Source organism: Danaus plexippus, chromosome 26 (assembly GCF_018135715.1).
Source record: "Danaus plexippus chromosome 26, MEX_DaPlex, whole genome shotgun sequence".
In the NCBI taxonomy this organism is placed as follows: domain Eukaryota; kingdom Metazoa; phylum Arthropoda; class Insecta; order Lepidoptera; family Nymphalidae; genus Danaus; species Danaus plexippus.
Window position 1 is genome coordinate 5,714,717 of NC_083554.1, and position 144,179 is coordinate 5,858,895.

The 144,179-nt window shown below is 32.9% G+C and overlaps 9 protein-coding genes and 1 long non-coding RNA gene across 22 annotated transcripts in view; 4 read left to right on the forward strand and 6 right to left on the reverse strand.

Annotated features, from left to right (window-relative positions):
* Positions 1-24,004: 24,004 nt before the first annotated feature.
* Positions 24,005-25,490, reverse strand: LOC116774417 (uncharacterized). Its single transcript, XM_032667146.2, has 3 exons — positions 25,380-25,490; positions 25,116-25,313; positions 24,005-24,195 (listed from the first exon to the last, which is right to left on the reverse strand). The coding sequence occupies exons 1-3, from the start codon at positions 25,402-25,404 to the stop codon at positions 24,074-24,076; spliced, it is 345 nt and encodes a 114-aa protein (XP_032523037.2). The 5' UTR covers positions 25,405-25,490; the 3' UTR covers positions 24,005-24,073.
* Positions 25,491-26,232: 742 nt separating this feature from the next.
* Positions 26,233-34,566, forward strand: LOC116774381 (NEDD8 ultimate buster 1-like). 2 transcript variants are annotated; one of them, XM_032667098.2, is made up of 14 exons: positions 26,233-26,466; positions 26,666-26,925; positions 27,092-27,192; positions 27,762-27,883; positions 28,985-29,142; positions 29,549-29,745; positions 30,384-30,508; positions 31,236-31,399; positions 31,660-31,828; positions 32,202-32,282; positions 32,844-32,952; positions 33,237-33,254; positions 33,341-33,419; positions 33,488-34,566. In XM_032667098.2, the coding sequence occupies exons 1-14, from the start codon at positions 26,341-26,343 to the stop codon at positions 33,612-33,614; spliced, it is 1,836 nt and encodes a 611-aa protein (XP_032522989.2). In that variant the 5' UTR covers positions 26,233-26,340; the 3' UTR covers positions 33,615-34,566. The 2 variants fall into 2 exon arrangements, with proteins under 2 accessions (XP_032522989.2, XP_032522990.2); XM_032667099.2 differs by lacking the exon at positions 33,237-33,254 and having other exon boundaries at positions 26,234-26,466.
* A 32-nt stretch (positions 34,567-34,598) lies between these two features.
* On the reverse strand, positions 34,599-40,061 carry LOC116774382 (TNF receptor-associated factor 1). 2 transcript variants are annotated; one of them, XM_032667103.2, is made up of 10 exons: positions 39,734-40,061; positions 38,626-38,733; positions 38,187-38,335; positions 37,573-37,786; positions 36,856-36,997; positions 36,644-36,744; positions 36,371-36,566; positions 36,174-36,289; positions 35,954-36,109; positions 34,599-35,250 (listed from the first exon to the last, which is right to left on the reverse strand). In XM_032667103.2, exons 1-10 carry the CDS (start codon positions 39,827-39,829, stop codon positions 35,029-35,031), a joined length of 1,500 nt encoding a protein of 499 aa, XP_032522994.2. In that variant the 5' UTR covers positions 39,830-40,061; the 3' UTR covers positions 34,599-35,028. The 2 variants fall into 2 exon arrangements, with proteins under 2 accessions (XP_032522994.2, XP_032522992.2); XM_032667101.2 differs by having other exon boundaries at positions 38,620-38,733.
* A 7,340-nt stretch (positions 40,062-47,401) lies between these two features.
* Positions 47,402-99,741, forward strand: LOC116774299 (uncharacterized). The gene is made up of 70 exons (XM_061524786.1): positions 47,402-47,563; positions 66,238-66,328; positions 66,620-66,710; positions 66,791-66,920; positions 67,089-67,231; positions 68,206-68,333; positions 68,446-68,625; positions 69,009-69,160; positions 69,452-69,718; positions 69,785-70,037; positions 70,230-70,412; positions 70,496-70,728; positions 70,899-71,112; positions 71,461-71,637; positions 71,790-72,019; positions 72,272-72,417; positions 72,690-72,805; positions 73,168-73,347; positions 73,439-73,647; positions 74,063-74,307; positions 74,410-74,540; positions 74,968-75,162; positions 75,282-75,988; positions 76,071-76,320; positions 76,572-76,748; positions 76,834-77,093; positions 77,435-77,603; positions 77,917-78,083; positions 78,654-78,900; positions 78,974-79,102; positions 79,185-79,396; positions 79,593-79,726; positions 79,968-80,098; positions 80,557-80,763; positions 81,199-81,400; positions 82,028-82,168; positions 82,579-82,718; positions 83,073-83,300; positions 83,757-83,892; positions 84,292-84,400; positions 84,468-84,674; positions 85,124-85,244; positions 85,492-85,682; positions 85,898-86,036; positions 86,932-87,133; positions 87,594-87,792; positions 87,961-88,158; positions 88,526-88,687; positions 89,271-89,382; positions 89,720-89,955; positions 90,036-90,151; positions 90,999-91,176; positions 91,434-91,577; positions 91,658-91,754; positions 92,154-92,302; positions 92,836-93,042; positions 93,422-93,602; positions 93,927-94,039; positions 94,429-94,576; positions 94,665-94,772; positions 95,156-95,307; positions 95,787-95,941; positions 96,463-96,614; positions 97,038-97,179; positions 97,340-97,437; positions 97,561-97,709; positions 97,872-98,063; positions 98,442-98,590; positions 98,907-99,019; positions 99,218-99,741. The coding sequence occupies exons 2-70, from the start codon at positions 66,263-66,265 to the stop codon at positions 99,329-99,331; spliced, it is 12,039 nt and encodes a 4,012-aa protein (XP_061380770.1). The 5' UTR covers positions 47,402-47,563; positions 66,238-66,262; the 3' UTR covers positions 99,332-99,741.
* On the reverse strand, positions 99,731-107,821 carry LOC116774294 (uncharacterized). Of its 4 annotated transcripts, none has more exons than XM_061524793.1 (15): positions 107,680-107,821; positions 106,348-106,990; positions 105,319-105,483; positions 104,696-104,862; positions 103,876-103,971; positions 103,266-103,392; positions 103,012-103,070; positions 102,276-102,442; positions 102,120-102,211; positions 101,970-102,036; positions 101,571-101,712; positions 101,235-101,358; positions 100,909-101,022; positions 100,552-100,722; positions 99,731-100,110 (listed from the first exon to the last, which is right to left on the reverse strand). In XM_061524793.1, exons 2-15 carry the CDS (start codon positions 106,949-106,951, stop codon positions 99,962-99,964), a joined length of 2,244 nt encoding a protein of 747 aa, XP_061380777.1. In that variant the 5' UTR covers positions 106,952-106,990; positions 107,680-107,821; the 3' UTR covers positions 99,731-99,961. The 4 variants fall into 4 exon arrangements, with proteins under 4 accessions (XP_061380777.1, XP_032522872.2, XP_032522871.2 ...); XM_032666981.2 differs by having other exon boundaries at positions 104,729-104,862; positions 107,162-107,821; XM_032666980.2 differs by having other exon boundaries at positions 107,162-107,821.
* Positions 107,822-108,182: 361 nt separating this feature from the next.
* Positions 108,183-110,847, forward strand: LOC116774298 (ubiquitin-fold modifier 1). 3 transcript variants are annotated; one of them, XM_061524797.1, is made up of 4 exons: positions 108,183-108,336; positions 108,415-108,471; positions 110,196-110,326; positions 110,554-110,847. In XM_061524797.1, coding segments are annotated over exons 1-4 (264 nt in total). In that variant the 5' UTR covers positions 108,183-108,334; the 3' UTR covers positions 110,628-110,847. The 3 variants fall into 3 exon arrangements, with proteins under 3 accessions (XP_061380781.1, XP_061380780.1, XP_061380779.1); XM_061524796.1 differs by lacking the exons at positions 110,196-110,326; positions 110,554-110,847 and adding an exon at positions 108,606-109,636 and having other exon boundaries at positions 108,242-108,336; XM_061524795.1 differs by lacking the exons at positions 110,196-110,326; positions 110,554-110,847 and adding an exon at positions 108,609-109,636 and having other exon boundaries at positions 108,242-108,336.
* On the reverse strand, positions 110,843-116,733 carry LOC116774295 (GDP-Man:Man(3)GlcNAc(2)-PP-Dol alpha-1,2-mannosyltransferase). The gene is made up of 9 exons (XM_032666983.2): positions 116,544-116,733; positions 116,160-116,387; positions 115,554-115,786; positions 115,068-115,285; positions 113,496-113,618; positions 112,516-112,677; positions 111,837-112,035; positions 111,283-111,478; positions 110,843-110,994 (listed from the first exon to the last, which is right to left on the reverse strand). Exons 1-9 carry the CDS (start codon positions 116,561-116,563, stop codon positions 110,913-110,915), a joined length of 1,461 nt encoding a protein of 486 aa, XP_032522874.2. The 5' UTR covers positions 116,564-116,733; the 3' UTR covers positions 110,843-110,912.
* Positions 116,734-117,827: 1,094 nt separating this feature from the next.
* LOC133319655 (uncharacterized) lies at positions 117,828-118,799 on the reverse strand. Of its 2 annotated transcripts, none has more exons than XR_009753203.1 (2): positions 118,696-118,799; positions 117,828-118,494 (listed from the first exon to the last, which is right to left on the reverse strand). It is a non-coding gene; the product is annotated as an uncharacterized LOC133319655 (long non-coding RNA). The 2 variants fall into 2 exon arrangements; XR_009753204.1 differs by having other exon boundaries at positions 117,828-118,573.
* Positions 118,800-121,871: 3,072 nt separating this feature from the next.
* LOC116774515 (protein cramped) overlaps positions 121,872-144,179 on the reverse strand; it is a 27,355-nt gene continuing 5,047 nt past the window's right edge. For 3 of the 5 annotated variants that reach the window (XM_061524788.1, XM_061524790.1, XM_061524787.1), the window contains exons 3-21: positions 137,577-137,733; positions 136,597-136,884; positions 136,134-136,337; positions 135,533-135,708; positions 134,647-134,776; positions 134,209-134,367; positions 133,464-133,945; positions 126,958-127,047; positions 126,557-126,688; positions 126,007-126,241; positions 125,599-125,713; positions 125,286-125,373; positions 124,433-124,540; positions 123,549-123,672; positions 123,388-123,472; positions 122,937-123,046; positions 122,601-122,735; positions 122,371-122,519; positions 121,872-122,102 (exon numbers count right to left, since the gene is read on the reverse strand). In XM_061524788.1, the coding sequence (XP_061380772.1) occupies positions 121,989-122,102; positions 122,371-122,519; positions 122,601-122,735; positions 122,937-123,046; positions 123,388-123,472; positions 123,549-123,672; positions 124,433-124,540; positions 125,286-125,373; positions 125,599-125,713; positions 126,007-126,241; positions 126,557-126,688; positions 126,958-127,047; positions 133,464-133,945; positions 134,209-134,367; positions 134,647-134,776; positions 135,533-135,708; positions 136,134-136,337; positions 136,597-136,884; positions 137,577-137,706 (3,054 nt within the window). In that variant the 5' untranslated portion in view covers positions 137,707-137,733 and the 3' untranslated portion in view covers positions 121,872-121,988. The remainder of the gene's footprint in view (positions 122,103-122,370; positions 122,520-122,600; positions 122,736-122,936; positions 123,047-123,387; positions 123,473-123,548; positions 123,673-124,432; positions 124,541-125,285; positions 125,374-125,598; positions 125,714-126,006; positions 126,242-126,556; positions 126,689-126,957; positions 127,048-133,463; positions 133,946-134,208; positions 134,368-134,646; positions 134,777-135,532; positions 135,709-136,133; positions 136,338-136,596; positions 136,885-137,576; positions 137,734-144,179) is intronic. The other 2 variants (XM_061524791.1, XM_061524789.1) reach the window with 1 other exon arrangement.
* LOC116774318 (lipase 1-like) overlaps positions 140,269-144,179 on the forward strand; it is an 8,043-nt gene continuing 4,132 nt past the window's right edge. Inside the window, exon 1 of the mRNA XM_032667017.2 lies at positions 140,269-140,550. Coding sequence (XP_032522908.2) covers positions 140,458-140,550 — 93 coding nt within the window. The 5' untranslated portion in view covers positions 140,269-140,457. The remainder of the gene's footprint in view (positions 140,551-144,179) is intronic.

A 144,179-nucleotide genomic window follows, 5' to 3' on the forward strand; every position in this document is an offset into this window, starting at 1 on the left:
AAAAAGTTGTTTAAAATTAATTATAGCATCATATCCTACCTTTTTGTTGGTTTTCACAGTGAAAATTCTGCTCTGACGACGTAAAGTTACTCAAACTTTTAATTGAAACACCGCAGAATCACGACATCTTTAACAACATATGCCTTTTATAATTCCGTAAAACTTAAAAAGTAAAATATTTACTTTCGGGTTCTAAATGTATATATATATATATATATATATATTTTATATAAGTATATGGTATATATATTATTTATTCATAATAAAAGAATTTGTTTTTCGGCGGTCACATGTAATGCATAATTAAAATAAGCCACAGTTACTTACCCTTCAGTCGTGATAGTTGTGATATCAGTACCTAGGCTTTTATCAACAATGAATTGAATATATATAGTGTAAACAATATTGATCTGTGGTGGAGAATATTACTTTTTAATTAATATACATAATCAAAACATATTAATACATTAAAAACTCATATCCTAATCTTTCCATTCGTTGTTAAGGCCTAACTCCTCTAGGTATATAAAGTATGAAATAATACTATATTAAATTATTAATATACATATATATTGAGGTAAGTAGCAAGACTGAATGACAGGGTATAATACAATAAAGAGATCTACGTACATTATACTTGATGTCATATAATTCAATAATACCGAACAAGTATAACTAACACAACACTACATTAAACAAAATATAAGCCTCAACATTTCAACGAAAATATAATTTAAATACAAGTAAGATTAAGGTCGCATTAGATTCATCCAAACATTCTTTAGTATCGCATAGGAGATTAAATTGATATTGGACTGACGTGTAATACATGTGAGGTAAAATATGTTGATTATTACTTTTAGAGTTATTTAATCATTTGCCATAGGTATTTAACATTTCATGAGTAAGTTTGAGGCAAAAGTTCTTTATTCATGTAAATATATGGGACACAGATTAACAAACAAGCTAGGTTATATAAATCAATACGTGTGTATATTGGTGAAATAACGTAGTTTTTTTTTATAAAATATTTAATACATGTATAGTTTACTATAGTATACTGTTTTTTGAATTAGAAAATGAATCGAAGTTCTATATATAAGTAGAGGTAGTCGTAAATATTGAGAAAATCTTTCTAAATTCTAGTCGTTCACGTGATAACAAAATAGTTCGAGCTATACTTACCTCATCTTATTTTAATTCGATCTATAATACTAAAAAATATGAACTAAAATATATATATATATATATTCTTGTGCCATTTATTTCGATACACAATTTCATATTCAGCCAACCATGTAGCTATGAGTGTAACCGTCTCGTAAGTATCCATTGATTACATGCTTCTGTGGTTTTAAATACCGCTATGGTTTTCAATAAAACTACCGCAGCCTACTCGTATAGTATTAAAATATGAAAATATATTTTATAAAAGCTTACTATTGTGTCTCATACATCATAATTATAGTTCATATTTAAATACTTCTTTTGAATGTTATGCAAATGGAATTCTTAATGGATTTAGGGAAGAGAATAGATCTGATTTTCAAAAGCGTTCGCAGCTAAAGGGTGCCAAAATTAAATCTGTCTTGATTGTATGTGATGTAATCAGTTCATTTAATTTAAATAAACTCCGGCTCTCTTTCAAGGTCAGATCTAAATTATTTAAAAGGGCTCTGGATAATTCATTTTTATTCAATTTATTGCTTTTAAATAAACAAATAAAAGTCCAGTTTATGCAGATTAAGGCGAAATATATTATTACTATTAAGTTTTATAAATCATCAGAAAATTTAAAATATTCTTAGAATAGACTAACAAATGTAAATTATAGCTCTGGGCTCTGAAAGACTTCTGTTACTATTTATTAAACAGAAAAAAAAAACAGACAAAACTGTAAATAAAAACTATGGCTGATCTTTTCTTTGAAAATATAAAATTATAATTATATTTTAAATATCAATGTTTTGTATATGAGTGTGTTTTATACTAAAACCTTAATCACAACACCATTGTCTCATTAAACAGCTCTCTGTTAGGAGCTATATATTTTTTATCCTACATTCCATCAAATATATCTTACATAACATTTTCAAAGAGTTTTATTGTTTTGTAATTAACAAAGAATTTTGTTTGAATTCGTCAGAAATAAACATTTTATGGGCTTTTTTCCCCCAAAAAATAATTACCAGATTTTTTTTTTTAAACCACAAAGTTTCTTAACCGAATGCATTTCGAGATCATAAAAACATTGATTTAACTTATATCTCACTTCTCTTTGCTTCTGTGACGTATTTTAAATGGCATTGGAGATAATTTATACGGCTTAATCTAAATATTGGAACTGTATTGTTTAATTCTGTGATATTACACGTAACGGGAGGTGTCACGGATGTTGTAGCCGACACGCTTCAGCTGACACTGTTCTTTGAGCTACCATTAAGTGGGGATGAATAGAAGAATATAAAATAGTTATCTTACCATACAATGGTTAAAAAACTGTAGAAGGCGTAATTAAGCATAGTTTAAATTTATCAAGTGATTAGATCGTGGAACCTACTTATTAAGCCACTTCATAACTCTTTCTTGTCCTTGTAATTTTATAAGTAATTTCTGTAATTTAACTCTTATTTATTCACCGAAATATTTTTGAATTTATATGAGATCCATTTAAAATAAACTCTTTAAAGTAAAAAACGCGTTCAAAGACTATTAGAATATTTATATAACAAAATATAACCTATGTACATTTGAATGTAAAACTCTTTACTGCTTTTAATTATTGTTATCAAATGCTGCTGATGATTTTCATAAATTTAAACTCTTTAAATCGTCATGTGAGCGAAATAAGAGTTATGCAAACATTTTAGAAAAGATTGATAAAGTAAAATGCTGTCATCCGAACATTGAGGCCTTTTGACCATAAGAGTAACACCATTTTCATTGGGTAATAAATTATTTAAATAAAAAATTAATGTCATAAAATAATATATGTATCGGAATTAACACAAAATTCGTTGTTTGTAAAGAGAGACGCCAGCCTCGCTGACGTCACTAATGTCACTTCTCTCAGTACGTTCCATGGAATTTTAAAATGAAACTTCAATTCTTCTAAATGTTCTTGTATTTCTCGAAGGTTCTTCATAGTCACATTCTTCAATGGTCCGCACTCACTGAACTCTGCTGTTGTGCGTCCAGACGTCGTATTTATACCAAAATTCAAATAGTTCTATTCTCCTTTTAAACAGTCTTTGATTTAATACCAATAAGTTTTTATAATAACTGATGACATCCACCAGTTGTTGTTATGTTGCATTCGTCATTAATGCTGATAGCTCCGACATATACTTTTTAATAAAATATCGGCTTTTCTTAAAGAAAACTTTAAATATAGCAAGTCTTACACGCTGTAAGATATTATGAGCATGATTATAATAAGCGCAAATTAAAACAGGATTCAAATGTATGAATGACTTAGATGTCTTCGTTAACGGTTTTATAAAATTAATAGTGAAATTAAAAAGTTCTTACCCTAATACCAATAAAAATATTACAAATTATGTTTACGATATTTTTTTCTCATCTTGTTACTTTTAAACAAAATTACATTGTATTTATTAATAGTAAGATTACATTATTTTAACCCAAAATACATATTTACAATGTCAGAAAACAAAAAATTCCATACTACTGAGATTTAATTAATAGAAATTTATTAAGTGTTTCAACAAAGTTGCCTTATATTAAATTACTTTTCTCTGTCTTTTATTGTTCGCAGTGCAATTTCAGTCTTGATTTTTAATAATCAGCGTTACTTCCAGTAATCTCCTACAAAATGGCTGAAGCCAGTGTTTATAGTTTTCAAATAAAAGTTGATACTTAAATGTTGCCATTACAAAATTACAATAGTTCAGTATTATAATTAATTATAACCAGTCATAGAAATATTTCTAAGATTATCGTATATTATAATTAGTACAGCACAGATGACGCCACTTGTAACAATATATTCTCTGTTATCAATGATATTATATTTCCATTTAAATATTTCTGTATAGCATGTAGAGAATTTTAAACGATAAAGATTATGTGTTTAGCAAAGCATACTAGGTTTCTTTTGAAGACAGAGACTGTTGTGATCAAATTGAAACTATAATCTTGACCGTAACTATGATCTAACCAAATGGATACAAGTTTATTTTTAATATGTGAAAAATAATTCAAGTTTACTGAACCTACCACAAATATTGTATGAGGTGGAAAAAAATATTCCGTAACTTTTAATGCTCTATATTATCTGAAGTACAATATATCAAACTTAAAGCGGTTAAATAACTGGAACAGAATATTTAATATTACTAAGAAGAAAGTTATAGAAACCTTAATTATATGTGCTGGAAAATTTCGTATCTTAAGAACTGAAACAAATAAAGTGAAGTGAAGTAAGGCATACAAAGTGAATAAATTCAAACATTGAAACTGCAAAGAAAAGCAAAATCAACTCAAGAACCCTGTGAAAGATAAATATAACGAAGAATCTTTGTTAATATAAATCCTGCGAACTCTGAGGTTCTAAGTAAACTGGTCAAACGATATCGATAGACAGCGAGTTGTCTTTTATCAAAACACCAGCTTTTTTTATTGAACGAGTAATACTTATGAATACATATGTCTGTACGTATTCGAGAAAGTTATCTAATGCTCTAAATTAATCCATAGTCTTACAATGGAGATATAAAAATTCTTCAGATTTCTCAACACCTCTTAACAAGTAACTTTTCGTAGTTAAAAAAAAATTAAATTAAAAACTTCAAATGTAAAAGTATATTACCTTAATTTTTCAAATCCTATAACTATTTGCACTGGATACATTTTTTTTTCTTCGATCAAAAATAGTCGCGTCTCGCATAATAATTAACGATTTCGAACTTATGATTTTGGTCGTAATTTTTCTTTAAACTTATTATGTTATTCCAAGATCACACAAAAATTATATGGATAAATTCTTTAATGGCAAAATAATTTGCTCATGCCGATCACTGCGACTGATTCTAAGAATGAAGACAGAACTTCTATTTTATTTTGAAACGTATTATCGACGGACAAATCTTTTAATATCCAATCAGAAAATGAGATCTAAGCATTTCACGAGTGTTTATTTAAATGAACCTACTATTTTCAGAGTACGCGTAGTAAGCCGAAACTATTAGTTTGACTCAAATCAAAAACCATCAGCTTAGATCTTTTTTCTCCTTCGAATCTTTGTGATCACGACAAAAAATACATTGAAAACTATTATATAGCTGTATAATGACGTTTTTAAACTAAACAATAACAAAGTCACTTTGTATAAAGCTTACCTTATGTTCTTTCCCAATATAACACACTAAAAGTTGATATAAATATAATGGTTACGCATGTGTAACTTAAATTAATGGACTTTTAAATCAAAACTCAAATTAAGCCAAAACTATGCTAGTTATAACTTAAAACACTTAATCTCTCTTTGTTCGAACAAATTGAGGAAATTTCGCTCGTGGATAGTATAACATTGTTTTAATATAAAAAGTGAAACTTTAAATAAATGATAAAAAATAACTTGAATATTTAAGGACAATGAACAAAGCTATTATGTTTTATTGTATTATTTGTTTCTATTAGCTAATGTCTATTTAAAAATAATAATTTGTAGTTGCTAAAAATCTATATAACAATAGAATTGAACGAATCTTACTATTATTTGTATTTATAATTAATAACAAATGTGGGAAAACTGTCATTCAAGTTAATATATCGTAAGATCTGTATGGGAGTACATATATTTACAAGTCAGTATTAGCTAAAAGATTTATACTTGGAATGATAATCTTAGGAGAGTTTTATTACAAATTCTGTGTAAATTGCGAGGAAATAAATGTGTGATACTTAAAGGTACTTTCTATGTAACTAACAAAATTATATACATTATTTTTCCTATACTTTACGTTTACGTTAATTTAATCCCATGATTTTTTGTTAATAAAGTAATCTACATTTTTCCTAATAGATTTTATTTATAGGCGAGTTATAATTACAATATAGCATATATTAAATAAATAAAATCTATCGATTAAAAGTTCATCGATTTTTCAAACAGACGATTCGGCTCTGAAATAATTTGCCACATAAGGCTCCCTTACCTTTAGTGATTTTTTTGATTTTTTTTTTAATATCTTACAAAGCAACTAGCCTCACTCTTAATAATAATCATTTATTTCTCTTCTCCCTTCTCGTTATTTAAGTAATTTAAACGAGTATTTTAATTAATTACATCATCATAGATTTTTTTTACGTATGTACCTATTTTTAATTGTTACTCAACATTATAACTTTGTTTCTTTTATATGCCTAATGTTAGCTGGTTTAATATATGTTACAATTCTTTGTAATATTTCTTTTTTACTATGAGATAACATGTTCTGTCACTTTTGTTTCATCATCACACTCAATTTAACTTGAATACATTTTTTAAACTACAATTTGTATTTCCCGCGTAAAATATTTGAGCGGAGACCTCTTTACCACTCTCGAGTTAACTATCGAGAAGACTAATAGCTTCTTTAATCAAAAGTGTTGGCTCGGGTACAACAAATATAGGCTTATAATTAATCATCAACGAGGTTATATGGGGTCGAAAATGTCCCGAACTGCTTCAAGAAAACTATTATACGGCCGTACCGCTTTTTTTTGCTTGGGGTCACGGCAGAGCCCCCAGATAACTCTATGACTATGACCCCCAGATGACATAGGAAGACTTTCTAAAATAGAATATGAAGAATCCTTTTATCAATACCTAAGTATTGATATTAATTGATCTTGTCACTACCAAATTTTCCATATTACGTCGACTAGTATATAAACAACTTTTATTTATATAGTATACAAGTGTAGTATAATATAAGTATTTTTAGGAAAGGGTTAGAGGAATAATTCATTGTTGAATCAAGATAATATAAACACAATTTCGATTTGTTCTTAATAGAGAAGGATATATATTGAAATGGAAGTTCAGCCTTCGTTGTTTTAATAAGAAAATAAATATTATTCGTTAAATATAGGGTATTAGGGAAAAAAAAAAAATTCTGGGTAACGACTTTTCTTCTGTTTATGAATGGACAGTATATATAAATTTAGTTAAAACGCAATGTTTAAAGATGTATATATATGTTTTGTGTATAATGTATAATCAATGAAGTATTTTTTATTTATTGTGTAAATTAGTAGGTACACTAACCTTTGCGTTTTTTGTAATTAAATAGATATGTATTTTTGTAATTATTTACTTGTGGCCTGATATTTTATTTTAAATATTGCTTCTACAAATATAGCTTGTGTAAGAAAATCAAAAAGTTACTTTGATCGGAAGTTATATTTGAATAATTTAATAAATACAGTAAGGAACTTCTTAAAAAAAAAATACAAGCAGAGCGTGAAGGACACGCCGACTCACTTTTCGGTTGTCCGTCGTCGAGTGGCATAGCTCAAAGGTCTTAAGTGTTAATATTGTGTTAGCTATTGAGCTTTAAGGCTGTTTCAAGGATATTACTCTGTACATAAGTAGTTTAGTTGTTATTGTACTGGTGTTTGCGGTTCATAATTGTATTCCTTAATTCACCTTTTATATTTGTTCATTTTTATCAAAAACTGATAGTCAAATTTTCAAATCACATATTTTTAATTTCTTTTTAGATATTCGAACGAAATTCCTAAACATACTAACATAATTGCTTGGATTGATCAGATATTGTTTATGTAATATTGTGTTGTTTCAGTTGCCAGTAAGAAAACAACTGGAATATTTGAAAATATCTTCATAACTTATACAAACTCCTTCGTGTTTTTTTAATACAGATTTCATAATGAAAACTCTTCCGTTGGATGAAATGGTTTATAACTTTATTTTCATTGGCAAAATATTTTATAATTCCCGTGCGAATAAAACCATAGTATAGAAACATGTTTCTAAGAAATGAAACTAAAATATGCCTGACACAGTTCAATAAACATTTAATGTATTCAATCATGTAAATGATTTGACTTTGATGTTTGTGTTTCGTTAAAAGGGTTTGTATTACGGAACACTTTTGCCTCTTTATACGTCTTATAATATCTAAAGATATTCCTTCAAATGGAGCACTCTATTTTTACATTAAAATATATTCACATTTCAGTACTTATGTGATATATACATGCCTACTTATATTAACTCGGAGAAAGCTTAGGAAATATCCACTTGTATTATTATATTGTTCTGATTAAATCTAGATTTTCTGGTATTGGTAACCTTGTGATGAATAAAAAATACCACAATCAATCTCAGTATTTTATTTCTAAAATTCTCTTGACCCCTCGTCACTGACAGTCTTGAGGTTAAGCAAATAAAACCAAGAAAACTGATTAAAACATAAATTTATATATATACATCTACAGTTTCATACAATAAAATAATATACAAAACATTCGGCCATTAGAACGAGAAATCTTTGCAAGGAATCATTTTCAATACAATTTTTGTGACAAATACATAAAAGTGGGTAAAATAAATAAATATATAATAACAAATAAATAAACAAAAATATTTCCCGACTTCATTATAATAAAAAAAGCTTTCAGATTCATATCCAGTGATAGATCTTATATTATTCGTGGGTAACATTGAAAATAATGAGATCTAACACTTTCGCGAGTGTTAGTTTAAATAAAACTAATATTTTTTGCGGATTACTACCCGTTATTTTAATATTTTAGACTACATGCTCCCGACGTTTCGATTCGACTTCCGATACCTTTTTTTGTTTTTTTGATGACGCAGGGAAACTCTTTTTGCGAGCAGTCTAACCGGCCTTGGTGGGACCGGAGAGGATGTGTGAGACTCGGCCTGGGCAGGCCCCTACTCACTAAAGCTATCGGCCGCTATGTTGGTGCATCCCGGATCTGTCAGCGACAGGGCACACCAGCGACTGGATTTCATCTTTTGCTTAAAACAACTAGTCTACTACACATCATAAAGTAATTTCAATTATATTTAAAATACTATCTTTTTGAAATGATAACAAAATATATATATATATATATATATATATATATATATATATATATTCGTTAATCACTAGACTACTGGATAAGGGAGTCATACTCTCACATTAGAGAAATTCTGAATGTTCTGTTGTTGAAGAAAATTATACGAAATAAAACACAAAAATTCCCATAAAATATTTTGATGCTCTTATCGTTTATGATCAAGGTTGTTGGAAAGAATTTTAAATGAGTAGTCTGATTTAATGATATAAGGCCGTACGTATAACGACGAGTATCTCACGTAGTATCAATATGATATAATTACTTTTAGTCTTCAACAATGCACAATAGTGTCTAAAAATATGACATATTCATGGAAGGAAACTATCGACAGACAGACATCAAAAATAGGCTCGCGTCGAAGTCGACAAACCAGGGCACTACATTCGGTTTGATAAACCTCAAATCCTCTCTCGAGAAGACAAGTATATACCGAGATTAATTCGCGAGGCTATTGAAATTAAAAAACATCCCAATTTCAATAGAGAAGATGGCTGGAATCTATCAAACACCTGGGACCCCGTTCTTAAAAATATAAAATCCCATGTCCGAAACCACACCGCAGGACCTCAAGACACCGTGAGCGCATTCTGCCGGCATCCAGAGCGGTACGCCAGAAAATTAAGAAATCGATGGCGGTAGGTGATAAATAACAAGGACCAACTGACAGACATTCACATCTCGTCTGCCCGTGATCACGGTTGCTGAAAAGTAACCGCAACGTCGGGAGTATGTAGTTTTTTACAAAAATAAAGCGCGGGTAGTATATACGAACAATATTAGTTTCATTTAAATAAATGAAACTCGCAAAAACCTTAGATCTCAAAATATGAAGCTATTTATAAAATGTCTGGTTTTATGAAACGGCCTTGAAAATTTTAGAATGACATTAAGAGATGAGATTAGCTTTTATTTTTCATTCTCAAATAAAAATTTCACTATTTTATTATAAATCGTTAAATGACTTATTAAAAATTACATTCCAACCCACGTTACATTTCTTGTGACTATAATTTGAATTATATTATTTCACTTTTAATTTGCTTTCAAATATAGTATTTCGAAATTAATAAGATTTTAACCGGGAAGGCGCCATTGTTGTCTTTTGTGTGACCAACAAAACATTAACGATCCTGACATCATTATTTCACACATATTTATTGTGTTTTATATATTTCATTTGATAAAGGTTTTGTTAGCATTCAATATGAAAAGCATTTGCGGACACGATGGTGAAATATTACAAGCGAATGTAGGTAATAGTAGTAGCATACATTGCGAAGAATACAAAGAGCTTAACTCCAGAACTAGCTACTGGAACTATTCGTACTTATATATCACGTTTCAAATAAAACATTTAATATATGAAGCTAGGCAGCAATCACTGTTAATATTTTTCTTCCTTTTTGTTTTTCGAACCGTCAAACAAAATGTAATTAATCTTGATCAGAGTGGTTTAGACAACGGTGAATCTCACAAGCCAAGTGTATGGCTATGGCTTTGAAATAATATAGGGATTATTCAAGTAATTTTTGTCTTTTATATTAAACAACTAATAAACATATATTTTTAAACAGCTGTACGTTCATTTTAATAAATAGCTCAAGAGGATTTTATGTTTAATTACTTCCTACGTCATGGCAATAGTCTTATCAAATATTTAATAATTAAATTGGTACAATTTATAAGTCTTGATCTAATTTGATTCACATAATATTATAGAATTAGAAAAGAAGAATTAATAGTAATTAATACAACGAAAGTTGCTGAAAATTAATGAGATATTCCACTTATGAATTTGCTTTACAACATTCTTACAGATAAAATTAAACAGGTTGAAAATTTAAATGGCCCCTGAAGTATTTTTTAATAAATTATTATTGTAATAAAGTATTAAAACTAATGTTAATAATAATTGAAAACCAATAGAAGTATAATTAAAGGGTTATGAACCACGTCACTTATAACAAATAAGTACAACGATAATATGTATGCTTACATCTAATACTTTCGAGTATTCATTTAAATAAAACTCATATTTTCGGATTAACAAAGCGATTTTTTTATTATTTTAAACTACACACCCCTGATGTTTCGGTTCCTTTGCAGCATCCGTGATCACGGGCAGACGAGATGAATTTTCATTTTGATTATGTAGTTTAAAATAAAAAAAAACGCCTATTACGTTTAAAATTATTAGTTTTATTTAATATGTACGCTTCTTATTTTTTGGACAAAGCGTTGCTAGAACAGTTCTTTGGACGAAAACATCTGAGCAATGTTTTTTTTTTATAAAAATACTATCCATAAACAACGTCCAAGTTGCCAATATCAAAAACAGATGTCATCAAAGTTATAAATTTAGTCTGAACGTGAAAATATATAAACTTTTTTTTTGGAATGGTGTCTTGCAACCGTTTAAATAATAGTTGGAATCAAATTATTAATGTAGCAAATTTTACTGCTATTTAAAATCTTATGTAAATCCTGACATATCATATCACGACAAACACTAAGATCCGAATATATTGTATTAACTAACTTTAAAACTAAATGAAAAAAATAGTCACGAAATTCAACAAAGGCTGGCTTCTTATTTGTGTGACAAAACGGTATTTTTATATTTAATATAATGAAAATACACATATATTTGGTTCACATTCTGACCGCCTCTGGCTTTCAGCTCATGATGCATTCGCTTTGACGATTAATTAATTTACGAATTCACGTCAAAATTATAAAGGTACGCTAGAGAATATCAAACGATATATTGCGTATTTTTGACTTCAGTCAAAAAATAATATCTCAAAGACTTAATAAAGAAAAAATTTCATACAAAAAAAAAAAATCCCTAAAAAATATTTGATTGCATATTATTTGGATTATTCGTTAAAATGAATAATAAAATGAAAACATATCTCACTCATTCCTATTATCATTACACGTTTGATTGTATTCTTCTTTGAAATAGCTATGCTCATTTAATATTTACAAAGTCGGATTTCAATAACCTTGTTATTGAAATACTTTGGCTTGTCTAACAGTATCTTATTAGGTATAAACTTTTACTTTTTCATTGACTCTATAAAATAGGCTGTGTTATCATAAAGATTTCCCACCAGTTTTTGCAAGTCATGGACGTCTTATCCCCGGTGAAGATAAAAAAATTAAACGAAAATCCATTAATCTTTCCGCCTAAGCACATTTGACATCCTGTCCCGAGACATTTTCAGGTGATCTGTTATTTAGAATTACGTTAGTTTTAGACGTAAAACATTTTCAGTGAGAAAAATTGTTACACAAAAAGTTAATCCTTAAAACATAAATATTTGAAGAACAAAATTCTGTGCAAAACAAACTTCTTCTCTATACAGATTATAGATTAATTTATATAGATATGTTCTAGCATTAAAACAGAGATGAACTATGTGCTTAAACAGATTTGATACAGAATAAATGGAGGGCGAGCTTCAGGTTTCATTCCTGCTTATGAAATTAAACTCTATGTTATTTATATGAGTTTTTATATGTCTTCTCATTTTGTGCTCCACAAATAGATCGTACATATATTAAAGATTGCAAATTAAATATTCTTAATTATTATTACTTCAAACCATTCGCTATTTCAGAATACTTTGCAATACATTTATTACCTGATTCAGCATCGATACTAAAATAGTCTTTAAGATCTATTGAATTGAAAAAAATATGAGTATTATGAGATCTGAGGCTTTCACGGGTATTCATTTCAATGAAACTAATATTTTTCGCATTACTACGCGTATTTTATTATTATAAAAACATCATAATCCCGATGTTTCGTTTACTTTTCAGCAACCGTGATCACGTCCAGACGAGATGTGAATATCTGTCAGTTGGTCTTCGCGGAAGTCTTAGATCTCATTAGACTTTACTTTCTCATTACGTTTTATCTATCACGCAATGCTATTTCCTTTAATCAAATCACAAAACTTGTGAACGTGTACAGAAAATGTCGCTGTTTTTAGTACTTTTCACTTTTTGGACGTTACCGTTGGAATTAAGTTATCGAAGCAATATGGTGTTTGTTCAAAATCAAAGCCAAAGACTCCCAATCACCGGAACAATTCAATTTAAACTTCCTTAAACGAAGCGACATTTAATATTTCTGTTTTTATTTAGAATTCACGAACGAATTAGAACAAGTTGTTCCAGAATCAAATGTTATAATCAATTAATGGGTATACCTATTAAAATATTGTTAATTCTTTATACACAACAAAAAATACGTATTTGGTTCATAACAGATTTATTTTACCTTTATTTTCAACGTATTTAAATTTAAGGTATAAAATATTATATATACATATTTTTACATTATATACGATTTAAAAAACAACCGTTTTAAAGTTTCAAACACTGGGTTTAATCAATTAACAACTTAATTACCCTTTAATATCTTATTTTATAGTCCGTAGTTCGTGTCAAACGAATGAAAGTTTTGTGAATGCGCTCCTCATAATTTACTGGCTTGTTATAGCTTAGTTTTGATATCGGTAGGAGAAATTAGTGGAGGGGATGGATCCGATCCCCATGTGCTAACTTTATATTAATTTATCTGTTACATTAAATTGAGTATTACGAATTAAAAATGCATAAAATCTATTAATTATTAATACGACTGTAAACGTTCTTTGTTCGCAATTAATTTCGCACTTAATCGGTTTTAAAGCCTGCGCCGGAAAAGGTTTAAGGGAACTTATTAAATCCTATTAATAAATCATAGAGAACAATCATTAATAGGCCCGTTTAAATATTATATATCATACAAAAAATACTTTTAATACTTATCGCTCTTTCATACTAACTTTATCACGTCTCTATGAACAAGAATTTAACTTACAGATATAAAATCTCCTTACTAAAATGTGCTTCAAATTTATATTTAAAGAGATTAAAATTACTCTTATTATAAAGTACCCCAAAGTGTATTCAGTGATGAATGTCACCGGCCCAGTACCGCAAGGATGTGTAGTGTTTTACCACCTTTAGGTACATGTTTTGCAATTATAGTCCAAGTACCTATAAAACATATTTCACTTTAAAAATAAGTATACAGCAGAAATACAGAAGAAAACATTCGTGTTAATCTATGTATTGTTTTGCATATATTTTTAATGTTTAAATATAACTATATTTTCGGGATTTACTTTACCAGACGTTTCAATTACAGTAACCGTGATCACGAACAGATGAGATGAAAGTGTCTTGGATGAGATGAAGACAATAATTTAAATTAAGTAAATTCAAAAAATATAGATTTTTTTTATAAAACAATAACAAAAATTTAAGAAAATCGTATTAAATTTTCCGCTTAAAATAAGTTTTTATAACTGTTAAATAAAAATTGTTGAGAATACTTTATTATTTTAATTAGCTCCGGGTAAGACACTGGGATTTTCTATTTTGTCAACGGATACTTTAAAATGTGTATAATTGATGTGAAAATACACAAGCCTACAAAAATTCTTCAAATTTATTTAAAAAAAGAAACTATCCAAACAGAAAGAATCAAAGAAACATTTCCCTTACAATGAAAAAAGGTTATATATGTCTTGGAATTATGTAAATTATAATGGATCACATTTAAATAAAATTAACTGAAAGCTTTTACATGCTATCAGAATTAATTTTCATAAAATAAGCGACAAAATTCATATTTAACATGTGATGGTTCTGTAAAACAAATGTCAAAGTGACACAACAGTTCTGGTCGCAGAGAATTAAAACAGTGGGTACTTGAAAGAAAATTAAATTAGTTTGTTGAAAAGCAACAACCACTAACACACGAAATAAAAAATGAATCAAACAAAATGACTTTTGCTCGCCATTTTCATATCAAGATTTCATTTTGAATTGTTTACTAAGTAAACTCTTCGAGTTAATTCTTTGTTTTGTTTTTCGCGTCTCCATTTGGATTTGTTTTTTTCGAACAGTGATTTTAAGGAGTGACAGATCCGATTTAAATTGATACAACAAAAGTTTGTATTATGTTAACGAGAATGAACGTTTTTCTTAGAATGAACGGATTTTTTATAGGAAAAGGAAGGTTCTCAGTATGGTGAAAAACTTAGGCCATATATTTTTTTTAATTGTATACCAACTCTATAAATTTTCTCCACATTGCTCTTTTTCAGTGACAACAATAACTTAGTCGTATATATATCAGAACGATAATATCTTAAAAAAAATCAGACAATTTCAAAGCAGATATTGCGGACACGAAATTTTAAAGAATTATACATTCTGAAGAATCAAAAGGATTATAATTCCAAATAATTAAGACGTAGGTCTAATCCTCAATGACCTCTAAAGTCCACCAATCCTATATGTACTATAAACATTTTGATATCTTCAATATATAATTTTAATTGAAAAAGTTATAGTTATATAATAGTTGATATAAAATAAATTTCCTACACAATGAGATCTAAGATTTTCGCAAGTATTCATTTAAACGAAACTAGTATTATTCGGATTTACTTATTATTTTTAAATAATAAAATCCGCGTAGTAAATCCGAATAATACTAGTTTCATTTAAATTTCCTACACTTTTATAAACAAATAAAATACATTTGAGCAACAATTTATCACATCTATACGTCAAGTCTTAGGTCACTGCTTCATATAATTGCAAGTTATTCATGATTTAACTTATAAGGTATATTTTAGAGTTATATCACGCAACTAACCAGACACGTTTATTTGATCCAAGAGTTATTTACAGTACCACATAACGTGACATTTAAATACATGCAAAAAACATTTTTCTTTACCAGCTAAACATTTTCCAAAATGTCTTTTAATATTATTAGATCCCCTTAACCAATAATTTACATAGTTTTCACCCTATTTAATTTTTCAGCACCGCTAGATATATTTCCTGCTAATGGTACACCGCTATGACATTTAGTATTGCATTAATTAGATTTGCAATATTACACTTTCAGGAACAAGGATTAATTTAATTTGGTAGATGATAATACGATACAAAAATGCAACATTACAATTTTATATGACTAGTACTTAAAGCTCTGAATATCCTACATAATGCTGTAAAACATTAAAGTTGTATTTTAAATTACATCTAAAATAAATTTTCAAGTGAATTCTTTTAAGTTTTTAAAATTTTATACCTGATTATATTTTGATTATAATACGAAATTACTTCTTGTTACAATCATATAAGTCTATTAACATTAATCGAATAACTCTACAACATTTATATAATCTCAGTTCATTTGGAGGTTTTTTAAACTTATAAAAAAGCTTAGAAAAATAAATACAGTAAAATAAATACATTGAAAAATAAAGTAGTGAATCATTCAATTAAAAGTCAACAGCAATTTTAACATATAAATAATTTATTAAGTTGTAGAATCAAGTAATTTTCAATAAGTCACAGCTGCGAGCCCAAATAATAAATCTCAGATGTACATTAAATTAGTCAATTTCAATGAAATAAAATACCTTTTCGGCATTTCAAAGACCAATTTAGACCTATATTTTATGTTGAATTTTCAATTTATCACCCTTTAAACCAACTATAAATAATATCTTTATGAATTCTAACGTTCATTTTGTACTTGGTAATTGACTACATGCTTATATTAACGACGAAATGTTTAAAAATATCTTATTTTTGAGCATCAAAATTGGCGTTGCTTAAATTAATAACTAGCAATGTGAGACAAAGTACTTCGAGCCTCTAAATTCCACCTATCTATCATTTTCCTTTATTGGAACAAGTTAAGATGATTTTATTAAGTTATTGCCATCACTCACATTTTTTTCTTCCATCCATATACAGGAAATGTGGGGTGATCTCAATTTTGACGATTTCAAACAATTTGGTGCATAAAATTTGTGCAATTAGAAAGTAAATTCATATATTGAAGTCTTCAACCGTAAAAACTTACCGCACGTTTGACCATTTTCCTCGCATCAAAAAATATATATTTAAATAAACTTATGTCCTTGAGAAACTACGGTGTAAAAAATATCTTTCAGATAAGATATCAAATAATGAGATCTAAGACTTTCGCGAGTTTTATTCATTTAAATGAAACTGATATATTTTCGGATATACTACGCGGATTTTATTATTTTAAAACTACATAATCACGTGATCACGGTTGCTGAAAAGTAACCGAAACGTCCTGATTATGTAGTTTTAAAATAATTAAATCCTCGTAGTATATCCGAAAATATATTAGTTTCATTTAAATAAGTTATCAAATAATATATTTTTTCTTAAATTTAGTAACAATTTCATCAAATATATTAATCGGCTTATCTTAGCGTTGTTTAAATCGTAGTGTCATCAATAATAAAAACAAACTCATAAGGTTGAAAATACAATCATACCTTTTCCAGTTTATACAAAGAAAACTCGAATACGATGATAATGATAATAAAAAATATAAAAAAAACAGGTGCTCCTTAATGCTTTTCCTTTTTTCGTTCATCCAGAAAACCGCCGTCGTTGCACAAAACCCTAAAAACTCGGCGACGAGAGATAGGGCCCGCACCATCCATCAAATTATGACACTTTTCTGGTTTAAAGACTTCAATGTATGATATTTACCAAGTGATTTATTTCGGACGAATTCCATGAGTTATATGCTTCAGAAATAAACAATACAGAGAATGGAGTAAGATCTCATAATGACAACTTAAATTTTACTGGTTACAATATTATTAGTACAAAAGGTTTAATTCGCGCCCATATTATAAATTTCAAAAGAAATAGTTGAGTTAATATTATTTTATTTAAACTTACATGAAAGCAATACAGAAACATTTTTTACTTGTTTAAGGTACATTGTAAAGTGAAATTTTTTACTATTTCTGAAATGTCGAAAGGACAGATAGAAGAAGTCTGAGGGCTCTGACAGAAGCAATCTGTTTAAATTATTTGCAGTATTTCAAATATTCGAATTCTATACAGGCTGTACGCACATAAACTGACTGGCCAAGTTGCTATCTTTCCTAGCTAGCGAATCTTTCCTAGCTAGCGAAGAAAGCTACAAGAGTATCGGTTGTGGACAAAAATTACACAATTTATATTTTCTTGCCCTTTTTTACACATTTGACGAACGGCCTCATGGTAGCCTACATCGTTTTGTTATAGACTTTTGTGGCATCCTTACGTAGCGCAACGTTCCTTCTTTCGTAATGCGTGCAGCAAAGGATTGAATTGGATTCGATTAGTTAGCCTTCGTCGGTGTTTACTTTCAATTATAATTTCGGTATCTTCAAGGCTACATTGAACTGACTGTTACTGAGACAGTGCGTTCACCACTAATAACTTTATTTCCACCTACCATCTGGTGAAATAACAGTCCGGCACTAACCAGGTATATATATCGGCGCAATTCGTATTATTTGAATAATCAATATTTGAGCAAAGTTGAAATTATCTGGTGCCACCTCCATAACCATCTGCGTTGCTACCTGTTCAAGTGTAGTCACAAGAATAAGCGTCGGTTGGTATAAATAGAGGCGAGAGTACAGAGATTAAAAATAATCTTCCTTGAGCTATTACAGGGAAGTAAGGGATTCGTCAACCGGCTATGAGGTTACCTTCAATAGCCTCAGATCCTGACGACAGTCAGGAATAAAGTCATTGATGACGACAGTTATGCTGACGTCACTCTTTTAAAAAAACGACAAAGTGCTTATATATATATATATATAACACAACACACAGTCTTGATCCTCAAAAAAGAAACTAAAACATATTTGCTTACTATTATTATACTTTAAGTTCAAAGTTTAAAAGAAAAAAGCCTAAAAATAAATCTATAAAGTCCAGCACTAGTGTTGCTCAATACTAAATTAAACGGACTCTACGTAACGATATATTAATGTGCTTTTCATATAAATTTGTTATAATAATAGTGACCGCTAACATTACTCTCTGTTGATTAAAAACCTTTTAGTCAGCAAGTCAGCGGTTCGTCCACTTCATAATAGCTAACGTACGTCGACCCCTCGTCACTCACTATCACTTAAAAATCACTGTCAACGTACGATAATGCTGTCCATACTATTATAATTCAAAATATGATCATTAAAAACTAAATCAGTAACGACAATAACATATATATTTTTTGTTTATTTTTGTATATTTTCACAAAACATTTATATCGTCATTCAAATATTTTCACTTTATGATTTAAATAGTAACTTTTATTATATATAACACCTGAGTGATTTACTTTTAATTTTCCTTACAATTTTTTCCGTAAATTATCTTTAAAATATAAAACATACATATATGTATTGAAATTTTTTTGACTTTAATACATTACCTAGCGATGTCGGTCAGATCTCAATTTGTTTTTAATATAAAATTAATAATTGTTCAGATTTAAAGAAACTAAAGAAAAGTTCATACATTTGTTTCTTATTTAGCCTTTATCAAAAACATGAATGATCAAAATTTTAGTCTGACGACATCTACACAAGCAAATAGGAACTGCCTAGTTCACTAAAATATATGTCACACGTTCAAAATCTTTGGAAAGCAATGGGAAATATTTCTCTTAAGCACGAAGACGGAGATATGTCATTCATATGAATCTTATAAATATCTTCAAGGCAATTTAACGTATCCATTTTGTTATACAACTTGCTTGCTGCGACTCTTCGTGTGGACAGTAAAATTCAGTTTATAAGTATAAAAAAGCAGCTCAACTTAAAGCATATAAATTAAAAAATATAAGCAGAAACGAACTATTTTGTTGAAGTCTTCTACAAAACCTATTCAAATTTTCGCGCTCATTAATATATGTATAAACAAGTATCAACGCAATGTTAAACAAGAACTATGTAAAGTATTGTTGTACAAAGTAAGCCGTAGGGTGACCATGTATACTGGAATTTAGAGCATAATAGCAAATTACGACATCACGCTCAAACGTTGAACGATTACCTAAAAAATGCAAACCACTCAATAAATATATGAAAACTAATTACATGTTATAAATTAAAAATCTTATATATTATTTAAATATTTCGAGCTTCGTCAATATTGGAGTTAGAAAACAAATAATAGTTGCTTTATGATATCTGAGAGATTGGCGAGTATAAATAAAACTTATATTTTTGGATCTACTTCGCGCTTTTATTACTTTAACCTACATATTCCCGACGTTTTGTTTCCTTAACAACATAATGAGATCTAAGATTTACGAGAGTTTTATTCATTTAAATGAAACTAGTATTTTACGGTGTCACCGTAAGCATTCTGCCGGCATCCAGAGCGGTACGCCAGAAAATTAAGAAATCGATGGCGGTAGGTGATAAATAACAAGGACCAACTGACAGACATTCACATCTCGTCTGCCCGTTGCAGACGAGATGTGAACCGATCACGGTTGCTGAAAAGTTTCGGTTACTTTTACGTCGGGAGTATGTAGTTTTTTACAAAAATAAATCACGCGTAGTTTATCCGAAAAATACTAATTTCATTTAAATTCCTTAACAACAACCGTGATCATTGGCAGACGAGATGAAAGTTTTCAAAACCGAAAACAAAATTTTTATTTTAATAGTCACTTATTTCAATGAAACATATAAAAGATCATTGATGCATGGAAAAATCTAGAAACATAGTTCTGCATACCTACTGGATACGCCTGCATACAAATACGCTCGATATGAGATTCCTTTATAAAAGTTACTTAAAGCTCACCCGTCTAACAAAATATTAAATATCAAATACATTCAGTTGCAGATGTCAAAAGGGAACTGCTTTAACATTTATATCATTAAAACCAATCTCCTTTTAGGTTTATTTAAATTTTTAAGTACTAAGCTGTAACATGAAAATGTCCGCATTTTTACGTTTTAACAAATATCAATTTCATATTGCATATATCATAGGAACATATCTCGAATATAATAAATATAAGATAAGTGACATATACTGTGTCTTGATCTTTTTAACACGGATATTACAATATCTGTGCTAACAGGATACAGCCAACGTTGTGTCAACGACGTTATTACCTCGTTTAAAATGTCAAAAGCTTGTAATAAAATTTTGATATTAAAATGAATATATATGTATTATCTAGAGTCTTGTTTAAACAATAGTAATTAAATAAACGCCTTTCTTCCATTCGACAAACTCCTTTGCGTTTTCTCCACAAATTAGGCAAGATTATAATTCGTCAAAGAAATAAAAACAATTTGCATTTCTTTCTTAGTTCAAAATAAGTTATAATTATATTAAAATAAGTAACGTTGCTAGAGGATAAAATAAAAAAAAAAATACCTCTGAAATCTGTATCAAAGTGAAATTTTTTCAAATTTATAACTTTTTTTTAATATAAAAGGTGGCAAACGAGCAGACGGCCTACTTGGTGGGCAGTAGCTGCCGTCGCCCATGGTCATCCGCAACGGAGATGCGTTGCCAACCTTGGGTTTTTAGGAATACGGAAGGGTGGGCGTAAAGGAATGTCAGGAAAAGGTGGGAATAGGGAAAGGGCAATCGGCTGTCTCACTCATCGGACGAAACGCAGCCTTAATAATGAATATTAAAATAATATTACTTGAGAATAGTATATGTCGCGCCGACAGCCTTCTTGAATCGAAAATATTCCTTTTCGTGTATTCGTTCATTATAATTGTTTTCAAATTACCCACTTCACCGATGTTAATATTTTTATTAATACATCAGGTGATTAGTTTTTTGAAGTACCCACAATTGTAATACAGAATTTACCATATAAAAGTCAAAGCATAATCGTACTGAATTCATTCTACATTGGTCGCTCTTAGGAGCCACAGTGGTAGAATCTCCGCTATACAATTCTTGACATTCATTGTAAGAATTTGTTTGCAATAAACAAGTATCATTTTGAGTAAAGACTATCTTTGCTTCAAAATGGAAGCCTGTCCATCGTCATCGGTACTTAACGCCCAGACTCGAAAGCCTTTTAAAGGACTAGGGTCTTGGCCAAGGTTCCACGAGGATCCCCTCGCTCTCACATATATAATATTATTTTAGCTGATGTTAACATGTACTGAGTACTAAACAATACCGGCGCAGTAGAATTCACAACAGCGTAGTGAGGGACCGGGGTAGACTTAACTCGCCATCTCACTCGCACTCACCCATATGCATACTATATGCTTGTCTAGCAAGGGGTTGCCACGCTTTTAAGTGTCTGGTAATGAATAACGAGATTTTTAATGATATTCTGAAAGTAATACCGAAAAATTTGACTTTATTATTTGATGTATTTAGATCCTTATTTTAGACAACTTTAGTACCGTTTACCCACCAAAGCCACTATAACCCAAGCCCATCATGGTATATCGTTCTTACCTGTGTTGGGAGCATCCACTGACAAACTTTCAGCTTTTATAAAATAACGTGGGTCTAGAGTTCACGGGCTCTTAGACCATTAAGATTAAGAACGAGGTTCTTATATCCTCAAAAGAATAATCTTCCCTAAATTTTCAATAGTTTCGTAAAACCATATCACATGATCTATATGTAATAAAAACTCGTTTAAAAAAAGTTCATGAGAAATATTATGATTCTTTTTGATATTCGTGAAGTCAATATTTAATTCCTCTTTACAAGTAATAATATTTTTGTGCGGTGTGCCACTTCCTCGTTGTGGGTAGTGTATATATAGTGGGTGCTTGACCCTTTATGCTCAAAAGTATAATATAAAGGTTGGTGTTTTAGTGAATGCCTGTACATTTACTATACGACCACAGAGAATAAAAAAATTGTTGGCCTCTGGGATTTATATAAAAGTTTTAATTCCATATATGTAAATATGCCGACAAAATAAAACTTCTATTGATATATAATAAGTTGCAAAATTTCGGCGGCATTGATTTAATAGTAAGAAAAACTTACAATATGAATGAACATATAAGATTTAATGTAGAAAACAAAAATGTTTAGATTTAATTTTACCGTTTGTCTGTGTATAACTTGGTTAATGCATTTGAATAAAACAAGTCAGACCCACATAAACAAAATATACTTGTTATGTATAACTATTTTAATAAAATCGATAATGTTACATATTCGTAAAGGCTTTTTATGATATCACCAAAATCTTTCGACAGGGCACTAAAGGACATCGTTGTTAGTAAGCTTTCTAAGTATCATACTCTCTTCCGATTGCCTGAATTTCTGACTCTTTGAGAGATTTGGCTATAGAAGTAGTTGTCGGTATCTACTCATCTGAGACTTAGGGATCTGTCCTCTCCGCAACTCTATTTTTGTTGCACACTAAGCATCTGCTGTTACTGGGTGCTTACGCAGATGATAATACAGCTTTATAGTAACCAATAGAGATTATAAGAGGTGATGCTGAAGCGTGTTAATTTTGCAATTCTTTCAGTTCAGGGGGGAGGGGGGGCGTCAATCTTGTGAAATATCTAAATTCAAAAGTATGTTTTACCGCTAAAGGAATCCGTTCACTTTGAATACAAGTTTTCAGAATGTATCCTCCTTTTAATAGATGATAATCAGACCGTCAGAGAGTCTATATTTTAGTTGGAGAACTTTCTCGCTTACAGACGAATCCTAAAGCTTCCTATTTTCTGACTCTCAAAACTAAAATTTGGAACAGTTGGCCTCGTCTGTGTTCCTTTTATCGTACAATTTGGAGTATTTCAAGGAAAGGGCGAATGGGCTTTTACTGACATCGTTACCTTTCTATCGACGGCTACATTTTCACATACTAGAACAGGAACTAATCAAGAACTATCCACTCGAAATAACAAAATTAAAATAAATACTTTCGGTACCAGGATCACGGGTTAGGATCTAGTTTATTTCTTAGTTTCATTACCAAAATCAAAGACTTATTTTGACAAATTTAATTATTGATATTATATCCATGTTTCAAAATGGCTTCCCTTTTTTTTGGGTATTACACGGCCGATGGAACCGGTCCTGCAGTAGGAATGTAACCAGAACTTCTTCCTAGAGCCACCAAATCTTTGATTATGCGTCTGGTGCGGCGATCTTCATCAGCTTGTCCATCATCCTTGTCTAAATAAAATTAAACTTTATTAAAAAATATTTCTCTTTAATGAAACTTTTAAAAATAAATCCCTAATCCAACTGACTTGAAATCAAAAACAAACAAGACCATTTCCAGTCTCAAATCTTAGGTTACCCTTAAAATCTTCTATAAATTGAATAAAATTATTTACCTTCTTCAAAGCTTAACGAAATGAGATTCGTGATTACTTAGGCTTATCTTAAAAGATTTCTTCGTAAAATGATAACGAAAGAAGATATTCTGTGTGAATGAATCTTCATTAAGTTAATCGTTATATCGGTCGGAATAAACACGCCTCTAAAACGATACTGTTTTGTGGATTCGGTTTACTTTCACTCAAACCATACACATATTCTACGAGACATTCATATTCAACGGTCATTCCTTTTCCGGACCACACGCCTTTTATTACGTTTTCCACTATACCAGACGATATAAAAGTAGTTTCACCCTAAGAAAATGTAATTTACTTAATACTTATGCTCGGAGATTCAAACGCTTCAAGAGATCAATATTACTATACATAGTCTTAAGTGAAACTAGTATTATTCGGATTTACTACGCGGATTTTATTATTAAAAAAACTACATAATCCCGACGTTTCGGTTACTTTGCAGCAACCGTGTTCACGGGCAAACGTCGGGATTATGTCGTTTTTTAAATAATAAAATCCGCGTAGTAAATCCTAATAATACTAGTTTCATTTAAATGAATACTCGCGAAAATCTTAGATCTCATTAGAGTCTTAAGTTTTCTTCCAACGTATAGCGTAAGACATATATTGATTATATCTATATAATATTAATAAGACTTTTATATTACAAAATTTATTATATTATAGTACCGGTTTAATAATTAATCAATCAACATCTTTATCTTTATGATCATCTTTAATAACGCATCTTACCTTTCTCAACACTAGCAGTGTCATCATTTCTTCTTGTATTTAATTCTTTTTGAAATTGGCTTGAAGCTCGACGCCAAATTTTGTTAAGTTGGCTAACAACAGGTGACTCAGCCAGCTGTTTGGCTAAAGCTTGGACGTCCTCCATATTGGCAGTGAGGAGAATATAACCATGAGATGTTTGCAGAATCACACACAGCGCTGAGAAAAAAAAAATATTAATTATACTGTACTGAAAATAAACAAATTTAAATTTTTCTTACTTACTCGCTATCCACCATATACACAACATTTTTATCAGAAATTAAATTCTTAAATTAAAAGAAAATTAACACTTAAGATTTACTGACTATAAAATTTTATGGGGTAATTATTATTCAATGAGCATTTTTAATAATTAGCATTTCATACCTAAAAGATATTTAGGTGCAAACTACATGTGATAAACAAACTGTACATCATTGGGCATGTTTTTGACCGACTACAAAAAAGAAGTCTCAATTCGACTTTATCTATAATTCCGCCAAATATAAAACTGATTTCGACGGTTCTCACTTCTACTACTTGCTAAACGATGATGTAATTTATTTTAGCAAAAAAATTTAAATTAAAAAAATTTAATTTAAATTTAAATGTATTTTGAGAGTCCTTAGACTCAAAATACATTTACTTAAGTAAAACTTATTAAAACCCTCAAACATATGCTTCGAAACTATAGTTGATTAATTGAAAAAGTTACTTTTTCAATCGGTATCCTTGCAACCGACTTATGCATTAAATTTATCAAGGTCGTTCAATTTCATGTGTTCTGGGTCTGATTGAATTTAACCATAAATATTTTGTAATTTTGTCAATTTCTCTTTAAGGCCCTTGCTTTGAAGGAATTAAAGTATTATATAGTTTTTTTAAGTTACATATTAGGAATAGTCACGTAAAATTTTAAAATCTGTCGTTAGTCTTTGTTACTAAATTACATTGAAGCACCCTGTCTCATTGTAGTAATCATTTCTTTATTGAAGTTGGTAAATAAGATGTTTTTACGTAAACTTCATGAGCAATCTTATTAATCTGTTACACTGAAAAATGCTGCCACTGTCAGATATGAATCGTCCGTCAATCGCAGTGTCAGTATTCAGTAATCAGTGATCACTTTAATGTCGCTGAAGACAGCAGTTGTTTTGACCTGAATTTTTTTGCAAATCACTGTTCCAATATATTATTTCGAACAATGGAAACAAGTCTCGAGTATGAAGATTTGTTGATTAAATTAAGAGCCAAACTCAATGAAAACAAGATCAAATTGTGGGAACCGCCTTACATTTCGGAAACTGAGGAGTACTCCCAGAGCCTTAAGGTTTGTTTATGTTTTTCTTTTATTTACATTAGAACCGGTTTCTCATTGACTTGAAGTTTAACAAAATATTTGGAGTTGTAATTAATGAATTTAAGATTTAGCATTAACAGTATAATAAATAAAAATAATAACAATTATTTTTAACGAAATATTCTTGGGAAATAATTAAATATACACAGGAATTATCTTTTCTTTCTAGGATCTCTCTAAAAAATATTCCGAAGAACTTAAACATGATGAAAATATAATAATCCAAGCTCTTTTTGAACTCCAACTGCATTCAATAGAAAGGTCAAAAGCTAATAATGAGTTTAAGCAGACTGGTTACGCCACACTCAGGGTGAAAGCCACAGTACAGGGAGAAAAACCTAGAATGTTGAAGATCATGAAACAGCTAGATGTTTCAGGTGATGAATTGATTGAAGCCGTCGCAAACTTGCTGGAGGTTGCTAAGAATAGGTCAGTTTGTTGTCCACTAATTTGCATTCTCTAAGTTTTTCCATAAAATCCCTTTGTTTAACTAATATTCGGTATTTAAATTCCTATACCATTGAAGTGATAATTTCAATAAGAGGATTTCTTTGTTTTATTTGTCAATTGATTTATAAATTACTCTAATTTACAGAGTCAAACTTATATACAATGGTAAATTAATAAGACAGAGTCCAAATCTTGAAGAACAAGGCATCAAAAACGGTGTACAGATAATGGCACTGGTTATGGCTGGTAAGAAAATTATATACAGTAATATTTTCAATCAAAAATACACTTAAAATTCTTCAATCAAGTTCTGGAACTTCACTTTGAACTTACAATTTTTGTAATATCAAAATTGATGCGATTTAGTTATTTATATTTTGTAAACAATAATTATATTCTATACTATTCATTAATATAAGACACAAAGACAATGTCACAACACTGGTATTGCTAATCTAATTGTGATAAAATTTGCCAAAAATATATTACGATAACCACAGATTATCTACAAATAATGTTTACAAATTTTACGAGAAGCATTAATAATTGTTAGTACTAAATCAGTGTTCTTTGAGTTAATATTATACTTAAAAAGTGATAAACTATACAAGTCATTCCCTAATATTCTTTGTAAAACAAAATTAAGGTCATAAATGTTGTGTATTAGTTCCACTTGTTCAGTGTTCTTAAATAATAATATGATGTAAACAATAATATAGACAGAGAACTTTATTATATTAGGTTCTGTTGATAATACATACATTATGAATTTTATAAATAACTACAGAAAGCTAATTACTTCTTTCTGATGTTAGAAGCTCCAGAGCAGATTAAGAAAGAGGATAAAATTTATCGTGAGATGAAATCCACATTAGATGATGCTACATTACTGTCGGAGTATGTGGACGATATCGCAGATGATGAAGAGTACATGAAGGTATGTATTACGAGCTTTTATTATTTATTTATGTATGTGTGTATCTTGTTCGGATTAATTTGAAACACATATCTTCTTATTGAATTGAATTTTTTTCTACATGCTTACATAGCAATGTATGATCGAATTTATGACGTCATAGTTAAAGCAAAATGGCGTCGTATCCAAAATGGCGGATTAAAAATTATTAATAAAACTCTATTAAAAGTGGCCGGTAATAACAAAAATATTTAGAATTAATTAAAAGTATAACGTTGTTAAAAAAAATATTATATATTTTAAATATGATAAAAATTTCTACTATCTGCTTATGATATCTTTAAAATATTTGTATGATATAAAAACATGTCGCGGATTTTTTCATGTGTATACAAACGATTAAATTAAATAACTTGAAAGATTGATTTTAATTATAATTTTTTTAACAAAATAAGTTAATATGAATACTTATATCATGAAAAACACTGGAAATTAAAGATGTTACCAAAGGCAACTAATAATTGTGATTCCCTTCACAGAGCTTTTTTTTATGGTTGATACATTTAACTTTGTCTACCAGGCCCAGGCCCAGGCCCAAGTTCTTAATGGCATTATATATAGTAAAGTAAATTATAACAGACATCAATATTATTAATAGTTCTTACATTGCATAAGTGCAACTCAAAAGAGAAAATTATTTTTGACTGCCCTTAACAGCTTTGTTTATTTTATTCTTTACAAGGCTATGGAATTGTTTGTTTTAAATAATTTTCAAATTAACTATTCTAAGACGTGATGACGTCAGAATGATTGTTTATATTTGTTATCTTTTCTCGCTGTCCGTGTTACAATGCTTGTAATGTACGAAAAAAGTTAGGCTATGTATTTAACATAGAAAAATGACGCAAATATGAACCAAGCCTATTAGATTACGATTAGATTAAGACCGCGGTGACCATCAGAATAAAATAAATTATAATTTAATTAAGTAGTTTTTTAAATTTTACTTTTTGTATATACTCGTTCTGATCATTTTTAGTTTTTGAAAACCTTGTAAGCTACATATTATTATTGTGATTTCTGTTAGTAATTGTAATAAATCTGCTGTTTATGACATTGCAGCTGGAAGATCAATCTGGTAAGGCAATTAAGCTGCCGCCAGCTGAGCGTAGGTCCTTACTGATAGGGCTGGCGTTACACGAGCGAGGACGAGCCGCAGCTAGGAAGCAGGACTATTCGCTGGCGTTGGTGCTATTCCTTGAGGCTGATAGACAGTTCAGGTGAGACCTGTGAGAATGTTGCACAATTCTATTGGGATAAGTTTTTACATAAACTAGGTGGTAATTGAAAATTCAACCTTATGCTGGATAGGAATAAAGTTGAAGATTGTAAATACATTATACCAGTAATAGTCTATACACTCCTGACTTGAATACATTTAGATTGTAAGCGGATAAGTTTGATATCTGACAAGTGTCTTTTATTATATTTTCACCTATATTTAAGCGCCTCCTCCGGACAGAGGTTCCATCTTAACCCTGATCAAAACTTCCTAACTTAGAAGTGCCTATAGAATAAACATTGCCTGCTGCCGGCACTTGAACTGTTAACTCGTTAATCTTTTAATATATATTCAGACCACATGGAATCTTATTCCAAAGTAATTTTCCCATTCTCTTCGCCCAGTGAATGCAGATCTTCGATCCTACAAACTGTTGACAACATCGCTGTGCTGCAACTGGACATATCCTGGTGTTATCTTTGTCTTCGGAGTCTTGCTTCGGCCGGAGACGCGGCCGCTCGTCTGGCCCGCGCCGAAAACGCGTTCAGGCTTTCGTATGGCGAGGATCATCAGCGATTGATCGCTCTCAAAGGAACCAATGGTTAGTTTTACTTGACATGGAAATTAGGTTTTATGTTCAGTAAATGGATCAAACCTCATACTCAGATGTGGAAATAGTTCTGAACAATAATATACATAGATATGGCGAAGTGAGAGTGGGTAACATATGAGAGATTGGATACTGAAGCTAAATCAGCTAGCTCCCGCTCGCATAATTTACTCAGTAAGAGGCGACACCTTCTGGCACTCAACGGTCGCGCCGCGCGGGCGTCGGGTCCTCGCGCATAATAATACTTATAAATATTTTGTGAAAAAATTCCCGAAATCGACACTAAATCGAGATTATCTAATTTTGAATATTTTTTTAAAACTTGTGTTATTTATTTTATTTATACTTTTTGTACCATTTGTTGGGACATACATAAATGTTATTCATTAAAGACCTGTCCCAAGCATCCTTGGAAGAAAACTTGCTTTTTGTTGGATTTTTTTTTTTAATTTACAATAACTTCTACCTTAAGGCCATTAACCCCGTGCCTAGCTTCTGTAACCAAACAAGACAACAACCACGTATTTATCGAACTAAGCTAACTGTGGCCTATCTTATGAGCAAAAAAAATCATAACTTAGTAATGGTGCCCATTGACTCGTATAGTAAGTCTAAAATATTTTCGATAGCAAATGAGAGAGTGCTTTTCATGCGGCTCTACCTGCTGCAAGGGATTGTGGCGTATCATCAAAACAAACGTGACGAGGCCAGGGTTCTGCTGGAGAAAGCTGAGAACGAACTCAGATATATTAAGGTACTGTCACTAGTTAGGGTTTAAGAAGCGGTTTAAATTCGGCATTACACAGAAAATACAATAGTTGTCTTCATCAGGGCTGCACGCTGCATCGCTTGTATCGGCAGATCGCATCACGACACACTGACTCTAAACCGGCTGTTTTGTACACGAAAATCCTATCACTAGAATATTCCAATACATTTGTTTATACATCAACAATTGAAATATTCTAGTAAAGGTATCGGTAAAACGTTCGTCCGCCCGCCACGAGAGGACGCCGTTGTCTTGACGTGGAGAATATACTCACTAGAATATTCCAATACATTCTTGTTAATACATCAACCATTGAAATATTCTAGTAAATGTATTGGTAAAACGTTCGTCCGCCCGCCACGAGAGGACGCCGTTGTCTTGACGTGGAGAATGTTCTACCATGTTATTTAGTAAGCCGCTCTTTAAGCCAACGCGACTGTATGAAGAACATTTCTTTCCGTTAAATTAATTTATATGTACATTACTTAATATTTCTTTATTTGCTTTTGATAAAATAAAATAAAATGCCGTTCTTATATTAATTAATTGTAAGAAACGGAGTGACCTTTATGTAGCACTGAATTGTCCTCCGCAGTGTTTCTCGATGCGTTAGTAGCCAGAGGAAGCAGTACCTAAAAATAAGCTGATTAATTTTGACTTTAAAATAGTTAAAACAACTCTTTTAAAGTCAAAATTTTCTTAAATATCCTAGGTCGACGAAGCCTCAGTAGAAGCATTAACAGAGCTAGGCTGGTCACGCGGTCAGGCTCGGACAGGTCTACGAGCGGCTGGAGGTGACCTGGACCGAGCACATCACTACCTTGAGGAAAAACGAGCGGAGAGAGAGACGGAAAGAGAAAAACATCGAGCGGAAAGGTGAGGGGTGGGGGAGAAGATCACGAAGCAGAGACTGACACACATAGCGAATGTTTGTGAAGAGAAAGATTTTCTACGACTCAAGCCCTTATTACTTTCGCTTACATTATTTTTGTTTGCAATTCCATATTTCCTGTGACCTTAGTGCTGCGCGGCCGACCGCAGCAGAAGTAACGAGCCGTCTGCATACGGCAGTAGCTTGAACAGTAGGAGGTGATCATTAGTTAGTTAGCTTATATCAAAATTTTATCTAACTTCAGACTCCAGGCACAACTTGGTAAATGTCTGGATGGCTCGTCCGTGAATCCCCAACTAGTTCAAGCGCTACAAGGCATGGGCTACACAAGGCGGATGGCGCTGCTGGCTCTAAGGAACTCTAACAACAGTGTAGCCGATGCTGTGAGGCTCATACAGGAACACCCTGAGATGGTGAGCGAAAAATGATCCTAGCTGAACGTTATAGAGTCCAGATTTTTTTTACCAATAAAATCCTATTTTTTCATACAATTAAATTGAGTTATATCTCGTCTTCAAGCTGACTTTCTGGATACCTTCTTAGAACTCATATTATATATATTTCTCCTCCCTGGCTAGAGTCAGTCTTAATAATTCATTTTAATATATTCTCACCAACCTTTAACCAGTCGTTTATACTAGTAACTAAAACTACTAAAACACATTACTTCTTACTACTTAAAAACATTTTACAAGTGATGATTCAATATCATCTAATGTAAATGTTTTTTAAATATTGCTAAAAACTATTAAACGAATTCTCATACAATGTTCTTTTGTATCGTAGTTAGTGGAGAGTGACTCGGACGACGCCACTCCCAGTTCGGACGATTCACTGCCGGAGCCGGACAACAAGCTGATCGCTGAGGTGCGTTCACATGTGATAAAAGTACTCAACATTGGCTCCACACTCCCCCCCGGGTCCACAGAGGCGGAACACGGGAAAGTTTTAGTCCGTGATTCATAATATCGCAAAAAATTTAGCTGACACTGAAATCTTGACGTAAAATGTTAAAGGAAACTGTTGCCCGTTCAGTATTCAATACAACGGCGACAATATCCATAGTTGGATGTAAGTTTACAATTCTTTTGGAGGTTTTAGCAAATGATAGCAATGTAACCGCAATGAGGCCGTTGGAAGTAACCATTTTTTTTAAGTTAGCAAAAATACTGTGATTGTGTATTCTAATAAATAGTACAAAAAATTAATTTTCTTACAGAATAACAGATATTTATATCAGTTTGAAGTCGTTAAGAAATAAGTTATCAGTAAACAATTATTATATTAAGACAGGCTCAGTAATCAGTATGAGAGCCATTACAATTCCAATAGGAATAAGCTCTTGAGTCCCTCCATGAACAAGGTGGAATAACCGTTAACATAGAGAATATTCATAATAAGAACCATTCTAAGCTAAGTGTTTCTTAGTTGGAATCAATGGGCTATCCTGTATCTGAAGCCCGCAGCGCTCTCCGCCTGTCCAGGAACAACGTGTCACGGGCTGTGGAAATACTGCACCAAGGATGTGAACACTCGTGTACGGAAACCTATTTTATATTTATACATATATTCTTTGCCATATATATATATATATATATATATATTTTTTTTTTTTTCATTGAAAACGTTACCAAATTAATACTTAATATGTCACATAAGCATCACTTACGCTTATGATACTTAAGCTTACAAACTAAAAGTATTTTTACACTTACTCTAAATCTCTTGTTATTTTTTATTTTTATAACTTAGTAGCGTTTAATTAATCTATCGTTTTTGTCATCATTATTAAAAAAAATTGATTTATTTCCGCTCTCACAGTAAATGACGCGATATCAGGTATGTTTTATTTGATATTAAAATCGGCTTATTTGTTCATATGCCACTGCTATCCTAATACTCATAGTATTTATCTTCCAAAAAAGGTGAACCAGGCTCATCGAACCCGTCAACGAGCGCCGGAGTCACACGAAAGAAGCAAAAGAAGGCATCGAAATTAAAAAAGTAACTATAGAATTTAATTTTACTCATTCAGAAAACTACACCTCTATATGATATAACTTATACTATAGGAAGAAAGACCGAGAGAGTGCCCTACACCGCCTGCAAAATACAATACGCTCCGAGGACGACGAGTACCTCAGCGGAGCCCTGAACGAGGAAGAAGCGATGTTAGGAACTTACCGTGCACTTCTGTAATAATTGTTGGTTTTATTGCCGTGCTTACAATCAGCAATGATTAATATAAGTGTACGTATAAAGCACTGTAAGTGTCGGTAACATTAATGTTACGATGTTAGACAATGCATATTTCTTCTGTTACTATAATACTATTGCCACTATAAGTGTCTGTAACTGATAAGTCTGTACTTACAGATCGAAGTCCTATCTATTAGAGCGCGTAAGTGTTTTAGGTATTGTAAAAGTTTTAGTGTTCTGTAAGTGTATACCGGTTGCACTGTAAGTGTTACTGACTAGACTTAACTTGTATCCCGTGTGTTATGTAAGCTTCGTTTCTGTTACTATATCCATCGTAATCACTATAAGTGTCTATAACGCGTGCACTGTAAGTGTAAAGAAATTGGCTAGTGCCTGTTTTTACCACTTAAAGGGGTTCTCAATTTCAAATTTAACAGCTACTATAAAGTTTCTCACTTAAAAATGTTAACACATTACTATTACTTTCAGTAAGTGAGTGAGAGACTGGTAACTGTCGGTGTCTAGTTAGACGATGGTAACTTATATTTATCGTACTGTAAGTGACCTTGAACCTTTCGTATCTAAATGTATATAATTTGTCGTGTCATATACGATAATTCGTATTTTTCAAATTATCATTTTTCTTATTCTATGTAGTTTTCTTTTAAAGTCTTCCAAAACATGTTTTACATAATAATGTTTTAATTTTTGCGCAAAATTCTCAGCACGTCCGTCTTTAAGACGTTCGCTACAATTTTAATACCAATATTCTAGTTTATCTTACGTTTTTCTTAAATATTACATAGTACCTAGTAGTTTGATTGAAAATATTTTTTTCATTGCCGTTCCTCCACCCGTGTCAAATAGTTGTATGTTATTAATGTTGCATAGCATTATGTTTTCTGTCTTTACGTGTTGATGTGATGATAAAAATTAAAAACTTTCAGAGTTATTATTGTTTTATTTAATAAAACCTGTAAAATACTAGAGAATATATAAAATTGGCGGGTGTTTTGATTTCATACATTCCGCTAATCTATCTGTAATTGTCATGTCACAAAAATGTCATCTAATAGCTGATTAAGGATATAATTTAGGTGAACGTAAAAATATGACTGGGTCTATACAGAATCCCCACTATTCTTTACGGCAAACTTTTAGAAAGCATTCTATACAGTATTCAGAATCATAACACTATTCGTTTATTAAATAAAAACGTTCACATCGGTGAAATATTGCGAAATTCCAGTGTGAATGAAGCCTTAGCATGAATAGAAAGGGATATAACTGCAAGTTTCTAGCCTTCTTCATAAAAACAAAATGCACCTTCTTTGTATCTTAGAAACATGAGATTAAGTTTTTTTGTTCCAAAATCTTCAATAATTCTTGCAACTTAAATGTAACAGTGATTTTCTTATTGGTTTACTATAAATTCCAAGAACATTATATCATTTTTGATGTATTCAAATTTATCGAGACTGGTGTGAGGTATGAAGATGTACTGTTTCTTCATCTGTATGACGTTAAGGTCGAGGGATTCTGTCGATCTGGTCTTGTCGTCGCCGGAGATGTCGTAGTCGTGCCGCTTTGAAGACGATTTACGACGCAAATCCAGAGTTTTAACAACATCCGTTGCCTGAAAACGGAACAGCTATTGAAATAAATACTAAATTTACTCTCCTACGATGTAATTAAATGTGAATAATAATAAATAAACAACGCAAGGGATAAAATTGTGCTTAGTTGCTGCTTTCGTTGGGTGTTAGTTAGTGAAGGAAACGTCGACTTTTAATGTCTTATCGGAAGTGTGGGGATTGTATAGTTAATAATTTCAGTATGAATACAGCAAATAACTCATCGACTGTCTTAAAATTTAAATATAATGAAACCTAAACTCAATGACATCAGTATTTACGTCATTTAATATCTGCATCCTCATGTGGAAACAAAATTCGTAATGAAAGAAAAGTCCCACAATTCAGTTGGTAGAATGATTAAAATATTTGTATAGTCTTTATAAAATGGTCTATCTATAAGTAGTGAATAGATATCTTTATTTATAGTAATGGTCTTACAGTGTTGTCTGTCACTTTACTTATGAATTAATGTAAGGATCAATGGACGTAGAACTTGGAAAAGAAAAGATTTTAACAATACTTTTTAATGTCCACCTACATAATGCGTAAAATGTAACATCTAGTCCAAAAATGTGCCAAACAAGATTAAATTTAAATACCAATATCAAAACAACAAGAACACGTCTAGTCACATCATTGAATCTAATAACCTCACATCTGTTTGAGAGCTTGTCTTTGGTAATTATTGTTGGATAAAATCACCTGACTTCTATTGGCGGGCTGATCCTTCAAGACGATGTTGATTGTGAGATCGCAGGGCCAGTCCAGAAGTTGGTCGTACGGGCCGGCCACAAGGCGTAGCGTGCACGTCAGATGTCGTCCTTTCCATTTACCGATACCGTTCAAATTTAATTCAGCCTGAAACAAATTAGAGCTTATTTATTGTTTCGCCATAAACTTCCGTGTTAAAGAAATACTTTACCTTTAATGTGTAACCGTATTTGCTGGTACGGAAGAGAGGACTTGTCAATACGGAGTCTTTTTCCTTGGCTTCTTTCATTCGGGCCTGGAAGTTATCTATTCGCCAGATAAGATGACCTTGAAAGAAAATATACTATTGAAAAACTTAAAACGAACAATTAAAATATATCCAACAGGTTGAGTGAAAGTTATAATGACCATTGTCTCCACCGAGCTCCGGATTGTCCAAGCTGACCTTTGACTGGAAGTCTATGAGCTCGTTTCTCAACTTGTGGTAGGATTTTGTTAAAGCCCTGAGATCTCTAGAGACCAAGTCCATCTTAGCTGTTTGTTCTGACGCTTCCGCCCTAGCATCTGCGCTGGCTACTTCCAGAACTGCTAAACGATCTATTGCCTGGAAGTAAAGGCGATTGCTGAGATTTCCTTTCATTAACCACTGCTTTGGAATAATGTAAAAATAAATTATCTCACCAAACGACCCCCAACCATCTCACCCATTAATCCAATTTGATTTTCCTCATTGCGCTGCCTCTCTTCTTCTATTGTCTGCTTTAGATAGTTTACCGCTTCCTCTAAAATGATCAATAATAGTCTTTAATCGTTTAGCCACTTTAAATTTTCAAGGTTTGTTATACTATAATAACACTTAAAGAACGTTTTTATGTTTTTTTTATATTCCTTACCCAATGCTTTGATGCTCCTTATCCTATTATCATGATCTGTCATCGCCTGTTCCAACAGCTCCCTCTCTCGTTGCTCGTGTACGAGACTATTTACGACGCTCTCTAAACGCATTGCTGTATTCATCTGCTGGCTTTGTAACTCCTGACATAATACAATTAATAAAACACACCTGTTATATGGCACAATATGTTTGATAAAGCCTCGTCATGTCAAAGCGTCGAATTTTTGTTTATGAAAGGAGAGATTATGTATCTGAGATGGCTTGAAAACGTTATCCTTCATAATTTAGAAATCTTTTAGATGTTATCCTTAGGTCTACGAATATAAACAAAGATTTGCTAGCGAAAAAATACGTATGAGTATTTATTAAGCCATTATTTTAAACTAGTATGGTCACCGAATACTATATATATACGGATATACGCTCAAGTGACAAAAGTAATGAAATAAGTATTTATCGAAAGTGACAGAGTTATATTCTTATTGAGTACATGCAGTTATTAATTAATTTAGAAAAATAACCCGACATTTATACAAAGAATTTGATAATAATAACCAGGTATCAGACTATGACCATTCTGCGCGGGAGTCTCCGCCTTCTAAGTCTCATGAAGGTAAAGATAATAGTTTAATTAATCAATTTTTTTAGGCATATTCAAATCTTTTTTTTTAAAGTCTATCTCAAAGTCGCATATGTTGATTTCACCGCCATATACCTGTAAAGCAAGCTGGACATTAGCGAGGTCGTGTTTGAACTGTGCCGCCCAGTTGGCTGATCTCTCAGCCTCATCATCAACAGCGGCTCTTAAGGAAACTAACGTTGAGAGGAAGTGTTGTGCTCGTTCCTCGACCAACACCAACTTGGATCTCAGGTTGTCTATCTCAGTGGACTGGACATCACGATGACTGGACTCCTCGGTGAGAATCAACCTTATCAGACCATATTAATACTACAGTTAATGGATTAAATTTATACAAGACTAGAAAACATGTTTGTCAAATAAATGAAACTAATATTTTCAGATTACTACACGTTTTATTACTTCAAAAACTACATACTCCCGAAGTTTCGGTTACTTTGCAGTAACCGTGATCTCGGGCAGCCGAGATGAGATCACAACCACTTTTACTTTTACTATAATACGCGCTGTAATCCGAAAATATTAGATTCATTTAAATGAATACTCGCGAAAATCTTGGATCTCATTAGATGTTTATCCAAATAAATATGATTTATTTATTTGTTTAACTTTTAGTAAAACTCGTCATGATAAGTTCTTGTATTAGAAGTTCTAGTATTAGAAGATTAGTCAAATTTCAGAATACTTACTTGATGGATGTAATTTCCTTCTCAAGGTAAGAGACACAGTCCTCTAAGGGTATTGAATGTGGAGTCCATGTATGAACGGTGGGCGTTCCTTCATGAGGAGGAACCGGGTCGGAGGCACGGACATGACTGGGAGAGACAGCTTCTCGATTCTGGAGATATTTGACTATAAGTTTATTAAACGAACATATGATTACAATAGAGACGTTAGGACTTGAAGATCAAAAAACTGAAAGAAAAACATATGCCGTTTGTGAACATTTATAAAATAATTGAAAAGATAATTTAAACAATATTTATTGCACACATTAAATATTTACATGAAACAGTGTTGTTAATATAATATAATGATTTTGATTTGACTACAAAGTAACGACTAATTTTGCAAATTGTTCATACAGAATACAATATGTAAATCATATATAAATGATTTTACCCTTACCATTTGAGGGCAGTCCTTGACGTGTGTATCCTTGTGTTTCCTCTGTATCCACGCTCCACATCGCAGCGGACATTGCTCTAGTATACTACCGCATTGTTTCAAATGATTCTGTAACAATTTCCTAACTACATTTTCTTGATTCAGCTGAGGTGTTTGGATAAAATCAGGAAACGAAAAAAGAAATGACGTCACTGTATCTGTAAATCATAATGCCTCCGTATATGGTTTGATAAAAATTTTACAACTTAATAAAATTTTACATTCATAACTTAATTAATTAATGTATGTATTAGATTTTTTTAATGGTCTATTGACATATACAAAAACCCTCTTTTACATTCACAACGTTCCTTGAATATCAAAAACGACTGTTAATGAATTTGCTCGATAATTTTAAAAGGGGCCGTATCGATAAAACAACATTTGAATAATTTAAATATATTAAACTAGTTTTAAGGCACTGAATAACAAAGTATGTAATGATTGAAGTTTAAGTAAATAACAGTCTAGTTAAAAATCTAAATACATAGTATATTACGCTTAAGCTACGAAAACAATTCAATAAAATGATGTAAAGACCGAAAACCGAACTATTCCTATAATAAATTTGTTCCTGAATAAACAATCTAAACTTCATTAATGTAAAATTATTATATTTAATAATCTCAACACTTCGTGATAACATATAAAACAAAACTCCTTATCGTAAATTTTGGTAAGATCGATGATATGTGCATTCCTTTGCGAACCTTCATATCTCGAGTACCTATATATTGATAAAGACGAAGTAAAAATATAATAGCAAGATTTTTACGAATAAATGTACATTTTGTCAAGGACTCTACTGATCTGTTAGGGACTTATTCAAAAGATTTAGATTAATATACAGTTACCTGAACTTTTAAAACACTAAAGAGGTTTAATTGGAAACTAAATATTATCATTTTCATCAATAATAAAAAGTAGTTTAACACAAATAACATCGAAAGAAAAGGAACTAAATTTATAATAGGTTTAAAAAATTGGTTGAAAAATGACTAGATTACCATCACGTCATCACGGTAATCTCATCATATTTCCCATATAAATTAATTCAATTTCAGCAAACCTGTAATTTTCCCATCTCGAACATTTCATTACAAAAATAGCAGGCGCTGTCCCGGGCCCGATCATCCACATCGGCTTCGATCCTTTTAATACTCATTTTCGCACCAATTTTTATAATTTCTATTCAACATACGGCACGTAAGTATTTACCGCTGCATTGCTTCTGCTTTGAATCACGAAAACATCGATTTTAACACGTTATTCCGACAATATTGAAACTTTTTAAACCCAACAATGAAAAGGTTCCAGAAAGGCACCAAATAAACTGCACTTAAACCTTTGTTTCAGTAATAACTCTTACAGATTTCAGACGTTACTAGAATAAACGCCCCTCTGGCCGAGCGTGTGTCATATCACGACACCTGATAGGGCTGATAACACTGATAAGGAATGCCAATTATTTGTAGGAACATTATTTTAGTGGGTCAAGGTTAAACGTTTGCTTAACTTAAGCTTCTGTTTAGTATTATTTATTAATATAATAAGTATATCGTCTATGTAAAACTTCAGAACTTAATCGAAACTTTAAGTCATAATTTTTGCATTCGTTAGCTGATAGGTTTTAAATTAAAGAAGATTTTTATTATTTTCATTATGAATCAAACAGAAGTAAAAGACCAACAGAATTCACGAGGACCGCAAAATGTGAATAAAAAAATAAACACTCAAACCAGGTACACACACGGGGTGAACACATTTTTATTTTTAGAATTAATTGTGATTATGCAAATTATGCAATTTCATTACGTAATCAAAAATAAAACAAACGAAGTAGCCGACAAAAACATGTATAGTAATCCAATTCTTTAGCTATACCAGAACATTCTTTGTGTTATCTTACGATTTAATTTATCCTCAGTAAACCAACATGGCAGCCAAACGTCAGTACATACCTACATAAATTTTTAAAATGTAAACATTACACCACCAAACGTATTCTTGTACATAATTGTATATAATTAACATAATCATATATTTTGTCTGTAATGTTATTTCTATTAAGCAATTTATAAAATTGCTTTAGTTACTAAATATAGAATTTACAGTGACGATGTAAATAAGGAAAAAATACAGAAAAACCATACAGTGTTGCCTTAAAAAATGTTGTATTGCTTGGTTGCTTGCTTAATAATCCATGGTGGACAAATAGAGAAATATATAGTACAAAAATTTTCGATTTTTTTTTTTTTTGGAAATTCTACCTGTGGGAAAAAAATGGCAACATCCACATTATTATTCATTACACTTTTCTTCACTAAAATACGTTAGCGAAATTCGGCACTTACAATATAAGTACAACCTACTAAAAGACCTGGGCTTGTCCAGAACTAATATCAATTCATTCTTGGAACGTACTTCGAAGGCAGCCCTAGTAGGTTCTTTTCAAATTTGGTTAGGTAGAGAGTGGAGCTTAGACGGTGGAAGTGAGCGTTTGACACGCGTTAGTTAGGGTTCCCATAAACCTACTCCTGGGTCGCTAGTCCCAGGTTCTGTTAAAGATCCTCTCCCTGTAACGCGATGGACCCGGCACCCACACGGTGAATCCATTGAATGCTAAGAGGTTTCTTCTCGTGTAAACCATTTTTAGCGCCTCATCTATAAGCCAGTAGTTGATGTTGCCTCATCATATAAACAAATTAACAGAGTAATATGTTTCATCCGCTGCATTACTAAAGTATAACTTATATTTAAAATAAAGATACAAGCCCGAGAACTGGCTCCATCTGTATTGTGCGGTATTAAGTACCCTTGTCTAGAAATGAATCCATTTTTCTTCTTAATATGAACCGTTTACTCTGTCAGTACCCTTAGCAAATAAATTTCATCTTTACCCTTACCATGTAAAGACGTTCAATATAAAACGTAAGTACTATCATCATTAATGCTTGTAAATAACTGTAAACGTTGCTTGGCTAGTTTGAATCTGCAAATGTATGTTAAAGGTAATATTTTAATACTCTGTTCTTGTTATTGTGCTTCGTTTCGTTTCTCGCAAGTCTTGAAGGTAGGAACATATTTACATAGCGTTTTTACATGTTGAGATTTCAAATATATTAAATGTATTAAATGGGGGTATCGGTTCAAGTTTAATAATAAATACACAGAATCCATTTTAGCCTTCGCTGACGACCTCGCAATACTGACACGTAACCCCAAACACTGTCAAGTTCTATTGGATGAGGTGGATAAATTCTGTGAGTGGACGGATGGATTGAGGACATAACCAAATAAATGTCACTGTCTGTTTCTCGGTAGGCGAAATACAAAATATACCTCATACGATCCGGGATTATCGTTAGGCGGTCAATGCGTTTCTACGGTTACGGAAAATGCTCCTTTTAAATTTCTCGGTCGTAAGTTTGATAATATAGGTCGTACCCCGTCTTTAGAAGGAATAGTAGATAGCTTTTTCAACGATCTTAACAAGGTCGATAACCAACCGATTAGTAACTCAAAAAAGCTTTGGTCTACGATAATTATCTAATATCACATTTGAATTGGCCTTTCTTCGTCTATGATTTTAGTAAGACCCTTCTGTCTAAACTAAATGCCAGTATCGTAAAGGTTTTGAAGTTTTGGTTCGGACTCGCGCTATCGGCTGGTTCGTCAGCGTTATTCAGGGATCGAAATAATTTTGGATAAATCTAAAAAGGCCATCGGAGCTCGATAAACACCTAAGAGTTTCCAAGAGATATATCCTGGGCAAATCCATGGATGACGTTAGTACATCACTTCCAAAAGACAAAGATGCCCTAGAGCTAGAATCGATACTTCAATTCCACAAGCAGTTTATGATAGGAGCACAAAGTAATAGAGTAGGGTTAGGATCAAGTCGGAAGGCGAAAGATACGGATATATTAAAGACCTTTATTCGGCAAGACGAGAATTTTAAATATAAGATCCATGCAATGAGCTTAGAAATGCAAAATGAGTGGATACACATAGGAGATTTTTGCATCCCATTAGCACTAAAATGGCGCACTTTAATTCATGATTGGTCGCCAGCACTGCTAAAATTTTACCTCAATGCGTTCCAGATGACTCTTCTAGATCAGAGTAATTTAGTAAGATGGGGCAAAGGTACCGAAAAACCTTGCTACATCTGCGGGGAGGCAGTACTCCTGGATAGCGGCCAATACTAGCGTCGTCACGATAGAGTTTTAGAAATCATACGTGAAGCGGTTAGTCTATCGGCAGCAAGAGCGCAAAAAGAAATAGCCACGAACCAACGATCAATAAGTTTTGTGAGAGAAGGCGCTAGGGCTACAAAATCAAACGTCAAGCCTTACTCTATTATTAAAGCGGCTTCGGATTGGACATTAATGATGGACACGTATAAGAAGCAATACAAGATCCCAGAGGATATTTGTGCGTCGACCTCCGGACCGGACATATTTTTATATTTGCGAATTTTAAAGCGCGTTGTACTAATAGAGCTCACGGTTCCTTGGGAAACCAACATCCCCAAAGACCATGCCATCAAGGTCAACAAGTATTACGAGCTCACTAACGAACTCACTAAGAATATGTTCGTTGTAAATTTGTACGCGGTAGAAGTAGTACCGAAAGGTATAACGGGCAAATCTCTCTACAACCTGCTAAAAGACTCAGGCCTGCCAAGAACTAACATCAGTTCATTCTTGGAACGTGCGTCGAAGGCAGCCCTAGCAGGTTAGTTTCATATTTGGTTAGGTAGAGAAAGGAGCTTGGACGGTGGAGGAGAACGTTTCACTCGCGTTAGATAGGGGCCCCTTAAACCTACACCTGGGTCGCAAGTCCCAGGCACTCTTGAAGCTCCTCTCCCTGCAACGCGATGGTCCCGGCACCCGCACGGTGAATCCATGGAATGCTGAGACGTTTCGTGTCTTAAGACACTAAAATATGAGGATTTGTCTGTTAATGAGTTAATGTAACTGTTTTGGCTTTCTTAAAAACGGAATCATAAATCACAATCACGAGACGTTCATCTTTACCTTTTAAATGCTAATTCAAATTTTAATTTAAAAGCAAAAGTATTTACCATCCAAATGTATTTTTAGAATCATTTTGTTAACAGAAATGAATGTTGCATATTTTTATTTTTTTTTAAGATTCTGTACGCCTTTGCAGGTTGAGGATTCAAAAACACTAAGTATATTCATGTCTCAAGATACCTATTAGAATACAGAACCATACCATTTTCATATCTCAATCGCATATTAAAATATGTTCTATCAGGGTAAATATACATTTTATATATAAAATTATAAAGTAAATAAAAATAGAATAAAAATATATTCTTTGTTCATACCAAAGCTAAGTATTCAACAAAATCTCTTCATTTATATCTCAATAAAAATCAATAGATTTCAAAGAAAAATACAATCTTTTCACTCAACTATCATTTACAGACGATGTGTCTTGTTACAGAGTATTTTTTAAATATTTCATTAGTCACTACAACCGAAGCATCGCGTCAAATTTTAAAAGGCCCTTAAACCCGAAACTTGAATATATAAATAAATTATAGGTACTCAGTAACAACACATCCTGTTTCTAAAACAAGATTATTTGAGACTTCGTAAATTATATTAATGATGGTGTTTTATTTCAGCTATAACACCAGATGAGACCAAAAACGGCGTGTTCCGTATTTTATTACTTGTGTATTTGATAATAAAATAGACATTACTATGTTTAACTCTTATTATGGGTTAAGAACTAACTCCAGCCTTCTCAGCCGTGTGAGTTTCAATGCTGAACATAAGCCTCTCTCATCGACTTAAATTCGCTGTGATCGGAAGCGGCTTCATCCACCGTGGACCCTCAGCCTTGTCTAACTCTCCCGTTCTTCTCGTTGGTAAAAACTGATTAAATCGTCATATTTTTTGTAACATACTATCAATGCTCAAGCCCCGACAATCTTTTTAGAATAACGTATATATTAACCTGTACACGAACAACCATTGTCTGTCAGTGATAACTGAAATTGCACATCATGAAGGTACCTCTGCATCCTCAGCGTGAACAAAAACAGATCCAAGGTTCTTCATTCATGAATATTTGACGCTACGTTGACTCTGATGGTATGAATCAAAACTAACGAATGTACTATAGTCACCCATGAACTAGTCATGACTCGACAGTAATGTAGGCTTACTATTAGTTTATATCGACACACTACATATTAAGAGTTTTAAAATTTTCATTCATAAAACCGAACACAATTTAGTGTTAACGTAAATTATTTAATGGAAAACGAAAACGACTCGTTGGTAGTGAGGCACACGTGAGACACACGTGAGGCACACGTGAGGTATGTCTATCCGAGTTAGGTTTTCAATTATTGCTAAAATAAATCTAATGAGATCAAATATTTTCTCGTGTATTCATTGAAATAAAACTAATATTTTTCGGAAATACCTACAATGGGTATATAATTATTTTTAACAACATACCCGACGTTTCGGTTACTTTGCAGGAACCGTGATCACGGGCTGACGACATGTCACATAAAATATTAGTTTTATTACATTAAAATATATCTACATCTACTTCAATTATTGTATATACAAACTCATTAAACCCATTTATACGTTATAATATTAAAAATTCAATAACGAGTTATTTAAAATTAATTTTATATGTAACAACATCTAATATTTAGCCAGTTGGTTACAATAGCGTTCGCGATATATATCCAAGTGAAAATATATTTTAAGATGCTTTGTATTTGGTATTTTAATGTTAGTTTTATGTAAATTCTATATATATTATACCTATTTCTTTCAAATCAATGATAACTTTATGCGAATAACGTAATAGTACTTACATAAATAGATCGACACATCTGTGATAATACGGAAATATGTTATATTAATAATTTTTACAATATTTTATTTTAAAAGACATTCTTTATATAGATAAAATTCGTTCGAGAAAAATAATAATATTTGAATCTAAAAATTACTCACAAAGTAATCTGATTTTAAATTCAAATAATGACAGCGTTTTTAAAATAGTTACGTATATACTGATTTAAATAACTTTATTTCTAATTAAATAACTTAAAGATCAAGTTATTTATAACTTAAAGGCCAGTTTAAGTCAGTTAAAGTTATATGATTTACTCAGTAATTATATTTTACTCGTAATATCATGACTCTCGATCCCTTTACCATGTCAGTGATTGAAATCACTACAAACATTAAATATACCTACACGTAACAAAACGAATTTGACATTCAAAAAAGTTTATTTGCGTCTGTATGATTTGTCGTTTTAAGTACATACAATTGTAAAGTAAACAGTAATTGTAAGTTTCAAACCTAGAAATCATTAACGGCTGTAGTATTTCTGTGCCGATTAAGTAACGAGTAATTCTACAAACAATAGCTGATGAAAAATCTAAGAGAAAAAAGAAGATTTTGTTTCGCCTATTACATAAACTCGATTTTTTTATTTGTTGACACTAGTTATGTCCTGTGGTTTTATCTGCTTGTGTCTGTACAGTTACAGATACTATTACCGTGGATTCAATATTTTCTGACATAAACTGTTCCTTAATACACTAATTAGACATCCCGGGTCTTTGCACATGCTATTTACCTAAATAATAAGAGTTAAATCCAAACACAGAGTAGGTATACACTATACATTATACAACATTGTTCCCTCGTCAATACTCAGAGCAGCGCCTGACAAAAAAATATATAGATTTTTATATATTAAAAAAAATATAATTTTACATGGTGAAAATTCTTCGTAAGATCACATTTTTGGAATGTCTTAGGGCTTCTTAATACCATTGAATATTATTTTCTTCACAATAGTAAAGAAAATTTACCAATGATTAACAAAAGTCAATATTTTTTAAATATAAAAAACATGTAAACTAGGAACGTGCTAAATTATAGTCTAGTTATATTTACAAAAAAAAAAAACACAAGACATTTATGTTATAGCAAACTGCTGAGTAAAATTTTTCTTTAAATTGAAATACGTATTTAACAAAACGAGTTCAAAAAATGCACAATCGTAACTTGTCTTCGACGAACATTAATCATATATATAAGAGACGTTTTCTTTGTGAGTTAAGTATAATTTACTGACGTGTGAACATTTATGTTTCAAAACGAATATAAGATTAAAACTATGTTGTTTTTTTGTTCTTAATTTAAATTTTATTATTTCACCCGTAACAAACGTTACATTCCATCTTCTATTGATTTTGGTTTTTGAAAAGTAATGTAAACTACCCGTAAAATGTAAATGTATTTAACTTGAAAGTTGTTTCGATCACATATTTTTAACTAACATATCTCGATTACATAAGATATATGATTGATTTAAGTGTACAAATAGTCTACGTCTACCGACCGTTAAAATATTTTACATATCACAAAGGTCAACCATTAAGAGTAATAAAATAACAAAAATTCTAACTAATAAGCTACTTGTGTTAAAATAATTATCATGTAAGGTTAAATATCTGTTAAAATATTCAAAAAACCTTGTTCAAAGTCGAAAAACAATACCGTGTTGAATTGTCTTTATTAATTTCAATGACCTGTCCATGGCTGGGCAGGGATTTTTGAAAAAAATTATGGATTAATTGTCATTTGTCAAGTTGATTCAATGTTCGACCGCCAACGAGTTGCGAGCGCCGCGCCGCGTGCGATGTATTTAGTATTTACTATTTAGTTCAAATTCAGAGCTCGGATGGTAAAGACGTGTCGTTCGTGTAAATTGTTTAAATTCGGTTTAATTTCGTATAACTTTTTGATATTTTAAATTATATATTCGTGCTGTGTAGTGATATCAGGGGCTGTTAAACGGAAGTTTTGGTGTTGTAAGTTGTTTGATTACATAAGATAACTTACCTTCTGTTTCTTAAATTGTACAAATTACTGTTTTGAAATATAAATTTTTCTTGAAGCGAAAAAATTATGTTTACCCTCGTTACGGACGCTTTATGTATATCTTAGAAAGGATAATATATTACTGATTTATTAATCTTATATTATAAATCCATGACATTTGTTGAGAATATTAACATAAAAAATAACTTACTATTTGTATAAAAGCTGTTTAAGAAGAATTATAAATATTGCAATAAAAATATTATTAACTCAGTGTGCAATAATAATAATTATTGTAGTTTATAATAATAGATCTAGTGTAGAATAATAATATAAGTACTTCAAGAACTACTGGACGTTCCGAAGCATTATTTATTTACTTATATTAAAGATTTGCTCAGTCTGAATACATCTAACCCGTCTCTAGCGAGTTATGATGAATAAGAAAAAGTATATATATATGTATCTTATGAATATTATCTTCAACCTTCACGTAAAATATGCTGTCAAGCAGCAGATAAAAGTGCAGCGTTATATCTATACACTAAAAACCTGAATTTTGTCAATCTTGAATAATTTTGAAGTTTATTTTGTTTGCCTCACATACATTACGGTTTGGTTGACATACACCCGGTAACACAATGGTCTTTATTTGTGAGAAGTGAATGTGTTTGTCATAATCGATTGTACATATTATTGCTAAACTGTTTGTTGCTCAATTCAATGGGAAGCCGATGTTGAATATTTTTTTTTGTTCCAGTCGCTAGTTTAAAATCTAAAACCACAACGGAAGAGATTTGTTAATTTTAAATAAGTATAATATCAATTTCATAACATTTAATATCCTTATTTGTTGTATTTAAAAGTTGTCCAATTAAAGCATTAAGCTATTTTAAGCTCTTTTGTTACCTCAATATAAAGTCTGGCTAAGGACCAGTATGAATTCTTGAAACGTGAACAAACGACTTACCTTAAAATGTCATACACTTTTATCTAAAAATAATTTATATTTTAAAGTTTGAAATATTTTTATTGGTACACAGATTATATTTATATGATATACAGATTAAACTATTAACACGTCGCGGTAGTTTTTTAAGATAAATAGATTTTCATTTGTCAAATTTACTTTTTTCCGAATAAATAAATTTTAAAAGTGAGGAATTTTAAGAGAATGACAAAAAAATATTCACAAATAGGTACTTAAAGTATATTTGAAATCAAATTAAATTTGAATGATACTCGTTCATTGTGGTTTCGATATTTCACCTGACAATTAATTACTTTAGCACCCCTGTTTACGGAGACGAGATGATTTTTTAACAAAACTTTGCTTGATAATCTTTGAAGCGTATTTTTAAAATACAATAAAATCGTGTGTATATTTATGTTATATAAAAGATATAGTTATATATAACGTGCAATATAATTATCCTATAGCAACTATGATCTTGTAAGTCATAATTATCACAATGGAGTTTTTCCGCTAAATAAGCTAAAGGTTGCTTTTGTATTGCTTGCGTATATTACGTTTAATCTAACGATTTAATATTGGACTTACCTGTCTTTTTAAATTTCGAATGCATTTTAAATTAAACGTAGATTTAAAGGGTAAAAAATGAATAAATAATCTGTCATTTTTTTGTAGGTTTAATATATATGCAATGATTAAAAAAAAAATAAACACGATACAGTTTTTTTGCCAGACAGCTATAGAATTTTTTAAATTTGTCAATACTTAGTGGACTTTTTGTATTATTATTTTTTTATATTTCTTAAGAGGTGACTTTTGTAATCTTAGTAAGTATGATCTTGTCTATTAATATTTTTATATAGAAGTATTTTATTATTCTTAAGTCTAAGCTTCTCGTTAATTATGTTAATATCAAATGCAAGATACAAAATACATCGACAGACGTCTTGACATCAATATAAAATTACTATTACGGATACATAATAAATAAATTATTTTCCATACGAAATGAAATATCTTTATTTGTTTCTATCTTTTGTTTTTTTAACCGACTGCTTAGATAAAAGGCGGTAATGTTTTTATCCTGCAAAATGAAGTCGTTTACGGAGCATTTTTAAATGATTTTTCTAATTAATCGGAACGTGTCAAAATATATGGAGTCAACTCAACTTAGTTTCGCGAGCGAAAAATTATACATACATACATAAGAGAGTAAATTTACAAACGTTTTAAGGTAAATTTATTTTTAACCTAAAATTTTTTTCTTTGTTTTTAGCTCTTAATATGCGGAATTACAATGATTTTATTTATTAGGTATTCATTGCTTGCTAAATAATTAAGAAATACATAAGATCAGAGCTTTGTTATGATACGTATTTTATTATGAGAATACAAATTAATTGATTTTTTTTTTTGTCTATAAACATTCAACTTAACATTAATGTCCACTTCGAGAGCCACGCCGTCCTTGACCTGCCTCAATATTGGCGTACAAACATTAAACATATGTATATATATTAGTTTTATTTGAAAGTATTTATTCAAATTGTGTACATACGGTTATATAAATTTAAGTTTACCTATTTATTTACTCTATACATTTATTCGTAAAACCGGATTTTTTTTTATTCCAAAAACAATTCTTTTATTTAAATTCTTCCCAAAATATTTATTATACAGTAAATTTTATATATGTTTGACATACACTTTCTTCTTGGTTAAAAAAAAACATTTACTATTATATAATACACAAGTCAAGGTTATATACAAGACGAGTTACAAAATTCCAAGTCAGTGCCAGGTGTAATGTGGGTCACGTTGAAGTAATCACATCAAAACCGGTCAAGCTTCAGCAAAAATATTATTTATTATTTGTAGTCAGAAATCAGTTAACTGTTATATTTTTACACACATTAAAGTTTTAGATTTTTTTATGACGCTAATTTGCGGAACAATAATATTAACTAGACCCTTTTTCATTTGAAAATAATATAAATATATATTACTTACATGAAATAATAAAAAAATTGAGTCAATAAAAAACACGGTTAGTGTCATAAATGTCATTTGGCTTTTAGTTGTCAAAAGTAAACAGATTCTCAAGGTAAAGTTGCCATTGCAAAATAAATGATCATGATTAAAGTAATCTTATTGGCTTTAAAGAAAATCACTTCTTAAAGATAATACAGTAAGCGGTTAATGTGATCTTTGAGTTCCCTTAAAAATACCATAAAATAAAATAAATATCGTATTTATAAAAGATATTTAAATAATGTATGAATATTTCTGAACGAATTGATACCTTTGAACTTATAACCATAAACCACGGAGCGAAGACAGACGTTTCTTAAAGCTTTTGAGTCTAGCTATAAAAAAAGTATATTTACACAAAAATATACATCTATATATTACGATGACGTCATAAATAATGTTGCATAAAATACGCATCTATTGCTATTTGACACAAATAACAAAGCTGTTGTGAAATAAAGCAAATACAGCGCTGATCAAATCGGTGACACTCACAGATTTATAAACATATCTTTGTTTGTATTTTTAAATATATTTCTATAGTCATCATCAATGACTGTTGGTTTGTATGACATTTACGCTAAGACGTAACCGTATAATCTAGTACTGGTTTGAAAAAAAACATCCCAACACATAATTTTATCTAAAGTATCTATTAATTATTATTATTATTACATTTAAATCTGAACTATCGCTTGATGTGGCATTATATTTTTGATCTTGTATTTATTTAGTTCTTAAATACAGATGAACACACGAACGTCCATATATTTGAAATAATTCTCCGTTTTACTTTATTTTAGATTTGTCAATTTGATATAATTTTACATACATATATATACCCTATCTAAATTGTGACACAATATACTTTACTTAACACCAACTTTCACTGTAATCAAGAGATACCGCGTGTAATACCGTGCGCTGATATTTTAAACCTGTTTTAATTTAAACAACTTAAGTAGTTACAATCGTTGTTTTATTGTTCCTAGCATCACATAATGTGACATACCAACATACTGAATACATGCGGGTTATTCCAAATATAGTTTCAAATAACTAACACCCGTATGGTCGGATGTGAAAGAGCGAGCCAAAATAAAATTACCAACAGAAATATAAAGGAATTAACAATTAGATGGTTGTTTTGTTTGTCTATTACTATTGCTAGGTACAAGTGCGGTAGTTTTGTTTATTACAACATTAACTTATCGATAATCTTGGTATTTCGGGTTCACGTCTACTGTCAAGGTTTAAAAGAAGGCTCTGTTCTTGATCTAGTCTCTTATATAATTAATTATGTTGCTGTCACGGAGGTGTCATTTATTGAGACTTTATTGGTAGTAATGCACTTTTTCTATTTGATGCACATTTGGCTAAAGTATAGGCCAATTAAGGTAAAACTTATTTTGCCAGGTAGTATCCTCTGAACACGTTTTGTTTTCCTCGTCACTATAGTAATTATTCATGGAGGTACAGCTCGAGTATTCTTTCTATGCAACGTGGAAATCCAAGTAACAAAATTAACTGTAATTATTTTCGGAACGCGATGTTTCGGAGGTCGTCTGTTTGAATCCTGCTCGAGTTGATACAGTTTAATTACATTTGAATTTCATTATTCACCAACTTTATTTATTAAAAGTTCTAAATTTAGCCTAAAATGCTTTCATACTTTGAAAAGTTCAGTTTTTTGTGTACTAAGCAAACTGCTACTAAAGCAAAAAGAAATTGAGTATCTTCAAGTAAAGTGTCCCATAGATTGTTATTGTTTACTTAATAAACTGGAAATATTATAATATCTGTGGCACGAAGTTGTTTAATTTTTTTTTTCAAATATCACAAATGTTATCCAAATATTGTCTTGTCATAAGGTGTAAAATCTTCGACTTGAATGTTCTTTAAAACACTTCGTGGTGAATGTTTTATTAAACAAACCAGTAAATTCTTGTGTCAATATATGTTATTTTATTAACTTAACTTATACTGAACTTCCTATTCTTCGGAAGCAACATCAAAAATGCTTTAGTGTTTCATTCTACTGAGCCTTTTTCAGAAACAAAAGGCTGGGTTAAATTTTTCCTACTTTTTGGTGACGTGATATTGACTACGTTATTATATTTGTAAATGTGCGACAAATATTATTTAAATAACATTTTAAGTCAAGTAAAGTACAAAAATAATCAAAGATCAATATATGTATATTTTTTAGAGATGATGCTAAGGAAAAAACATAAATACGGGGAATGAGTATGTAAATATAAACTAGCCAATAGCAATGGATCTCTACCCTTTTGTACAAATATAAATTATAATAATAGTTATTAGTAAAGAGACTTTTGAATACAAAAATATCCAATTGAGGAAATCTAAAAAAATTGTACCCAACTATAATAGGTACTTAAATAAGTCTTTGTTTTCAAATGAGATTTAAGATTGCTACCGTGAGAATATTTTATCCGAGATGCTCTCAGGGAATAGCATTCAATACAAGCAAAGAGAAGGGAGGAATCCCTTCACTGAATAACTCGCATGTTTAATGGTTACAACACTAGCAGCAACAACGTCTGTTGTTGCTGCTAGTGTTGTAAATTAGATGACTTACCTTAAATCCACCCATGTCTGGCTTCGATCTATTGGGCTTTTTTCTTTTGAGAAGAATCTATAAACCTTTGACTTGAAATATTTTATGAAAGGTAGCATATATTGTTATTATCCGATAGCTACAATGTTCGCAGCAAGATCTTAGTCTTTTCAAGAGCTGATGCGGCTTCTTTATTGCGATATTTTATGACTATCTAACGAATGTACATCTTAATGAGTAAAGTTCCTACCTTCTTAAGACTACACTTCTTGCCACAGTCTAATTTGAGTTTAAGAGGAACCTTATCACAGTTTGAGCGATTAGGGGCTGGTCCGACCATTAACAGTAGACCAATCTCGCTCCTACTATGACGATACTTCTTGATAAATGAAAATACTTCTGAGAGAAGCTACCGTCAGCTATCTTTATTGGTTGGTACACAATATTTCTTCCAGAAACATTTAGATATTGACATTCTGGTAGTTCCAAAAAAATGTCCATTTCGAAAGGTAACCACAAATATTCTAATGATGCTGGAGTACAGATTAAAAGATAGACTTTATAACAACATGCTGGTTGAATTACTATTCAATGCACTGTTGTCATAATGAATTTTTCCCATCTTTGAAATTGAGTGTCGCAATTTTGCTTCCCGGCAGCCTGCGAAAACAACCGGTTGTTAATTATGAAAGGCGATCAATATGAGGCTTAATATGATCAATATGAAGCTTTAGTCCACATAAAATATTACATTAAAATCCGAAGACACAACAACCATTGATGAATATTAATTGTTATTAGTGAATATTTAAATGTATCAACTATAACAACTGCTGAATTTTACATTTCTATAACTAGGTGAAGGCCGAATTAGTTTAAAAATATCATATTTATAGCTAATAAATTAAAAATATATATTTTTTTATATTTGATATCATTTGATTGAATACTAAATAAGAAATATTTACATATAAGAAATATTTGCCTCTAACTTTGTTCAGCTACAAAGGGACGTGTTTATCGACAAATCCTTGAATCGAATACAGCAGCCGCCATTTTAAATCAATGTTTCAAAGTCTTGTTACATTCGTTAATTGCTTTACGATTTATGAAACTAATTTAGATAACTCTCCAAACAAAAAAAAATCCAATAAATTAACACAAAATAAAATTTAAAACAAATATATATATATATATATATATAATACAATAAAAGCTAAAATCAAGTGATAATTTGGTAACTGACGTAATACTATATAATAATCATGATTATACTGACTCTTAACGTTTTTAGAAGTTCTTGACAAAAACACAAATGTCTAAAATTATTGTAATTCTTAACGAAAAAATACATCGCCATTTTTGATTATGAAACTTAAAAAGGTATTATTATTTATCTGCATGAATGAAAATTATTATTATTTTTTTTTTATTACGGATGAATTGATTCTCATTATCTAAATTCAAGGTATATCTATACATAACTTTTAAGACTTACATAAGAATCAATCAGTGAATAACATAAATATTACATATGTATATTTACGAATGAAATAGATAAAAGGCAACCTCTACTTAAAAACATGAAGGACTGTCGCTTTGTTACGTCATAAACATTATTTAATATATGTAAATACACATACATACATATATCTTCTGATTTAATACCAGATTGGCTGTTCTCTATCTAATTGTAGGAATTTAACCTTATAAATTAAAATTAAACATGTTTTTTGTGATTTCACTTCAAGCATTTCTTTGTTATATTTAAATAAAAAACATCATCAGATGTAAGCCATACTTAAAACAATGAAAGTTTTTGTAAACTCTAAGTAAAACAATCTTTTTTTATGTTGTATATTTTTCGACGTACTTTACGAAGTTTTTAAAATTTTACTTTTTATGATGCATAGTTATGAATACCAGGAATATTAAATATATTTATAAAGTTCTAATAAAGAAAACTCACATGTATATCACAATGAGGTACCAATTACAATCCGTTCATATAACACAATATAATCAAATATATGAAGTGTGTTATATTTCTTGTACGCTTATGTTACATCAAGGTCAATTTTACCCAGAAACAAACGAAGATATAGTTACATGTCATATGTTATGATAAGTGTTAAATGAGACGAAACCTCTCAGCATTCCATGGATTCACCGTGCGGGTGCCGGGTCCATCGTTGCAGGGAGAGGAGCTTCAACAGTCCCTGGGACTTGCGACCCAGGTGTAGGTTTAAGGGGCCCCTATCTAGCGCGCGTTAAACGCTCACCTCCACCGTCCCAGCTCCTCTCTACCTAACATTTAGTTCTTAGTTACTATTGAATATCTGAATTTTTGAGCCAAGGCTTTCCACAGTATCCGACATGATTTTATAGTTATAGATACTGTGTCGATATAATATATTTTATTTTCTTTCTTTTCTGTTCTTTACAAATATGTGAGATATCGTACTTATAAGTTTCGTAAATACAGATCTTTTTGCAAACCTATTAACGAACATTCATCCTGCGCCACTAATACCAAATTAAATACAGCAGAATAGTACATTACATTATGTATCTTAAATTTTTAGTTTGGGAAGGATTAGAAGTGATCATTATGTACGATAAACACGACAAAAATTCCAGGCAGAATTATAAAATTAATAAAATCCCCAATTAACGTGTCACAGGAAGAATAAGAAATTGGCCGATTTTATATAAACACATATTAAATGAAATAAAAGTCAAAACGGGTTTTGAAACCTTTGTACATTTAGTTGTGTTCAACATAAGGTCCTAAATTGTTTTTTAATGTAAATACAAACTATTGTTAGCAGATTATCTGAATGTTAATTCCAACAGTTCGCTGCCAGTTTAAATTTTTCTGAGAAATGCTAACGATTTATAATAATATTACGAAACGGAATAAACTGTCAAGAACTCTTTTACTTATTTCACGTTGTCCATAACATGAGGCGTGTTTAAGCCGAAATTGTCTTGAGCGTCGTTTTTTCAAAATTGGCTATTAATGTACCAAACTGAACTTTGTTTTGTAATACTCTTCATCGTTTTGTATCCTTCTTATTATTTACCCAAAATTAATTTGTATTCATAAACTCGTATGCCATAACTATATGTTTCTTAAATATTCTTTATCAGTGGATTGTTTACGTAATTGATTATATTTTCTCATAATTGTAAGCCATTGTTAATTTAATGAACCGTATTTATTTTGACGGTCATATCGGCATGCGATGGCACCATTCATCAATTGAATGTTATGAGCTAGAAATTCTATGGCTCTAGTAAAATTTATATGAAATACGTCTTCCTAAATTGTTTATCTGTTTGCTAATTTTATTCTAATGACGGATTTATTTTAACTTCTCTTGAAAAATTACATATAAATAATTCTCACTACGTTTTGGTTACATTATGGTTTTGAGTAAACAAACGAACGTAATAGCTTTATGCTTTATAGAATTATGTAAGGATTTTATTGGAATGAAAATTTATGTTATTTATTATCAGTAATTCCAATACCACGACTTACTTAACGTTTAGATCACCTAGAACTATCTCACTTTGAAATGCGAAATGTATTACCATAATGTACTCTTGTTTCTACGATCGACTTTTAATTACTTCTAATATCGTCTTTTTTAAACTTTTTCAATCAGAAAATTGCTATTTCGTATATAAGACGAGCCAAAAAAAAAACTCGTTTATAGATATATTAAAATTTTCCAAATACCTTAAGATAATTTCTATTTATGCCTAATGATACCTTCCGGATATTTTTTTCTTTTTAAATACGGGAAACAATTTATTCTAATAGCTAGTAATAACGTTCTCATCTCAATTATTATAAATTGTTTTTCTTAAATTTAAAAATGTTTTTTTCTTTTTAATAATATGGCCTTCATCCGTGCAAAGACGTGCACAGTATATTCTGCCAGTGTCAATTTCAAAACGTTGACAAGCTGAAACATTGAACTGCCATCAAAGTATAAACATTTCGTCTGTCAGATTACTTGATAATAAAGCAGACAAAAAAAGATATTTTAATATTATTTTCATATATCTTTGGAGATTTAAAATAACTTTATTATATTGACGGCAATATTAAATTATATATTATTACTATTTAAACCGACATTCTTATTACTTCACATTTACGGTTACAGGAAGAGGAGCTAAGTTTTTGTGTTAGTAAATAATATGTAATAAAATGCAATAAAAAATGGGAGTAATGTATGTAAATATAAAAAAAAATAGTTTTATTTCCATTAAAATACTTTTGTATGAAAGGATTTACTTTTCTAAACAGTCGAACATTAAAACTATTGGCGACGACAAGTGTATGGAGAAACATATAATTTTATTAATTCATAGCAACAGAGGCCTGGTATGAACCGCTGTCGACTTCCGGGATGTGTTTGGTAAACAGCATTGTATCTACCACCAGCTGACACCAGCAGCGACACCACAGATCTGTTATATAAACACCCTTACACTTATTATCAACAATTTTATTACACTTTTAATGCTTCACCCAAAAATACACAAACGTTTGGCACTTATATACGGTTTGAACTTTATCAGAACTTTATCACTGCTTGGTGATTTTTAATATGCTGTAAGGTGACACTGTTACGAAACAGATTTCCTTTTATAGAATATTTTATATATTTGATCTAATATGTACATCCGTAGACTTATATTACACAGGTTATAAAAAACATTATTATATCTCACCTTGCAAATAATGTGAATACGTAAAGGACTTCAGTTATTGTTAACATTACTGAAATTGATTTAAAATAATTCTATTTCCATCTAATATTATTTTATTTATAGTAAAAAATCGTTGCGTTTTTTTTTTGTTTGTGCAATATTGCCATTAAACCTCTACAGCCTTTGTTGGAGATATATATGAGGTAACAGTGAACTTTATTAAAGGAAAACAAAAAGAAAAAATCTTGAGAATAAAAATATCTGTTGCCGCGCAACAAACGGTCGGAAACTCAGACTATAGCAAAGGCTATAATTATAATATAATAAGAAAGAAAAAAACCATTGCGTCCTTTAATTTAGACCTTGTAGGAAATAACAATTATAAATCATACAACATTGTCCGCTTCCCAAAACTTATAAGAATTATGCTAATTAATGGCGGAAGAATTCTGATATTTATTCTTAACAAATATGAGGATATTATATAATTGAGATGCAAGTAGTGGATATTAGATAAAAATGTATAATTATATTGTTTGTTATGGACCCAAGCAATTAACCTCGACTGTATGAGTTCGCTTTGAGTTATTTTTCTGAGTAATTCGTGTGCACTAATGACTACCTGTGAAGGGCAATCTGCATACATCATAGAAGTAAGTAGATAAGTATATTTATTGTATTTAATGTGATACCACGTTACACTTGACTGGTCATCATGGTGTGGTTACTCTCAAGGTCTAAGACATGGTGACCAACGTCCAGAACACGAGTTATAATTACCTAAGTTAGATTTATTCAGTTAAGTTGATATATGTACTTGAACACGATTTTGAGAAGATTTAATCTTTATAAAAAATAAGGAAGAAATGAATTATATAGCCATCAGTATACTTTGCGTTTTCCTTAAATATTTTACATTACCATATAAACGGAATTTTTCAAAAGCGCCATTTATATACTACATCAATAATAATATTAATACAATTCTAATCATTATCAGAAAAAAATACTATAACTACATAAATAAATTGTAGAAAATAAAAAGGTATGATAAGGAGTTTAGCGGAAATCGTAGAAGTGAAGAAGATTGTTTAGGAAAACACCAAATAGTTTAGTGAGGATTTTCATAAGGTATTCATAAACCGAGTTCATGGCGTGACATCGTGGGAAATAGATGGTTATATTAATCTGTGACGTCACTCAAACGCTAACTTGCTTCCGGTAGACAAAAGGATGCTTCTGTGGTTTAATAGAATCCAATCATGTCACAAATAAAAGTTAGACGCGGTGATCATGGAACTTCATCGACAGTTCATTAACACAGGAATTGCTTGAACCTGTAAGCTCGGGAATAACGAAGTCCAATAAGAGTATTTCATTGAACATTGGTTTATCGGTTCAACTATGTGTAAATGAAACAAAGATTTTCGGATACTGCGCGTTTTTATTATTTTGTATATACATCAAGGCGCGGCGTTTCGGTTCCTTTACAGCAAGCGTGATCACGCGCGGGCGGAATGAATCCATGTATAACATGTACATAGACTATTATCAATCACTTGGCCCATAACATATATATTAAATGAACCAATTTTCAGATTCTTTCGGCCTTTCTTTATATCTTTATAGAGTCTTTACTTATTCAAAGCGAAGATTATGTCTTGATGATGATAAATGACATAGGGATTTCATTTAATGATGTTTTTTTTCGTCATTGATTATATGTTTACACATGTGGCAAAAGTATAATAATACCAGCTGCGCTACCAACTTACACTCTTGGTTTCTGTTCTCCGAATTTCAAACCATCCCAATTAAAAATTTTATCCATATCGGACCAGGGGCTTTTTAACTTTTCAATAGTTTAGATAATATTTTTTGGAAACATTTCCGTCTCAAGTAGCATTTACCTGCTCATTCGAGAATTGTACTTGTCGGGTATGAAGATTTAGAGTAGGAAAATAAAATATATATTAATCACCTTATAACAGGAAATTTTATTGTATAAAATTATTATTTTTAACACAAAGTAATAGGAGTTTTGATTTAGTTATTGAAGAATAATTTTATAATTTTGTGATCGGGCCATGTAAGGCGATAATTAACTTAACGATTACTTATGTTCATAATAGTGGATCTTTCTCATAAGTCATTCTCATGTTAGTTTTTACTTATCATTAATTATCTTGTCCGTGATAAATTGTCGCTATTAGGTTATATTGTTTAAATTTTCATAACTATTCTTGTTTTACTAACAGATTCTGTGATCTGTTTGTATAAACTCAGACACTAGATGGCGCTACTGATTGATTACGATACATAATTTTAAGCTCGACTTTCTTCACACATTTTTAATCAACTCTGAACTTAACCGAAAAAAGTAGCCGGCAATAGCTAGCAGATAATTTTATCATTTAATAAAATTCATGAATACTGTTTAGTATTTACTATCAATGAATTTTAATTAGTACCAATACTAGTAGACATGTGCTGGCAAAATTATATGTCGTACGTTTAAAAGATATCAGTAGACACGACTTGTGTTCACATCACGTATGAACATTACATAGATATGACAATAATCACGTTTTGTTCAAACTATAACTCATATTCTGCGTGTTATTTACTTTAGTATGCTTTTCTTTAGTGGATTATAATGATGGATATTTATGAGAGAGAGAATAAAATCCTAGAGAATATTTGTGCGTCGGCGTCCACATCAGACATATTTTTATATTCGTGAATTTTAAAGTACGTTGTGTTAATAGATCTTTCGGTTCCTTGGGAAACCAACATCCCCAAAGACCATGCCACCAAAGTCAACAAGTGTTACGAGCTCACTAGGAATAGGTCTGCCGTAAATTTGTACGCGATAGACGTGGGAGCGCGGGGTATAACGGCTAAATCTCTCTTCAACCTACTAAAACTTTCGGCCCTATCCAGAACTAATATCAATTCATTCTTATAACGTACTTGGAAGGCAGCCCTAGTAGGTACGTTTCAAATTTGGTTGGGCAGAGAGAGGAGTTTGGACGGTGGAGGTAAGCGTTTAACGCGTGTTAGATAGGGACCCCTCAAACCTACACCTGCGTCGCAAGCCCCAGGCACTGTTGAAGCTCCTCTCCCTGCAACGCGATAAACTCGGCACGGTGAATCCATGGAATGCTGAGAAGTTTGGTCTCATTTTAAATCGATATGTTTAAGCTATAGTCTCCGGTGTGCAGCCGACATGTAGCGGTACAGTAAATTGGCGTCGCGAAGTCAGCAGTTCAATGTTTAATTTTCCACTAGTTTTTCCTTAACATTTTTTTAATAACATTATTTCTGACCAGTTTTATAGAGCTATAATATTATATAATTTTTTTATAGTTGCGTATTATTTATTTCTTATTACAACATATTATGAAAATCATTGTGATCTTTGATAATTTCCAAAATATCATCAAAAGTAAAGTAAGTATTATTTTAAAAAAAACATCCTTTTAAAATTCTAGATATATTTGTATGCTATTAATGCGTGTGAATATACATTATTAATGTTTTCTTTTATTGCGATATTGTTCTCCCAAAGGAAAACTAAACTAGTGACTTAAAACATTTAGGCTGACAGCCATCTTAAAATTTACACTTTAACTATAGGCATGACGTGATTCAGTGACAAATATACTGAGATTTTCTTAATATATATGTTATAATTATTATTTTAATAGTTATTTCCAAATTTATACTTCGATACTGTATTGCAAAAGTTGTAAACAAAATAAAAAAAATAGTAATATTAAAACAAAATAATTAATATTACATTTCTATAATTTTTTTTTATTAATAGCTATGCTTAGTCTTAGTCTATGAATAACGCTTAACGGAGCGGTAAGGAGTATTCATTCATAAATATTCGCACATAAAATTAAATGTAATTAAATGAAAAACGGGAAACACTTCGTATGTATTATGACGATTCAAACTTGTACTACGCGTACAGATATTTGGACAAAAGAGAAAATTATCATCCAATCATATTTCTACAAAGGATATGAATTCGTGTAGTTATGATAAAAGCATGGGTTTTGTGCTATACACGTTAGGACCAACGAGAACTGTTAAAGATTTATTTTTATTTTTTATAGAATTTTGTTATTTATATCGAACCTTGGATAAATATATACATAACTATATAATACTCAGAAATTGCTCAGGATTTGGTAAATTTTTTAGTACTTAATTTTTTGTAATTTCTACATCAATAAAAAATATATCATCTAATGTCTATCCAAAATATCAAAGCAGTATACGAAAATTATATAACATTTATCTAAACCAACAAACAAATGTTTATTCTAAACATTGTGGCGTCATCTTAAAGAAAAAATTCGCAAAAACCAAGAACAAAAGCACTTAGCTTCTTATAAACAAGTTAGAATAACAACAGATATAAAAACGATTTTTTTTTTATATCCGCATCGTTATTATAAAGAGGAAAAATATATTACATTCAAATTGCTGAAGATTTTAAGACAAGCAAAGATATAAAAAAGATCTTTGAATCATCACGTATCTATCAGGCAACACACAGCTGACCATATACATCAAGTTTGAATGACTTCCTTATACTAACCGAGACTTGTGGATAGTCAATATCAATATTTTTTGCAAATAACCCTGGATCTGATAAACAAGCTATTTCCTTTAGAAAACTACATACTCCTCACGTGTCGGTTACTTTTCAGCAACCGTGATCTCGGGCAGACGAGATCACATCTCGAGACGAAACATCGGGAGTATGTAGTTTTTTTTTTAATAATAAAATACGCGTAGTAAATCCGAAAAATATTAGTTTTATTCAAGCTATTTCTTCTTTGGGCTGATTATCCAACAAATGTTTAATTATCATTTCCAATTCATTCAAGAAAACCCAGAGCACTTACCACTCCTCTGCTTTTTGAGTGACCTTATGCACTTCATTAAACAAACGACCATCTTAGATCCGAGTAAACGTGGTCCGAACTGAGGTTTATATCGAAACATCAAATACTTAGCATAGATATGTAGCTTGCGAAATAATAACTTTTTATATCTAAAATATCCATACTGAAACGTATGCACATTATTTTTCATATTGGCAAAACATCCGCGTTCGTTAAGGATAATGCGTTATAGACACGACTCATTTTTTTTTTATGTTCTGCGTATTTTTTTAAATATTGTTATAAAAATTATAGTCGATATTTAAGAGTAAAGATTTTTATCAACATTTCATCTCAAAAATAACATGTTCTCTGATATATTTTTACGGTTCTATTTGACTTCGGTAGTCACGTAAGTATTGCCAATTCTACTTAGACGGATAGAGTGTTCTTTCACAATATATTGAAATGACAAGGAACCTAAAAATATATTATCATTTTTATTTGGTATTGCCTTTCTGTGTTTTAGATACAAAGTGTGTACAGTAGAAACTTAGTAAACATATATCAATACTCACCTTTTCCTGTAATTCTTTATTTATTTATTTTTTAGTTTAGACCCAGTGGGTAGGTCCAGTTTGTGTCTAAACGAAGTTTTCTTAAAAAAAAAAGTTTTTCCTCGTTTTCATTCTAAGTAAATGGCATTTATCTGTCTCGTGACAAACGTTAATTGGATGACAATCAATATCTTCATTGAAAAAGTAGGTTATTTTTGCTCTCAATAGCCTCTTAATAAAGGATAGGTTACGTAACACATAAAAACTAAGATAACATCTATGGTGTTACTAAGAAGTGTACTTATAGTTTAATGTATTGAATTATTTTTGTATTTTTATTTTATTATTATGAAAGTAATGTTCAGCTAAAAACTTAGGTTAAAATTCAAATAAAAGTTAATATAACAAGGCCTAGTAATATATAAGTTACGGGTTTTAATAAGACGCTCGAGGCAAGGTTTATTTGGTTGTACATAGTCTTTTTTAATTATTTCACATAATTGTGTGTTAAAGAACTTAATTACTTATGTAAAACACTTCATACATTCTTGCCTCTGGTTATATTAAGTTTAACTTAAATTTTATTCAGATAAATGTATTAAAAATTAATCACGTCTCCAAACGACGCTGTTAAGTTGAAAATACAAGGAAAGTCTCTTTAAAAAATCGAGTCACATTTTATAGCTATATTTTAGCCCACCTTGTCTAGACACATCATTAATAAATAAATTATAATATCAATATTAAATATTTATCCTTCCTCTTTTTATTACGATTTAAAAGACCTCTATAATTCGTTGTTTTCTCGATTTTACTATTATTATTATTATTGTTGTAGCGACATGTATTCTGAATGTTGTCCGTTACCTTGATATATTATTTCTATACTAGATAAGGCTTTATTTACACTGGAATTTAGCTTGATATTTTAAGTATCATCTGTGGTGACTCTCTGCATTGACATTGACATTATAATGACAGATTGTTAGATGTAATAAATATACAATATACCCAAATAATAATATTATTTTTATTATATAAAAGTTAACCCTTAAAGCAACGACTTATTTCGTCCTTTTTTCCCATACATACGTCACGATTATATTGTTGTTAAGATAAAAAAGTCAAAATTGGATTTATTTTTTAAATGAAGCCTTTTTTTGCGAATTCATTTTAAAGTCAATTGTCCATCGGAGTATAAATTTATGTAGTTTATTTTCAAAATACGATAGAAAATGTTCTACAAGAAATCATCACACTAAATGTCATATAATTCCCTCGAGTATTATTCAGTAACACGTATAAGTAAATGAAGTTTAATCACCGTATCTAATAACTATCTGACTTCTGTCTTAAACATGAATCCTAGAAAAAGTCTTCATATAATGATAGTCTTGTCTTCCTAAACGATATGTTCTTCACGTGATATCCGGGAATCGAACCCGTACTGTCATTACTTATGAATAAATTTAATGTAAATAATATGATAATAACTCACCATAACCTCTGTATATAACCTTATGGACCGACAGTTTCCTTGATTTTCATTCATAGACGGCTAAAATTTAAATTAAAGATACGGAAAAGCAAAGAAAATTTAACATTGAACTATTGTGATCCACACAACGCCATCTATGATTTGGAAATATGTACTAAAACATTTGTATATTACCGCATAATTCCTCGCAGCTATATGCTTTGATGATTGTGGCGTAACTAGCCATGTAATTTTTTTGTTTCTTAAGACGAAAACACATTTTTTGTCTAATTAAGCTTTTAATATCCTCGTCTTGCAAAGAACTGTACTGTTTTGTGTTAAGTACGAGTACGTTTCTTGTTAATTATTTTTTACATCGGACCTATTGCGATCCTTAAAGCAATTTACAAATCTCAAATACATACATCATTACCTTATTTTGGCCGAAACCTTTCGTGTTACGGACATTGTTTGCAGTTGTCACTGGTTTATTAACTGATAAAATTATATATATAGGACTTTTTTAACGAGTTTTCACCGAGAAACTTCATAAGTCTAATTTTACAGCCTTCCATTCAAAAATCTTCTCAAATGTTAGTATCAACGAGGGTTTAAGAACAACTATTAACGCTTATCTGATCGTTTGTCGAATGACGTCATTAAATTCATATTAAAATTACATTTTCAATTTGTTAACCGTTTAAAAAACCAATAAACAATACATTTAATTCGTTTTGTGCGTTCTTTGTGGTAAATTTTATCATACTGTTCAAAAACATGGTTTTACAGTGGATAAGTAACTTAAAATATATGGTCTATTGACATATGACAAATTATATAGGAATGGCCAAAAGTATTGGTTTTCCATAATACTAATATCTTATTTTATTGTATTCTTTCAATGTGTATAGAACTGCGTACTTCATTGCGACGGGTGATAGATATAAAATTCTAATTTCCTTTATATGTTTGCTATATATTATGAAATGTCTATGGTTATTTTTAATATGTACTAAATATATTACAACTTTTTAAAGATATAATTTTTCTGCATTTTAAAACAAAGGCGACCTTCCACGAAATGTATGAGCAGAAATGGTTAAGTCAATAAACACATTAAATTAAATTTATGTATAATTTTTATAATGATAACATATATACTTTACATTTATCTTCACGAACTAAAATGTCCGAAAATCTCTATGCTACCGCTGTATAAGATTTAAATCTATTAAGACCATTTAAATTATATCATCACATAACAATCACGTTCTACTAGCCGATTAAATTTTTCCCAATTGACGTTAAAGGTTTGTCTTAATTACTTACAAAACCCTTAATTTACATATGCCGAATATCTATTACTCAAAATGTTTTTTTTTGTCTTTAATGTGTGTATTGTGACGTCAGTAATGGTGTCTCGTGTGACGTCACTATGGCGGCTCCGCTGCAGGCTCGGCTGCTACTATGGAAGGACTACCTCATACGGAAAAGGAAACCGGTCAGTATATATGTATTATTTATTATATATAAGATACATATATTGCCATAAAAAGTATATATCGTTATTTAATTAAAATAATAGGGGTATGTTTTAATACCCGTATTAATCAAATACTGAGAAGATTTCAAATAAGTTTTATGTATTAAACACTCGGTCCATGCTGACAAAAAAAATCTATCCCAATGTCCAGTGATATGTGCTTCCTAACATATATGTAAACTTTGTTATTAAACCAAGTAATTGAGATTAAGACTACCTCGTTTTGTATACATGTATATTTTTTTACAGATAACACTCTCAGGAGTGGCATGGGCCACTCTTGTAATGCTGAGCTTATACGTAGTTAGGATCAACGTAGATAATACAGAATATCCCACGTGTTTGTATTTTAATTTATAGTATTTCCGTTCATTTAACATCCATATGGGACACATAATTTATATCACCACACCTGTGCAGGTCAATTCGCAGCGCGGGCGCTCCCAAGTGCTGGATTACTTAATTTTCTCCAATCATTCATATGTAATGTCAATAATGAATGCAATGAATTGGAAAAGTTCGAAGAAATACCAGCCTATGAAAAATCCAGGTGAGATTATCGCCATAAAAACGCAAGCCGAATGTATTGGAAAAAATGATTTTTTACTATTTCGTTTGTTGTATTAAAGATTTGTTAATTCATTTGAAAAAACATATTAACTGACATATTATTAAAAGAGTTGTAGACAGTAAAATACTTAACAATTTTGGCGTACAGTTTCAGCAAACTCCAACGCGAGTTGTCAGGAGTCATCGAAGAACCGCGCGCTCTGAATGCTGTCGGGGCTATGTCACACGCGGCCAGAATCCTCTCCAGCCTGGCGAATGTCGCTGATAACTCTCTTCTTCTTAATATAACACGTTAGTTACATACATTATAACTATTCCTAATATTACATTTCTTCTACTTTAAATTGAAAAAAAATCTAACAACTACATAATGCCAACTTTTGGAGATGAACTCTCATCTCGTTAGCCCGTGATTACCGCTACTGTAAAGGAACCGAAACGTCGTTATTATGTTATATAAAATGATAAAGAACGCGAAGTAATATACATAAAGGTTAGCTTTATTTTCTTCTACTTTAATTAAAAGGATGGGATTGCCAGCGTCTATAGCACTAATTCTAATATAGTTAATAACATTATATTTTATCCGTACTCGATATATTTTTAATTTTTTTTGATTCAGTTGTAGAGAGTATTTATAAAACAGTAACGTTGTTTGTTGGTTAGTCGCATTCCAATTTATATAAGTCTGATTGATGAAGGGATTACTTTTGCTGAATTAATCGTTATAAGAAATAATAGTTTGTATAATTCTATGAAAGCTTATTTCGGGAGTAAATGACACGAGAGTTATGTCATTTTGAATTACTTTTTTTTAATCTCAAACTAAATATAAAGCAACACAAAAACGTTGACATTTTAAAAATATTCCATGATTCCAGTGCGAACGAAGCCATAGTTTAAAAAAAAAACACATATATTTGGTAGGTCTAAAGACGAGACTATATCGCAAACAATAAGTGTATGTTTAAATGAAACTAATATATTTTCGGATATACTACGCGGATTTTATTATTTTAAATCTCGTAGGCCCGTGATCACGGTTGCTGAAAAGTAACCGAAACGTCGGGATTATGTAGTTTTAAAATAATAAAATCCGCGTAGTATATCCGAATATATATTAGTTTCATTTAAATGAATAAAACTCGCGAAAGTCTTAGATCTCATAACATGTGTCTGTGTGAGAATTTTTAATGTAAAACATTGTATCTATTTAAAAATGTTTTTGGCAAGAACAAACTGAATACGAATAAATATTTTTTCAGGGAATGGATTGCATGTCAATGACCTATTCAGGAATCCTAAAAGAGTGGAGCGCTATTTAGCGAAACGGTTGGCTGTTACAGAGGATACTATTAACAGTGTGTTGATGTCGGAGATTGGGCTGAATAGTGTAAGTCGGTGCAGACATAAATAAGATCAATAAAGATATTCTTTGACATTTCAAATACTGATTAATTCTATGCAGTCATAGTCTATATCGAGCTCATTAAATATGTTTATAGATACTGAAAGGAGGAGCAATGAGATGTGAAATAGATTCAATAAAGAACATATTGAGAACGAACGAATCTGACCATCTGGATGTTTTTGTTGACAAATTGTGTTCTCTGTCGAAGACGGATGTTCAAAGTCTTGTCACGGATCTGGTTTTTGAAGCCGATTTAGGAAAATATATTAAAATGGTACGTAATCAAGGGTTTTTTGGAACACGAAATTGTACGAGGGATAAAAGAAAAAGGTTTTTTCTAAACGTTAACACTCTATTATATTATTATGTCTATTGTTTAATTTAAGTAGTTAATGACTTCTTGCTTATGTCTTAAAAATATGGCAGAAACACTTTCGACGAATTAACATCGTTACCCTTACCCTGGTTGTTTAAGAATCCTTAATGAATTATTTTTCTTCCAAATACATTTAGAGAGATGGTGAATTTTAAATAAGGGCAAAGTATTTCACATTCACGGACAATAATTTAACTGGCCAAATCATAATTTTTTATTCATCCATACACGATAACGTTTTCATCCAAATATCCTTAATTATCTACAACTATGCCGACCAGTTGGGTGATATGTACTTCAAACTGTCCGGAGACCAAAGTTTCTTGACGCTCGGCGACATGGCGACAGCTTTGTTCCGAATGATGACTCCGAACAGCTTCGTGCCGATAGAACTGTCAAGTCAGGACGGATTTAGTTACGTTAATATGTCAATGTGAGTCTAGTTTACAATCATATTTTTGTTTACGTTGTAAGTTAACATAAAAATAAAAAATAAAATATAATTTTATTGCCTTTATTTGTTGAATAATTTATGACATTGTATTGTATATTAAATTATGTTAATACATTATGCTAGGTGTTGGTTTTGAATTTCGACCGCAAATAAAACAGGTTTTATAAAAAATAAAGTGATTTTAATTAATATTGAACTAAACGTAATCCGATTACAGCTACAGTATGTTGATGAAATTGATAAGAAAACAATATTTTTGTATATTTTAAGGCTAATAAAATTAATGGATCTCTTTGAACCAACATTTGGAGAAACAGATTCCTATAAATCTATGAGAGACCTCGTTGACACGGCGGTACTCGGATCTCAGTACTTACATAAGTTCCTAGCTAGTGAAGACACAGACAGCATAGATACAGCAGTATCTAGTATGAGCTTTATGACGGGATTCACTAAATTAAAGAAAATATATGATAAAGTTTTTACGGCGATACAAGAAAGCAATTCCACTGACGTAACGGATAGATTTTTTAATATGTAAGTGTTCAATACGAAATGAAAATATCACCAGGCCTCCTCTTATAAAACATGTTGAACTTTCAGCGCCTCGAGAATAACAAATTTCGTTTTCAAATGGTTGCCGGACAACCAGAAACACGATATATTATTCTATTCTACGCTTCTAATCAAACTAGTAGAGAGTTGCCAGCATGTGGTCATTATAAACACTGATATAGAAAGCGTAGCCCTTAACGTCACCTTGAGGAACCCCAAAGGCGTTGAGTTACTTTTGAATCTACCTCCTAGTTTAATTGGCAACGGATTGGAGGCTTTAGCGGATGCGGAGAGATCTCAGGTACATTTTATTCATTAATATATATTTTCTTTATAACTAGTTATCAATTTGTAATTAAAATTTTCGTTAGAATATCTTCAATAGTGTTTGAGTTTAATACAAGAACACTAAAAGGTAAACGATCTCATTCACCGTAAGCACGCCTAAAAATAAATTTGTAATAAAATCTATTCACGTTTTTTTTTTGCTTAGATACTGACATCAACATTGACAGATCCAGGAAAAATATTCTGCGATGTAGAAGGAATAACTAAAATATTTTTAATATCTGAAAATGATGCAAAAAAATATAAAAATCAACTATGTAGTGATGTATGGCAGAATTTTATCAATGACTTCGTGTCATCTTTTGGAGTTTATGAAGTAAAGAAGAACGTAAGTTTTTCATAGTACACAAAATTGTACACATTCGTGTATAATAATTTTCAATATTTTTTTATATGTTTTTTTTTTTATAGATCAATAGTATGGCGTCGCTTTTTGTGCTGCAAACCATTGGCAAGGATATAAGTGATCAGTTGTACACTATTGATAAAGATTTTGATATTCTGAAACAGTTCATAGAGACCTTGAAGAGTCTTGAAGATAAAGCAACAGTCCACGTCGATTGGGCCAAAGCATGGAACATCTCCGAGCAGTCCGAACTGTTGCAAGTGATGAAAAGTAAAGAACATTTGGGTAAACACATGCTGTAAGTATATTATATATGTTTGACAATAATTGCAACTGTACTAGTCTAGCATTTTAACAATTTTTGATATTTTGCAAACACTTTTTCTTCCTGGAATATGAATTAAATGTTTCAGTATATAATTTATGACTTTTTTATTTCGGACAAATACAAAACTTAAATCTTATCAGTATAACAGTACATGGAGCGTTGGCTAAAGAAGTGGTACGTCAGAATCCGCTCCTAGAGTACAAGATATCACCATTCCTGAAAGACGTGGTCATTATGGTTGACGCGATGAACCATCAGCTGGACGTGGCGCCAAAGGATCTGCAGAAGATGGCCAAAAAAATGTACCCAGATATAGTTCAAACGATGTTGGCTACAGTAAAGGATGAAAAAAAGGTAACATTTTGCGTCAAGCCACTGCGAATAGTCTTATTTTATTCGTTGTAAGATCGTGATGAATTTTACCCACCAAAATATTTGCAGTAATTATTTTTTATTTCCTGTCTTTATTTTTTACAAATTTTTAATTTAATTAATGATAGTAAAAAAAGCAATAACACAATAAATTAAGGATATCTATTTATTATAAATAATTTAATTTTAACTAAAAGTTTATATAATATATGATGAAGGTGACGTAAGGACGATTTAAATATATAATTAGGACATAAAATATTAAAAATCGAAGTCAATTCAATTCTAATCCTAATCCTTTTTTTTATAAACAACTTATTTGTTTTTCAGACGTACAAAATGTTATCCACTCCTTGTTCAGATATGGTGTGCGATGGTCTAGACCACGCGTTAGTTTACCTCAACTTTCCTGATAGTGTTAAGAAAGAACAACTAGTCCCTGTTATGTGTAACATAACTCTTGCCATCGAAGAGGGTCTCAAAAATAATTCCATCATCGGACAAGCGGTAGGCGCTTCAATAAACACGTTACTATAAAAAAGCTTTCTTAATTCATTTGAGTCTTTGGAGACTCATTGTCCAGATCTTCAAAATGTAGTCAATTTATTTATCTTGTACATTTATGACATAATATGATTAAAATTTATTGATCATTACAGATAAGTAAAATGAAGACGATGAAACACTCCGTTCTCGACGAAATCAATTGGACCCAACTTATAACCGGTCTGAATAAACTGTATTCTAATTTAAAAGACGACTACACTTACCTATTTGATAGAACCTTCGGGATGGATGATGCCTTGAAGAAAAAAGTGCTGTCGGAAATGGAAGAGGTCAAAGAATACTGGTTTAGTTTCAAAAATTTAAACAGAGTGATGCATTTATGGTATGCAAATTTTTTATTTCATTGTTAACAACAATTCTTAAAATCACCTACAATTTTTTCATTAAATATTTTAATCCAATAAAAAAAATCACTATCACGTCTGAATTATTTCCAAAGGAGATATAAATTTAACTTAATAATGACAATTAAATCTTTATTTAGAACATAACGTGCAGCAAAACAAATGTAATAAAAATTATCAAAATATTTTTTTTGCCGTTATGTTACAATTGTTAATTTTTAATTTTCTAGTGTGAAGCTGGGCTTCCGTGTACTGGATCTCTTGAATCACGGCGTCTTCAACATGTCCCATCCTGTGTGGACAGAACTCAAACTGAGATTGTACTCCGCGATCGGACCGATAGAGGTCGTTGATGATATCTTACAGACCATCGGAGGTATTCTATTCTTTAACTATACATCTAAACAACTAAATATAATAGTGAATTTTACTTTACGATTTGATATAGTATTTTTTTTTTGTATAAAATACCAGTTGTTGTTTGGATCATCTACAATACAATAAAAGTTTCTATAAGTCTTTTGTCCTCACTCTTTATTAGACTATGTGATAAAACAGTTGAAATTAAAAAAAAAACCTAACTATATTGTATATTTGTTAAGATTTTTTTTAAATAACTACCAGATAACACTTATTATATAAATCAAGGTGTCAGTATCCGGGCTGAACTGCCTCCAGAAGCGAGTTCGTTGGTGACCCTAATGTCTGGAGCACCTCAACTTATCACCGACACCGTGGACCTCATCATACGAGACAATACAGATGTAATATAATAAGGAATACATTTTTTTCATAGTCCAATTTTAAACTATATCCTAACAAAATTATTATTCTGTTTTTAAAATCGCCGCCAGATTTTTAACTATTATATATATTTAAAAAAATACGATATATAAACATTAAGATCACAATTTTTTTTTTGTGGCGTCATCTTAAAAACTATCTCAAAATTTTAACAAAGTTCAAAAAGTGTAGTAGATAATATATCTTATAGATAAAATAGAAAATTTGTAGGAAATTTATATGAAGATTTTCATAGAAATCCCTACACAGAAAAAAGAATTAATTTATATTCTTATATATAAATATCTCTTACAAAATAAATCACTGCCATCTTTTTGTACAGATACAACAAATCATTTCAATTCTTAACGGCGCTACTCCCTGGCCTTGTGAAACGATAACAACGAGTTTGGAACTATCACCGTCATCGGTTGAAGCGCTGAAAGCGATTGAGAGGTTTATGTGCCTTGATGAAAACCTGCAGGAACAATGGAGGACTTACCTAGAACAAAAAAGAGTTTTTGTATGCAATTTAAAGAATACTTACATACGATAAAATTTATATTTGGTCCAGAAATAGAAGGGTTTTTTTAAAGATATTACATTTTTTTTAGCCCGAAAATTGGAACACAACAGAGTTGCCGAAAGACATCTTCCTGATGTTTTCCGCAGGTTTCGATACCTTGGTGAATGACTTGGATATCGTCAACAGACTCTTAAACGAAGCTTTCGAGGAATCAGAGAATGGAACTAAGAACTTGGCATTTGCTATTAAATATAGCATAGACGCGTTCAATTCCTCAAATAAGGAAACAATTATCGGGTGAGAATCATCATTAGCGAATTAATGTTAACTTTAGATGACAATGCATTTGTTTATGTTTTTAATTCAAACAATTGAACTGGCGAATATGTAGGTAGGTAGCTGCCTAAGGCAGGTTCAACAGTTTGGGAACATTGCGTTCAAAGATACTCTTTGTCATTTTGCTTTCTTTGTTATGATACTCAAGTTATGTATACTATGACTTGCTATAACTTATAAATATAAAATAAAGTATTTAATTGCGTCTGGATAGAGCTTGACTGTCACACAAGCGTTGATAGATGGAAATGAAATGATAGATGGTGCACACTCTCAGTGACAGTTCATTTTATATTGAAAAACCCATATTAATATTGGAAAGATACATAAACACAAGAAAACTATTGCAATAAACAATTGTTCTACGACGTTTCAGAAATTTTCTAACCAAAGTGGACACAGTGCTCAACTCAATAAATACATCTTCTATATCGGAAACAGTACCACTGAACATACTCTGGAAAGAATATTTAAATTGTTCAACAGCTCTGAAAGGTCAGATCATAGACGACAGCTGTAAAACCCTCGGGAGAGCCACCTGGAAACATACTTTGAAATTCATTTCGGTTGCCTTCGAAAATGTTACTGAAGATTTAACAACTTACTTGAAGGAAAGCCGTGGTTAGTTCTATAATTTAATATAAAATTAAGCTCATTTTCCAATATTAATATATTACATTAGTCGTGGCATACATTACTTGATATGCAATGTTATGTTTATAGAGCAAAATGCAACTCTCATACAGAAGCTCGGTTTCACGAGCAAAACCGGAATATTCATGATATATGACCGCCTGCCGGATTACATCGCTGTGTTAATCAACTCGTATTTTGATTACGGCTTTTTAAGTAAAGTGAGTATAATGAAATTATTTACGAAAAACCAAACAATCATCCCTAACGGAATGTTGGGTAAAATGTAAAGTAATAAATCGCGTAGTATATCCAAAAAAAAACATAAATTTATTTTTGTACTCACGACAATCTTACCTAATTTGTGTGAGTAATCGTTGCAAAGAGCATTCCGACCAGATATCAAACATATTCATCTTATTAAGATGTTGCGGCTAAATCTTTATAATGCACTATCACCGTTATATCACCCAACTACTATTCATTTAACTTAAAAATTTCCAAAGAGATTGAACTAATCTTAACAAAAGAGATCTCCACATTTATCCACCGTCCAGCACAATCCAAATTTTTTATCTCTAGAATGTACGTCAGATTGCTATGGTAGTTTAAATATTATAATTATAAATAAAAATTTTATTTCTGTAGATTCGACGTGCATCCCAGACCCAGTTCTGGGATTGCGAAGAGGTGGTCAATGCCCTGGTTCCTTTTCCCCCATCACGTATGGGGTCTTTGCCACCTTCTCCCCGTGTCCTCCTACCGCTTCTTTGTCCGTCGCTGTTATATTGGGTCTCCATGCCGAGAGGCGACAACTCACTTATCGACCTTTTAACTAAGCCCGTAAGTATAAAATTTCTTAGTACAAATTATCAACTCGAAAATATTATCTTGGCTTTATTTAGTCCAACAATTAAAAAAATCCTTACAAACAAATATTTTATAGATTACTGTTTTTTCAGCAACATCTCTTATTCTCTTTAGAAGTAGCAAATCTAACGAGCGATTATAGTAAGGTGTATGCAAATTTTAAAGAACTCACAACGATATTAAATCAAACTTCATATAAAAATGTGACATTGATAAAAGATATACAATTAAGCACTCTCAGAAAAGATTTGGAAACTGCAGTAGACACAGTTTTATCTTATAAAATAAAAAACACTGATCCTAGTTATTTGAAATTTAGTGAGGATAATAAGAAACAATACTTGTCAATGATTTACTTAACCAAAGTGGTCACTATGGTGAACAAATTGACAACTGCTTTGGGTAATGTTAATATAACCGATGACACAGAAGAGAAGATCTTGGAATCAGAGCTGGCGATCGTCCGAAAAGCTTTTAAACGTCGCCCATCGGAAGTGATTGCATTGCATTTCGATTTGATAACGGACGTACTGTGGAAGAATGATAACAGTTACAAACTGGTTGACGCCTTGAGTAATGCATGTGACAGATTAAAAAATAAAGATACATCCCAAGACATCTTGTTAGACTTGGATAGAATAAAGACCCAAGTGTGCGCAAAGCAATATAAAGTGTTTTATAAGGAACTAGAAAATGTTGTTGACGAAGATTTTACTGCGACCAGAAACTCTCTTTTGAAAATGGTTAGAGCGATGGAAGATGACCGCGTCACTGATATATTTGCTTTTTTTAATAAAAGGTCTGTATAGCAAATACATTTATATATGAAGTTGTAATTACCATTATTACATATTTACTTTTTTATGTATACAAAATTTTAGAAAAGTGCTAGTTGATTCTTTAAAAACTTCGGTGAGGTACGCCTATAACCTCGGCACAGCTGTATATCTCAAGTATCTCCAAAATAATCTGAAACACTATGATGTCATACTCACCTTTCTCTCTGGGGGAAACTGGTGGGAAGAACTTCGAAAACTGTACAACGGTCCTCTTGCAAGCGAATTTTTTGATACAGTAGAACAAGTTTTTGATGTCTCGGAAGATATTCTTACACACCTGGATAAAATCCATGTAAGTGTCAGTGAATTACCCTAATAACTACGCAAGTAAGTTAATCCTCAAGCAAGATTAATAGGAGTTGAATTTTATTATTGGTTCATTTTAGTTTTAAGAGAATCTAATATGGCATATTATAATACTTCGGTGAATAATATAGTTAGAAATAAATTATAACTTTTGAGTAATATGTAATACACGTACAGACATATTCTTTAAACTCGGAATGTCTTTTTCGAATTATGTTAACAAAACTTAATTCGTAGCTAGTGAAGCTGCTCAGAGATGTGAATGTGAACAACACGGAGGCTCTTTGCCGTCTGTCTCTGGCAGACTACGTCCCTGACGGTACTGGCGCTCTCTCCGCTCTACACTCAAGAGCCTGCAACATTAATAGGACTGCCCTCTTTAAAGAACTACCGCCCTTTATGTTCGCTTCGCAGGTAAAAAATCGATAATCGAGTCTCACTATTTAAGCGTTACTTTAAAATTTAATTCGCTGATTTTCATTCCTGTAACATTTATCAGGGCTACGATGGTAACCTTGTAATATCGTCAGAAGTCGATTACAACACGCTATACTCCGACATATTGCACACTGAATCCATGGTCGATCTGATCGAAGAAGAACCGAAATCTCCATTACGACCTCCGTGGGTCACGGATGAAATACTGAGCAAATTTAGAGCTGTAGCTGTTAATTTACTTTCAAGGGAATCCTTAATTAAGATATCTTTTGGTGTGTTTGGAAATGTTGTTGACGCTGGGACATTGTATTTGAATAACAGGTAGGATATGTTTCTTCTTACTCACACCGAAAAAATAACAAATATCATGCGATCTTTTTTGAAACTATCCATAGATCCATCCCAGGTTTAATTGGTGAATCTAATTGTACTTGCATTTCTGAGTTTAATGTATTATTAAAATTTTAGAAGTGCTAAACCACGTTTTCTAAATTTATTCACCTTAAAAAAAACAAACCGTAACTTAAGCTAGGACTTGGTTTAATTTTGACGTCCCATGTTCAACTTAATTGTAGGTTATACCGATAAACAAAGCTAAATCTGAAAAAAAAAAAGTTTGATTATGTACTAAACATATAATAATACTGTTTTATTATTGTCAGTGAGTGTAAATTATGTTCCACTCTCACCACCTGGATAAAACAGTTGAACCTGCAGCTATACAAACGTCAGGAGTACGATACCCTCCTGTGTGCTCTGGACACTATGAATGTGGATGACATACACACGACACTGCAGAACAATTTCCATTGGGATATGGCCATCACTGAGGTATCAAACCATTTCAATAGAACAGTTCTCGAAATCCAAAATCACTAAATGAATATGATCTAATATGGTTTTTCATAAAATTATGTTCACATACATACAGCATCAATCTATGAAATACATATATTTATAAACAAGTGTTTATAATTATTAAAACAGAATTTTTAAGAATTTAAAGTGAATAAAATGGATTTTAGATAATAAATGGATGTATGTATGTATGTAAATAGATAATAAATGGATATTTTAAATAAATGGATAGTTAACAAATATTTCGTTCTAATATTCTAAAAGTTGATACAAGTCTTTCTTCCAGCTGATATCAACTCGCAACTACACCAAGTATGAGCTCAACAAATCGGTCAACGAATTATTGGAGCAGATAAAGCTGCAGCTGTTAGACGACGTTACCGCTAACGGCACCAAGCTGTACCACTGCTTAGCCAACAACGTCACCAGGAACCACTTTGGAAATGCTGCCTTGTAAGATCACCGATTATTATTATTATTTATTAATGTTAAGTCTTTTGGCCATAAATAAACTGAGTCCTGTCAGATAAGAGCAGGAGGTGGATGCTTTTTACATCTCCTCTATAACATAAGTCATTCCTGCCACCAGCTTCATTCATTTGAGTTCATGTCAAGGTCATTTGTCTTAACAGCGGATCAATTATAACATTACCCCATCGTTTGTATATCTCCATGACTTTAACATTACAGACGTAGAAAGCAAAGTAAGCAGTCATAGTAATATTTTATTTTTGCGGTTCTAGGGTGAATATTTTTTTTTTTATAAACCTTTAATGTTTACTTTTTTTGCCTTTTGTTTTTGGGTTATATTTGTTATTTTTTATTTCATGATTATTTTTTCTAGATCGTTACGTTTTTCACTTCCGTTTAAAAGAATAGAGGTAATATTTAAAATTTTAATTAAAATATTCGCCCAACAGAGATTTTTTGTTAAAAACCTAATAATACGAATTAATTTGGGCTGGTAAGTAAAAAAGTGAATTTTCTTCATCTCACTCACTCACTTTATCATATATTTCACAGATTCGCCAAAGTCCTATCACGAACGGCGAAGCTCTTGAGGGCGATGTTGCCACATCTTAAAGAAATACCCGGCATCACAGAACTACAATTTTTTAAACAACTCTATACAAATGTCGCCCACAAACTACACGCTAATGACACGTTATCTAAATATACTATTGACAATTTTAGCACCAAAATTATGGAGGAAATTAAAAATAAGAAAATTGTTAAGGAAATTCAAAACGCCAAAGTTGACCTAGTTATGGTATGATTATAATTTAATTGTCTGTGTTTCTGTGACATGTGGAGAATCAAAATTAAAACTAATTTTATTTCAGATTAAAGACGGAAATATATCAAGAGATTCTGTATTTATTAATTGGGATGAAATCTGTAATAAACATGACTGTGACAATGTTATCATTATAATAAACTCTCATATAAACAATACACTTGTTAAAGAAAACGTATGTAAATGTCAGTTAATTATATCGTATATATTAAGAATTATCATATATTATGTAAAATTTGAAACTCTACTCAATTTAGTTGTTGCTGAAACAAAAAACTGAATTCTGGAAGTTAAACTTTATATCGACAATTGTCAAACATATTGAGACGTTTGTGGAGCACGTGGCGGGAGTGGTGGGGGGAGTGAGTGAAATAGATATACAGGGAGTGAAGGAGGGCAAGCTAGCGACGTTACTGGACACGGCACTCGTCATCATGAGGGATGATATGTTGGATCACTTGGTATACAGGTACAGTCTATTATTATTAATAAGGCATATAAAGCTTGTAAACATTAATATACTGAATTCTTAGCAAAAAATTTAAACTATGGGCAACCTGTTGTCTAAATAATATTTATAATGGCAGAACATGATTGTTAAATTAAAAATATAAGCTAATCTTATGGAGAGTTTAGATATCTAATCAACTAAAATAATGGTTTAGTGTGCTGGGGATATTAAAAGAGTTAGAGCCCATACTTCATCGAACAACCCTGCAGTTCGACATCACATCTATAACCAGCGGTCTCAAGATACTGCAGCGGTTCAAGAACCTCCTCATTGAACAGGACTACAAAAGTAATACGCCAGTATTAATTAATATTATATGTATCAGGCTTTACCCAGGCATCATGTCTTTTTACACAACGAAAAATGCTTATCCGCAAATAATAATTATAAAAACTCCACTTTCTCCTGATGGTAAAGACATTATTAACATGTTTAATTTTAATTTAAGGCTACCATTCAATGTTAGAAAACATGTTAGTGTATTTTATCATAGAACTGTTCCCTATACGGAATAACCGTTGTCTTTCAGTAAACGTCCAGCCAATGTTCCCCCACGCTGACCTCATCGAATGGTCTCTCAGTTCGTTGGGTCTTAACAACACCAACTTCTGGTCGGTCGCCGCTCCCAGGATACAAACTGGACAGATATCTATAAAAAATGTAAGTAAAAATATCATATATTACCTACTGTTAGTAATTATTGGTGTTTTAAAATTTTTCTATAAATATCTTGTAAATAAAGAAATATTCAAATATTCGAGGTTACATCCGATTGCTTGGTTAGCAAAGTGAACGCTAGAGGTTGTACTGAAAGTGGCAGTTTCCAATCAGATAGATAATGATGAATTTTTCGGTGTATGTACATAATTTCGTTGAATTTAAAATAAAAGTAATATAAGAAATTAGGCGATTATTTTATCTTTCATTCATACACATATACATATATAAGTATAGACTATAGGTTGTTTGAGTTTTAGTACAATTTGAGTCTTTAAACCTGCTATTTATTGGCACTACTGAAATTAAAGAACAACATTAATTCAAATGTACATACAACTAGAGTTTAGACATCAAAAATATTTTTCATACTGTGTTACATAACGATGTGTTTTCGCCAGATCCTGAACCACAGAGGGTCAATAGCAGATTTCGTGTGTCATTTGGAAAATATGTCGTCTGTGCTTTTGCTGGGAGGGGGTCCTGTCCCTCGAGATGATGTACTGGCTGCTGTCAGCGAACAGTTCTGTGGAATTGGAGATCAGCTCGCTAAGGACGTCCTGCTGGTACTACTGGAGAACCTCGACTATGAACAGATCCTGGGCTTGGTATATACTTGTTTATTTAGACTTACATGTAGATGAAAAAATGGTTCAAACCACATTACGCTATGTTTATAAGAAGCTAGGTTAGTTACTGAGTAAGTTATAAAAACTTTCAATACTGCAAAAATCATATATAGATGTAATGAATAATATTAAACATAGTTTTATATAAAATTATGAACTTTCAAAAATAATTGAACTGATTGTTAAGATTTTGTATGGAATCAAAAGCAACGGAAGATTTAAAAAAAAAATTAAAAATTATGAAAACTACTTGCATCACCATAGTAATTGATATTTTACTCTTTCTTTTCGTAATGGTGGAATATTAAATGATATCTTTTAAATCTATTAATTTAAAAGACATTTTATCTTAAAATCACTCCCAATAAAACAGCCCATTGATTTATGCAATCAAAATATTTGTTTTTATTACAGGTAAAGACGGAGGTGCTGTCTAAACTCTACACATTATCAAATCTCACGCAATCCGAAGGAGATGCTGTATTGTCTCAGTTAGGAGAGATCGCCACATACTTGCCGATTATGAGAGATCGCATGGCCAACGTCGGGGACACACTAGCTAATGAACCTTTAATAGCAAGACTGAAGGGCGGTTCCGTCGGCGATGTTTTATCCTGTGAGGAATTATAATAAATAAGCTATGATAATACGAAAAGCCAATTTTTATAACAATGCAATCATGTTTTAGTTTTAACCGACGTCAATATAAGAATCTTATAAATTCTTCGTCCAAAATATAGTTTCGAAGAAATTTAAAATATTTTTTTTTTGGGTATAGTTTTTTATTAAATTAGTTTCATATAAGTGTTTTTATAAAAGATTGTCCTTTTGAAAGTTAATCGACGAAAGCAAATTAAGTTGCTTAATATCTATTAAAATTTTCAGCAAGCATAGATTTTTGTTTATTATATAGTCGTGGTGGCCTAGAGGTTAAAGGCCCGCCTCACGTGCATGAGGGCGCGGGTTCGAAACCTGGCAAGTACCATTGGGATTTATCCGAGTCATATGTACTTTCTAACAGTATCTAACCATTGATAAACGGTGAAGGAAAACATCGTGAGGAAACCTGGTCTTATAATTTCAAATTATAAGTTTGTAACCGCCAACCCGTCTTGAGCAAGCGTGGTGATTAATGCTCTTACATTCTCTATGTGAGAAGAGATCTTTTCTCAGCAATGGGTTCCTATAGGCTGATGATGATGATGATATGTATATTAACGCATTAATTTATGTTTATTTTCAGCTCCCGAATTCTTTTCTGATGCCGGTAATATGGTATGTGGAGCTCCGCTGCAGGTCCGTCTAGCAAGACTGTTCCGATCTGTGGTTCAGACCCCGGACCTCAAGGACACTCCAGACCAAAAACAACTAGATGCCTTACCCAGTTAGTAAAACACGAGTACATACATACCCACACGCTACATATGAATACCAGTGAATACATTTCTTGGTGTTGTGTTGTGTAAAGACATTAAATTTAACCTAATTTCCATAACACTTCCTCCTCCTTCTCCTGCTGGTAGTTGATATCAAGTAAGTAAATAAAATACAACTAGGCTAATGTTCCCCTCCTCTAGTCGATCACAACTGAATTTAGGATCACTTTTACTAGCATAATAAAAAATATATAGAAATATATTTTCCATTTTTTTATTATATTTCAAAAAAGAAAACCTTATTACAATTATTTTTTCTGTCCAAATTATACCTCAGATTTAGTCCAAATTATACAATAGATTTGAATGTTCTTTTTGCATGTTACAACTACACGGAAGTATGTTTTCTTGTTTACAGCGGACTTCTGTCGCTCTCTTTACAAGGATATCGTGAGTATGGAAGGTGGTAAGATACTGTGGAGCTTTGTGAAGCCATTGGTGATGGGTCGCATCCTGTACACGCCCAACAACCCTACAGTAAACAGAATCATTGAAAAGGTTGGCAAATGTAAATCTGACAAACTTTGAAAATTACAATGATCTAAACTATAATAAACAGTTAGTTTAGATATTTTGATAAGATCCATAGAATAATTCTAATTGACAAAAATACATGTACATCAGAAAATTTATTAAGTTTGTCTTAGTTCCTTAGGGAAGAGGAATTTTAATATAAAAATTAAGAGACCACTTCGAAATTTATTGAGAATTTTGAACTTGGAACTAATACTAGATACAGACATTGTTCCTATGTGAGTTATTATTATAATAACTTGTACAATACCGGTTAATAAATAAGTTAAAATTCTCACCTGTAAAAGTAATTTTTATGTATTGACGGAATATTTCCAGGCGAACGAAACATTTGGTCCTATGATGCAACTAGTGAATATTGTGCACGAAATGTCTTCATCATTTCCGTTCATCATCAACATGACCCACCACCGCGGCGGGCTCGCGGTGATGCAGAACATCATAACACAACCGCAGTTTAAAGAACTGAGGCAGAGTCTGATGGGAAACTTCTCGGCTCCGGACATTAACGTGGATAGTATGCTCGATCAACTTGGAGATGTTGAGGTGAGCTATTTACCTCTAACTTAAGAAATAAACATTCCGTTTATAGTAATTAAAAGATAAGTATGAAATTTGCTTTTAATTAAAGAAGTCGAATAAGAAAAGCAAGAAATCTTTTAATTACAATAATTTAATAACGAAAGTTAAAAACAATGCAAAGAACTACACAGAGATGTTGATGTGAGCGCCAAAATTAATTATAGTTTATACGAGATGAAATAGAACACATTTGGGACTTGGTTTTACAAGACCTTATTAAACTGACAACGATTTTTGAAAAGCTCGGCATCGTGAGGCCAAAAATATCAAATAAACTGTTAGAACATATGATATATATACATACGAATATTTATTTAAGAGAATATATAAGGTATAGAACAAGAATATTTATAAACTAACAAATGTATTCCTTGCAAGAAGTATATTTAAGCCACAATCAAATATGAGTGTATCTTATAGTGGCTCGGTGGGTTGTTGTCCCGTTCGTCAGCTGCTCTGCGCTGTGTGACGCTGCAGCGCTTCATTCCCGCAGCCGCTGAACATGACCTCGCCCTGGAGGCCGCACGCCTCACTATGATCAACGAATTCTCTGCTGGTGAGAGTTGAAGTAGAACAAATATATAAACGTAGTTGCAAAAAGAACTTAGGAACGAAGTCTCAGGTTAACTTCTGAATATCAAATGTTTATAACATACAAATTTTTTGTTTAAGTTTTAGACATTGGGCTATACATTTAAAGGCTGTTTCGTAAAGTAAGGATACCATGTGGGTAATTGTTGTAATCCTAGGTTTAGGTTAAATTTTTTCGGTTCGAGACATTTTAATTATATCTATGATTAATGCGTTTCGTATTGGGGCAAATCTAATCCGTGAAGACCGCCTCTAACTTCTGTACTGTTACAAGTTACGAGTAGATTATTATTTAAATTATTATGTATATTTTGTAATAACTCACTCAATAGGTAAATGTTTATATGTTTTCTTGTTTGAACAGGTCTCGTTTTTTTGAATGTGAGTGAAACAGAGCAATTTCCGTCCAACATATCCTACAAGATTCGTATGGACATAGAGAACGCACCCACCACCAGAAGAATTAAGGATTTGTAAGTGCTTTGTCTGTAATTAATATTTAATGTTCTACTTTTTTAACACACGACTGCCTTCCACCAGCTTCTGGGTTCCGGGACCAAAAGCCAGTTTTCTCGAAAACATGAGATACTTCCGAGGCTTCGTTCAAATCCAAGATATGATTGACAAGGCCATAATAGAAATATCTATGGAAAATTCTGGAAAAGTTCAAAAGAGAGAAATAAAAGAGCAGAATGATTGGTCGATATACACGCAGCAGTTGCCGTACCCTTGTTACACCAAAGATTTGTAAGTAATTTCAAATTAAATACGAGTGTATATTTATATTTATTGTAACAGCGGCGTGGCTTAATTGGATTACTTTTATCAAAAAATTCAATGCAATCACTGTTTTTGCGAAATAAGATATGAAAGAATTTTAAATCTTTATTCAATTAGATCTAAGACTTTCGCGAGTATGTATTTAAATGAAACTAATATTTTTGGATTACTGCGCTTATTTTATTATTTTAAAATGTGATCACATCTCGTCTGCCGGTTATCACGTTTGCTGCAAAGTAATCGAAACGTCGGGAGTGTGTAGTTTTCAAAATAATAAAATACGCGTAGTTGTCCGAAATATATATGTTTCATTTAAATCTATATTTAATTGTTGTAATTTAAGATACCATATCTAATATACCCTCAGTTCCCTTTAAGGGAACCATAACAATATTTCTCATTCGTGAACCTTCCAGCTTCCAGACGTCTCTGTACGAGTCTCAGGCCCTGATCGTGGCGTTCTACTTCTCTTTCCTGTTCAGTGTGTGTTCGGCTGTGAGGTTCATCGTGAGGGACAAAGAAACGGGAAACACTATGGTATATCGGCTCATAGAAGTTATTTAAAAATAACAGAGTCAAAGCTGTGATGCAAATTTAATATACATTTTATAAAACAACAACACTGATTTGCCTTTCCTAAAGGTTTAGCATTAGATTAAACAATTATATTGGAAAATATCGAAAATAGTCCTATAATAATTCCTATGTACTCGTACATTTTTTTTGGCAAGATAATCTCCATAACTTGATAGATAAAGACAATAACGTAAGTCTTATCCACCAGTTGATGTCAGTGATGGGTGTTGATCTCCGCTGCCATACTCTATCCTGGTTCATATCATCATTCTTGGAACTGGCGGTGACCATGGTGTGCGTGTGTGTGGTTCTCTGCGCTGGTGGAGTACTGCCGCGGTCGGACCCCTCGCTCATATTCGTCCTGCTAATGCTGTATGCATTCTCAGTTCTTACGTTCTGGTGAGTACGCAGCTGCCTATAAAAATACTAGAACATACGAATTAGCACCTCATGAGTTATGTCGTATCGTATTCTACAAATATTTCAAAATAAAAAAATCACGTTACATCTGGAAGTGAAGGATTTTATATATTCGTTAAATATTCAAATGTCTATATCTCAAACGCTCTATAGACTGGAGTCATACTATATATTTGCTTCATTATTTCCACCAGCTACATGATGTCTAAGATGTTCAGTGGTGCGGGTTCCGCGGCGGTGGTGTCAGGTCTGTCGTACTTGCTAAGCTTCATGCCGTTCGTTCTCATACTCTCACTGGAGGCCGTAATGACCAGCTCGTTGAAGATATTTGTGGTGAGACATTGGATTCTTTCCCTATAAACATGCTTTTAATTCAAGTAGCAATTTTTATGGACTCCAGAACATTTAAGTATTGTGAATGATAAGAAAAAGTAGCCTTATATGTTAGAACTAGGAAAAAAAACATCAATAGTATTAAAAATGTTTCGCAAATATTTTCATTTAGCAATTAAAGAAAATACCAAACACCTTATTTAACAGCTGCTTGTGCCATTTCCTTTCTTTCGTCTAACATGAGGTGTCTAACTGATTAATGCAGCTCTAAAACCAAACCATATCCCTGAGCCGATCATTTTAAATCTGGGTAGTATAAAGCTATTCCTTATTATGATTTTTCTTCAATAATTAAAAGTAACAAATCGAGCGCAAGTGATGTAAATTTTTAAGTGTCTACCGGCCAATACATTAAAATTATAATAAAATTATTGTTATAATTTAGATGTATGTATAAAAAAGTCGTGGTGGCCCGGAGGTTAAAGGCCCTCCTCTTACACGTGAGGGCGCGGGTTCGAAACCAGGCAAATACCAATGTGATCTTTTCCGAGTCATATGTACTTTCAAAGAGTATTTAGACACCACTGACAGACGGTGAAGAAAAACATCGTGAAGAAACCTGGTCTTATATTCAAATTATAAGATTGAAATCGCCAACACGTCTTGAGCAAGCGTGGTGATTAATGCTCTAACCTTCTCCATGTGAGAAGAGGCCTTTGCTCAGCAGTGGGCTCCGATAGGCTGATGATGAAGATGATGATTATAAATTAAATACTATTAATTAATTCATAACATGTTCCTTTTTCAGTCTTCACAACCAAACTCATGTAAACAGGATAAGTTAAATAGACTCGATTGATTTCAATTGATTCGTTATACATAATATTTTTTCCAGAGCCTCTCGATGTCTTCGTCTCTGTGCTACGCGTTCCTATTCATCACTCGTCTAGAGGCGACCGGTACCGGTGCGGGCTGGTCTCAGCTCTGGGACACTCCTGAAGGATCCCCGGACATGAGCATCGGCATCGCTGCACTCATGGTCATTGCTGATGGAGTTTTGTACCTCATCGTAGGATTGGTGTTGGACAGGTTCTATGGTGAGGATTTTGATTAATAGTTTTTGGCTTTGGTCGTCCGAAACATAAAAAGGTTCTGTTGGCTGTTCTGTATTGTGATTTATTCTTAAGAAGTAAAGGAGCAATTGGATATTTAGCGCCATGGTAACAATTAAACATTTAGAGTTAAACTGAACCACTTATATAAGAGAGGCATACTAATTATCATTTTTCTATTTGTCGATAACTGATATAATCCGCATATCCACACTACTAAATGAGTAGATAAAATATACGGTGGATTCCAAAGAGTAATTTAATTCCATGGCAATAAATACTTCATCTTTATTAATAAATTTTTAACTTCATTTCTTAAAACAAAATTTGTTGCCGAGCAGACATCAAATGTAAATGTATCGCAATCTTTATCATAGCATTAAATCTAAACACTTCGAGGAAGTTTATTAGAAATCGATCAATTTGTCATCAATTATATCAATAGGTATAAAAACCACGAGTAATATAACTATTCTGGAGACACGTAACGAGAAAGCCGGCGTGAGTATCGTGAATGTGTCCAAGGTATATGACGAGGGTTCAAGGCGCGCTAAGAGAGCTCTGGACGGAGTGTCCATGGAACTGCATCAGGGACAGATCACCACTCTACTGGGACACAACGGGGCAGGGAAGACTACGCTTATGTGAGTGACGACATATGACTTAAAATTTTTAATTCTCATGACCATGTAAAAATTTTGAAATCATCGGTATTTCTGTTCGTTTGAGATCAATGTAGTGGGTTGATGGTTTATTTTATTTCTTCAAATATGAAGAATACATAAATATAAATGAACTGAAACATATTCCAGTAAAATCCTGACTGGTATGTTGAAGCCGTCTAAGGGTCATGTGGTGGTGCGATGTGATAGTGGTGGGGGCGCAGCCCTGGGCGTGTGTCCTCAACACGACGTACTCCTGGACCAGCTAACGGCCCGGGAACACGTGCAGTTGTACGCTCAACTCAAGACGGGGAAAAAGTTGGAACACGTTAGAGATGAGGTGGAAAGGTTCGTACTTGACCCAACATTTTACATTCAGTTCATTATTAAACTTTCGAAAGAATAGTAAAGGAAAACTAATGAATCGCCGGGTTTTCATATAGAAATACAGACAAAATACTTTTATGTCGTAGTGTTGATATCAAGACTACATGCCGAATAAAGAAAGTATTTGAAAGTTAATTCAATAACCTTATAATCCAGGTTAGATGTTTTATTTTAGGACGGATTCTCCTGTTACTTTCGTAATACGCCTTATACACGTATTCGTCTATTTCAACATTCTACAAGACAATCTCCATAGAACAACAGATAACAAGAGTAACAAGTAATTTAATAGTTATCATTAATATAATAAACATTTCCTCCGTTTCAGCATGTTGTCGGTGTTATCCCTGGGCCCGTTCCAGGAGAAGATGGTAGCCCAGTTGTCCGGGGGGACGCGGCGGAGACTTTGCGTGGCGCTCGCCTTCGTAGGAGGTCCCGCCCTGGTGTCACTCGACGAACCAACCGCTGGCGTTGATCCCGCTGCTAGACGGTGAGACAGTTAACTTTTTTGTACGAAACCTTTTGTGTGATAAAGCTGTTATAAAGTATTTCTTATATCATATGCTATAGTTGTTTAAATTTCTTTATAACCCTCGGGTAATTTTTTTTTTCATTACCCTTGTAAATGACTAAGAGCAACGAAAGCCGAAATTTGTTTTCATTTCCAGATATAATTAACTAACTTATAACCGCTATTTCGTTAGTTTAAATTTCGGAATTTAGTTAGGAAAAAATTTAATACTGTGCAGTTGAATAAAAAGGTTTGGACAACTGGAAGCGCCCTTTATTATCTTAGACACGTGATTTTATACATAATAAGTAGTGATTCTCATGGCGTGTGCGTTAAGAAAATATATTAAAATATCTGAAGAAATTATAACCTACATGTTATTCTGATGTTTAAACTTCATCACTGGAAACATTAATAAAAATCTGTTCCTTAGTTTTTGGGTCCAAGATCAACAAATATCTACACATCCTCACAAATTATCGAATTTATATGTGTAGGATTGTTCAATAAATAATGCTATTGATGGCTGTCTCTACATTACAAAATTACTTTACTCCAACAGCGACATATGGGCCATGATAATGAAGCTGCGCGAGAACAGGACCATCCTAATGACAACTCATCATCTTGATGAAGCTGAACTGCTCAGCGATCAGATTATCATCTTACACAAGGTACACAGATAACGCTCCTTGTACAAGTATCGTATATTATATCACAAAGTATAAGAAACACTATCAAACAGTAATTACATATATACTCGTGCAGTGAGTGACTAATATAATACTTATTGATTTAGTATGAATTAAATAATAAAATACCTTTTCCTTTGCACATAAAAGTTATGAAAGAGCCTCAAAAATAATAAAAAAGTGAACGACGATCTTCTGTATGTATTGGTTCAAACACCAAACTGGATGGTATACGGGTATAACTAAACACATTCGTAAGACTGGCTCATGATATTGAGATTTATATATTTATAATTAAAAATAAAATTTATTTCTTAAGGGCCAAATCCACACCACCGGTTCCCCAATAGAGATCAAACGAACCCTCGGCACTGGATACAAATTATCTATAACTTTCCCAGAGGAGAAAGTAGAAGGAGATGGAATAGAAGAGAAAACCAAAGACACGCTAGCAGTAGTCAAGAGTGTTGTTAAAAATGCTAATTTAATCGACGTCAACGGCTCTGAAGTTGAGATCAATTTACCTTTCTACGACGCAAATGGAGTCAGTAACGAGTAAGAATCTTTATGTCATATTAATTTTATTTTGCATTTATAATTATTTAAGGATATAATTGTTTAATTTCTCTATCCAGTATACAGGGTGTATGTCAATTAGTGGAGAGTACTCTGGTCTCCGGCCGCGTGTCTCTGGACTGCAGCACTCTGGAACAGGTTTTCCATGACCTGTGTCGCGCACCTGACGAAGGACGTGAGTTGAAACAAACATACATATAGTATAAAAGGAGGGTAGATAGAGATACATTTCAGTAATTATATAATAATACTAGGGACCAGCCCCGGCTTCGCACGGGCTCTTTACAACAAATATAAAATAGTCTATTTAATTTTGAGAATTATTAAACTTATATTATGATAACTTTCTAATGGTACGCACGATTGAAATGATTTAAAAAGTAATTTACAGATACTGATGTAGGCTTGTAAACGTAGTAATTTATTTTGATAAGACTTAATACCCTATTTATGTATAAATAGCTTTCAAATAAAAGCTTTAGGAATACCAGTTATTAAAAGTTGTAAAATGTATAGATATATGCCACCGCGGACTGTTCTATAGACCTATATAAGATACACAATCCCACCATATATTATTTTGTTATATCTCAAAGACTTTAGGCAGCGTTTTCGTTAAAAGCTCTCATACGGCTCATGTTTTGTCGACATCTTTAATAAATACCGTTAATGTACACACAAGTAAATACAAACACTTTACAAAATATATTTTAAAACATTCCTCTAGAATCACACTATCGAGTGCTGATAACTGTTTGGTAATCGGTGCAGTATTTTTTCCGTTTATCGCGAACAGACAGACAGACAGACGCAGCGGGAGACTTTGTTTTATAATATGTATTGGTATTGATATGTACACACATAACGCTTAAACGCTTTTAGTCATGTGTCATGTGTGCACACATTAAACGCTTTTAGCCCTTAGAAACACAAATTCATTTATTTTGTTTTTCGTCTGTTGTTTGTTTCAAATAAAACAAATATGTAGATACATATTGATTTCTTGCTATTTAACGTATCAGCAATAGCAACCCCTACTATGGACACGCCTTCTCTACCCGAGTCTTCTAAGAGCGCTTCTGGCAGCAATAAATCAGACCATACACCGCTAGTGGAGCCCGAAGGACCCTTGAAGGGTTCACTCTCGCAGCAGTTCCGCGCCCTTATGTACGCGAGATATCTACACTATATTAGAAACAAGTGAGTACATGCTCGTACCTGGTAACTAAGTTATTTATGTAGCTGTGTCCTAAATCTGACTGTCGAATAATTAATCTGACATGTAGACTGTTTACTAGTTACACGTCGGTAATGTTCATGTAATAAAGGACTGTTATTAAAAAACAGATATGTACCAAAAAAAACCTTTTTTTTCTTCTAGCGTTGCGATGGTCCCAACTTCAAGGCCATAATATTAAATATCTTAACTTACTATACACCGACTTGTCGATCCTTAGATGGCTGGTGCTGATATTGATAGTACTGCCGTCGTTGTTCCTGGCAGCTGCGATGGCCTTCTCCAGCATCCGACCGCCCGCTGACGTCGAGATATCTCTCAAATTAGATAAAAATCTATATGAACCATCGACGCAGTTTATGATGTAAGAATAACTCCTAATATAAAAGTTAATATCTCAGCACTGCTTCCTGTCATTGTTCACTATAATTTATTTTATTATAGAAAACCATCTTTAGTGTCGGATGTGGACAACACGTTTGCCATGCGTGTTCTAGACACGTTACAATCTGGAAGACAAACCCGAAATTGGACCAATGAGGTAAATTATCGTATAAAATTCATTATAATCATAACCACTAAACTAATTATATATTTGTATGGTACTAGTATTATTCGGATTTACTACGCGGATTTTATTATTTAAAAACTACATAATCCCGACGTTTCGGTTACTTTGCAGCAACCGTGATCACGGTTGTAAAAATCCGCGTAGTAAATCCGAATAATACTAGTTTCATTTAAATGAATACTCGCGAAAATCTTAGATCTCATTATATGTATGGTATTTTCTTAGTCTCATAAATTTCTACCAAAACCTTGACGTTATAAAATCTCAATAAGAAGTCCAGTTATTTTAAAAATACACAGTAAGCGCGCGACCTACGACCTACTCATACATGTATTACTACAACACCAATTATTATTATGCTTGCTTCAGGATTCTCCTCCATGTCGATGTGTGGACTCTTTCCAACAGTGCGTGTTATCTGATGAGAAGTACGATCTGCCGGAGATGATGTTGTTACCGGACGTCGCCACGCTTAACAACTGGCTGGTTGATTCACAGAAAATTTATATCCAAAAACGGTTATTATATGCAAATCTAGTTTTTTACCTTTCCAATAAAGAAAAAATAAATGTAGAAAAAATATCACGCGTTAGGTATTTGTTAGACGCTGAAATAGTTTAAATTTATATAGTCTTCCTTTTAGAGGCTACATGTTTTGTGTGCTATTGATGTTATATTTCATTTTATACAATAATTTTAATATTTCATTTTACATAGATCAGAAGATTATTAGAAAGGAACATAAGAATTGCCCAAACAAAGGAAAGAACATTTAAAATTAATATATTAGGTAGATAAGATCGGAAAGATTGACATATTAGCTAACGAGAGGTTTCTCGAAGGGGTTGTTTCGTTGCTTGAAACAGTATTCTATTATGTAAGCTACTCGCTCAAAAGTTATTCCAAAGCCACATTATAACAGCAACTTGACTTTGTCGTTGGTCAACTCGAATGTTATCTTTACTAGCCCTATGACGTATGATTGTTCAAAAGTAATCCGATTTCGGTAGGTCCTTTTACGTGTGAACTGAGTGACATTATCACCTTCCAGTTATGGCGGCTTCACGTCTTCTGTCCGCAACAACCGCTCCTATCTCATCGCGTGGTACGACAACAACGGGCACCACGCCCTGCCCGTGTTCCTGAACTCCTTAAACACGGCCGTCCTAAGGTCTACAAGCGGCGACCCTCGTGCCACCATCACCACCTACACGCACCCGCTCAAGATATCCACCGAACAGCTCAATAAAGACAACGTGTGAGTTGCAATTTATATTTATAACGCATTATAATATTTAGATAAAGTTATGGTGTTTGCTATTTGATTACTTTTAGTATTCATGCAACGTTGAGATAACTGATTGTGGTATATTGCGTGGTCGTTTTCCAAGCGAGTCAGATTTCGTGGGAAATCGTTTCGATAATTATTCGTTTAGTATTTTTCTGTGTGTAGCGCATGTCTTTTAAGTCAAGAATGAATAGTTTGTTATTGAAACAGTGTGTTAACTATATTATATAGCTTAATTTTCACCTAACGACGGGTGGGATAAAAGCCAAGAACTGTCTCATCAGTATAGAAGTATTATCTGTTTGAATCTTCATTATCTGTCATGTTCAATGTATATTTCTCCGTTTAGTTACCAGCATATAGCGGACGCCGGCATCTCTGGTATGTTGTTGATAGCGTACAGTCTAGCGGGCGCGGGCGGAGCGGCGCTGGTCGTCAGCGAGAGAGTCGGAAGACAGAAGCGCTTGCAGCTGCTGTGTGGCGTGTCGCCAGCACTGCTTGCAGCGCTTCAGCTGCTGTGGGATATGATTGTCAGTACATACTAGTCTTTCAGACTGAAACTTGTAATCATATAATATAGTTTAATAGTCCTTGCAATGAGCCACGCGTTTTATATTAAAATAAATATGTGCAAAAAATATATACAATGCTTATTAAACGCATTTACTATTTAAGTCCTTCATTGGCAGAAATTACAAATGATAAAATTTCTGTCCCTGCCTGTTTTGAGAGTTCCACTTCTCATAAAAATATATAATAGGTTTACATAACATTCACACTGTTTTATCGCAGAGGCTCACTTCTACCTCAGTATTTTTAAATTTTATAATGAATTGCTGTCTTCTAAATGTCAGGTCATCATCATCAATATGATCATCACAGCCATCATCCTAGAGATATTCCAGTTTCCGGTGTTCGTTGAGAAGAACAACCTGCCGGCCATATGTATCCTCATTTTACTATACGGGTATGCGTTAAATAATCACACAATAAAAACAATTTACAGACGAATTAGGAACCTCTTTTTTTTAATTCGGATGAAAAGGTATGTGATGCAAATAGGATAAGTTTTCTTTTAATAGAGATGTCTGCCAGAAACCCCTTCGATATAGTACACACGATCAGAATTTGTGGTGTAGGTACAAATAAAAAGAGAAGGAAAATAGTTATATTTGTCTTTGAAAATAGTCCTTATTGCTTTGAAAGTTTCATTTACTGAACAGTAAACCCTATAACTATACTTCATATGTAATAACGCCCATAAATATTCTTATTAATGTAAAAACTTGACGCCTGATATTTTTTTCCTCCTCTAGATAGACCTTGATCATACCTTTTTTTTATGCTACCATTTAGTTACGCGTGTTCTGGTGTGGTGAGTGTGATGGAGAAGCTGTTCCAGGAGTCCAGCCTGGCCACCATGTTGTTGTTCTGCGGGAACGCCTTCATTGGACTCGTCGGTATAGCGATGCTCCTCATACTAGACATCATATCGGATTCCGATGTAAGTAGCATTGTCTAAGTTTTAAATAAAAAAAATTAAGATTTCGTTTGTTACGCCCGATAAGATCTTAAATGTTTTTAAACTTTAGGCGACGGATAGCGCTCGTTACATTCTTCATAAGATCCTGCTGGTGAGTCCCCAGTTCGCACTCGGAGATGGACTTCTGGAAATCGCCAAGAATACCATACAGGCGCAGGTATATATAATATACAGAATTCTACTGAACTTATGTGATATTATCGCTCCATGGTCGCTTTATGAACTGTCCTATACACTCTAGTGAATCTTACATTCAAACAATAGACGTATAATTACGATCTTAAAGTATTAAGACGATGGGACATGTATATTCATCATCGACTCCCGGCTAACTGAACTTTTGTTTGTCAAATAGGTTTTCATATCAATAAATTCCAATTTTGCTGAGATTAAACTTTAAACGTTTTTCTTCTAGTGTGGAAAGGAAGGTATCGTGCTAGTGTTATGTTCTAAATTTGTTTTATTCATATAGACTCTAAGACTGGCCCTTATTTCGTTTATCTACTACTTAAATACCTACCGTGATAATTCAACCGCCAGGTCCTCCGTCAATTCAATATGGACACGTACCGAGACCCGATCTTCTCCAGCCTGGTGTGGCTCCACTTCGGTTACCTGCTGGTAGTGGGAACAGCGTTCATCATCACCAACTTACTCATCGAGTATCACTGCTTCGAATCAATATTGGACATGTGAGATATTTTTTGAGCCTTTTTTTGATTTTACGCGTTATTATGTACTATAATGGTATATAACAGCTAAGCCTAGGTATACCTACAGTAATCTGGGCGCAAATTTTGAAGAACAGTAACATTATTATGAATAAAACTTAGCGTAAGCCTGTAAAATAAAGACTGAAACATCGTTTTCCTTTTCTCATATATATAACGAATGTAGACAAAGATGTTAAAGGATGGAGTCCTTGTGAAGGCAAATACAAATATGAGAATGTGCGCTGCGCGTCTCAACTGAAACGGCATATCTACTATAAGATTTACTTAAATGACATGTTTTCTTCATAAAATCACTATTACTCGTTTTTATCTTACTGTATTTCTATATCTATTATTGTAATCGCCCGTCAATCTGTTTCTTGCGGTCATGTTTTAACTTGAAATTGTTAAAAATAAAATAATTCGATAAATATATCAGTGTTGTATAAAATCCACAGTTTGTTTGGGTCGCCTGAGGAATCTGATGAAGAAGTGGTCGGTTGTAAGGACGGCGGGGGGCCGGCCAACGAGACAGGCGTCAAAGAGGAGGTGGTCAGAGTCATGAGGTCACTGACCCCGCTAACTCTGCGAACCGTGGGGAATATTAACGCTGGTTGGTTAACTATATGCCTAACTTTAATAAGACTTCGTGTAATTATGTATTTGATATAAATTTAATGAGCTATCATTTAAAATTAATGTTAAAAAGCGGTGTAATTTTTTCGATGTTTCTCTAATACTGCGAAGTAAAAAAAAATTATAAGAATTTTCATAAAAAAACACAGTAAATGGCACCTTCGTCAGTCAAGGACGAGTCAGGACACGATAGCTTAAATTGTAAAGCAATTAAATACTCTATTCCGGAGGGTGTTAGTGCGGTCGAATTCTGCTCGTGTCGATGAAATTTTCTTTCTATATTATTTTCATTAAATTTCAAATTGAATAAGCCGTCAATACTTGTACAATGACTGCACTGATTTACTCCTATTAAATAACCTTTTTGTAACTATTGTGTACGTTCACTTATCATTCCCATAAAGTATTTTGTGTGCACCAAGATTTATTTCCAGTATTTTTTCTTTACATTCATCATATTTCGTATGCCTCCTCTGATATAAAGTCGCCATTCCTTAGGTTTTGTTGATACTGAGGAATTGTCGAAGCCGCGATCTCCGCCCCGCTCGTTGTCTCGATCCACGGACACGTGTTCTGTATTGCGGCTCACGAGACGGTACGGGACTCACGTGGCACTGAGAGAACTCACGCTGGGTTTACCACCGGGACAGGTATAGACGAAATTACACAATATGAAGCTCACCATTGACACACCATTATGTAATCGTTGAAGTCCCAGAGTTGCGTTTATAAGCCAACAAGGGGTACTTTGAGGCCTCTCAAAATATATTCAGAGCTCTTATTAAAATAGCATTTTTGAGAGTTGAGCTTCACACCATACGAGTATAAAGAGCGGAATAAGATGTGCCAGCGACATCCTTCCGACATTTAGATATACATAATGAAATAGAAGTATTCCTGAACCTGATTTTACTTACTCATGTTAATATCAATCTTATTTTGAACTCCACTAAAATAAGACTGTCTAGGAGAGATCGCTATTAAACAATAACTAGGTTAAGCTCCAACCACAGGTACAATTATCCGTCTTTTATGTTTGCCATGTAGCAGTGTAAATTTGTTTGTGTTCCTAGTGCACAGTTCTGTTAGGAGAAAACGGTGCTGGCAAGTCCACAACCTTCTCTATACTGACCGGAGAGTTGAAGCCTACTTCCGGGGAAGTATACCTTCAAGGACGAAGAGTCACTACCAGAGATCTCTGTCAAGGACTCATTAGTGAGTAACACGATCCCACGACATTATTTACAATTTTAATGTTATAGGAATCTCGTTTGGTACTGTTTGCCATCCTATCGATAGATTTTGGAAGAGGAAATAAAATACATTAACATCCTTTCAAATTTTATCACTTGCAATACAAGTTTTCACGTTTCAGGTTACTGTCCACAAAGTGATGCCGTGGATCCTTTACTAACGGTGCAGGAGACACTATACATATTCTGCCAAATCAGAGGAATACAAAATATAAAGCAGGTAACGTAAAATTGATGAAATAGTTTTGCTCCATCACTAAGGTCTAATAAGAGAGTCAAGTGATGTCCAGGCAGCACATCAGTTATCTTCCATCTTCCATCATCAGTGTGTGTGTATGTTCAGGTCGTTTCTCGTACTTTGGATGCTTTCGAGTTGCGTCGATATGAGAGCGTCCGCGCGGGCTCTCTCAGCGGAGGAACCAGACGCAAACTGTGCACAGCCCTGGCCACTACAGCGCGAGCACCCCTACTACTGTTAGACGAACCCACCAGGTAAGAAATAGGAGTAGATGACATCAAGAAATGTTGAAAGAGTTCTTTTTATCTTAAACGCCTGTGTTGTGCTTTTAATAGTACTTTTTGCTACTAAATTATTAAAACTCCACAGTGAATTTCCAGTTTTTCATTCATAATAAACTTCGTGAACTTCCTCAGCGGCATGGACCCTCTCTCTCGTGCGTGTGTCTGGAGGTCTGTGCGTGCGTGGTGTGCGTCAGGGTCGAGCTCCCGAGCCGCCCTCCTGTCAACACACGCTCTGGACGACGCGAGGCGACTCGCCAGGAGAGTAGCACTACTAAGACTGGGCGAGCTCTGCGCCGTGGCACCACTAGAGGAGTGCCTCAGACGGTATAATGATTTCGATTTTCGTTTGATACAGGATGGTTTAAGTTGAGGATAAACATAAGGTATATGGAAATCGCTGTGAATAAAATTTTTAGTAATACCTACTGCAAATAAGCGACAATATGTTAGGACATGGACAGATTCTATTACTGTGTTATAAAATAAAACTGTAATTAATTTTAATGAAAATAAATCCCTTTGTAATAGATATGATTTAAGCTTTTTTTACTTTGGAAGCGAAGGTATCGTAGGACTAAATTAAGATAAAATTTATTTTGTAACGAGAAGAACAATGTAAATATTACATCCAATCATTGTAATCTCTGGCCCATAACTCAGTGAATATATGTATATACATATTCGGGTATTCCCCTGTCCTAGATTCGGTGGTGGTTACGTGGTGTCGTGTCGCGTCCGTGAAGGATCCTCGTTGTCGTCGTGGCGTCGTGTCGTCGCTCGTTGTCCTCTCGCCGTGCTCCGCGTGTCTTTACCGACTGCATTACACTTCCTGCTGCCGCTACATTCTAATGGTACAGCGCTTATTTCCGTTCATAAAGTGTAAAAATACTCAAAAGTTTATTCCAATAGAAGAGAAAAGATACAACTTTAAATTTTTAACAAAATTTTTGATTTGTAACTCTGCCTTACATAATTCTATTGACCCATAAAACTACACGCAGTAAAGCCTCATGTGCACATTACTTCGAGTATCAGATTATTAAGAGTACTTCGTAGAAATTTCCATCCTATAATGAATCTTTATTCAGAGACGTATTCCTGTAGAATAAAAAAATACCACGCTTATTTTTCTTAAGTCATTTCAAATATTTCTATTCCATGTTCCAGTGGACGGTAAGGAGTCTGAGTTGCTCCTCAGCGACATCTTTCGTCTCATGAACGAATTACAGAAGAGCTGCGATATTGATGACTACACCGTCAACCAGAGCTCACTAGACCAGGTAATACACATTTCTAGTCTAGACTAGTCTTAAGCATTTAATTCAATTTTGCCAACTTCTCTCTCACCGCACAGAAATATTGACTTGTTTTAACAAAGTAACAGTCCATATTACTATGTTTAAGACTGTAGTTTAAATTTCTTTGCATATTTGTCAAGGAAATGGAAATGTTCAAGAAAACAACTTTTCCTTTAACAGATGTTCCTAAGTTTCACGGAGAAAAAGAGCATCGTAGAACAAGAAGACGATAACGACACGACGACGAGAGGACGACGACACAGCGATGAACTGGACTCCGTCACCGCCTTGTGATGCTAGGACTAAATATAAAATCCGCTCACCAAATATATTGTTTGACTAAATGTTACTTTTGACGACAGTGGGTCTATTGAGCGGCTTAAAGAAACACTAATAACCATTTTATAATGTAAAAAAACCTTTCTTAATATGCAAAAAGAAAATATTAGTCTTCCAAGCATGTTCTAACTCAACCCGCAGGCGGGCGCAGAACCCTTACACAGTACTTAAAGTTTAATCTTTTTTAGAAGAATAACTGTATCCGTCCTTTAAAACACTATTGTAATTAATGTCACAATTAAATATAGGATTATGATTTTTTTATATTTTGATATATTGTATGAAGGTGGTACGAGTATGATGCAGCCTCTGTGATATAATGATTATATTTTTATTAATAAAACGACGGCGAGGTGTTCGGTAAACGTATTTTTATTTTTCATTAAAGCATTCGGAGATCATGTTGTATAAAGATAACACTACGTTATAAGAGTGGCCGACATCAGGCTGCCCTCGATATCGTAACGGAGCCGATCGGGAATGTTGTAGAAATATAAAATAAAACAATTAGTTTAATTCACAATTAAACAACACTTAGATATAAAATACATTTATATTCTTTGAAAGTTCTGTAACGACCCGACACTAGTGCTGCCCTCCGGCGGCCCTCGCTCGTCCCGCGAGCGCGTCTATCATTCTATATAACACGTCCTTGAGCACGCACGCGTGTTGCATGCTGCATACACACGTGCGGACAGCGACGCGCGCGCGCTCTTCACTCACCACGCACCATTCTGTGGCCACCAAAAACCGACAAAAATGTTACAGCAGTACAGAGACGGCGTATTAAACATGTAAGGAACGAAATATATGACAGAGTCGATAGCGGCTTAATGGACATGTTGCTTGTGGAAGCCTTGATGATCTTTTTATTTCTTCCGCTCCGTCTAATAATTATTCAATCTTTAAATTTTTTCTCTATCATAACGTTAACTTCTGTATCCCATCAATATGCAAGTCAATAACTTCTGAAATCCCACTTTCAGTGCCGCAGGTGAAAAAAGCCACTATTAGGCCTAAAAGCTGGCTGACGGCTTTTCCTTACTATTTTTACCAAAAAAAAAGCTTAAAAGTATCCATAATAAATACATTAACTTTAAGAAATTTGACGGCGATTGAGATGAAGATCAATAAGACGTGTGGTGTGAGAACAGCATGGAACATCGAGAGGTCACCTGGAATATTTTCCAGAATAATCCTGCAAGTTTCATCAACATCCAACTCTCTGAGCGGCGTCTCGTCCGCTTCGCTGTTAGCTGCCAGCTGCTCGAAGTACACGAACACCTGCTTCTTCAACCAGCCGGACAACTCGTCCAACCACGTCGCTATCAGAGACTCCGCTATATCTGGTTACGATAATATATGGAGCATGTCATAATTTTAATTACAAAGATGTTCGTGAGTTTTGATTTCCTTTATTAATATAATTTAAACATAACTGTATCAAAAAAATATATAGGCCTTAATGAAAATTACATAAAAACTATTGAAAACACACACAACAACAATATTTACAGCTTGTATACACTAACCGGCGCAGAGCACAGCTGACAGTCTGAAGGCGAGGTGCGAGGACACCAGCCCCAGCGACGTGACCACCTCCAGCAGGCCTGCCCAGCGACTCCCGTACGCACACAACCACTCCTCTACGAAAACATCACCTCTACATTACCACCCTGACCACCAGGGCGGAAACAACACACGCGCCAATCATATATAACATAATTTTCGTCTGCACACACATTAAATTCCAGCGGCAGTTATTAAAAAAATGATATTTACTATAGTAACACTAACCGAGAGCTTCAAGTTATTTGGATCTAAGACCTTCAAAGTTTAAATTAGCCCTAGTACTCACCGAGCTCCAGGGGTTCTAACTTCTCTTCATCTTTGGTCTCCAGCTGGTGAAGCGAGTCTAGAGCTGAGTCCACATGCCACAGGGCGCGTCTAGACCCAACCAGGCGACCCGCGGCTGAACACACCTGGACACAGCTTTAGATATTTGAGCATCGCAATAATAATATATACAGCACAGAAACCAGCTCGCGGAGATCCCTGATAGATCAGTTCGATCGGAGATTGTAAGTCGGTTAACGCTGACAAAACTCGCACCACACACCCGGTAAATGACCTAGGACAAGTTTACAGCAAAATAGTTTTTCTATTTTAATGCTCTTTCTTCTGTTTTACTCACGCTGAGTTCAGGCGAGGTGCTAACATACGTCCAGTCAGCTAGCGCTCCGCCACCCTCGCTGCCTCCCGCGGGGACTTCGCCCTCCGCACCGACTGCCGTCCGAATGGAATTAAACACACCCGTCACCGTGCGAGTGAACAATCTGGAAGGTTCCAGACGATTTAATGTAAAGAAATGAGCAAGTATGACATATATGCCAATTTAAGTAGAGAGAGAGATTTTTGTAATATTCTGAATTATAACATTATTAAGTCCATGTCTTTTTGAGTAAATCATCATCTTAGTCGATTTTTCAATTCCTCTTGGAGCAGTTCTGACAAAATCATTCTAAGCCACGAAATATAATCAGAAAAATTCTGCTCTTCACTGGCATCCTACTTAATGTTTATATTTCCTTACTTGTCGAGCCTCTGCATGTTGTTGCTGGTCTGCCCCGGGGAGGCGTTCCTCTCCATATCATATTCATCTGTGAAACAATGTTCACTTAACAGGTCGTCTACACTCTGCATAGAATACATAGCATTGATGATGTAGCACATAGAAGGATACCAGCTAGCGCTGCTGCGTCGGGAGGTCTAGTTATGTTGGTTGCTTGCCTCCCGCGGGTTTCCTCAGCGCCTTCCCACCAGACCTCTTCCGGTCTGAAAACAAGATATTTCAGTACCAGGCGATCCCATCACCATACAGTACAATCCAGGACCTCACCTTGGGCCGGCGTGTTGCAGCAATGAACGTAGCTTAGCGATGGAGGCGGATAGGTCGGCTGCTTCTTCATACTGCGGCTCTGGGGACGGGGGAGTTTTGGACCGGGGGGTGGGAGGGGAGGGAGGAGCGGCGGGGGGTGATGGACACCACGCCGGGGCCCGGGACAGCTTCAGACATACCACAAGAAGATACGAGATAATATAAATTTGGCAGCAGTTAAAGCGAGATATAATTTAGTAGTTAAATCGATCACATGAGATGTTGGGCGACAGATGTGAACAAGTGTTTGACAGATATTCATCAAATAGGAGTAGGCTGTAAGCACAAACCTATCCTTCAGACTCGAAAAATATTTTAAAATATGAAAACCATTTTGTTTTGTTTATTTTGAAGAAATGTTGATCTAAACATTTACTTCAGTTTTAAATAAAAAAGTATATTTCTTCTTTAATATATATTATATATATAAATATATATAGAATTCTTAATTCCCGTCTAAACATAGGACACGACAGCTTAATCGACAAAGCAACTTAAATATGACATTCCAGAGATTAAAAAAAATTATATGCATTAAATTTTCTAACATTACACAATCACATTAGGTTCAAAATTTTATAAAATTTTACTCAATGAGCAAAAATAACTTGAGATTACTATAAATCGTTAGACATCTTCCTTAGCTAGCTATAAGGCCGGTCCTACATTTACGTCAACAACATATCAAACCTCTCACCACACTGTCCTGCGAGCTGACTCTCTGCTGTTTGACCAGGTGGTGCATCAGATTGTCCTCTGTAACATCATAACTTAATTATGACTACAAGTTCCTGTTAGAATACAACTAATATTTTTGGGATTTTCTACAAGTTTATAATTATTTTTAACGTTTCCCGACGTTTCCGGTCACTTTGCAGCAACCGTTGTCACGGGCAGACGAGTCGTCTGTTGTTAGAAATAATTAACGATTCCCACGTCATGTGTACCAACCTTTAGGCGTGCCCATAGTGGTGTAAGCCTCTTGCGCCTCGCTGATTTCCGTTCTCAGTCTGTGCCTCTGTAGTTCCGGCGACACCTTCTCGCTGCCTTTGTGTGCTGGTGATTTGTCATGTTTTTCCTGTAATTTTAGTAACCCGGGCATTAGTCACATTTAACATTTTTTATAAGAACTTCAATTTTTTGAATACATTTATCAATAATAATAATTATCAATCTCTGTACATATCATGTTTATTCTTTATGATTTTTGAAATTGTTACAAAAATTACTTCGGATGTCCTCAACAGTAAAGTACGAGGATATTTGTGTTTAGTTTGTTTCTGAGGAAGATAATAGATATTGATGTATATTAGGACACATTGTAATAGTTTAAGATGGTTTAGGGGCTATGGTAACTTGCAAAAAGAAAGCCAACCTTCAAAACACCCTATGACTTTGAAAACGTAAACCCTAGATTTTTTGTTATTGGCCCATTTGTATCGCTCCCCTCATTCTGGTTTCTACAGAACTAATGTAAACTTTCCTTGAATCTTATCTTTTTGCTATTTATATATCCTTTTTTATTGGGAAACTGTTTATTTTCATTATTTTCATATCAAACCTGTGAATCGTCGCTGAGACCTGTGAATCGAAGACCTTTCTTGATACCAGCTATACCTTTATCCAGAAGACCTTCCATCATCCCAGCGGCTTCATCCTAAAATATATAATATTCAATTATTCTCAGACCTATTAATTCTACAGGTTTCACAGAACTGAACACACATTTCATCAACACTGCTTCCAACACGCTATCGCTTCAAATTCATGCAAGTACTATACAATCACGAAAAATAAAATAGCAATTATTATAAGAATATTGCCTTGTCTTATAACTACACACTTATAGTATACACACAGTGTCACGACTGACGATTAAAATATATATAGGAAGAAAAGAACTTTTATATATTTAGTCTGTCTCAATTATAAATACAAACGATAATAATTTTTTACCTGTTCCCATTAAATAGTTTAGTAACACTGTGTGTGACCATTACGAAGTTAAGTGAATTAATTAAAACCCATATAAAGAGAAACCGGTTTCTAACGCATATTACAATATAAGGTGACATACAACATGCAACACAGTGCTATCATGATATTACTTACAATTCCGCTCACATGATCCGATCGTTAAATGACTAGTATGGAAATTGATATTAATCGATTACGATAAAATAATTCAATTAAAATATATTAATAAATATTATACATAAATCTAATAAATAAAAGTGTTAAATAAATTATTGAAAAGTGCCTTTCATATTGATATGTATGTATTGATTCATGTTATTTATATAAAAAAAATATATAAATATAAACATATGTGTGTACATCATGCTGAAGCAATGTGAGAGACGGGCATGCTAAAGACATACACTGTTGTTGTTGGTCACATCTATGTACGGGACCTGCAGATCTCCTATCTTGGCCTTGGCCTGGTGCACAGTACTCTGCAGGTCTCGCAGTAGTTCAGCTGGCTTAGGGCTGGAATCCTTTTTACTTTGAACCAAATCCAGGTCTAGTTCCACATTATCTTCCTCGCCTACATTCAAGATATATAGTACTTGTTTTAATGAGAACACACCTCATAGTGATATCGCAATAGACAAATCCAAACTGTTTTTCTAAATAATTAAATTATCATACATAATTATTTATCTTGATATAGTTTCATATTTGTTTTTAAATGATCAGCGTTATTTCTACTAATATCTTACAAAATGGCTGAAGCCAGTGTTTATAGATTTCAAATAAAAGTTGACACTTACATGTTGCCATTACAAAATTACTGTGACTCAGTATTATATTAATTATAATCAGTCATTAAAATATTTCTAAGGATTATGGTATATTATAATTAGCACGGCACAGAGGGCGCCACTTGTAACAATATATACGAGAAAACTCATAAGTTTTATTAAACTGCTGTGAATATTTTCAGTATTAATACCTGATAATAATTTATCTCACTACCAGTAAGACAAACTCTCACACTAACCGAACCACAGTGGCTGTGGTGATACCGTTCTCATGTTGGGACTATGTTCTGCATCTTCTTGACCCCACAGACGGCTCAAAGTCATTTCATCCAGACTGGCCAGTAAGTCTTGACCCACGCTGATACACTGGAGATCCATATCTGTCTCCCAAGTCTTCACACTACCTGGGATCATTAATATGAACATGTAGGTTCACCAACTTTAGAGAAATAATATTGTTTTTCCAATTAAGAGGATGTTTCTATTACTTTAAAGTTAAAATAATCGTGGGTAAATGAGATAGAAATGAAGTGATCCTCAAACACATTATTTCATAGAGATATGTACTCGCCAAAGCCTAAAGGCTTTAAAGTTTAATAGTTTTGAGTTTATTTTAATTGTTATCTATTAATTTTGTATGTTTGTCAATAAAACAATGTTTTCTGTCAAAATTGTTTGAAAGAACTGTATAATAAACAAAAATATATTTAGAAGTAAAGAAATACACCATGTATCATTGAGATAGTAACAATTAATCTTTAAGCCTACCCGTGTTTTCGTAATTTCAGAAAATTTAAAAAGTAATAGTTACAAGCAATTGATTTCTCAAAGATGTAACCAACCAAATGGTACTTCCTTTTCCCAATCTTTGTTTTTTTTTAATAACCATGGACAGTGCTCTGTTAGCATACAACCAGCTGGTGAGTAAGGAGGAGCTTTAGATGGTAATTGTAGTATAGTGGCCTATTGACTATTTCCTTAAAAACCTAACTGCCATATAATTATTTTAAGCAATTAAAGTGAACTGGTGTTTGAGATACATTTTCAGTCTTGATTCATAATGATCAGTGTTATTTCCACTAATATCTAAAAAAATAGCTGAAGCCAATATTTATTGTTTTCAAATACAAGTTGATACTTAAATGTTGCCATTTCAAAATTAAAATTGATCAGTATTATAATAAATAATTATCAGTCATAAAAATAATTCTAAGAATTATAGTATATCATAATTAGTATGGCACAGATGGCGCCACTTGTAAGCTCACCTTCAATGATCCGGTCATATATTTTGACTTCACTCCTTCCCTGTCTCCCTCTCCTTTGTCTCAACACAGGCTTCACTTCGCTAAACTCGCTTCCATTACCCAAATCAACTTTGGTCTTTTCTTCAACATTCTGCACAACTTTTTTAACTTCTTGTGTAGATTCAACTATAATGTTTTCATTACTTTTCTCAATACTTTCCTTTTTTTCAGCAACATCTTTTACCGTTTCAACATTTTTAGGCTCTTTTTCTATGGAATCTGTATTTATAGTCGCCTTTTCTTTGGTAAGTAGGTTTAATAACTTGTCATTCAACCAAATAGGGTTAGCGATGGTTGTATCTATGTATGTGTCTAACTTCTTGGCTAGAATTCTTACAAGGAGTTCTGAGTATGGCGTGTCCCATACCTCCCATGGAACCAAGTCCTTAAGTATAATCCTCAGAACATCGATACAATGATCGGCCGTAGCTGTTTTCTTATTTTTGCTGTTGAATATTGGATGTGTTTTCTTGTACAGTGACTCTACAGTCTCGTTGGGGCTTGTTTCATGTCTTTTAAGAGCTCTCTTATACTCCTTAAAGTGACTCGTCAAAATAGCACACATATCAACAAAAATATCTTTGTTATCAATTTTATTACAAGTCTGTAAGAAAAATTTTGAGTTAGCCATTTATTTTTTCATTATGTCAAGTGAATCAAAAGGTAATTACATTTTTTGCAGAATAAAAGGGAGCTATTTCTCTATTCTATTGTACTATACTATAATAAAATGAGTATTATAATGAAATCATGTATTGATTTCCATTACACACACCTCAAATGCCTTTGCAATAATTTGATCCAATGTTTGTTTACATGCAAATGGAAATCCAATTTCCTCCGAAATATATGGAACGTACCATGAAGACACTAGTCTCTTTTCCAATACGCTAGTTATCACGCTCAATTCGTTAGTGTCGTATTCTTTGATTTCCTTTTCAGTTTTCTTTTCAAACTTTGGTAGTACATCAGCAAGAAATGCCATGAAAGGATATTTCTCAACGAGTTTTTCGATATCATACTGAATGGGTTTGTTTAGGTGAAGCAACCACTGTATTAACTTAAAGCTTGCAAATAAAGAAGTAATGAATAGTAAAAGAATATAAATTATAAAATAAATTCCAGTTATGGGTGAAATATTAGATATATAATTAAGTATAAGACAAACGACAGTGCCGCTACAAGATATTATTGTAACATTTTCAAGTAAATCCCTCTTGAGCAACATTTTCACTGTATTAAATAATTTTTAAGATTGTCGAAAAATAATGTTCTAATAGTTGAGGAAATGGCCTTTTGCTTATTTGATGTCCGTCGGCGTAGTGTGTACTGACCCAGATCGATTAATTTCGTTTTTATATTTTTAAATGAAACACTTTTATCAAAAATTTGAACATAGATGTACCAAGTACATGTTTAGACGTTTGTTGATGTTATTGATCTGATTATTTTGACAGCTGGATTTTATTTTGTTCTGTTTAGGAATAAGTTGTTAAAAAACATATGGCATCAAAAAAAAACTATCCATTACTTGGTACTGTAAGAGTTAAAGACTATTATCTTTTAGATTCAAAAATCATATAATTGGAAATATTTTCAGATGGTCCATTTTCATTTTTTAAAGCAGCCAACGCAATTAATTAAAAACTATTAAAAACAATAATACTTAGTAAACAAATCTTTTAATTTATATATGTATCTTTTAATATAATTAAAAAATTCATATTGTTTATTTTTAAAATTTCTTTGTATTTGCTATGCTAGGGCTTCATTATATTGTTGATTAAATGTTTCTAAAGTACATACTAAATATCATTCTAATTACAGTGTCATGTTGACACGTTTAAGTTTAAACGTTGACTATTCACTATTGTCTAAGTGCTGTCACTCAACTAGTAGCGACTAGCGAGTAATTATTTGATGATTTTCAATTAAACATATTTTCAATATGTAAGTTCACGTATTCCTTATTTTTATTTCTTCTGAAAGAAATAGTGGGTCTCATACTTATATTTTATCGTGTTGTAGGTCCAAAGTAACCTTCAAGATTACTCTAACTTCAGACCCAAAACTGCCTTTCAAAGTGTAAGTTAATTTATAGTTTTTATATGTGGGCAATAGATTATCATATTTATGTAACTTCAATGTGGACATTTAAGAAATATTTATAAGTTCTCTAATAAGAGCATGCTATTAAAGCAATCATTCCTTTTGTTTAGCAGATGCTGATTCTTGGGTTCTACATTGAAGTTACATATTACAAATGGATCCAATTCTTCGCCGTTTCCTCGACTTCTTTCAAGTTTATATTAAAATTTGTCAACTACCTAGTTGGCCCACTGAAACTACTTCAAATGAAGAAATATTGAATGCTTTCAAAATATCAGATCACATTAAAAAATGCTTACAGAGGCTTAAGGAAAGGTCACTTACTGATGATTTTTTAACAGTAGTGACAGCAGAAAATAAACAATGTACTTCTAGCTATTTTTTCCAACAATGTTTCTCCGAACCTCCTAGATTCATTTTAAAGAAAATTGTAACATCTTCTTGTGATATTGAACAAGTCGATGTAGCATTTAAATTTTTTGTTGAACTATTTTCTTTAGATGAACTTGAAATCAGCTTATCACAATTCATGTTAGAAGCTGCCTCCAAGGATACTCTTTTAAAGAATTTATCTAGTGAACTATCGGACGATGTTTTGTTGGACTTTAAAATGAAATTTCTTCTTACCGAGTTGAAATACAGCAATGTAGATGACAAGCTTCTTGATGACATGCTATGTGAAAATTGTACTGAAGATACTATAGAACTGCTAGTGTTATCTGTATTGAATAATGATGTGATGTATCGTTCGGCCACTAAAAGGATAGTCAATTCATTCATAAGGATTATGTCCAGTATGCATGTGAAAAGTAAAAATTTTTGGAAGTACCTCTTTAAAACGGATGAGAAATTGATACAGTTGTGTACAAATAATAAGAAGATTTTTGAATTAGTTATCAAAGCTCTTGTTGATGTAGCACAATTAATTGATAAGCAAATGTCCATGGAATATTTTTATATTGAAATGACTTATTCAGAGTTGAAGAGCGCTTTACAGAACATTTGTAGGAACGAAACGATGAAATCCGTTTTCTTTCATTACGCCCTCGAAGACAGATGTTTTGATGAGAGATTTTGGAATGATTTACTATCATGATATATATATTTTTATAAATAAATTCTGAAAACTTTAACTTATATATTTGGTTGTTATGATTTTGAACTCCCCCTTTTTCTGTGTACCGTATCTTACATACAGTACATTATCTTAACAAATATCATTGAAATGCCAAGCGTCATTGATCATAATTTATCAAGGCCAACCTGTAAGTCCGAGTGGAGTAAACCTTCCTAAATTTCGTCAACACTACACCAATCACTAACATGTCTAACACAATTAATTCAAAAAGTTTAATTCGCTTTAGATTGTTTAACTGATTTATGTTAGTTTACGTCAAAATTGTCTAGTAATTAACTTTTATTGTTAACAATTATATCCCAAAAAAGCTTATTTGATAGGAATGAATGAATGAGTATAACGAAAATTATCTTTCAATGAATAAAGGTCTTTAATTTACGTCCAGTTCCTTGACTAATATTCTATACGTAAAAATACAATTTTGAATTTTGAACGCAATATTTTTTTTATTTATCTTTATGTAAATCATTATCAATTAACAAACCCAGTATTCTAATAGTATTTGATTTTTTTTTTGACAAAAATATTATTATTCGTAAGTCATTTTAATTTTTACTTACAGTCTGAGCGTCCCTGAGGCGACACCGTTTACGGCAGTGTTAAAGTTCGCGGCGGAGGAGTTCCGCGTGGACCCCGCTACTAGCGCCATCATCACAGATGACGGTATAGGAATAAATCCACAACAAACAGCCGGTATAAATACTCTTTGATTATAATCTATCTTTATAAAAAATATACATATGACAAATAAGAACCATTCTATTTTAAACGGCTATAATTACGATATTTTTATAAATTTGTAATAAAAATGAAATCAATACAGATTACTTAGAAAATAAATAAAATATATAATAAAGTATTATTTGAGTTACATTCAACATATTTTATGTAAATAATTTAGTTTTTTTTTTTCTTTTTAGGAAATGTGTTTTTGAAGCACGGATCTGAGTTGAGATTGATCCCGAGAGACAGAGTTGGATATTACACTACTTAGAAGAAATAAGATTACATTCCTTATAAATATTATATGAGGGTCGCTGATAAGATCAATCTATTCACAAATAAGTTCTGCGAAGTATAATGTCCAACATTTAATTTATATATCAGCGCTGGCTTGTTTATGTTATTAATAATTATTTATGTATATATATATACATATATATATACATTTTGTTGGAAACTTTTTTTATATGAAAATAAAAACCATAATGAACTTTGGTAAATTTTATTGTTCTTAATTATTAATCTTAGTTGCTTATAAATAATGGAATTTCAGATTTCAGTCCAACCTCATGAGAGGTTCGACCGCTCTTAAGAATGATTTCTCAAACTCCTTCTCTGAGAAGCGATCTACCGAGGCCCTGAAATATACATGAAAGTTTTGTCATCAAATAAATTACTTTATAAAATCAATACAATAAAAATCTTATATAGAGGCATGAAATTCGTATTATCACTATGACATTTTTTTGGATAACAATACCCGAAAGAACTTTTAAATTATATGAATAATAAAAATGAACATATTCAAAATACTAATGAGATCCATATATTAGTACTTCTTATTGTTTCAATTGTTGTTGTAAAATAATAAAACAGTAGGTATAAAATTCTAACCAGCGAGACTTGGCCTCTAGTTACATTCATACCTGGCAGCTTCAATAATTCTTTTTTTCTCTTCACCGGACATAGCGATGACTTCTAAAATGGCTCTGGCATACTCATCGGCTTCAGATGCTAGGAACCCAGTCCGGGAGGACTGAGAGGTCTCAACTATATCGGCCAGAGGCCCCCCGGACTTGTGAGCTACTGTTATCAGACCTGCTGCCATACACTCCACGACACCTACAAGATATCATACTATAGTCACTATTGTTAAGACGTTATAGTTTATATTTACCTAACAGTATTTCATTCTAACATCATAAATGTGAAGTTTTATTTATATCTATGTTTATTCTTTCATGTATAAACTATTGAACGGATTTTAATGTAACTGTATAATCAAATAACTAAATAAAGAACAATATATTAATGTGGAAATAGAAAATCCATTGAAATTAGCACATAGTCACGTTATACAGACGACAGATGGCGCTACTAGATTGGTATAAAAACTTTTCTAACAATCAAGTTGAGAACCAAATAATGGCATGCAATAAGGTCTATATATATTTGGTTGGTTTTTTAATATTCTCCTCACTGATTCCGAAATGTTCGTTCCACATGGCGTGTATGGCGAGGGTGCTGTTCTGGTACAGGTTGAGCAAGGTGCTGTACGGAGCGTTCACTATGAACTGAACGTTCTCGTCTATGGCGAGGTGTTTGGCGAGGTCCTTCAGGTTCCGTACACGCTCCTCGTCTTCAGCATTACGACAGGAGCCCACTAGGACCAGCCTTATCTGAAAATAATTATTGCACAAAAATTTGTTTTATATATAAGGGAATTATTTCCATCTCTCATACTGCTCAGTTTATATTCAATATAAATATTTACATCGAATTAAATAAGTTAACACCAAAAATGTATCAAGCAGTTAAAAATTGCTCAAAATTTTGCTCATTAAGGAATTGGATTACATGAAAATAATGTAATATACATGGACAATATATTAATATTTAAGAACCATGTTATAGACACCTTATAAGGTGGAAAAATGTTCAGCACAAAACATTTACACAACTAATATTCCTCATGAATCAGAGTGTCAGGAATGAATGAAAGAATGAATGGAATGAAAATATCACATAAGCAGAAATATATACAGGAGGATGTAGAGTTATAAAGTTTTTAATATGAACAAAATATAGCAATAATATATTAACCCCGTCTTAAACTGAAGTATTCTTATGTATTGTTAGTATAACAAGGAATACCATACCTTGTTCCACAAGACCTCGTTCTTGATGAGGAGGTTCCTGAGCTCGTATATGGCTTGCAGCATGAGCGGGTGATCTTTCTCCGGTCGGAACTGAGCCACCGATAGTATTCTGATGGGATCAGACTCTTTGACCAGCGAACGGAGCTTCTTCAGCTCACTGACCTGGTGATTAATACACATAATATAGACGCATCATCCAACAGTGGTCAGTTGCAGCTCGTACGACAGTCCATTTATTGGAAATTTGGTAAAACATTGCCATTTATTTAATTGGTACAAATTTGTCGAGAACTTTAATGCATTAAAGATTTTTTTAAATTTTAAATTATACGATAGGGAATCGACTGAATCTCATCCAATGCATTCTTAATATATTTGATATGTTAATCAATCGTTAGCGACATCTATTGTCTAACTATGGTATTCATAAGTGTACCTACTCGTGTATATTACTCGAAATTTTCACCTAAATCCGGTCAATAAATTACCAAGACCATACCATCAAGGCCAACAAATATTACGACCTCACTAACGAACTCACTCGAAATAGGCTCGTCGTGGATTTATACGCGGCAGAAGTGGGAGCGAGAGGTATAACGGCTAAATCTCTCTACAACCTACTAAAAGACTTGGGCCTGTCCAGAACTCACATCATTCTTAGAACGTACTTCGAAGGCAGCCCTAGAAGGCTATTTTCAAATTTGTTTAGGTAGTGAGAGGAGCTTGGACAGTGGAGGTGAGCGCTTAGCGCGCGTTAGATAGGGACCCCTTAAACCTACACCTGGGTCGCAAGTCCTAGGTACTGTTGAAGCTCCTCTCCCTGCAACGCGATGGATCCGGCTCCCGCACCGTGAGCATTGAATGCTGAGAGGTTTCGTCTATACGTGATAGAGTAATATACATCCATACATCCTAACACTATCTTGTTTCTGCTATTGTAGAATACATCTCCGACGCCCCCCCTCTCCCTCCCCGCATACCTCACACGGCGGGTACACTCTGTGAGTGTTGAGAGGACAGTCCCATAGCTCGTTAATATGTTCTTCCGTCCAGGAACCGTTCACCATAACCACGTCTGCTTGACGACCCACCACGCCATACAACTGGAATGTAATAGATCCAGAATTAACTTTGGTAATATATTTACTAATATAAAAATATAGTTTTTAAAACTGCTATTCTCCAGCAATTCATATAACCTTTAAGCACTATGTAGATTATAACTACCAATTGTGACAAATATACTCAGGGCCGGATTTAAACTCAATGCCGCTCCTGGGCACCGGAAAAAAGTCCGCCCTATTACTAGAATTTTACTTAAGGGGGGAAATATTTGTAGAAAGACGTTTTCATGCTGATTTTTTAATATTTTTTTTAAGGTATGAAAACTAATGTTATATAATGAAACTATCAGGTTATTTCATACATATATTTATATTTTTCCATATTTTACGACAATATAACTTGAAAAGTAGCGGAGATTTCAGGTGATACACAGGTGATCGTAGGTTGTCTTCCGACTTAACAGTTGGTGTGCACTATAGAAGCTATAATTTTTATCTAAAATCAATGGCACAGAAAAATTCATTTTCTTTTTACAATTACGCTGAATATAGACCTCCATCATAAGCGACATTTTTATTTAAACAATTTTTCTGTGCTATTGATAAGTTATATTGTTGTTTAATACGAATAAATACTCATAAATATATGAATGAAATAACCTGATATTTTCAATCAATAACATTAATTTTTTATACCTTAAAAAAATTATAAAAATCAGCATGAAAACGGCCTTCTACACGTATTTTCCCCCTTAAACTTATAGTTTATGTATTTCATTTTTAAAAATTAAAATAACTAATTTATTGCAGAAACTTTTTTAAATTATATATTCTAAAAACATAAATAAATATTTGTTTTGTTATTTAATAGAAAAATCGATTATTATTTGAAATCTCCAAGGAAACAAATTGATTAAATCATTTTGATTATTAATTTTTACTAAAAAAGTGCCAAAATTACAATTCATAAATAATGAATGAATTGAATTTCTTGAATTATCAATTAAACAAAAAATTATAAATTAATAGAATTAATGTATTATATTGGGGAATCTCGATGAAACTCAAAAAAAAAAATTTATCACTTTCAAAATTTTGCCGCCCTAAAACATTTGCCGCCCTGGGCACTTGCCCCGACTGCCCCTAGTGTAAATCCACCGCTGAATATACTATCAAATAAAAATTCTTTTATCCCTTACGAGAAAACGAATTGGACTCTTCATACTTTTTTTTTTGTGGATCTGGATATGTAATTAGTTAATATGAGTTCACAATCATATAAAAACTCATTTGTTATGAGATCAGCATGCAATACAAAATGACAAATAATACCAGTGGTGTTACCATAGACTTTAGAACAATGTTGCCCTACTTTATATTATATACAAGATAAAGACTATTATTGAATTGAATTTGGAATAGGGTTTCCCTCCTACTTTATATTAAATACAATACCCGAAAAATATTATTGAATTCAACTATACTCACCCAACCAAAAATCTTATAATAGAGAAGCTTACACCATGTAAGTATGGGGTTTCTTGCGATAACACTGCTATTGTTGTAAGTTATTAGACGATGTTTGACCCTCCTCATCATAGCCGAGGTTATTGTTGGATAGTGTGTGTAGCAACCCACGGAACACTGGGCCAAGTAACGGAATATAGGGTATGTGAACGCACAGCCCATCGTGTCTATATATATATCTGTGGAGGAGTTATTATAGTTATAATTATACATTAGATAAGTAGTAATAAAGTATGTGTATCAAATAATAAAAGTTATGTTGGCCTTTAAGCTAAGTTTTAATATACCATTATATAGGAACTTAAAAGAAGAGCAATTATATAAGAAAAAGTATTACATAATACCGGAGACTGATGTTCAAAGTGTGTTGTGAATCTGATTCTGCTATCAGAATATTAAAATTACAAAATTCTATTATTTTGTTTGAATACAGGACAGCTTAATTACCTGGATTAAATTTCATAAATGCTTCCATACCGAGCACCATGGTGCCCAGACTTTGTAACAGTAATGTAAAGTACGGGTAGGTTTTGGCTTCTATCGCCCTCCCCATACTGAGTCGAATGAAATTTATTCGTTCCGGTTCAACCTTCACATTAAACTGATTTTGGACTTTGTTTAAAATTGTTGTTGGCTCTGCTGTTTCAACTGTGTATATATAAATGTTGGTATCTGGATATCTATCATTGAAACATTTTGTTAGAACGAGATAATGTAAGAAACTTAAAATGAATGAAAATACCTAAGAAGAGTTTTTGTTGCGAATTTCAAAATATTATATACTTAATTAGTAATTAATTAGCAAAAATGCACTCATTAAGACATACTTTTTTTAATGTGCTTTATATCAAAATAACGTCAAACTATATGCATTAGTTATTTATAGTTGTTGTTATAAATATGCTTAACCCACAACAGATCATGGGAATTTCAACATAATATGCTATGAGCCATCAGCATATTATGTTGGAATTGCGTAGTTTGTTACTATTAACTGTAAGTTATGAGCTAAGACTAAGTAGTATTCTAAAAACGATATATATACATTCTTACTTTGACAACAACGCCTTTATAGCCACCCAGAGGACCCTCTCGCCTCCTCCACCACCGTTACAATAGGGGTGGAAGAACGCGACATTGGCACCATCCCTCGTCCTCCTCTGTAACTTTCTTTCCTTAATCCTCATATACCACGATGCGAAGATAAACGCGCATGGTATTATCACGAACGTGCCGAATAACAACACCCCCAAAAACATCATAGGCAGCACAACAACTAACCTATTAACAATTCACCATTATAGATTGAAGTTATATAAGTATTATAGTACGTCTAAATGTAACTTTATTAATTTTGAGTAGTTCTAATTTTACTTATTTAATATGATTTGAACTTAGTTCAATGTTCTTAGGAACATATGCAGTAAATATACTTACGTGATAATTTCTATTATCATATTGACTATAATTTTTAATACTATTAATTACAGAAAAGGACGAAATTAAATAGGGAAATATCAAGGATAACAATGAGAATATTTTGTTTTATTACATTATCGGCTCATTTTCTCATTTTTAAAACAAATAACCTTCTTGAGATATTATGACAAGAGTGAAACGTCAACCACATAAGATATTGTGTTGACATTAATGATTATTGAATTATTTTTTTTTGTAAATGTTTTTACGGCTCTGGATACGAGTCCTTTTGAGCCCTAATGATTATTGATAACATAAAAGATTGCCAGCGAGTACTTTATTTTCCATTTTTGCAAATAAAAAATCTCAGAGAAGATACAATAAAAAATATCGTAGTATAAAATTTATGGTACCCACAACCTGGAATAAATACTTACGATAGCTTTGCTTAGTGAGGTAAATGAAAATTGATTCACAATAACGAAATGAGAATACAGTAATACCTTAAGCAAGGTTATAAATTTTAAGGAGTAACACTATTATTACTATAGACTATAGGTAAAAGGACTCGTATTCAGAGCCGTAGAAACATTTACAATATAGACTATAGGAATAATCGGCGAATGCGCGAGTGGACTTGAGCTTTTCAAAAGTACAAGCGGCAAAAATTTTAAATATTTACTTAAATAATAGTTGTTTTAAAAAGTAGTTTTAAATAATAAACAAAATTATAAATAGTGTAAAATATGTTTGAACCTCCGGGGGAGACCCCCGGACGACCGTGGAGCCTATAGGCCTCCACCCCCTAAAAGACATTATTCCGGAGACGAGGTTTCGCGGAACAATAGCAGCGAGGACAGTGATAAGTATAAAAAACCATATTATAAACACGGATACCCACGTGTAGTCCTTGAGAGTACGAGCTAGAGTGAATACTCCGCTTTTGTTGAAAGGACTAAAGAGTCCAAACTTGGGAACCAAAATCCAATGACACTTGGCAGTTTATTCAACAATGAAGTCAAGGGCGTGAAAAATATTAAACGAGTCAATGCGAATAAAGTGAGCGTATTGTTTGAACAAACAATAAATGCCAATGCGTACACAAAGTAGCGCAACCAAAAATATCTCTGGACATGAAAAAACATAAAAGTTAAAACAAAGTTGACCAATTTAGAACTAATTGATCAAATAATTGAAGGTGACTATGTTTTAAAGGGTTTAGTAGGGGCAGTGGTGTCCGTTGGCAATGGTAACCATAAAATAACATCTTTAATAAAAGATATATTAATTAAAAAACTTAAAAATGGATAAAAAATTTATTAGAATTTCACAATACAATGTACAGAGTTTCACTATAAAAAAACCCTTATTGATTAGCAATCTTCTAGAAAATGATATAGATACATGTTTATTGAACGAAACTTGGCTGGAGGATGGAAATAGATTTAGGATTCCCGACTACAATATGATAAATCAGAATGGTGTTAATGGACGTGGAGGAGTTGCCACACTAATAAAAAATACATTTAAATTCCAAATATTACCCACAAATTTTTATGATTTCTTACAATCTGTGGCAATAATTTCAAAAACAGACTGGTCAATTATCAATTCTCTGTGCATATAGCCGTCCTCAAGGGAGTAGATTTAAGTGTAGGAGACTGAAGCAAATAATCGATGATTTACCAACGCCAATGTTACTTACTAGCCAGGTGATTTGAATGCTCATCTTGTAGCATTTGGATGTCGCTCCACTAACTCAAGAGGCAATGATGTATATAATTTATTAGATGAATGTAACTTATGTATTCTTAATACAGGGGCCTACACTACTGAAGGGAATATATCCCATAACCAGTCAGCTATAGACATTGCTTGCGTCACTCCATCTATAGCCCCTTTCTGCCATTGGAGAGTACATGATGACCCAATGGGCAGCTACCACTATCCCACTATTTGTGACATTTACCTAAATGCAGAAAAATATGAAGTTAATAATCCCTCTGATCCTTATTTGTACAAAAAAGCAAACTGGACTTTGTTCAATTCTGAAACAAGAAAAGCTTTTAAAGAATTTTCCATTAACACTTCAGATCTGCTTTCGTGCTATGATAAATTTATTAGCATTTTAAATATCATTAAAGATTAATGTATACCAAAAGCCACTCACATATCCCAATACATTGATAAAAAACCAGTTCCATGGTGGGACAATGAATGCGCAGATGCTGTAAAGAAAAGTAAAGATGCACTTAATTATTACAGACTGCTGCCTAGTACAGAAAACTTTATAAAATATAAATGATTGGATGCTATTAAGAAAAAACTACTGAGGCAAAAAAAAAGAATAGTTGGAAAAGTTTATATGAGACATTTAATAGCAATACACCTGTTAGTGTTATTTGGAATTATATAAGGAGATTTAAACGCATACCTTTTTAGAAACATAGTAAAGATGGCAGTTGGATAAATTCATTTTTCGACAAATATGGTCCTTTAACACCACCTGGAAGATATATAGCAGATATATATGAAAAAATTTTTTTAGTCATGTTGGAAATCAATAATGCTATCTTTTTAGGCAACTCTTTTTTTATTCATGAATTTAGATGGGCTATCAAGTCTAGAAGGGATACAACCCCTGGACTTGATGACATACCATATAAGTTAATAAGCAAGATGCACACTGATGCTCAAAATATTTTATTGAAAATTTTTTACTTGCTATGGGAAACACAAAATGTACCAATTACATGGAAAACTCAGTGTGTAGCTCTAATACTAAAACCTTACAAGCCAGAAAACAGTTTTGATTCCTATAGACCTATATTTTTATCCTCTTGCATAGGCAAAATATTTGAGTTTATGCTTAAAACTAGGCAAGACAAGATAGGTAGAAAGAAACAAGATTTTACCTCCTGAGCAGTTTGGGTTCTGTATGGGGCAAAAGTGCTACTGAAAATTTTGTAACTCTTATAAGTAACATCCAGAATAGTTTCTATAATCACTCAGCAACAGTATGTGGCTTTCTTGATGTCCAAGGCGCATTCGATAATGTCAGCCCTCCTGTCCTTGCCCAGATCCTCTGTGAGATTGGAGTCCCGGGTAAAGTCTGTGAATGGATATTTAAATTTATACATGAAAGAATTATGTACATAAAATATAATAACATTCTTCATGGACCTAGAAATGTATACAAAGGAATAATGCAAGGAGCTACTATCTCTCTATTATATAATATCTACATCTGTCAAATTAAGAAATACTTAAAAGCAGTAAATGTTAACTTTCTTCAGTTTGCAGATGATCTAGTTATATATAGTGTAAATAAAAATGTAAATATTGCTGTAAATAATTTAAACTCTGCTTTATATGATTTACATAAGTTCTATAACAATAAACTCAAACTCAATATTTGTCCTACCAAAAGTGGAGCAATGGTATTTTGTCAAAAATATTCAGATAATACAGATGCAATAATTACAGCAATATACCTCTGCCTTGGCTCAAGGAAAAGAAATTCTTAGGCATTTGGTTAGACCCAAAACTAACCCTAGAATGTCACATCAATAATGTTGAAAGAAATGCTTGTAAAGGCCTTAATGCTGTGAGATCTTTGGCAGGTGTATATCGGGGTTCAGATCCTAAAACTCTAGCCATGATGTATAAAACAATAGTAAGAAGTCATTTTGATTACAGCACTTTGGCATACATAAATGCTAACATAAGCTTGTTAAGAAAATTAGATATTCTACAAAATAGAGCTTTACGTATAATAACAGGAGCAATGTGCTCAACACCCATTAACAGTATGGAATGTGAATCTTGTATACCACCATTGTTATTGAGAAGAATACAAATAGCAGAAAGATTTTGTTTAAAGTTAATGTCTTTAAACAATAACTATACCCTAAACCATATTTTACCTCCCTCTTACAATTTGATCAGCAGTGAACCATACATGGATTGCAAACAACTGATGTCTGGATTTTCACCCACACTTCTAAGAATATGTGTATTTATAAAATCTGTTTTTGTAAATATGAACATAACTGATTCATGGCCAATGTATAGCTTAAGTTTTAGTGCCTTAATTCATCCAGTAAATATTTGTTATAAAAAAATACTTAGTCATATCTCCATCAATTTATTGGTGACAATAATGGTGTGTATAGAATTTACACTGATGGGTCTAAGAACTCAGATGGTGTAACATCAGCATTTTACGATCCTCAACTGAAAATTCCCAAATATTTTCAAATTAATGATGACTGTACAATTTATACAGCTGAATGTTATGCTATATTGAAAGCTCTAGAATATGAATGTAATGTTAATAACTGTCATATAGTTATATTAACTGATTCTCAAAGTGCACTCCTAGGTTTGGAAAAAACTTGTCTTAAATATAATACTAGCTATATTCTTTATGAAATTAAAAAAATGTTATATGATATGCACATTCATGGTAAAGTAGTCCAATTACAATGGGTACCTTCACATAATGGTATCATTGGAAATGAACTGGCTGATCAGGCCACCAGAGGACGCGCCGATGGAAACCACAGCAACTCATTGAAGACACCATATACTGACTTTCACCACACATTCACCATGGCCCTGAAATCATTATACAAAGAGTACTGGAAGACTCGAAGCAAAGAAAAAGGAACATGGTACGCAGACATACATAAACTGCAATTAGCACAAAATCCTACTAGCCCGGAGTGAAAACATGATCTTGCAGCACATAGTTTTTCAGTGTCCAGCAGTATCGAATACAAAGACTGATACTTGTATGTGAACTTGACCTCGTCTCCGATGGTGTGCCCGTGCCACAACATCTTCAGACACTGCTGTCTACGGAGAAATATTTTTACCCGCTATTTAAATTTATTATGAATACTGTGGAAACTTTATAATGTCTAAATAATACAAAGTGATTTACTAGCTGTGACAGACAATAACGGATTTTCAGAATCAGAGTATTTTGTCAAATGAAGTGTCATAAATAGCAAATGATAATTGTAACGATAAGGCTCAAAAGAACTCGTATCCAGAGCCGTAAAAACATTTACAAAAAAAAAATGACTATAGACCTAATGCGTGCCGCGTGACTGAACTATAAACAAGAAATAAACTTTTATAGTATATTTGCATTTATTACTTATAAACCATTTTATGTTAATTAAGGAAAAAATTCACTCTTATTATTATTTTTTATTTTGTGACAGAAGGCATGTGGTTTCAAAATGTATCCTATGCTTATGCATATTTTATAATAAGTTACAAACCAGACCTTTCCGTAAAAGGCAAAAGAAGATCTTCATACAAAGAAAAAATGTAGACACATGATCAAAATTTTATTTACAATTCTGATTTCATAAAAGCACATTACATTGTTTCTTACAATACCTATAGTATAAAAAATCATGATTATTATAATTGAATTGTTTGTTTATATTAAGGCAGGTCGTCACTGAGGTCTTGGTCGTCCACCTCAGCGGCGAGGTCAGCGAACTTGGCCACGTAGTCCACACTGCTTTCAGCCATCAACGACTGGAGATGGGAATCCACCTGTCATTTATATTAGATATTGAGTATATAGGTTTTACTTGATGAGCTTCCATGTACATGGAGTGCAACAAAAAGTGGTCACTTTTGACGCTTGTCGATAACAAAAAACCCATAACAGTAACGAAAATAACGGGTCCAATTTAAGTGGTCGCAAGTGTACTCGGAAGCGAACATCCAATCACGCGCAAGGGTTATACCTATGATACCTGAAGGTCACATTCTGCGCATCTATCGACTACTATAACATGACCCCGCACTCCGAACTAACCGGTAGCTCCTGCTGGGCCTTCTCCAGGTGGGAGAGGAAGCTGCTGAGTGAGAAGTCGTGTGTGTCGAGCCAGTCCGCCTCGCCCCCCTCGCCCGGCGCGCGGAGCAAGCGGGATGGAGACAGCGACAGGGACTCGGACGGGAGGAAACCTGCGGGTCATACTTGTATTAAACCATGTTACGTATGTAGGCGTGAGTGTGTGAGTGTGTCTGCGCGTCTACAACCCTCACTTGAGATATCATTCTGCTCGTATGTCCGCCCCTCCCCTGCCTCCCCCCCGTTCTCGACGCCAGCTTCTACTTTAACTATCTTGATGTCCGACTCCTTGTCTTCCTTAACCTCTCCATCATCAGCCTTGGCGTCTTCTGCCGGAATAAAAAACATATTAAATATTACGGTATAAACAAAAGTACTAATGCCTCGACTTCTCATGTATTGACACGTTATATAACAGGAGACAGCAATTGTCTTTTAAAATGTGCACAAGACAAAATAAACAGGTTCAATGCCCAAAAACGCCTTCGTCGTATCAAAATATGAACATGCTGTGTATGAGTGATAGTCACCGGCGTTCTGGGAGGTGTTCCCGGAGTCGGTGAGGATGGGGATCCGTCTGTCGCCGTCGTGGAAGAAGAACTGTCCGTTGGACTGACTCAGCACGTAGTACATCGACAGGCTGGAATATATACAGCTGTATAGAAACTAGTTTAGACTTTTAATGGGTTCATATAGAGATGTAGTAGACAACGGGCGGCGCCATCTATCGGTGATACGTGATTTCATACAAAATATATCATGAAGCGTTTCTTACTAAATTACATTGAGTTTTTGAATAAATTACAATCCCTTTGTTATTCAGATACCAGAGTTATGTAACTGGACAGTTTCCTCAAAATCTTATTATTTTTTTGCCCGAACTAGCTTCCACATCCATACATAGTATCAAAATTTCGTTTTTATAATATTAGTAAATTGTTCGTGGGAAATGTAACAGGTCAAGTTATAATAGCTACTGACTCGGAGGAGCTTGACGGTGGCGGCTTTGGGACCAGCCTCGGTTGGACCGGCTGGGAGTTGGACACCATCTTCACGGGAATCAGATCTGATAATACAAGACAACATTATGTATGGGTCTTATTAATATACATATTCTGAAATTAGCGTGTAGTGATACTAACTGTTTGGTGGTGGTAGTTTGGGCATGAGGGGCAGGAGACGTTGGACCACGACCCGTCTGTCGGTGGAAGGTCGCCCGCGGCGCCACTTGGGCAGACCATTGAGACTAATAGGCGACTGACACGACTGGGGACATCACACACACTGTATAACATATAGCCTGAAACATCCTGTATACAACGTACACTCAAAAAGACCTCTACGTTGCACGTAAAGAAGTTTCCCTATGAAATTATATCGCAATATACAATTTTTTTTATTTTGAAACCGCTGATAGTTTTGCGGACAGAAGTATAATAACATTCTATCTGTTTGATAACATTTTGAATCTCATAATACATTCTGTACATTCCAAGTCCTTAGTTGAGAGAAGAATAATCAGAAAAGGTAAAACAATTTGGGTCTCTTGTAACAAAGAGGTATTCGCAACATTATATTTTCATACTGATAGCGCTGATATTAAATGTAATAGCGATTTATCCGATTTAAATATCAGAAGATCCTATTTGGGATAATTTTGAGAATATCCAACGTCCGCTGTGTTCACACTATCACATATCACATAACACTAACTTGACGACGCGGCTGATGTGAACTAAATTATTATTAATTAATGACAAGGTAACCATTCCTATATCAAACTGATTGCTTTTTAAATTCATTTCCTGTGAACCGTTAGAGACCGACAGTCGCTCAATATACTGAACCCTATATACATAACTGACTATTAAATTTGTTTGTGATCCTTTGATTGCTAACAGGATCGGTTCGGTGACGGATTATTGAGGATATTAGTGATGAACTCAGAAAATGAACAAGCACTAAAGCATACTAAAACCAAGAGCATACAGCATGGGGTTATTGATACCAGGTCTGCAGGTGTTACCTCCGGCTCTGGCTTGGGAGCGATGGGTGCGGGGTGTCTGAAGAGCGCGGGGCCCGTGGCGGGGGGAGACCTCGTCGGACTCAATCTACACGCGGGGGGCTTCTGCACCTGACGTACAATACCATATTATGTATAACTTATATAGGCTATAGCATTCTTTACATCAGCTATCAAAAAAGTCCCGTCAAAATAGGTTTAGACATTTTAGATATTAGCGGGATTAAGCAGATAGTTAATGAAAAAATTTGAAGAGACGAAACCTCTCAGTATTCCATGGATTCACCGAGCGGGTGCCGGGTCCATTGCGTGGCAGGGAGAGGAGCTTCAACTGCGCCTGGGACTTGTGACCCAGGTGCAGGTGTAAGGTGTTATTTTGTTACACGAACCGTTTATACAATTGTTACTTATTGAAACATATTGAAAAATAAATGAACATCGCCGGGCGACGTCGCTATATGGATAAGATATCATATAACGAGTGACGCCGCTGACTCCGCGGAACGAACACCAAGCCGTGTGAACCAGAAGATTCCTGACACCACACAAGCTATGGAATGGGTTGCTATCCTGATACTGAGGCAATCACGAAGTGTTAGGTATAGGATATTAGTTTAATATATAATATTTAATATATTACGCATATGTTCTGTAATGTTCCTGCAACTTCTGCACCCTCTACAACTTATTCAAAAATATTTAGCAAAACAGGTTTATGTTATTTTAAAAATAAACACTACTTTTATTTATTTGTACGAATGAGCACTAGTGTATGATGTGTGTGTGTGCGAATGTGTTCCCGCATGTAGACGGCTCTATAGTGAGCGACCACATGTCATTATCACATCATACGTACATGTGTCGCTCCGTGTTTCCGCGCGTGCACTCCTCTCGCCCCTCCACCAAAGTGACTGTTCCCCGCCAGCGCCAGCAGTCGCCGCAGTCTACACACACACATTTCAGTACTTAAACAATAACTACACATGTGTGCGTCCATTTTGAACAAGGAGAGGCGTGTTTGTGTGCGTGTCTTGTTGTATGTGTGTGTGATATCTAGACGCTGAGACAATAGGAACTATCGTAGGTCGTTGTGTGTGTGTGTGTACATGTTATGTGTATGTGCGCACGTGGCATCAGTGGATTATATCAGTATATGACATGAGCGGTACCTGTCGCTAACCAGCGAGTACCCGTTGTTGGTGGAGACGTGCGTGGGTCGGTTGATCAGTTTACTGACCAGCTTCAAGGTCCCGGACTTGTGGTCCGGCGACGACAGCTGCTCACCTGGCACGAGTATATGCTACTTATATTACCGATAGCTCTGGATTATCCAATATTGTGATATGAACCGGCACCGTCCTTACAACTTTGAATAAGCAGACTATTGTTATTGAATGTTAAACTTTACCTCTACACCTCCTCATATAAGAGTTAGCGTTTACTTTGACTCGAATATTTTGAATGCTTAATTTCAATTTGATAAATAAATATAATTTTCTTCATTAACACTATTACTACAGTTTCCGATTAACTTCTCCGCCAAGCTACAGAATCCTTGTATGTCCATCAATACTTACTCTTCCTCTCGTCGCCGGACAGGCCGTCGTTACTGTCTTGGCTGAACGTGTTCTTGGGTGAGAGTATGTCGTTGTCACACCTCTCCCTCTCGTCTTCTACTGAGCTGTCTCCCTTGTCTGGCGTTTTGTTCCCTTTCTCTCTCCTATCGAGCCTATCTTCCGTCCTCGTCTTAGGTAGTGGGGGTGTAGGCTCCGCCCACCAGTAGTCCAATTCTAATCTCGAGCGGGAACCGAACTGGAAGAAGTTTAATAAAACATTAATATTCAACAAATGAAGTCTGTATCCACACTGTCTGTGATTAATAAAAATCTGATCAATTATTTGACATATTTCTTTAACAAGTATCATCTCAGTATATAATAAATTAAATTTCAGCGCAGACCTCCAAGCACAAGTGAAGAAGGAATTCAATATCATAGCCCACTTCTTCCATGTAAATATTCACTATTAATATATTTTCTAGATAATTCGTCTGTTCGTCCCTACATTGTGACGTCAGAGCACCTCCCACCAAGCAGATCGTCTCATATATAACAGTATAATTCCTACCATCAAATACAAATCTCCTATGGTAAGATCCCCCGCGTCCCAAACGCTCCATCCTTTTCTGACCTGCCTCATCGCGAAGTCTACATCTATATCCGGCTTCTGTTCTTCTTCCTTCTCCTCCTTTTCATCTATCTGTAATTTAAATAACATCAAAATCGGCCCAGACGTGGTTCGTAACTGTAACAATTTTCTAAATATTAAAGTAATGTCGGTCTTATACTAGAATTAAAAGTTGATTGGTTTGATGATTCGTACTTGCGACCTGCCGAATGTCGCGTGTAGTTGCTTTACCAACTAATCAATTGGAACGCTTTATACGGAGATGTCATTAATTCTGTTTTGTAATTCATTTCTCCTATGTCTATATCGGTCTGTCAGTACAGCTCCTGCTCCCACCCTACCTTGGCATCTTCCTCCTTATTCTTGTCATGATCCAACACCAGGGTGTAGACGGAGCCACCTCTCTTCTTGGGACGTATACGGAACTTCACCTGAAAAATAATGTCAATAAATAATTTTGTTAAATATGTAAAATTTATTTTATTTTTGAGCCTTGCAACACTAGTGTCGCTTTTGCTACACTTTGATGTAATCTTTCTCATTCCGTCTCTCTATTCTGTGACATCATTGTGACCGGCAAGTTTTCCACGACAGTGAAGTTATTTCCTCTAAAGCGTAGTTATAATATTCCCAAACCCAAAAGATCCTGGGCCCGGTAAGCTCAGAAAATCGAACGGTATAAAATTTGCAACTTATAAATTACACATTTTATTTGCAACTAGCTATGCCCGCGACTTCGTCCGCGTGAAATAGTTATTTTCGGCATCATATTTATTTTTGCAAAAAACCTACTCGGTTTTATAAATAATTTTCTGTTATTATTTTAGACAATTTAGTTTATTTATTTATTTTAAGTTTTTAAATAACATAATTATTTAAAGTACTTCTGTGTAAATAATATTTTTAGTTTTATTTTCTTGTGGCAGAAGAACATATTGGTTTTCTCCGCAACCTGATCTTGACAACGCGACATATAGTTGGCCGTGTGAAAAGCAGTCTTGGCGTAAATCAATTCCTACGTGTTTAAATGTTTGCCCCTGTGATTTATTAATTGTAACGGCGAAAGATAGCTTTACGGGAAATTGAATTCTTTTAAAATTAAAAGGTAAATCATTTGGTATCATTGGGATGCGAGGTATAAGCACTGTTTGACAAACTGCTGGACCAGTCAAAACTATAGCAACGATCACGTTATTGCGAAGAAATTTGATTTGAAGTCGGGTCCCGTTACATAAATTTGGTGGTTTAAGATTTCTGAGTAAAATTATTGGGGCACCTATTTTTAACTTGAGAGAATATGGGGGAAGACCACTGGGGTTCAAAGAATTAAGAAACTCCTGTGGGTAATGGACCGCATCTTCCTGATCCATTACATTATCAATAGATGTGTAGGTAACTATGTCTCCTGGAAGTTTACTTAAAATTAAATCATTAATTTCGTCTACGCTACTGTTTCTCGCCGCCAATATTGCCCTTTGACACATCCATTGATGATCTTTATTTTCTATTTCGCTGATGTCGGGGTAAACTTTCGAAATTAAGTCCTCAATGTTACTCACTCTTTCTCCTAAATCACGATCAATTTCAATTCTATTTTCAAAATGAGGTACTTTCCCGTCTCCTATTAAAAGTAACTTTGAAGGAAAAATTATATTACCTCCACCCAAATGTGCTCTCATATTTGTAGTTAATTTTAGGATGTTTACAAACTTCCATAATGGGGAACTTTTAAGGCAAGACTTTACAATGTCTGCTCTAGTTCCTCTTACTATTACTGGTAAAGTTTGTCGAAAGTCCCCAGCAAACATGACAGTAATCCCACCCATGATTTTATCACAGCTTCTAATATCTCTAAGAGTCCTATCTAGAGCCTCTACATGAGCTCTATGGATCATGGTACATTCGTCCCAGATCATTAAACTGACATCTTGTAAAACTTTTCCCAAAGGGCCATTTTTACGTATAGAGCACAAGCTATCTTTTTGTAAAGAAACAGTTAGGGGCAGTTTAAAAGTGGAATGAGCTGTGCGTCCACCTGCTAATAAAGTTGCAGCGATACCTGACGACGCTACTGCCAAAGCTAGCATTCCCTGAGACCTTACTTTTGCTAATATAAGATTAGTAATAAAGGTCTTGCCGGTTCCACCGGGAGCATCCAAAAAAAATACTTTTCCTTCACTAAGACGAACACTTTGCATAACACAATAATACGCGGTCACCTGGTCATTAACTAATTTTGGTTCATTTTGAGTAATATAATCATTCAATTCATTTAGATCATATGGTTTTCGCAATGCTACTTCTAACGGATCCAGATGATTAAGTGAATTAATCCTTTTTGATACAGGAAGCCCAAAATCAGTTAGTGATTTATCGCAAATCTCATGAATTTTATCTTCAATCATGATTAGTCCATCATTGTATATATCATCATTATATGCTAATGTCATATCTTGATTCTCATTACGCATTCTGTTTAGTATATCTTCACATAAAGCATTACGAAATTTATTCCATAATGCTAAAGGGTCAGATGGTTGGCAAAATATAAGGATGATGGTAAATAATTCTCTTAATTTTGTGGCTGGCTCGGACATTACAGCATCTGACATTGTATTCTGCCAATGTTCATCTCCCTCCAGTAAACCTAATTCCTTGCAAGCGCCTTGATAAGTTTGGCAAATAACACCATTCACGGTCCTTAGATGTTCAAATGACATTGGACCGCGAACATGTTGCAGTAACATACTTAAATAAAAACATTCAGTTTGAGTCGGATGAATGTTGTAGACACGGCCTAAAGTTGTGTCTTTTTTTACACCGGGATATCCTTCAACATCTTGCCCACGTTTTCTTCTAGAAAATGAATTTCTTCCCCATACGTAATACTGGGGTACTTCGTGATATAAAAGGGTTTTTGCAAAATCGTCCCTCTTGCAAAGGTCAAAGAACGCTGTAAGTGTCGTTGATGAAGGATTATTAACACGATCTTGAAGGTTTGCATTATTATCAAAATAAACTCTTTGTCCATTTTCCAAATGAACTGCTAAATGAACTACTGCCGGAAAACGTTCATGAATAGGAAATTGGAAAATTCTCCAGATCGCTTCCGAAGAACTTATATAGCGACCATTTAGATATGTTTCTACTTCATTGTTATTACTTTGAAGCGAAAATGTGGCTTGGTCAGAGCCTTTATGAATATACTTACAGATGTACTTAATAGCTTTGACCGATTGACAAAACTCTACGTTAATGTGTGCATTGAAAATTCGTGATAGAACTGGATTATAGGGAACAACCCACCTATTATCCACGCTCATTTCTGTACCCTTGACACGAATTATTGCTGTGTTTCCACCATTATCTGGAGACCTGCGCCTGTAGGTTGGGCAACCATCATCCCCGGTTTGTGTTTCAGAAATAAAATTCCTAGGGTACTTTTTAGAACAAATGTTTTCTTTCATACATGGTGACGCAGGGTTATGAAATCCGCAAGGACCATGTATCATATTTTTTATGACAATATTATGAAGAATTGGATCTTGTCGTTTGTCAGGTATTTCAGCCGATATTATTGCATCTATAGAATCTGGTTGTACTTTGATAGCCAGCCACAATAAAATGTGGGCGTGTGGTAAACCTCTTTTTTGCCATTCTACGCTGTAAACAAAGGCTCTTGAAGGCCCAAAAATATTTTTCTTCGTCAGAAGGAGTATCATATTTTGAGTTTTAAATGAAATACTCTAGAAACCAAATCATGTCTGTCGTAAGAATGCTGATCGGGTAATAACTCAATTTTTATTTCCGGCCATTCGGAGTTACATGTAAATGTAATGAAGAGATCTGGTTTTCCAAATTTCCTGACAAATGTCATGGCATCTTGACTTTTTTCGTTCATGTATCTGGGGGATCCTGTAAATGACGACGGCAGTATAACATGCTGGCCAACATTAGAAGCGTCTATATTCGCATCATTAACCACGGCATCTCTTAAATGAATGTACTCTTCTGCTCTCAATTTTTTTTTGATTTCTTTTTATGAAGTCTAGCCTCTCAGAAATCATTTTAGCCGCCATATCAACACAATACTGGTTGAATAATCCCTTGAAATAATGTATGCTGTTAAAGTCATTTATTCTCAACATGAGTCTAAATGCATAGAATTGCATACATGATACAGTTTTAGATCTAGCAGCAGTATTCTGCTGTGGAATATTTATACAGTATCCGTCATTACCAAAGGGAAACAGTAAAGGATACTGAAGTGGGTCATAAGATCTATGAAGTTCAGAAACTCGTTGAAGTCCACCATCTCTCGCCGTCAACACAATATCTCGGGGACCTTTGTCTTCATCTATCAAAAGAACAGCTACTTCATCTACTATTGGCGCATTATATCGACCTCGATGCTCATTAGGAGGTTTCACATCAGCATGAATAATAAGTTTGAAGTCATTCGGTGGTCTATTTTCCAGATTGTATTTGAAACTTTGAATATACGTATTATGATCGTGAAGATATGTTTGGAGAGCGTCGATAAGATCGATTTGCAAGCTTGGATTTAAATTTGAGCGTAAGGATACCTGATCTGCATGTGAAACAAAATATATTTGCAAAAATTCGGGCTGTGCCCCTTCAGCTGGAAGTAAGTTACCGATTAAGTGATAAACTTGCCCTTGGACTTTAAAAGTGGGCATAAAGTTTCCCTCACGAATCTCTTTGGCACCAAATGAAGTCATCTGAAATAGTGTATTATATTGCCTTGAGTGATTTAAGAAATGCTTTGATGATGGATGTGAGCCTGATATCAGTTCTTTTAAAACTGTAGTTGGTTCCGGAATTATTGGTATATTTACTTTGCCACCACTACAACACAGTCCAGGAGTTTCAGTCGCCCATTTTTTTGCTTGGCATAAGTTGCATATTTTATTCATTCTGCCAATATCAATATCATTTAGCTCAGTATAGTCAAGTGTACAATCATAAGCAAACGCAGCATTTAATAAATTATGTTGCCTGCGAGTTCTATTTCTTGCTGATCGTGCATTTTGCTGTGCTAATCGATGGGATCTTTCAGTGCTCGATTCCCGATCGCGGTTAGCCAAAGTGCGGGAATTCTGTGAGGCTAAACGTTGAAAACGTTCAGCGCTTGATTCCCGTTGTCGGTTTGCCAAAGTTCGAGAACTCTGTGAGGCTAAACGTTGAGAACGTTCAGCGCTTGATTCCCGTTGTCGGTTTGCCAAAGTTCGAGAACTCTGTGAGGCTAAACGTTGAGAACGTTCAGCGCTTGATTCCCGTTGTCGGTTTGCCAAAGTTCGAGAACTCTGTGAAGCTAAACGTTGAGAACGTTCAGCGCTTGATTCCCGTTGTCGGTTTGCCGAAGTTCGGAAATTTTGTGAGGCTAGACGCTGCGACCGTTCAATAATCGATTCATTAGCACGGTTTTGTTCACTGATTTCTCGTTGAGTAGCCAACCTATGCATATTTTCATCCTCTGTTTCATTGCTGCGCAAAACTCGCAGCCGCTTTGCAGTAGCAGTCTGCCGAGAAAGCTGAGATCTTTTTCTAGGCATTATAATGACGAAAAAAGAACCTAAGATATGAAAAATTAAACAAACCGTAACTCGTAATCAAGAAAAAAATAAACGTATGGTAAATAATTAGGAACCTAATTATTTTTACCTGTATTTGGTACTTACGTAAATCGGATAAAATATATGTCAAAAGAATAACCGTTAAACGATAAATGTATGCTTAAACTAAAACCTAACCTAATAAGAATATTTATGTGGATAACACCTATTTTCAAGTATTATATACAACAAAACAAAAAAGTTATAATATTGCTAAAATATTAGAAACAATACTATCCTTATAACAAAAAATATTTACTATAAAGAAAACTATGACACCTACTTACTACATCAAAATTAAAAAAAATGTTGATAATTGTGAAATTATTAGAAGCAAAATATTATCCTTAAAACAAAATGAAATAGTATTTAAAAAGTATTATTACACGACGATATTATTCCGCAAAAACAAATAACGCTGCATACAACCGTTTAGAAGGGAGCCGACCGCGCGTCTGAGCCGCGCGGCATGGTACCTCGTAGAGCTACACCCCCCCCCGCTCCCTCCGCGTCGCTCGCAAGCAACGACGCCTCTCCTATGTTTTGCACTTCATGCGGCGCGCGGGTGAACTTTATATCGGTGTTATTTTAAAATTGTAATATCTTCTAAGATATTCATTGAAATTAAGTGATGTCAAAGACAATTTTGTTCACAGTTAAATAATCTTAATCAACAACACATTTATTTGGATAAAGATTTGTATTATTACGTTGATACAATAATGCATTAATTTCGACCAAATTTTATTACTATAAAAACGGTTCTAGTGTGTTAATCTTAAAAGATAGATATATACTGTCGTGGACATTTTTTTAGATCATTTCAAGAGGAATAATTCTTTCATACATATATTTTTGGTATCTTGAATCGTTTTCGCAACGCATGCAACGAAAGCCCTCAAGAATGAATAATTTACCCCGTTTTTTCCACATTTTCCATTATTTCTTCGCTCCTAATAGTGGCAGCGTGATGTTATATAGCCTAAAGCCTTCGTCGATAAATGGTCTATCCAACACAAAAAAAAATTCAATTCTAACCAGTAGTTCCTGAGATTAGCGCGTTCAAACAAACAAACAAACAAACAAACTCTTCAGCTTTATAATAATAGTATAGATAAGAGAACTGTGAAGATCCAAACTTTAAGCAAATAACTAAAGTAAAAGAAACCCTAATACATATGATACAGAGTGTAAATTATATTATGAATTACCTTCAAATTCTTATATTTCATCTGTTTCTTCTCTCGCCCGTCGCTCTCATTGTCTGTGTCACTCTTGTTATATTTCTCGTCGTCTTCCATTTCTGAGAAGCTGTCTTTCTCTCTCTCTAACATATCCTTGTCTCTCTCTGGCATCTCTTTCTCTCTGTCCAACATATCTTTGTCTCTTTCTCGCATGTCTCTGTCTCTGTCCAACACGTCATTGTCTTTCTCTATCACGTCTTTGTCCCTCTCTGAATCTTCCTCCACGATCTCCTCCGACCTCATCTCCTTCTCTTCCTCAGTGCTGGGTTTCTCCTCATCTTCCTGGTTGTTCTTGTAATGCGCCATCAGCTCTATGCCGTCTATGGCTGTTTCTTCTATGTTAATTAGTTTGTTTGTTTCTATGTCCTCTATTTTAATTTTCTTGTCATTTTCCTTATCTTTATCGGACACGCTGTCTTTTCTGTGCCGTTTCGGTGTACGAATTTTGACTATCGGTAAAATATGAACGAATGTTATCATCATTTGCTATATTGAATATCTGGATATGCAAGGAAACTACTTTAAAGATATTGGGATCGATTTGGTTTTAGGAAGTTACCATATAAATATACCTTATGGATATATTTTTTGAAAGGTTAAACTAATTTGAAATTTGACTTCAAAATTAACTTTTTATTTTCTAAATGTAATCTATAAATCAGTGTCAACAGCGTGCTTTAAAGGTTCTATACCGTATAAGGACTATACTAACCATCTCCATCCTGTCTTCTCAAAGCGCCCATTCTTTCGAGATATGAAGCAAAGCATATCTTCTGACTGGACAGAGGCTCGCGAGGGCGAAGCTCCGGTAGACGGACGTCGGCCTCGGGCCGAGGACCGACGTGGAGCGACACACCGGGGGGCGCACGCTCTGACGATGTAATGATATCGAATCACACCAATTCTTATAAAATTTAATATGCAATCTTTGACAGAAAAAAAAAAATTTACCTTAACTATTACCTAAAGATGGATGATATTTGGACCAAAACAAATAATTTTATTGACAAATATTTACCTGAGGCAAAAAGTTTTCTTCTTGGTGCTAAGAGAAGTTAAAGAAAGGCTCACATATAAATTCAGACAGACAGACATAGATATATATGAAGAAATAAATAAGGTATTATAAATAATATAATAAATAATGTACCTTGGATTATGGTCCTGTCTGTTTCCAAGTTGAGGTGTTCGTCCAGCTTGTCTCCGTTCTCACAAAATGGCGAAGAATATTCCTCGGTTTTTAAATCACTTCCATTTTCCATCAACATGACGTGACTTATCTGAACGCTTACATTAAGAAAACAACAGGATTTGTCCACATTTCAAGGATGTGTCCACATTTTTATAAAACACTGAATTCCAAAACATATATCGGCAATGTATATTAAAATTTATTAGCAGATTTTATTTAGAGATTGAACTCCTATACTTGGAAACTCGTTTGACAAAAACACTGTAACATTTTAACACTAAACTGCGTACATACATTTTTTTTTACAACACATGGCTTCTAACGGGACATAATCTCTACCATTATAGTATTATTGGAATAGTTTATTCAAATCCATTAAAAACAAGTTAGAATTATTGTGGTAGCGAAAAGGATTCAGAAGGACGCAAGTTATCGCTTGACAAAAACACTCGTAGCAGCTGGATAAATGACATGAAAACAGAGCCGAAATATGCTCTACTAGTTTCTGGCCGTGACTTGAACTGCGTGGACTTCAGAGATTGAGATCAGATAAAAATGTGTAGTGTATTGAAACGACAGTTATGGTAACCAACCGTCAGCGACACCTACAGTCTGTGTCGCGTGGCACACAATGTGACTTTTATGGTGTCATTGTGATTTTGCGGAAACAGCATGGATATCCAGGATAAATTATACCATGTGTTTTATTTTGACGTCAAACCCATTAAACTGTGAAATTATATTAAAATCCGTTAAGTGGTTCTTGCGTGAAAGAGCTACTTCACAAACATTATAGGAACGAATCCAATTTCCAACCCAACAGCTTTAACTTTCTAAAGGATACACAATTCCACCGTCTCTCGAGAGCCCACAGCAGCGCCACGAGCCTCGTCCTGAGAGTGAGCGCGACGACCGCCCGCGGGTTGTGGGCGGCGGCCTGCACGCGCGTCCAAGACGCCGCGTCCCGAGCGCGCAATATCACTTGAGCCCGGGTGCACACACGAGCGCCGTACGCGCGCTCTGGCGTGAGATAGGTTTCGTTATCTTAGCGTGACTTAGGAGACTTAGGTGTTCTTACGACGAACACTCATATAACAAATTATATAGGCAGCTAATATAAAGGATAAATGCACAGTCGTATTTACGACCGTTGTTCAAATTAAATATATCTGGATTAATTACGAATGTAATCCTTTTGTTGCTTATAACCACGTCAATTAAAAGATAATTAATTTTTACTGCATTATGTCCGAGCTACCAGCTATCGAACCCTCGAGGAGTTAAGCATCAACAGTTGCAATTAATGAAGTGACAATTACTCTTTTTACCTAAGTTTCAAAACGCATAATTAAACTCAATTATAACATAAACACAATGGTCACGTTATCCGGCTGATGGGCGATTATAAGAAAAAATATATCATATTCTATAACGAAGTTTTTTACCCGCGATTTGATTGAGTCGTCTGAGAGCTCTGCACATTGGTGTTCTGACTCTGATCGTCTTTCCCTTGGTCCTCACAGCTATGGATCCTCCACGGACCATTTCTCCCAAACGAGCGCAGATCTTCTCGTTAACAGACACCAGCTTCCTTCTCAACTCGCCATAATTTATCAGAGCGTAAAGCTCCTGGGCTACTTTTTTGACATCTGTAAGTTAAAGTAAGTACCAAATTTTATGGAACTTTTGTAAGTAAAATCCAAATCAATTGTGTCGGCCATAGTAAAAAGGGTGTGATTATAAATCTAATTGCAAGAATCTTCAACAGACGGCATAATGGGTAATATGACGACTTATGCTTTAAAATTATATTTCTCAGAGACATTTAAACAGCAGTTGAAATAAAAAGGCAACACTGAATACTATAGTATAGTATAGTATACTAAAAAAGATATTGTTCCGACTCACTTTCATCAAATCGCACGTGTTTGGACAGCTTATGCCACGTCCTGTAATAAAAATGGCTGACTTGGGTCTTAGTCTTCAGATTTCCATCTAGCATGCCCTTCTTCTTCATTTTAGCGCAAATGTACGAGGTGATTGAGTCGAAGTCCTTGCCGTATTCGTTCAAGGCTTCGAAGAAAAGGCTTTTCTCATCAGCCGACCACAACGCCTTGGGCATACGTTGTTTGACCGTTGGGAACTTTAAAGGGTCTTTATCGTCTATTTTGTTTGGAGTCTCGCATTCTGTGACGTCTGTATAAAGAAAAAATAATACCTAATAACGTGAAAAAATATTTCACCTTGAACTTATCATCTTTAGGTGACTTTACTTCTGTGGAGACAGACCAAAGTTGAACTTTAGATTTAAGTAGGAAATACATTATTTTTATAAAACTTTTGTATATAATTGAAATTATTAATCATAAATTATTTATGTTGTGCAAATTAAAAACAATTTGAATTGAAATAGACAAAAGAAATCCAACGATTTATTACAGAGATGTTATTGTTGTAAGCACATGACTTAGTTAATAAAATTTATTGATAATTAATAAAAAAATACTTTACAGATCTCATTCGTTTTATGAATAGTCCTTCATATATTTAATTTCAAGAAAGTATTTTTCCAGGTCTTTTATCGATACTATTTGTTCAACATTTTAGATGCATTTGCGAGTTTTTTTATTGGAAACCATTTGTTAACTTAAGTTTTCTACAGCGATAAGAGGCTGTGAATACATTATTTTTTTGTAATATAATAATTTCCCAAGTAAAATGTTGAAGATTACAAAACATATTAAATAATTAGCGTGCATTATTTGAAGAAACCAATTTAAAAAAACAAATGCAATAGAAATTTGTTTCCTATTAAAGAGTATAAAGTTATATTTGAAAGGTGAATCCATCCCCCACATGGAGAATACAGAGGCCATTGAAAGTGCTACCTCGTTTGTCAATTTGCGGTTCCAGTCTCAGTTTCTTAATGACCCTGGCGCTGGTCCTCTGTTGTTGTTGTGTTGTTAACGATCCCAACAGCTCGGTCCGCTCTTCATCCTGTTGAACCCCCGAAGACATGACGCCTGCTTTGATCGCTACCTGTGGCTGAAACACATTGTTTTTGCGAAATATTCCCCATAAAAATATCTTCTAGTCCATCTTCCTTTCTTATTTTTTTTCTATTAATAGTTTTAGTATATACATAATGTTACCAGTTAAAAATTCCAATGAAATTATCTACACATTATTTAAACTAAGTCATAACAAAGAAGTTAGGATATCAAATATGTATTACCATGTTTTTTCAATGTTTATAATGAATGAATAAATAATTATTAATATCTCTTAAACAACTCATATAAAACAATAGAACGTTCTCAACTAGCGACGTTTTATTTTCTTCCAAAAATCATTTACGTGTTAAATGTAAATCAATAAATTTTCTTACAATTTATAAGTCTGTCGTTTTTTTTGTTTATAATTTTAGTATGTATACAATATTATTATCAATTTTCATGTTACTGTAAGGTTTTGTTATAAAAAATACATTATTATATGTTATTCCTCGTTTTATATAAACTATCGAAGTGACCGCGTCATTTACGTAGTTTAAGAAAAGTAGACACAGAAAGGTAAACGTTTCAAGAAGTATATTATTAAAAAAATTGTTTGTATACATTTATTTGTAAAAATAAATAAAAATTTGTATGAAACTTATTCCCTTTTGATTATTTCTCGAATATAAAAACAAGAAAATTAAATTTAGATCAAACCAGAAACTGATTTTATACTCTGAGGGTAGAATGTTGTGCTTAGAAATTGTGGCAATGGATATAACTTTTGATATATTTCTATATGATAAAAGGAATAGTTCTTATTGAGATATAAAGATCGTCTTAATGGCACTCTACATTTATAGTAACAGATACATAAGCAGAATTAAAAGAAAAGATAAGTATATGTATATACATATATATGTTATATATATGTTTATTCTATAAAAACATACCGGTCAGAATCAAGATAATTTAATAACAAAACAGAACGATCTAAACAACAATGGAAAATAGAAAATCACGGATGAGATGTAATCACATTCATACAAACTGCATACCATTAGCAAACATAAAATGACATACAGAATTACATGTGATTTGACTGTCAAGGACGACATTATTAATTAAGTTATAATACACTTAATATATTACGCCGGTATGAAAAACATTACATTCGTGATGGAAACATGGAATGGATGATTTTTTCATATGGGTAATTTAAGGGTGAAGATGGACGCTGGTTTGATACTGATCCTAACCTATAGTTAAATTTCTATATTCTAAATAATTTAACGACTGCCGGAGCCTTATATAATGTTAGGTTAGATATTTTTTGTTAAAATATCTATCGATTTAATTTTGAATTGATTTATATATTAATAGTATAATAAAACGCTGTAAATTTAGACAGTTTTGTGAATTCAGTTTCGTTCTCTCTTAAAATTGCTAATTACAATTTTTGGTTTAATATAAATATTAGTAAGTTTTTAAATATCACTGATATAACAATATGGAAAAAAAATGCAAAACGAACATTTAATTTGTAAAGCAGGACACGAATCTGCCGATTCCAGTCTATAATTTCCTGGTCGTTTTAACAATTAAACTATCGTGATCTTCCTTGAGATGACTAATAATTAAATGTCATATAGGATTTGAATATTATATTTTGAATAAAGAATTCAACTTTAATTTAACGAAAGTATATAGCAAAGTTATTTCCAATACAATTTACATAACCTTCGGAATTAAAATACTTGCAGTTTAGGGTATTTGAATTAATTATGTATTTAATTTTTCTACACGTCATTACTCATTTATACGTAAATAGTCATTTTCCGATAGTTAAATTCTGGTATAACAACAAAATACAAATATTATTGTTATGTTTAATTAAATATATAGAATTAACCGAGGAGAATTTTTTTGTCAAAAAATACATACAGGATACAACAACCGCTGTTCTTAAACACGTCTAAAATAAAAAAATAGAAATATTTTTATGAATTTTTTAAAGTGATTAAATTATTCCAAATTTATAATTAAATTCAATTTAAACATAAGAAATTCTACAGAATATAAATCAGAATTTTATTTAGTATATAATATATGCACTCCAATGATACAATGTCTTGTATTGGTGTGCTTACAAAAAAAAAAACTTTTTTTTTTTTTTTAAACTATGGCTTCATTCGCACTGGAATCGTCGAATTTTTTGCCAATGTCAACGTTTTTATTTGTTCAGCCAATTTGAGTAACGAGTTTTTGACTTTGATCAACATCGAATCCTTCTCTTTTATCAATTTTTTGTAAGTAAAGATAATTAGTTATATATAGTATATAATAGAAACCGGACAAAATATTATAATTATTTATTGCGGAAGATTTACAATCTGAGCAAAAATTAAACTCATTAATAAATGTCATTCAGGTATAATTTAAATATTTTTAATATCTTAAAAATCCTAACTAAAAATAATTTTAACGAACAGGTATAGCCCAAAGGCGATTGCTATGTTATCTTTATTGTGTATGTCAAATTAAAACAAATATAAAAACAACGTCACGAGACCGGCGAGCCTGATTGGAATAAACGTATCAGGACGCATGGCATGCGACATTAGTGCGGACGGTTTGGCGCGAGCTTTATAACGTTAAATATATTTAAAAAAAGATTTCACAGTTTAAATTTGGAAAAAGGTTTTCTTAAAAAAAAAAAAGCGATTCACAATTTAAAAGAGTGACGTTTCTGTATATCTGGCCGTTAATAAAAATGGATATTTACATTAAGATATTTATTATGATGTGCGCTGGTTTGACTATGAGTGAACAGCAGGGGATAAAAGAAATGGCGCGAAAAACTGTGGTGAGTAGACTTTTTTTTATTGTTTTCTTTTTTAATATAGGGCTTACAATCTTAAAAGTGACTTAAAAGTTAAGTGCAAAAAAAGGTTTTGTAAATATACTTTAATTTTAGAATAAAATCAAACAAACAATTTGTTTCATTTAATGTATTGTAATATTAATTTTTTTATTGCATTTTAAATATCAATCACATATGTGTTTTATGATTACGATAGGAGGAATTTATTTCACGTAAAGTTGAAATTAAACAAATCGATTTTAATTATAAATGAATTAATAAACAAAAAAATATTATTACAGATAAATATACATATGTTTTGATATTTTTTTGTCATGTCAAGCGATGTCAGGCGCATTATTCAAATGGTTATATAATTGAATTTTTCCTCAATTTTTTCATATTATTTCTCTATAATAGCTGATAAAGAAAATGACTGAAATAGGCCAATACGATACAAGAAAGCACCTGGTATGTAGATAAATATTAAATACGTACATATTTAGTAAATATATAAAGTTACTATGAAATAAAAACGAGTATATATATATATTTTTTTCTAATTTAATATAAGAAGCATCCAGGGAGTAATTACGAAGGACTTGGATCAATGGAAACATATATTCATAAATAAATAAGATAAAAATATTAAAAAAACATATACATACATACATAGAGAGAACTATCGATATCCTTCAAATTTATTTAGTATGAAGATTCGTGACAGTACACTTCCAAAGAATCCTCATGGCTATCCCCACCATAGTTGAGTTAATGGTCAAAACACTCACAACATATTCTACCAAATTAATTTATCAAGACGAGATTATCAGTCAATTCGAAAAAATATCCCACCACGACATTAACAGATCAAAAAGATGTTTAGATATTTTTTAAACGAACGCAGTTTTCAATATTATAAGAAGAAAAAAAAATTTTATATTCGCTATTGTTCAGATTAAATTTAGAGACCTATATGTCAATAAATTTTATATATTTATGTTGAAGGCGGCAAACGGACAGACGGTCTACTTGATGGGAAGTAGTTACCGTCACCCGTGGACATGTTGCGGATGAGTCGCCGCCCTTGTGGTGAATGGAAGGATGAAAGGGTGCTGATGGTCCAATAACCATCCTGTCAAAGAGCATTGCCCTTGATCTGAATTGAGAGTCGAGTTTTGTGTGTCGCTGGCACGGGGTACGGAAGGGCCCTTGATCCGACGCACTGCTGCAGTGTCTCCCTGGACGGCATACCAATGAAACACACTCAAAAACTCAAAACAGACTTAGGCTGATGAAGGACAGATGGTCATTGTTTACATCAACATCCCGGGAGAAAAAAGGTTGGAAAAAAGAAATGGGCAACCGGCCCTCTCACTCATCGGACGAAACGCAGCCATTAAAGACTACCTCACGCCAATCTTCTGTGAGAGGGTCGTATTCGAGCTGTAGTTACTTGCACACAGCTAGGCTCTACCTCCTTCAAAAAAATATATAAATAACATATACGTATATTTTTTGTCAATACGCTAATATGTCAAACAATACGGTTCAAAGTATCGACGCCTTTTAAAAATTAGCGGTAATATTAGATGTTTACCGATTTAAAAAAATCTGACATGTTGTTATAGCACAAAAAAATACTAATTTAAAAAAATTATATTTTTTTTTAATTTTAGCAAAAAATTTTGGACTCCAATTATGGAAATACACATGTCGCCTAAAAATGGCAACAGATTTTTTTTGTCGCTTGAAACATGATTGACAAGTTACAAATGCGTAACATTGTTTATTTCCATTGGGTGAGGACTAAAAAAATATGTGTGTCATTTTCCTTTTCAAAATATTTTAATATTGGATTATCTAGAATTATAAAATACACATTAATTATAATGTAATAATTAAATAATATTACATCAAAATGTTATAAAATATTGTTGCAATTTGTATGTGTTTCTGTCACGACATGGTCGAGACCTCGTATGAGACTACTTACTTACTTTATCGCATCAGTTATGCACCCGGCATCGTTTATCAAATTTCATTTTTAAATTAACAAATTTATAATTTTTATATTATTTCTATGCTCATATTATAAATCAGCAGAATTTTCTTCGTCACAGTACATACAAAGCGTTTCCACTTTCGTATATGATTCTATAACCTGCGAGGATTTGTTAATCGAATACTGTTAACGCTCCGTATGTAAGTATCACAATGCAAACTCCTTGTAAGATTACATATCCATTCTGACTGATAAAATTGTGTTGTTAAAACTGCTCCTAAAAACCTCAGTATTTATCCAAATCAGTATCTTAAAAATGACATTAATTATAAATTTTAAAAATAAGCTATCGAATTATTGAAATACATCATATATATACGAATTATATAATCATTATCATTTCAAAAAAAAATCATTTAAAAAAAACCATTTACATTTTACTATGACAAAACCTTTGATTAGTCATTTTCGGTGTAAAATTAGATAATCGTCTAACGTATATTCTAACAAGAAAGAATTATAATAAATAAGTGAATTATCACGTATTGTTCGAGACTGCTCATTGTAAGGAAATACCCGCCAGGTTACTGAGAAAGTTTAATCACTCAAATTAAAATAAAGTTCGCTGATTATGTTATACTAATGAATAAATTTTTGAACCAGTTTCACGCACTCAATAGCTATTATCATATATATGTATTCATACACAATTTAAGTGTTTCATCTTTATGTATATGTCCGTATTACGACAAAATTTATATTTATTTTTAAAACTCGATCTACATTAAGATAACCTTACTCTATGTGAAGATATTTCGTATAAAATTATTAATATTTACTGTTTATGTAACAAAAATGATGTACAAATAAAACCGGTCGGATTAAACATGTCAAAAATGACACGTGTTTGACGTCATTTGAATAATTTATTGCCAAACAATATAACCGCGCCAATATCATTGCCATCAACAAAATTTCAATAATTTAATTTCTTCCGGTATCCTTTTGATGATACGTTATAATATGATAACGGTCTAATGTAAAAAAAAAATTAAATTAACTTTTAATAGGCCTGTATTATAGAGAATCAAGTATTTCCTTTTTCCTGTATATGCTAAAATGATTAGCAGAGTTCTTAAATATTTTTTTATAATATATATTTTAATGAAATTATATTACAGTATTTAATAATTAAATTTTTGCCTTTCAATGGTTCACGAACTTGTGGAATTATGATTTATTACACAAACATTGCGCTTATATTCAAATAAACTTAATAAATTGGCAATAAATAATCATGGCATCTGTGATTGAAGGGCACCAAGAATTATAGTTAGAAGAATTGTCGATAAACAGGCCATAAACATGTTTTAACTGAAATAACAATAAAAATAATTTAAATAAAATAAACGCGTCCACTTTGATTGTTTTCAAACGGCATTATTGTTACAATTCACGCCATCTGAATGATGATCACATAGGAAACGAAAAAAAAAACAACACGCTCTGAATGTAAAAGAACGAATATGAACGCGTGAGTCTAATCACAATTTGATATTAACTTTATATAAACAAATAAAAATAATTTTACGATGAAACAGAACTAATAATAATATTTATACAGTTC

What these genes read in the sequence shown, in the direction of transcription:
- LOC116774294 (XM_032666980.2), bottom strand. Translation starts at nt 107,614, where the DNA reads ATGTTGCTCAAGAGGGATTTACTTGAAAATGTTACAATAATATCTTGT. An exon ending in AACATGCAGAGGCTCGACAA is followed by an intron (nt 101,713 to 101,969) that starts GTAAGGAAATAT and finishes GGAACCTTCCAG; the next exon opens with ATTGTTCACTCGCACGGTGA. An exon ending in TATTCTGGAAAATATTCCAG is followed by an intron (nt 100,111 to 100,551) that starts GTGACCTCTCGA and finishes TGGTGGCCACAG; the next exon opens with AATGGTGCGTGGTGAGTGAA.
- LOC116774382 (XM_032667101.2), bottom strand. Translation starts at nt 39,829, where the DNA reads ATGAGTATTAAAAGGATCGAAGCCGATGTGGATGATCGGGCCCGGGAC. An exon ending in ACTGCCCTCAAATGGTAAGG is followed by an intron (nt 38,336 to 38,619) that starts GTAAAATCATTT and finishes AAATATCTCCAG; the next exon opens with AATCGAGAAGCTGTCTCTCC. An exon ending in AGCCCGCCAATAGAAGTCAG is followed by an intron (nt 35,251 to 35,953) that starts GTGATTTTATCC and finishes TTCCGTTTTCAG; the next exon opens with GCAACGGATGTTGTTAAAAC.
- LOC116774417 (XM_032667146.2), bottom strand. Translation starts at nt 25,404, where the DNA reads ATGTTGTGTATATGGTGGATAGCGA. An exon ending in GTGTATATGGTGGATAGCGA is followed by an intron (nt 25,314 to 25,379) that starts GTAAGTAAGAAA and finishes TTTTTTTCTCAG; the next exon opens with CGCTGTGTGTGATTCTGCAA. An exon ending in CACTGCTAGTGTTGAGAAAG is followed by an intron (nt 24,196 to 25,115) that starts GTAAGATGCGTT and finishes AATTTTATTTAG; the next exon opens with ACAAGGATGATGGACAAGCT.
- LOC116774299 (XM_061524786.1), top strand. Translation starts at nt 66,263, where the DNA reads ATGGCGGCTCCGCTGCAGGCTCGGCTGCTACTATGGAAGGACTACCTC. An exon ending in CCTTTATGTTCGCTTCGCAG is followed by an intron (nt 76,749 to 76,833) that starts GTAAAAAATCGA and finishes AACATTTATCAG; the next exon opens with GGCTACGATGGTAACCTTGT. An exon ending in CCCGAAATTGGACCAATGAG is followed by an intron (nt 91,755 to 92,153) that starts GTAAATTATCGT and finishes TGCTTGCTTCAG; the next exon opens with GATTCTCCTCCATGTCGATG.
- LOC116774295 (XM_032666983.2), bottom strand. Translation starts at nt 116,563, where the DNA reads ATGATAATAGAAATTATCAC. An exon ending in ATAAAGGCGTTGTTGTCAAA is followed by an intron (nt 115,787 to 116,159) that starts GTAAGAATGTAT and finishes TTTCAATGATAG; the next exon opens with ATATCCAGATACCAACATTT. An exon ending in ACGAGGTCTTGTGGAACAAG is followed by an intron (nt 112,036 to 112,515) that starts GTATGGTATTCC and finishes AATTATTTTCAG; the next exon opens with ATAAGGCTGGTCCTAGTGGG.
- LOC116774381 (XM_032667098.2), top strand. Translation starts at nt 26,341, where the DNA reads ATGGAAACAAGTCTCGAGTATGAAGATTTGTTGATTAAATTAAGAGCC. An exon ending in CGCTCTCAAAGGAACCAATG is followed by an intron (nt 29,746 to 30,383) that starts GTTAGTTTTACT and finishes TATTTTCGATAG; the next exon opens with CAAATGAGAGAGTGCTTTTC. An exon ending in AAGGCATCGAAATTAAAAAA is followed by an intron (nt 33,420 to 33,487) that starts GTAACTATAGAA and finishes CTTATACTATAG; the next exon opens with GAAGAAAGACCGAGAGAGTG.
- LOC116774298 (XM_061524796.1), top strand. Translation starts at nt 108,650, where the DNA reads ATGGATCCAATTCTTCGCCGTTTCCTCGACTTCTTTCAAGTTTATATT.